The sequence below is a fragment of the Polyodon spathula genome, chromosome 23 (assembly GCF_017654505.1).
Source record: "Polyodon spathula isolate WHYD16114869_AA chromosome 23, ASM1765450v1, whole genome shotgun sequence".
NCBI lineage: Eukaryota > Metazoa > Chordata > Actinopteri > Acipenseriformes > Polyodontidae > Polyodon > Polyodon spathula.
The window spans coordinates 28,043,944-28,188,122 of NC_054556.1; the positions used below are offsets into that span (position 1 = coordinate 28,043,944).

The following is a 144,179-nucleotide window of genomic DNA, read 5'->3' on the forward strand; positions in this document are numbered from 1 at the left end:
GTCGGTGTTGTGATTGTCGGTGTTGTCAGGGTGTCGGTGTGCAGGATTGTCGGTGTTGTGCAGGATTGTCGGTGTTGTTGATTGTCGTTGTTGTGCTGGATTGTCGGTGTGGTGCAGGATTGTCGGTGTTGTGCAGGATTGTCGGTGTTGGTGCAGGATTGTCGGTGTTGTGCAAGATTGTCAGTGTTGGTGCAGGATTGTCGGTGTTGTGCAGGATTGTCAGTGTTGTGCAGGATTGTCGGTGTTGTGCAGGATTGTCAGTGTGGTGCAGGATTGTCGGTGTTGTGCAGGATTGTCGGTGTTGTGCAGGATTGTCGGTGTTGTGCAGGATTGTCGGTGTTGTGCAGGATTGTCGGTGTTGTGCAGGATTGTCAGGATTGTCAGTGTTGTGCAGGATTGTGTTGTGCAGGATTGTCGGTGTTGTGCAGGATTGTCGGTGTGGTGCAGGATTGTCGGTGTTGTGCAGGATTGTCGGTGTTGTGCAGGATTGTCGGTGTGGTGCAGGATTGTCGGTGTTGTGCAGGATTGTCGGTGTTGTGCAGGATTGTCAGTGTTGTGCAGGATTGTCGGTGTTGTGCAGGGATTGTGCAGGGTTGTCGGTGTTGTGCAGGATTGTCGGTGTTGTGCAGGATTGTCGGTGTTGTGCAGGATTGTCGGTGTTGTGCAGGATTGTCGGTGTTGTGCAGGATTGTCGGTGTTGTGCAGGATTGTCGGTGTTGTGCAGGATTGTCGGTGTTGTGCAGGATTGTTGTTGTGCAGGATTGTCGGTTGTCAGGATTGTCAGTGTGTGCAGGTGCAGTGATTGTTGTCGGTGTGTGATTGCGGTGTTGTGCAGGATTGTCGGTGTGGTGCAGGATTGTCAGCGCACGATTGTACACCCTGTCTGTCACATTACCAAAATAACGAGCCATCTTTACACTTTGAAGATTTCAAAGAGACGAGTGGCATTGCATGGTTCCAGTTCTGTGACTGCGCCTTGCTGATGTCGGAATGGAGTTCTCCATACAACCTGGGAGCAGAGAAGCAATCCAGGACTGCTAAGACGGAACAACGTGCTTTTAAAGGCTTTTTTTCAGGCTGTGAGTCGTACAGCGCAGTCTCTCTGGAGAGGAAGCCTGCCTCAGTCAGGCTGTGAGTCATACAGCACGATCTCTCTGGAGAGGAAGCCTGCCTCAGTCAGTCTGTGAGTCGTACAGCGTGGTCTCTCTGGAGAGGAAGCCTGCCTCAGTCAGGCTGTGAGTCGTACAGCGCGGTTTCTGTGGAGAGGAAGCCTGCCTCAGTCAGGCTGTGAGTTGTACAGCACGGTCTCTCTGGAGAGGAAGCCTGCCTCACTCAGTCTGTGAGTCGTACAGCGCGGTCTCTCTGGAGAGGAAGCCTGCCTCAGTCAGGCTGTGAGTCGTACAGCGCGGTCTCTCTGGAGAGGAAGCCTGCCTCAGTCAGGCTGTGAGTCGTACAGCACGATCTCTCTGGAGAGGAAGCCTGCCTCACTCAGGCTGTGAGTCGTACAGCACGATCTCTCTGGAGAGGAAGCCTGCCTCACTCAGTCTGTGAGTCGTACAGCGCGGTCTCTCTGGAGAGGAAGCCTGCCTCAGTCTGTGAGTCTACAGCACGGTCTCTCTGGAGAGGAAGCCTGCCTCAGTCAGGCTGTGAGTCGTACAGCGCGGTCTCTCTGGAGAGGAAGCCTGCCTCAGTCAGGCTGTGAGTCGTACAGCACGGTCTCTCTGGAGAGGAAGCCTGCCTCAGTCAGGCTGTGAGTCGTACAGCACGGTCTCTCTGGAGAGGAAGCCTGCCTCAGTCAGGCTGTGAGTCGTACAGCGCGGTCTCTCTGGAGAGGAAGCCTGCCTCAGTCAGGCTGTGAGTCGTACAGCGCGGTCTCTCTGGAGAGGAAGCCTGCCTCAGTCAGGCTGTGAGTCGTACAGCACGGTCTCTCTGGAGAGGAAGCCTGCCTCAGTCAGTCTGTGAGTCGTACAGCACGATCTCTCTGGAGAGGAAGCCTGCCTCAGTCAGTCTGTGAGTCGTACAGCACGGTCTCTCTGGAGAGGAAGCCTGCCTCACTCAGTCTGTGAGTCGTACAGCACGGTCTCTCTGGAGAGGAAGCCTGCCTCGTCACAGTCATACAGCACGGTCTCTCTGGAGAGGAAGCCTGCCTCAGTCAGGTGTGGAGAGAAAGCCTGCCTCAGTGTCTCTCTGGAGAGGAAGCCTGCCTCAGTCAGGCTGTGAGTCGTACAGCGCGGTCTCTCTGGAGAGGAAGCCTGCTGTGAGTCGTACAGCGCGGTCTCTCTGGAGAGGAAGCCTACAGTGCGGTCCTCAGCCTTCCTCAGTCAGCTGTGAGTCGTACAGCGGTCTCTCTGGAGAGGAAGCCTCTCTACAGCACGGTCTCTGTGGAGAGGAAGCCTGCCTCAGTCAGGCTGTGAGTCGTACAGCACGGTCTCTCTGGAGAGGAAGCCTGCCTCAGTCAGGCTGTGAGTCGTACAGCGCGGTCTCTCTGGAGAGGAAGCCTGCCTCAGTCAGTCTGTGAGTCGTACAGCGCGGTCTCTCTGGAGAGGAAGCCTGCCTCAGTCAGGCTGTGAGTCGTACAGCGCGGTCTCTCTGGAGAGGAAGCCTGCCTCAGTCAGGCTGTGAGTCGTACAGCGCGGTCTCTCTGGAGAGGAAGCCTGCCTCAGTCAGGCTGTGAGTCGTACAGCACGGTCTCTCTGGAGAGGAAGCATCCAGAACGCTGAGTGGAGAATCCATTTTAATATCATGCTGCTGTTTAGTTTCAATCCTCAAAGCATCTCTGTACAAATTGAATTGTGTCTGATCCTGTCTTTGTATCGGATCAAAGGGGAGTCGGGTGACAACGTGAGATCAGAGGCTGCTAAGGAAGAGATCATTGCAGTGTATCCTTTCCTTTCTTCTTCTTGAAACCTTTATACTGCAGCATATGATATGATTCTACAAATCCCTACCTGCGGGGCATTGTATTTCCACATGCTGTTCTCACACAGTCAGCATTGCAAGTCAGGTCGAGACGTCCTGCTCAGCACTGTTGGTGAGGATTTCTTGGGTCACTCGTGTCTCTGAAGCCTAGAGGCTGGTAGCTTTATAATATCGACTGTAACTCAGTTACCAGAATAAATAAAACTGGAGTGAAAAGGTTAGACTGTCTGCCCTAGGTATTTGCATTCAAGTTTTATTGCGAAGGGAATGTTAGGTAACTGAGTATTCTAGAATAAATTTTCTGGCCGTCATTTAGAGTGGGGAGTTTGAACAAGCTTCAAGATTGTCCAAAACGGAGACCACAAAAAACAAACCTCATCCAGACATCAATGAGTTGGAATTCATGTAAGATTTTTTCATTTTTTCTTTCTTCTTTCTGGAATACCCAAGCATGTTACACGCAGGTGAAGGTCCCAAAGGTTAAATACTGGATGGAATGGGCTATCCTTTTGAGAGAAGGTAGGTGGGAGTCACGGAAATCAATCAGTCTATTTTATATAGCGCCTTTCATAGTGGACTACCATCACAAAGCGCTTAAGCTTAAATGGAGAAATCAAGCAGCTGTCAGGAACTTCAGAAGCTCAGATGGATTCAAGGCTCTCAGCAGCAATGAAGCGGGGGGGGGGGAATAGCTGTGTGCGTGAGAATTAGCAGGTGGAGCTAATCTTAGAAGACAGGAGTGCCGGCAGCTCAAGGCAGTCGCGTACAATAAGCAACCTGAATGGAATCCATTCAAATGCTCCTTTCTGAAACAATCTGAGTCATGGAATAAATGAAGAGGCTTCACCTGGAAATAAGCGGCTTTGCTCGTATTTACTAATGTCACAAATACAAAAGGCAAGGGGTTCATGAGACGCATTTGCTGCCTTTAGCTGCCTTGATAACCTGCGGAACAGCATTCAGCTTGGAACAATGACAACTGAAATGCGAAGAAGAATCCTCACTTCCATTCTTTGTGCTTGCAGCACCCGTGTGTCTCTTCCTTCAAAGCAACGATGTGTTCAAAACAATACATGCTTTATGAGACAATATCACGATTTGCATATCAGTGCATATTAGCAATGGCCTTGCTAAGCCGCTCTGCAATGATATTGCCTGTATTCATATAGTACAGCCAGCTTGATCTCTCTTTCTTTTCCAGTAGAGTGTTTGTTTGTCACTTGCTGATGCACATGTGCTTTAAAAGAAAATTGCTTCTCTTCCCTTTCAAAGTTGACCCGTTCTTGGGTTCAACACACTAGATCAGCTGTGTCTGCAGTACTTTGATTGCCTGCTGCTAAACAGACTGGTTCATCACAGTGCTGCCCTTCTCCAGCCTCAGCTCTGCAGGGTATCAGCAGAGGAAAGGACATGCTTCCAAGACAGGTGACTCTGCAGGGTATCAGAGGAGGGGACATGCTTCCAAGACAAGTGACTCTGCAGGGTATCAGAGGAGAGAACATGATTCCAAGACAGGCGACTCTGCAGGGTATCAGAGGAGAGGACATGATTCCAAGACAGGCGACTCTGCAGGGTATCAGAGGAGAGGACATGATTCCAAGACAGGCGACTCTGCAGAGTATCAGAGGAGGGGACATGATTCCAAGACAGGTGACTCTGCAGGGTATCAGAGGAGGGGACATGATTCCAAGACAGGTGACTCTGCAGGGTATCAGAGGAGGGGACATGATTCCAAGACAGGTGACTCTGCAGGGTATCAGCAGAGGAAAGGACATGCTTCCAAGACAGGTGACTCTGCAGGGTATCAGAGGAGGGGACATGCTTCCAAGACAAGTGACTCTGCAGGGTATCAGAGGAGAGGACATGATTCCAAGACAGGCGACTCTGCAGGGTATCAGAGGAGAGGACATGATTCTAAGACAAGTGACTCTGCAGAGTATCAGAGGAAGGGACATGATTCCAAGACAGGTGACTCTGCAGGGTATCAGAGGAGGGGACATGATTCCAAGACAGGTGACTCTGCAGGGTATCAGAGGAGGGGACATGATTCCAAGACAGATGACTTTGCAGGGTATCACCGCAGAAAAGAGTCACAGGGGCTGGGTGTGGTCAACATGGTAAAAAAGGAAACCCTTTGAAACCAATATCCCTTTCATAACCTTTGAAAACACTGCAGGCCTACTGGACCAAGTGCACTGAACTTCAGGCTGGTAATATCCCCTTCGGTCACAATTTTTTTATTGAAGTTTTTAGAAATCTTAAAATACTTGTATGAGTTCTATGGGTTTTGAGAAGCTGCCCTGCCAAAACACAAATGAATATAAAACTGATAAATAAATAGGAAACATAATTGAAGGGCTTATAGAACACAATCCATGTTGTCACATCTGCTCTTCTTAAGTGTTATTTGAACACCTGTAACGGCTCTTCTCTTTTAACCACCTGTTTCTGCTGCACATAAGAAACGTGTTCCATCTCGTCTGTGATGCGGTCTTCAATCACTGCAGCTCCGGCTAGCTTTGTAAGGCAGCAACAGCTTTTAACTGCAAGTCTAAAAAGTCTAAAACAAGCAGCAAGCCCATGTGTGTATTGTCAAGATACAAATTCATTTTGGCATGAGACAAAGGTAAAAAAAGTCTTGTGGATGTTAACTAAAGTACACTTGTCAAGGGGTCCATCTGTCAAGTTAATCTGGTCTGCATTTGTGCTATTTGATTGATTGATTTATTAATTTCATGTTTTTTGGTGACAGTGAAAGAAAGTATTCCTCGGTAAGGGAAATGGATTTGTAATACTTTCATGTAGGGATCTGCTAGTGGCTCCACATACAATCTACACACATTATTAATAACACTGTGTAACAATTTTTTCTTTTTTTTGTTCCTGGGTAGTAAGTGTTATTTCCTAATTGCTTATGCCTCAAAAGTATAGAAAATGGCTATTATTCCCCACAAACTTTGCTTTTGTGACCAGGACAGTGATATTTCAAAATATCACTATTTCCAATGGGAAAACGAGCAAATGTGTGTCTTTTCGTTCACATAAAGTCAGAAAAAAACAACATATGAATCCAAATTAACATGTATTTATACTAAAGTAATACAAAAATGTATTTACAGTATAATCGTAAATCTCGAAAAACCACTCACTTCTAAATCTTTTGTAGTTGGAGATTTTGTAGTTTTGTAGTTGGAGAGACTGGAACAACTTTATATAAAATAATTCAGAACCACCTTTCATTCATTAGAAATCATTCATTAAAAATAAAATAATGAACCAATAGTACAGCACTTCATCAGTCAAGGACATGACAATAACAAGTAGTTTCATCATGATTCGAAATACATGCTCCCTTGGAACTCCTTTATATACATGTTACACAAACTGGTGGTTTATATATATATATATATAAAGAAGACAGCAAGCTGATTAACAGAGTAAATCAGGGGTAATTGTAAAATTTAAGTCTGTGTTCTTATAATTACCATATGTTATATGTCAGATATCATCTCTTCAGTTTAAGTGGGAAGTGGGTAATGTGATAAAGCACTGAGGAACACACTGATGGCAAAGCCAAAGGCGTGCGTGAAAATGTTATTTTTGTAGGAGAACATACTGTAGCGACCGTGCTGGTTTGAGTTCATTTAGCTTTTCGCTGCTTAAATTCATTGAAATTCCAAAGCATGTCTATGCAGTATAAAGCATGTTATTAAATGCCATAGAGGTGATATTAAAAAGAGCATGGCATGTTATTAATTCAACTTGATCACTTCTACAAATGATTTCATGTAATTCTCTCTCTCTCTCTCTCTCTCTCTCTCACATATTGCAAGGACATTGAAACTAGCAACCCGTTTTTGGGAGCCATATAAGTTTTTTTTTTTTTCCCATGGCAAGGATGCTGCAGCCCATCTCAGTCAGACACTATAATGAAGAGTCTTAACCTGTTTGGCACGCTGGTGCAATTATTGTTAACCGTTTGAATGATGCATGCAATTACATGCACTCGTACTTTTTGTGCACAATGATAGACAAATAAAGCTTTCTTCCCTGGCCAGAGTTCCATTTCCAAGACAGAGATGTAACTGTGCGGGATCAGTGATGCAATTCTGATTCCATTACTGGACCTGAGCTGCCTGTGCAGACAAAGGTTAAGAGTGCAGCGGGCAACAATTACACTTCATCAAAGGACAAGCTTAACATCTGAAGGATCTGGAGTCTGAAGAAATGAAATATTTCTCAAGAAAATGTTCAAAAATAACCTTTATGATTGCAAACCATTTTATTATTTTTGCTGGATCCTCTGCAATAGAATGTCTTTGAAAAGAATGCACTTGAAAATACATTAACTGCACTGTTGCTTTTGTGACAATATTTAAAACTAAATCACTTGATTAGGGGAATATCTGTTCAATACATTTTTAATGCATGGTGTTTCATCGTCACAAGCACAGAATTGTCTGCTAAGTGCATGTAGTACATTTTAGTGTAACTGCGCCTAAATCATGTTTTTTTAAACAAATATTTTATTAATGAACAGGTACATTTGTAACACATCACACGTAAAACATAGAAAAACAACATCTGTGGAATCATTTTAACATTACTGTCACAATCCCAGTCAGATCCTGCCTGGTTTTTGAATTTGTATATAAAGCAGCTATTCTGGACTCCAGGACGTGTTAATTGCTGTATAGCATGAGCACACAATCACACACACACACACACACACACACACACACACACACACACACACTCTCACACACACACACACACACACACACACACTCTCTCACACACACACACACACACACACACACACACACACACACACACACACACACACACACACACACACACACACACACACACACACACACACACACACACACACACACACACACACACACACACACACACACACACACACACACACACACACACACACACACACACACACACACACACACACACACACACACACACACACACACACACACACACACACACACACACACACACACACACACACACACACACACACACACACACACACACACACACACACACACACACACACACACACACACACACACTCACACACACACACACACACACACACACACACACACACACACACACACACACACACACACACACACACACACACTCACACACACTCTGATTCTTTGAATGAATAACCCTCTTGTTGGTTTAGATAAAATGCAGTTATGGTTTGGGAACAGGTTTCCTCAGAAGCATGCTTATACCACGAGCCTCAGAGCCTGTCCAGAAACCATTTCACCCCTGTCACTGGGCTCTGCACAGGGACTGAACCTTTGTGTTACTTTCTAAAGAGCTCCATTCTCTCTGCTGCAATTCCACAGGAACCCTTCCTCCATCACTAACACTGAGAGTGAAGGCAACCCAAGGGTAATCTTCCACTTCAACATACAGTGCCAAGGAGAGCTTTAATGATGTGTTCCTGGTAACTTTTAAAACCACTGGAGTCCTTCTAGTATTGCAAGCACCTCGAACAATTCTACAGCGACATTTTCCATCCTGGAATCCAGTTTGCTGTGACCTTCTCACTGGCTGCACTGAGTAGCTGCGAGCTTATTGTGACCTGAGCAGGCTCTGCATTAATGTGACCAGCGTACTGCTGGGCCAGTGCCTGTTGAAATGGGTCGTGGTTCGATGACGCACCCTGGACCAGTGCCTGTTGAAATGGGTCGTGGTTCGATGACACACCCTGAGCCAGTGCCGATTGAAATGGGTCGTGGTTCGATGACGCACCCTGGGCCAGTACCTGTTGAAATGGGTCGTGGTTCGATGACGCACCCTGGGCCAGTGCCTGTTGAAATGGGTCGTGGTTTGATGACGCACCCTGGGCCAGTACCTGCTGAAATGGGTCGTGGTTCGATGACGCACCCTGAGCCAGTGCCTGTTGAAATGGGTCATGGTTCGATCACTCACCCTGGGCCAGTACCTGTTGAAATGGGTTGTGGTTTGTTGACGCACACAGCTGCCCACTCAAACTCACTTTGTGCATCGGAGCTGAAGGCCTGGACTGTTAATAAACCGAAATCAGTAGCTGTAAAATTATTCATGTGGGTAACAAACGCATGGGGAGTTTAAGATAATAACTCTCCTCTTCCCAGCACCTATATTATTCACTGTTCAACAGTAATATGCCTTTATTAATTCATGAGCATAGGGATCCAATCATTTTAATTAAACATTAACAGAGAGGTAGTATCAGTCTTGGGTTCAATACAATGTTATTTGGATCTTATTACAAACTACCAGATTCACTGACTAGTAATAAATACTTAATAGGCTGGTAATTGAATACACTTCAAGAGGCTTGGTTGGTAGTGTAACTCATTTGGTGACTTCCCTCAAATTCCTGCCCTTTGGCACGCATTTAACTATAATGTCTAGTCTTCAGACCTAGGTGCAGTCAATCAATGTGTAACCATGGTAACCCTCACTTCATATGCTCAGCAGCTGTGTCCAGTATACTACAGTATTGCTACTTCAGTATGCAATTAGTATGATGTTTGTGGAAGGGAAAAAAATAATGAGCCCATTCACAAAACTAGGGAGAAGCAACTCAGATGTCCACCTAAGCATGTTTTCTGTGGCAGTATTTATAAAATCTACTCAATAAAGAAGATAGCAGAATATAATTACATACAGTGCCTGAAGACCATCTTCACTGAACCCAGAACTAACCATCTCAATAAACACCAAGCACCCAGATCAGACCAGCAGAAAGATCTTATCACTGATGTCTGAATAGTCCTTATATTCCAGCACGGTTCTATATTTCAGCTTAGCTTTGGAGTGACAGAAAACAAAAACAAAAATCATCCAAATATGTTGCCTTTTTTAATCTAGAGAATTGTGTTCTGTCTGGTCTGGTGTTATAAATGTGCGATACAGGAACTATTCTGCTAAGAATTACTTTACTTTTGCCAAAGTCTGCAGTGAGTCTCATGAGATCAGTTGCAAGCTGTACTTGGCTATTTGTCTTCTTTGACATTAGCACCGTCTTTCCAGGAGCGCTTTTGTGTAAACTGGTATCTAATGCATTAAACAACCTCAGAAGCTGTTCCATTCGTATTATCACCATGAAAGCAAGTTGTAAACAAAATACTTTACCAGTGCAAACTAGACACACTGTTTCTGCATGGACAATTATAGTGCTGGAAACAGTCCAAAGGCTTGCAAGGTCACGATGGCATCCAATTACATTTCGTTGAGCAGCTCATGAGTCTTGTGTTGTTGAGGAAGTATCTCTTCCATTCTCAGTGATTATGAGACCTGCCAACAGCCACATGCCTCAGGGTTCCGACCCCCATTGAAACACATGATCCTACTGACCTCTGTTTAACAGGTTCAGACCCTCATTCAAACACATGATCCTCCTGACCTCTGTTTAATGGGTTCAGACCCTCATTCAAACACGTGATCCTCCTGACCTCTGTTTAACGGGTTCAGACCCTCATTCAAACACATGATCCTCCTGACCTCTGTTTAACGGGTTCAGACCCTCATTCAAACACATGATCCTCCTGACCTCTGTTTAACAGGTTCAGACCCTCATTCAAACACATGATCCTCCTGACCTCTGTTTAATGGGTTCAGACCCTCATTCAAACACATGATCCTCCTGACCTCTGTTTAACAGGTTCAGACCCTCATTCAAACACATGATCCTCCTGACCTCTGTTTAACGGGTTCAGACCCTCATTCAAACACGTGATCCTCCTGACCTCTGTTTAATGGGTTCAGACCCTCATTCAAACACGTGATCCTCCTCTATTGAACAGCACTCAACCTGTGCTGCTCGAGGCACACTAGCTCTGAGCCTTCTGGCATGCTGATGTGTGGGCATGGCATGCAAATCTTCAGGGCTGGGATGTCCAGTACAGCAATCATCTCTGCAGTGTGTCCAGACAGAAGCAGCACTATCGCGAAACAACAGTGGATAGACTGCAATTACATTACAGAAATCAAGAACTTTACACACAGTCAACGCATGATACACAATGAGGAAGGATTATTCTCAGGGCAATAAATAAATAAGTAATAACTTTGCATTGCACACACACGTAGACACTACTGGAATAACTTGCATGGCTGTTATGAAGCGCTTTAAATAAGAACCGCTACCATTTTCCCTCATAGGGTGGGCAACATTAAATAATAATTAAAAAATAAAAAAAAAGCATAAAGGAAATCTATGTATCACTTGTCTGAGGATCAACTTATGTGATACACCTTTCTCTTATGCAAACGGTGTTATTGATGTGCTGAAGGGGTGTCAATCATCGCGAACAGTTGTTTTGGTATCCCCTATCCTGTGTGATGATGGTTCGCTCGAAGTTGAGGACTGGATTGTGCGAGAGGCGAGCTGCCTCAGCTGTCTGCAGTCGGGCTGCGTATACCTGCCTCTTCCTTCTTTCAGCATTTTTATTGCTTCTGAAATTTTGCTTGGTGAGTACTTTTTCTCCTTTTTTTTCCATTTCTTCTTTTTTATTTTATTTTTTTTACATGGAAATATATGTAAGTGTTTCTTTTTCCTTTATTTATTTATTTATTTATTTATTGCATTTGAAGCCTGTCTCTCTCAAAGGTTCGCTCTTGTCAATATCTTTGAATGTTGGAATGCATCTGTTCTTTACGCTGTACCGTCGCTACCCGTCAAGGACGCTTGATTTATCTAAAGAGCGTGGTGTCCTATGATACATACTTTGAAACATATTCTATGTATTTCAAGAAAAAAAAAAAGTTTTACTTTTTTCTACATGATATTTCACGCTTTTACAACATGGAAACAATAAATTAACATCCTGCACAAATGATTTTTGTTTTGTTTTTTTGCGTGCTAAGCCAGTGTATATTTTCCAAGTCATTTGTATGGCAAGGTCATTTTAATTCTTGATTTTTTATTTTATTTTTGTATTTGTTTGTTGGTTTGTTTGCTGTATGCGCCGGTGTTGACGCCTGCCACTCAATTCTCTCAAGGAATTCACCTGTGCTGCTCTCGTCTGGTGTAAACACTTGCTGAACGGATTCATTCTGGCAAATGACGTGGTATGTGATACTATCCAGCTGCCTGTAGTATAGTACAACAGTTTGTGAGACAATCAAGAAATCATTGTTAGCAAGTTTTATAATAATAGCACACACACAAATCAAGTGAAATGTATCCAAGAAAGACACAAAACCAAAGCGTCTTTGTGTCTTGCTGTGCCGAACGCTGTAATACTCGTGACGTGCGTCTCCTGCTACAGTCACTGGCTCTTGGGTCGGAACCCTCTGCATCAACATTGTGTGCAGATGAATTGTGGTGTTTTTAGTGCCGCTGTTACTACTTGCTATGCTTCCACAATGCGCTATGAAAATGACGGTTACTGTTTGTTGTCGTTGTTTGTATAATTTCACCTGGGTAATTAAGGGTTAAGGACTTTACCAGCGTGACGGGACCCTACTGTTTGGGACAGAGTCCACTGCTGTGAATGCCTGTTTCCATGTTTTGACTTAACAGTATCGGCGCTGTGTTTATAGTACTGTACCCAGTGAAATGTTTCTATATACCGGCGCTGTGTTTATAGTACTGTACCCAGTGAAATGTTTTTATATATCGGCGCTGTGTTTATAGTACTGTATCCAGTGAAATGTTTCTATATATCGGCGCTGTGTTTATAATTTATAATACCCAGAGATGACGGATTCAGAGATGGGCTTGCAATTCAAACCTACAACAGAATGAGTCTCCTCCAGCAACCAGCAGCCCAACGGTTCTGTAAATCCTGTACAGAACAAAGATAAACAGAGCGCGTAGCTGATAAGAAAGGAGAGAGAGAGAGAGAGAGAGAGAGAGAGAGAGAGAGAGAGAGAGAGAGAGAGAGAGAGAGAACAGAGCAGTTCCGTCAGTATTGTCACCATGAATCTCACGAGTCTCATTTGACATGTTAGAAGGTGTTTGATCACTGATCATTCAGCCATTGTGACAGCTATTGCTTTATAATGCCGTGGAAAGCAGGCTCAGCAGTATGATGTCGTTTGAGTGCCCTGGCAGAGAGATCTTTGTACAGTGTGCGTGTGTGTGTGCGTGCTCTGTACACTGTTGAATCCCTGCTCTTTGCACTGTGTGTGTGTGTGTGTGTGTGCGCTCTGTACACTGTTGAATCCTTGCTCTTTGCACTGTGTGTGTGCGCTCTGTACACTGTTGAACCCCTGCTCTTTGCACTGTGTGTGTGTGTGTGTGTGTGTGTGTGTGTGTGTGTGTGTGCGCTCTGTACACTGTTGAACCCCTGCTCTTTGCACTGTGTGTGTGTGTGTGTGTGTGCGCTCTGTACACTGTTGAATCCCTGCTCTTTGCACTGTGTGTGTGTGTGTGTGGGCTCTGTACACTGTTGAATCCCTGCTGTTTGCACTGTGTGTGTGTGTGTGTGCGCTCTGTACACTGTTGTGTGTGTGCTCTTTGCACTTGTGTGTGTGTGTGTGTGTGTGTGTGTGTGTGTGTGTGTGTGTGTTGAATCCCTGCTCTTTGCAATGTGTGTGTGTGTGTGTGTGCTCTGTGCTGTTGTCTGTGCACTGTGTGTGGGCTCTGTACACTGTTGAACCCCTGCTCTTTGAACTGTGTGTCTTTGTGTGTGTGTGTGTGTGTGTGTGTGTGTGCACTGTGTGTGTGTGTGTGTGTGTGTGTGCACTATGTACACTGTTGAATCCCTGCTCTTTGCACTGTGTGTGTGTGTGTGTGTGTGTGTGTGTGCGCTCTGTACACTGTTGAACCCCTGCTCTTTGCACTGTGTGTGTGTGTGTGTGTGTGCGCTCTGTACACTGTTGAACCCCTGCTCTTTGCACTGTGTGTGTGCTCTGTACACTGTTGAATCCCTGCTCTTTGCACTGTGTGTGTGTGTGTGTGTGCACTCTGTACACTGTTGAATCCCTGCTCTTTGCACTGTGTGTGTGTGTGTGTGTGTGCGCTCTGTACACTGTTGAATCCCTGCTCTTTGCACTGTGTGTGTGTGTGCGCTCTGTACACTGTTGAATCCCTGCTCTTTGCACTGTGTGTGTGTGTGTGTGTGTGTGTGTGTGTGCGCCTGCGCTCGAGACACTGTTGAACCCCTGGGCTCTTTGAAACGTGTGTGGGTCTGTACACTGTACTGTTGAACCCCTGCTCTTTGCTGTGTGTGTGTGTGTGTGTGTGTGCGCTCTGTACACTGTTGAACCCCTGCTCTTTGCACTGTGTGTGGGCTCTGTACACTGTTGAATCCCTGCTCTTTGTGTGTGTGTGTGTGTGTGTGTGTGTGTGCGCGCTCTGTACACTGTTGGACCCCTGCTCTTTGCACTGTGTGTGGGCTCTGTACACTGTTGAATCCCTGCTCTTTGCACTGTGTGTGTGTGCGCTCTGTACACTGTTGAACCCCTGCTCTTTGCACTGTGTGTGGGCTCTGTACACTGTTGAACCCCTGCTCTTTGCACTGTGTGTGTGTGCTCTGTACACTGTTGAACCCCTGCTCTTTGCACTGTGTGTGTGGGCTCTGTACACTGTTGAACCCCTGCTCTTTGCACTGTGTGTGTGTGCTCTGTACACTGTTGAACCCCTGCTCTTTGCACTGTGTGTATGTGTGTGCTCTGTACATTGTTGAACCCCTGCTCTTTGCACTGTGTGTGTTTGCTCTGTACACTGTTGAACCCCTGCTCTTTGCACTGTGTGTGGGCTCTGTACACTGTTGAACCCCTGCTCTTTGCATTGTGTGTGTGTGTGTGTGCTCTGTACACTGTTGAACCCCTGCTCCTCACACTCTGTGTGTGTGTGTACACTGTTGAACCCCTGCTCTTTGCACTGTGTGTGGGCTCTGTACACTGTTGAACCCCTGCTCTTTGCACTGTGTGTGGGCTCTGTACACTGTTGACCCCCTGCTCTTTGCACTGTGTGTGGGCTCTGTACACTGTTGACCCCCTGCTCTTTGCACTGTGTGTGTGCTCTGTACACTGTTGAACCCCTGCTCTTTGCACTGTGTGTGTGCTCTGTACACTGTTGAACCCCTGCTCTTTGCACTGTGTGTGGGCTCTGTACATTGTTGAACCCATGTTCACAGCCAGGTTGTGTTCTGAACTGGTTAAGGTCATCTGGTTTCCCTAATTCATTTCCCAGCTATTGGATGTTTGCTTCCTGTTCGTTTAAAGCATGCATTTGGCTTTGGTTGGATTGAAGATTTGTCAGGATGCATCTTTGGGCTGTAATGAAAAGAGAGTGCCTTATTCATTTAGTAAGGTCAACAAGTAATGCTGTAAGCGCACATTGTGTTTCATCTTTTTGTGTCCTTTGTACTATTCAATTACATTAAATAATTGTGTGTATAAACTCATGTATAGTTATATAGTGTGTATAAACTCATTTATAGTTATATAGTGTGTGTATATACTCGTCACATGCTACAGTAAACATGAAAATATTTGTTACAGTGTTTGTTATACCATGTCCTCAATATCAAGCTACTCAGAGGCCCATGACTTCTGTTTATCTGGACTGGAGCATCGCTGCAGAAATAGAGGCACAAAGGTACCATTTTCAGATCAGCATGTTTCACTTGCGGATTTCAAAGAAGAGAAAGGTAGGATGTAAACAAGCTTCACATCACATTTTCAAGGATAATCAAGACAGACACCAAGGGGTTCCTCTTTTGGTGTACAATTGGAGCGTGATTGTTGGGCTTGGACACTTCAAAGAGTTGAAGAAGATGGATGAGTAGCGTGCAGCTTGTGTACATGTTGCGATGCCCATGGATATTTGCTGCTTCTCTTCTCCACAGTATGTTCTGGTCTAAATGAGATAAGTGATTGTGCAGTGATCTGTGACTGGTGCTGTTCTGTCCAAGATGAGCCGTGAGTGGTCTTACTCTCCTATGTCTTTGATCTGCTGATGCAGTCTGTGAGTTTATAATCTAATCTGGGGCTTTCAGTGCCGCAAATAGCTGGGTCTTCTGCAGTCTTTAGAGGAAATAATTGGATTCAGGAAACAGGACTACTTAGACAGAATGTGTGAGAGGCTGTTTGGTATGTTATCATTATGTTTCGAGGCCAAGATGCACTGAAGCTGTATTTTCCATTTTACACTTATTTGCAAAGCTACAGGGTATGTCTTTTTTCTTTTCTTTTTAAAACGTCCAAATGGAAAATAAATAATAAGCAGCCGTATTCACAGCTTTTTCAAGGCATACTGCAAGTGCAGTTGAAGTACATAATATGTGCATCTGCTGTTTTAAGGATAAGCAGGAGGAATAATGAAATGAAAGCATGCAGCAAGAAGGACTTGCTTTAAAACCTTGAAAGGATTACATGAAAAAAGGATGCTGTGTTTCATACATTTACAGAATGTGTTTCAGTTTTCACACTTTACAGTATGTGATGGGAGACCACCCACAGCAAGCATGAGTGTGATTTCTAACTTCCGCAGAACAGCAGCCACTTCTGTCATCTTCTCAAAACATATAACACACAGCACTTCGAGACTTTATAAAATGCAAATAACTAGAAATCAGTGTGTGTGTGTGTGTGTGTGTGTGTGTGTGTGTGTGTGTGTGTGTCCTTTTTCTTTCAGTCTGGGGTGAATCCCAACTTGACCCCACATTAGAGATCATTTGAAAAGTACTGCAGTAGAGAGTGGATGTATTGTCGTATGGAATAGGACGTGTGTGTGGGACCCTCTCGCCACCCCCCCGTGTTTCCTCAAGGACAGGTTCTACAGGCTGGGAGCAGTAGAAGCGCTGAGATTGAACCTGGTGTACAGTGGTTAAGGTGCCTGAGTGGGGCTCGTGGGATAGATGTTTCAGGCACGCTCATCTTCTGTGCCTGTTGCATGGGTTAGGGGTTAAGGGTTAGTGTTTAACTTGGACTTGGAAGAGCAAAGGTCTCTGTGTCCAGTGTGAATTGTATCAAAAATATCTCCACCCTTGATTACCATAGGCACAAAGACTGTAAGAAACCGTTCTGCTCAATGTTGGCATGTAAAAGCCTAAAGCAGGACGTGCTCTTGGTAAATCGGTTTTCAGCTGTGCTGTTTACTGAGGCATGCAGCCTAGAATAATTTACTGTCGTCATAAAGGCAATTTAGTGGAAGCTTAGGCACTAGTCCCGTGGAAGAGTGACTCGCTACACTGTCATATGTACATTAGCCTCTGTATTCAGTCTGTATGTACAGCACCCGTGTGTAACTGAGCTCTGCTCCTGGGGTCTCCGTATTCCTCATGTCAAAGGCTTCAGTGCGTTCATGTTATTGCAGTGGAGGTGGAAGAGGGGAAGAGAGGGGCTCTGAAGATTTTCTGTAGGGCCATGTTTTCCCTAATTTGGAATACAGTGAATTATTTAGTGATCTGCGTTCTCTGTTAATTGTAATTACCCTAATTGTCATAATTGAAATGAAGAATTTCTTTTGTGTCTGTGATCCTGTATGGTAGTGCACGCGTTCATTTCAAATGTTAATTATGTTCTTCTTTTGGATCGTTGCCGCTCTTAGCCGATGGTTAAAAATAGAACAGGATGTTCTGGATTCTCTTCATTGAAGCATTTACTATGTTAATTAACTACTAATTAGCTAATGAGAAGAGCAGGTCTCTGTTCTTTTTGGAGACACATCCCAGTCTTGCAAAGCATCAGGACCTTCTTTACAGAAGCGCTGTTACCTTGCACTGCGCTCCTGATTGAGTTGCAGTTAATCACTTGCAATTGATTTTTTTAAATTGGAGCTTGCAGATTGCAGTCGTCATGGATTGAGACTGTTTGAATTGATCCCAAGCCTCAGCCTCAGATAGAATGCAGGTTTATCTCATCTGGTCTGCAATTTCATAGGGAAACTTGCTTTCTTTACATCAGTACGGCCAGCGTCCTGCGCTGACCTCAGAAATGTGTGATTTGTGGATTGTGGAAAGCATGTTACTGTTTGAGGAATGCATTGATCAAGTGAATGCCTGAGGTGCTGGTTAATTGGTTGTCCTTATTGACAATCTGCACTGTCTCTGAAGATTGATTTAGCTTTTTCTGACCGTTTCCACTGGTGTCAACAGCAAAAAACATGACACAGAACATTTTACACATACTGAACAAAGATGAACTTTTAAAACGCATTTTCTGACAATATCCACAGCTTCTTAATGTTTCTTTTTTCCTTTCACATGTAGTTATATGAGCAGGTTGGAGGTGCATCTGAATTGGAAAGTGCCAGCTTTTACTCTCCTGCAGCGAGACTCACTCCTGCAGCGAGACTCACTCCTGCAGCGAGACTCACTCCTGCAGCGAGACTCACTCCTGCAGAGAGACACACTCCTGCAGAGAGACACACTCCTGCAGCGAGACTCACTCCTGCAGAGACACACTCCTGCAGAGAGACACACTCCTGCATGTTTGTTCTTGGTGGCTTTGCTTCTCCTGGTACTTTGTTAGCCCGAGGAATCATGTGGATTATGCTTGCAGGTGTTTTGGTCTCTATTTAAAGAGTAACTTGGAGCAGGCTGCTGTACTGTAGGTAGACAGAGAAGAAGAAGGTGCCAGTTATTAACTGTGTGAGTGACCTGGAGCACACAGTTGCTCATAGGACCCTTTGCATCATAGCATTTGAACTGTCTTGACCATAATATCGCTGTCTTAAAACTCACAATGGGGGGGGGGGGAACTGCAGTTCACACAAGTAAAAACCACACAGAAGAACACTCTCATCTGTATTGTACAGTCACATGGTGTGATGCTAGTCTGTGTGTTACAGTCACATGGTGTGATGCTAGTCTGTGTGTTACATTAACATGGTGTGATGCTAGTCTGTGTGTTAGTCACATGGTGTGATGCTAGTCTGTGTGTTACAGTAACATGGTGTGATGCTAGTCTGTGTGTTACATTAACATGGTGTGATGCTAGTCTGTGTGTTAGTCACATGGTGTGATGCTAGTCTGTGTGTTACATTAACATGGTGTGATGCTAGTCTGTGTGTTAGTCACATGGTGTGAAGCTAGTCTGTGTGTTAGTCACATGGTGTGATGCTAGTCTGTGTGTTAGTCACATGGTGTGATGCTAGTCTGTGTGTTAGTCACATGGTGTGATGCTAGTCTGTGTGTTAGTCACATGGTGTGATGCTAGTCTGTGTGTTAGTCACATGGTGTGATGCTAGTCTGTGTCTTAGTCACATGGTGTGATGCTAGTCTGTGTGTTAGTCACATGGTGTGATGCTAGTGTGTGTGTTAGTCACATGGTGTGATGCTAGTCTGTGTGTTAGTCACATGGTGTGGTGCTAGTCTGTGTGTTACAGTCACATGGTGTGATGCTAGTCTGTGTCTTAGTCACATGGTGTGATGCTAGTCTGTGTCTTAGTCACATGGTGTGATGCTAGTCTGTGTGTTAGTCACATGGTGTGATGCTAGTCTGTGTGTTAGTCACATGGTGTGATGCTAGTCTGTGTGTTAGTCACATGGTGTGATGCTAGTCTGTGTGTTACAGTCACATGGTGTGATGCTAGTCTGTGTGTTAGTCACATGGTGTGATGCTAGTCTGTGTGTTACAGTCACATGGTGTGATGCTAGTCTGTGTGTTAGTCACATGGTGTGATGCTAGTCTGTGTGTTAGTCACATGGTGTGATGCTAGTCTGTGTGTTAGTCACATGGTGTGATGCTAGTCTGTGTGTTAGTCACATGGTGTGATGCTAGTCTGTGTGTTAGTCACATGGTGTGATGCTAGTCTGTGTGTTAGTCACATGGTGTGATGCTAGTCTGTGTGTTACAGTCACATGGTGTGATGCTAGTCTGTGTGTTACAGTCACATGGTGTGATGTGCTCTTTAGCTTGCTTGCTCTAGTGATGTGAGCTGCCAAGCCTGTCTCATGCTTTGTTAGTACAGAGGTGGTGGAAGTCTTTCTAGGCTGGGATTGCTCCCTAAGGTCCTCATCAGTAAGTGTTTTCTCTGAGCACTTGATGCTCTGTGCATTCAGCACTCCTCACAGAAGCTGAATCAGCACCTTCTTTCTTTCTTTCTTTCTTTCTTTCTTTCTTTCTTGTTTTCATTACATGACTATCTTTGATAAAATAAAAAACATGCAAAATGTAGAAAGCAATAACTTGATGCTGTATCATTTCAGTATTTCATCTCTATTTGATTTGAACCTTTTAAAGGACTAGGGGTGGAAAATAAATCTCCATCATTCATCTGGTAGAGATGTAAATGCAGCCTCTCTATGATGCAATCATCCTTTGTGTTCCACACAAGCCTTTCCATAGCAGCGCTATAGCAATCTGTAGCGATGTAATATTGTCGCTGGTCATTAAGGGCTGCTTTGTCACTCAAGAGGTCTGAGTGGATGTTTGTAGATGGAGTGCCTTGTCATACTTTGCACAGCTGTATCCTTTAAAACTCAACTTCTTTTCTTGCTGTTGCTTTTTTTGAAGTGCTTAAGGGAAAGGCAAATTGGTACGATTACCATAAAACTGCCAGGATGCGATTGGCATAAAACTGCCAGGATGCGATTGGCTGCATGTAAGTTATGGTGCATCTTGCAGTTTGTTGTCATTTATTGATTTAGTTTTTACTCGGGGGGGCCCTTGATGTATTTCCAGCTGAAAATGAAAAGAGAAATTGAATTGGAAGGTATCGTCTTTTTAATAACCCCCCAGAAATACTACGAGGGGTGTAAATTATAAATGGAGCCATAATGAAATTTGTATAAAAGCGTTAGTCATGCAGTAAAATGTGTCAAACATTGCAGTTACACTGGAGTCTGAATCTCTTGGGTTCTCATTTGGCTGCTGGAGTAATTTGCTTCTCGAGTCAATTAACAGTGCAATTTGATAAAGGAATGCAAAGGTTTCATGTGTGAGAAAAAAACTGCATAGTGGGAAAAAATGTGTAATAACCATATTGTTTAGAATGAGTGGTTTTGTATGTGTTACAAAGTGTTAAAAACAAAATCACAGGGGAGGGTCATACTTCGACACATAAAACAGTGCCATGCGAATGCATATAGCAAACAGCACACAGCACCCAGTGCTAACATTAGAGTGGGAGGTTATGGGCGTAAGGGAAGCACTGTTGAACAGGCCTCTGTCATTCTCTGTTCTAAACTCTCAATTCAATGATATATATTTTTATTTAATACTGACTTTTATCAATTCTTGGAATAAGAACATAGACCGCAAACCTGTCACCATCAGTCTGTTCAGTTTTAGATGCTCTGCCTTTTCAAACTGAGCACTTGCATAACCTCAGTCATTTTTCTATTGCAAGCACTGTCCTGCCACCGCGCCCGTCTGGTCACAGCAGAAAGCAGCAGCTGCAGGTAGAATTGATCAGGCTGCTATTGGGTCTGTTTCTTTTTCAATCAAACCAGAGATTTAATATTTGTGAGTGTGCTCCATTATAATTACTGTAATCTCAGGAGCAGAGTCTGATAATGCCTTGTTTGAATCATCACTTTCTCCAGCTGTGCTGATCATTGCAGCAATTCTAATTTTCACTGAGCTTTGATTTGCAATTGATTTGTTTGTGATGATTCAATTGAAATGCCTGCGTCCCCTCCACTACAAGAATGGGGGTGGGGGGGGGGGGGGGGTGTAGAAGATGAAATGAAAGCAGGTGTGCACATCGTAGCAGGTTATTGAAACAGGTGTGGGGGGTTATTGCCGTCGATCACAGCTTTAGTATAAAGATCACTAGGCAATGGTTTACTTGCTGGTACATGTGGTACTAAAAAGTGATTTATTGGAAAACTGAGTCATTAAATATACAGTCATACTGAATCTACTTTTTATAGAAATTATATAAATGAAGACGTTTGTAAAATGCTTGTTGAGGAATTTAAGCAGTTACTTTGTATTGCTACATTATTGTAACACTTTACATGGTGTCTCTAACTACACTGCGATTACTGTGTAACTGAATATGTGATTACATAGTAATTGCATTGTGATTACACAACCATGTGTAGAAATAGTGCCATTACAAAAGAGCCTAGCAGCTGATAAGTTCTTTCATTTTGTAATGAAACACGTTGCATTGTAACTGCAGAAGCATGTGTGCAGTGGCTGTGTTATTACATTATAGTTCAGGAGAGTTCATGTTCGCCTCCATATCTCATTTTTATTTCAATACTGCGTTTAGCACACTGAAATGCAATTCTCTCTACCAGTGCCTGTAACAGATTGTAAAATTACAGCAAATGTGCAAAAATTGTTTTTTAGGAGGGCTTTAGTTTGAGTCAATTAATATGCAGTTAGCTGTTTATTGAACTTCAGTTCCTTGTCAATACACCTTGAATAGATAGATGCAATAAGCCTGCTTGAGTATATCCCTCATCATATTTGCAATACTTTGATGTGATCATGTTGTTATTGAGCTGCTTGCCACTGTTAGCAGATGTTTAATACAGAGGCGCATCAACACCTCTTTTTCACATCCATTCAGTATGATGGGTTTGCGTTATTCTTTTTCCAGGTATGAAATGCTCAGAGAGCTTCCACACTTTTGTACTGATAATATTATTTTGATTTTGGTTTCAGGAAAGGGTGCAGCACACTTGTTTTCATCAGTCCTGGGAAGCTTGCTCGTTTGCTCCCTTTTGTAACAGTGAGAATGCATGTTGCTGGCAGAGCAGTTTTAGTTGCCTTGTGTAACAAAGAGCCTCCTAATGACAATGAGTTCCCCAGCCTTACGATAAGACGATATATCATTGCCACCGAGACGGGAACAAAGTCATTATCATTCTAATGTTGCGCCGTTGATGACGACTATGAAATATATATATATATATTATTGTGCATGTTTTCTACAATTGATCTTTCTTTCTTTCTTTCTTTCTTTCTTTCAATACTGGAAAATAAAAAGGTAACCTTGGCTCTGAATAGGAGTTCACAGCTGTTCTACACAGAAGAGTAAATACCGTGTATTTGTTGAGAATGTGCAGGAGACGCTTGTTCATTGTGTTTCTTTGTTAGACTGCATTGATTCTTTGTTAGACCGCAGATTAATCAAGGGCTGACATTATTATCCCTGCTCTCTGCATACACCTAATATACCCTCTGCTAAGTGGGGTGAGACAGGCACTGCCGTTAGCTTGGGACATAGCCCAGCTTTGAACTGTGCCTGTTGAAATACCAGCGCATTAGTTCAACTCCACACATTTCTTTACTGGAAGAGAACCTGCAGCAGCAAGTAAAGCTGTAATACATCCCAGGAGGGACCTGCCTGATGTTAAAAATCAGGTTACAGCAAACCAGCAAAGAGTGTCCTGACTGGTAGAGCTGTGCCTGTGTGCTTTCACTTCTTTAGAACGATCTCGTAATGTTCTCCGATGCATCTGCAGCTAGCTGGAAATCCCACACTGTTAAGTGATAGTTAAGCAGCATATGTCAGCACAAGCCTTCCTGATGAAATTGTTTCCAGTCTCTTCTGGATTAGGCATAGTGATCTTAAATCTAGGGCAGTGTCCTGTCTCATCCCGTTCATCTGAAGACTGATTTACAGAGAAGCCTTCACTTTGGAAAATGATTCCGACACATATTTCCGCGTGGGCTGGGTTTGAACAGGGCATCAATCTGTTGTGACTGAAATCCCTACAGACGAGTGAGAAAGAAAAACAATCTTTTTTAGCAAGACTACCATTACTTTGAGCAGTGGAGCAGAAAAAAAAGGTATCATTGTGCTGTTTCACTACATGTGAAATAAATCACGCTTATAAATACGGCTATGCGAAATACACATGTGTGATAACTATGTTATAAGTACAGTATGTGAATACACTCATGTTGAGGGTACTCCAATCTGCTCATTCATATTTCAGCCTTAGTTTTAAGTTCTTGATTTTTTTTCTTTGTCTTGTTTTTTTACTGTTATTATTAATATGATATACAGCTGCAGCACAATTTAGATCTTTTATTTAACATCATATAATCAAAGAGACTACAAAATGATATTGCAAGAGTCTACCAGAAGCCATAATAGTGGTACCGTATTGCATGTTAGTTTTGGAAATGTCAATTTTTTTTTTTTAATTTGTCAGTTTTCTGTTATGTGGAAAAGCACAAACCGGAGTGTAACTCAACATGTTAATTTAACATTACTCAGCAGCTTTCAATCGAGCCAAATGTATTCATTGTGTCGGGTGATGATGCAAAACTTTTGGCCAGAGCTGTAGGGCACCATCTGCAGTGAAAACAGCTGCATGTTTCTGAGTGGGTGTGTTGAACAGCTTTCCATTTGTCTTTTCGAATTGATCCTCACGGCTGGTGTTGAGCTGAAGCACCTGTGTGTCGCAGGGTTGCACATTCAGCCTGGTCTGCCGTTGACTCCTCTTTGATCCCATTGAAATGAGTCAAGAGAAAAGGTAAAGCCTCCCTGGAGGGAGAGCACTGCAGAGCCTGGCAGCGCAGTCAAAGAGTTCAGTGCAATGAAGGGCTCCAATCAATCTTTTTGTGCCCAAAATAAATCTCACGCACGTGCAGTGTTAATAAATCCCACGCACATGCAATGTTAATAAATCTCACGCACGTGCAGTGTTAATAAATCTCACGCACGTGCAGTGTTAATAAATCTCACGCACGTGCAGTGTTAATAAATCTCACGCACGTGCAGTGTTAATAAATCTCACGCACGTGCAGTGTTAATAAATCTCACGCACGTGCAGTGTTAATAAATCTCACGCACGTGCAGTGTTAATAAATCTCACGCACGTGCAGTGTTAATAAATCTCACGCACATGCAGTGTTAATAAATCTCACATACGTGCAGTGTTAATAAATCCCACTCACGTGCAGTGTTAATGGCACGTTGAAAAAAAGTGATGGTAGTAAAACAATCTTCATGATAGTAAACAGATCACAAGCTAATTATTAAACTAGCCAGTTATGCTGTGTATACATACAATGTATAGAAATCTAATGCAATCAGCAGGGTATACTGAGTTATATTTAGCTCTCTATGTGACACAAGGACCATTGTGAACATGTAGCTCTTTGATCCTGAGCTGCATAACATTCAGTCACACATGAAGTGGTGAATGCCATTGCGTTTTCATTATGGAAGAGGCTGATCTGTATCACAGTTGTGATTGCAGGGATTTCTGTCCCAAGACTAGTTAACCCTTCTGACCAAAGTGCTAGTCTGAAAAGAAATCTATATTTCTTCTCTCTGAATCAATCAATCTTTATTTATATAACGCCTTTTATAGTGGACCACCATCACAAAGTGCTTTACAAGATAATGAAGAACAATGCATAATAAAGTAAATACAATTTACTGTATGTATTAACATTGTGGCTGCATACAGAATCATACGAATAAGATGGACTGAAATAGCAATTTAGACAACAGCTAATAACAGATATCAGGCTTAAAGAGCATTGAAAGCAGGAGAGAACAAGTGGGTCTTGAGAGTTGATTTGAAGTGAGCGACTGTGGGAGCCACACGCGCTAAAGCTGGGAGAGAGTTCCAGAGAGTCGGAGCCATGAAGCTCTCTGGGTGTGGTGTACCTTTGCTTGAGTATAACAGCATTTCTCACTTGCTAGCAATCTACCGGGATCTTTTAGGGTTTCTAAAGTGGGCACTGGAGGGTTTAATGGTTCTGGATGATGAGGTATCGTCTCTGTATGTTGGTTATAGATGGTCCCTACCTGCTTCTCACATACATACAGCATGAGCGGACAGACTGGCCTAGTCTCACACACTCCTACACTCACATTGGATTCACTACGATGCTAGCTGGCAGAGCAGGGGGGTCGGCTGTATCTCTTAACAGCACACTGGCCTAGTCTCACACACTCCTACACTCACATTGGATTCACTACAATGCTAGCTGGCAGAGCAGGGGGGTCGGCTGTATCTCTAAACAGCACACTGGCATAGTCTCACACACTCCTACGCTCACATTGGATTCACTACGATGCTAGCTGGCAGAGAGGGGGGTCGACTGTATTTCTAAAGGTTTGACCCAGTACCCGAGAGCTGCACACTGCCAGCTTCACCATAGCAATGTGATTGGCTGATTGTACAGACTGGTCTCTACACAAGAGTATCAGCCCTTCTGAGTGCAGGCAGCCTGCAAGCCTTCCTGTCTTGATTTGCTGTTGAGTTATTATTAGTATACATGCCTACAGGGTTACAGTCTAAACTTATAAACAGGCAGTATGAAAATAAACCATTTATATTTCTTATTTATACCCTCCCCCCAGGCATGACAGATCATTCTGGTATATATTTAGTAACCTTTAGTCTCCTTGAAGCTATTATAAGGATTCCTTCATTTACTGACTCTCTAAAATGTTAAAACACCTGCCTTATAGACTTTGCAGACAGACTAATAAAAAATGTTTGTGCTGCAGCAAAAAAGAAACCTCCATTAGCAATATGAGCTGGTATGCAAAAACAAGGCTCTGTCAGACCAAAACCTTACAACAGATCCCATGAACAAGTGAGCAGACGACATAGCAGCAGAGAAACCCGACAGCGGGAAATGTTCTAATGCTAGGGCTCTGATGGTGACCTTTATCGGAGCAGGAACCGTATGCAACTGATCAGGAATATTCAGCAGCAATTAACATCACAGCAGTGCAGTGGATTGAAGCAAGTGTGGAGTCCTGATGTCAGTTACCCAAACAGAAATGTCAGAGCCCTCAGATCCACTGCACAGTTTGTGATGATGCATTTAGAACATCAAAGGGGAGTGAAGAGAGAGAGAGAGAGAGAGAGAGAGAGAGAGAGAGAGAGAGAGAGAGAGAGAGAGAGAGAGAGAGAGAGAGAGAGAGAGAGAGAGAGAGAGTCAGGGATAGAGAGACAAGAGACAAAAAGAAACAGAGAGGGAGAGAGAGAGAAATAAAATAAAGCCAAATTGAATTGAGAGAGAGAAAGAGAGGGAGAAGGAGAGACAGAGAGAGACAGGTAGAGGGAGAAGGAAAGACCGAGAGAGACAGACAGAGAGAGAGGGGGAGAGAGAAGTGGTTTCAGGGCATTGTTTTGAAATAAAAAATTAGGACAAACAAGAAAGGAAATCTCTAGGGGAGATGAAAATGTAAGCATTTGCATTTCAAAGACAGGGTGCAAGCAAATTATTAGTTAGTGTATTAACCTTGCATCCTAGTCTGGACTAGAGAAGCTTTCTTTCCCCCCCACAAGTAGGGCAGTTCCTCAAGTGGAGCAAGGATCCCAACCCTGTGGTCAGGTGAAGTGGACTGTTTGAGACCACACTTAACACAAGTATCACAACAAGCAAGCACTGTGCTCAGCACAGTGTCCAGAAATATATTGAATGGTAAAATGAATCATTGCTAAAATGAGTTTTAAAGTAATCAAGACTCGAGCCTGGATTATAGTTGTTTTAACAATGTTCCATCATAATTTGCCAGAAATGTCCATGGTGTTTCACTGGCTTTATACTGAGCAAGCCATGGGCATTGCCTGTTGAAATCCACAGTAGAGGATTTTTAATTTACAATAGAAACCAATGCTGCCTTGCTGATCTTTGCGATGTGAATTAAGCCAGAGCTGTGCCTAACCCCCTCATGCTGGTTTGTATTTGCTGCACACAGCCAGGACAGAGATATTGAAGGGATTGTATGTGTAATGATAGAAAACCACAGCTGCAGTTCCTCTGCTGGGTTTAAACCGTTCTGTGGATTTTCAGAACGTCTGTGTACCCAGCCCCTGATTTCTAATAGAAAGGTGACTCCACTGTAAACGGCATTGGTACCAGACTGCTCAAACACATATTCAGCTGCACACTGATGAACCTCTCTGGCAGAGGGGTGTCTATTTCATTGTCTACAACCGGAGATGCATATCAAGTTACTGAGTGTCACTGAGTTACTGACGCGCTGTCTTTCTGTCTAACGAGAGAACCCTGTGCCCAGTCCTGATGAAACTTCAGTGTCTCAGGACCTGGGTTAGGGTTAGGGTTATCGTTAGGTTAGGGTATCCATCTGTATGTCAACCATACATTTTACATGTGAATAGAATGGATATACTGTGCAGGCAGGTCATGGTGATGTCACCACTTATTTTCAGTGTACTCCCATCACATGAAGTAGTTTGAGCCATTTCACTTTGCAAAGTCAAGGGCACCAGCTTCTTGGAAGAGTTGCTCATGCTTCTCCAGTCCCATTCCTTCATTCCCTGAAACACTGCTGTGAAACCTGCTCAGAGTGCTGAAACTGAGGGATACTGGAGCAACAGTTGTTGGTGCCCACCATGACTCGCATGTCTTCACAGAGGCCTTGTGTCATCCCTGACTGGGGAGAGGAGGGTGTATCTGCATTGTAGTTCCTCGTATCAGGAACAGTGAAACTCATCACAGCAAGATGTATCGTACTGGCTCCAGTGATCCATGCAGAGTCATGTTGCAGACAGCGAAAAAGCGTGCCAGCCTTTACAAACTCCTTTTAAATGCGTCCCTCTCGGAATGTTCATAATGTTTTTTTAGATTATTCCTATTTTACAACCTCTTTATTTATTTATAGATTTTTTTTAAGTAGTGCTGTATAAAATGTTTAAAGCATTGCAGGAAAGACTGCACTGCAAGAACACAAGAACACAGCGTGCAGAAGAACAGTAAGAGCACTTTTCAATTGAAAATGAAATAACACTGAACACCTGTGTAATCTCAACATACTGGATAGGATCATGGAAGACTTTAATAAACCACTACCCCCCCCCCCCCCCCAGTTAAACCAGTTCAGCAATAGAGTGATCTGGAATGTTTTGAAATATTTCTTTAGAATGATTATAGACCCTGCTTGTGTGTGGACCAATACAACTGATTCGCTCTGCCTAGGGACAAACAGCAGCTAGTGCATTGTGTTCACCTTATATAGCTTTTAATTAGGTTGTTTCTGCTTAAGTATCAAGGCCCATTCATGTTGCATTACTACCCAGTGTATGTACTGCCCTGAAGGCATGCTTGCTTATTTATTTTAAGTGTTGGTAACCAGGCTAGCTCATAGAGACACATTGCTTTTTTAAACAAGCGATTGAGCTTATATGAATCCATACAGTCCTGCTTCTTTCATTTAATAAGGGTGTATCAAGGTTTCATTTAAATATTATTATTATTATTATTATTATTATTATTATTATTATTATTATTATTATACATAAATATATCTGATTAACCAGCATGAAGGTTTTACAGGGTGCTTCTTCTTCTTCTTGCTGGGTTTTGTCCATTGCTGTTATCTGCAAACACAAAATCCCAGTGCTTCAGCATCTTGGGGATCAGATGGAGCTACCAGGTTAGGGAAAGAGGAGGGGAGGAAGAGGAGGGGAGGAAGAGGAGGTAGAGAGGAAAAGGAGGAGGAGGGAGGAGGAGGGAGAAGGAAGAGGCGGTGGAAGAGGAGAAAGGAGGAAGAGGAGGTGGAAGAGGAGGGAGAAGGAGGAGGAGGAAGAGGAGGAAGAGAAGGAGGAGGAGGAAGAGGAGGAGGAGGAGGAGGAGGAGCTCGTCCCCCCTCCTCCTCCTCCTGTCTCCTCCCATCCTCCTAGGAGAGGGAGGAAGAGGGGAGGGGAGGGGAGGGGAGGTGGGGGTGGGAGAAGGAGGAGATTTTGTCTTGCAGCAGGTTAGCTTGCACGCATTATGGGAGCTGACTCCTTCAGCATCTCCTGCATGCTGCACCGTGCTAGGAGCCTCATCTGCACCCCTGTACCCCTGCAGGCAGGAATCCGAAAGGCACAGAATCTGGGACCTAGACAATGCATCTGCAATACGTGCAGCCAGGATTACTTCTATTTGTTTGTGCTGCTCTGGCATTACCTGCTGTACACACATAAGAAGGACATGACAAAGAGATTAACAAAAGTATAAAGGTTGCATGTTTGTAATAGAGCAGTGCTAGTCGGTGACCTTTTGAGATGGAGGACGGGGGGAGTGGGCAAGGCTGGGCGAGGAAGAGAGTAGAAAGTACTTTGTTTTACGAGAGAATGATACAAAACAGAACAACAGCAGCGTTGCAAGAGTGACTGGTATGCAGAAAGGTAATGCACACAAGGCCAGTCCTCCTTCACAGGAGCCCAGTGCAGTGAGCAGTCCTTAGGCTGAGCTCTCTTGCTACTGTCAAGAAGCATATTGCACCTGTCAATGTTATTAGGAGGGTCAGCAGCCATGCCGAGCTGTGCTCTGCAGTGGAGAGTTCTTAACGAATCCCTTCAGGACAGGAAAGGCACTGGCTGATGAATGAAGTGGGTTGTGATTTAAGTCTGGATTCATATGGGTTTAGGCTTGGTGACTGAGCTGCACTATGAGGCTGTCTGGATTTCTAACAGGATTGGGTTGTTTCCATTGCCTTTGGTCAGGGGAAGAGGGATGCAGGCAGCGGCAGCTAGCTGATGTATTCATGAAGGAGTTAACTGAAGAAATGCCTGACATCTAATAGGGTCACTGCTACCCAGATGCTAATGTGAAATCTAGGAGGACGGAAAAGATGAGCTCCATGCATTCCGGATGCCTTGATCAGCTGGACGGGCGAGCGGAGCTGACAGACTGGTTGAGGTGATTCAAGCAGATCAGCCCATGTCATTCACTTTGTAATTGCCTGCTTTGCAGTGTAGTGTTCTTTTTCTAATTTATGTCTAATGATATAAAAACTGTTGGTCCAGCGTCTATAGATTCCTTCAGTACACTGATGTGAAGCACAGCCTGCCCTGCAAGAAGACTGTTTCGGCTTGACCCAAGCTGCCAGCCTTGGCCTGGGTAACAAGGTTGCCCTTCCCTTCAAAACTCCAGAGCAACACTTAAATACTGTGACCACAATGCGATGAGGCCTTTCTAGTGGGCTCCGTGTGGCCTTGCTTGGTTACCCTTTTATCTATCTAAAAGTATGATAAAGGGACAATAGATCTGTTTCCTTTGTTTGAAGTCTTTACAGCCTGAGTAATAAGATTTATGGGATAGGGAGAAGTAAATGATGATCAATGTCTTCACGCTGGTTGCTTCAAAGGTGCTTAGATCTCCTTCATGAAGAGGCTCTGGATAAAATAAGCTAGTCCTGTGGGGCAGGTTATGAAGAAGTCTTGATTTCTTTGGCAGGAGGCTGTCTGGTTGAGATTGACAGGTTTCTTTGGCAGGAGGTTATCTGGTTGAGATTGTCAGGTTTCTTTGGCAGGAGGTTATCTGGTTGAGATTGTCAGGTTTCTTTGGCAGGAGGTTATCTGGTTGAGATTGTCAGGTTTCTTTGGCAGGAGGCTGCCTAGTTGCCTAGCTGTGTTTACCCAGTAGGTGGTAGTAAGGTCATGACATTTACTGATTTCAGTTCTCAAGGGGGCTGGAATAAAGACCCAGCCGATGAAGCAGCGGAGCCTGTTTGATCATCTCAGTCAAAATGTACCGTTTGATTACCATCAAATACATTGCGTTTGAGGCAGAGCATCTTCTTTCAATTAAAATAAAATGAGCACTCAATCAGTTTCTTCAGCGCGGCATCGTCACTATGTTATGACAGTAGAAATACGCACTCACAAACACACACACACATATATATACATACATATATATATATATATATATATATATATATATATATATATATATATATATATATATATACACACACACCTGTCTCAGACATAATGATGCCTGAATCTACTTACAGAATGATTTAATCAGCCTATCTATCCTGTCTATCTGTCTACAAATATACAGTATTGTATGTACTCCAAAATGCAGTGGAATTCATGGTTTACAAGCGTCAGTTTCCTACACTGACACATAAGCCCACTCATAACACTTGAAACTTGAGTCCTCTCCTTCACATCATTTGCAACAGCTCTACACTGGAGAGTAATCCTTGCTATATACATTTTTTAAAGTACATTTAATGATTTGATTTCGGGAAGCAGGGCAACCCCAGTGAGATTCCTAATCATGAATATAACAGAAACAGTGTGTAAACAGCAGGTGGTTTAATTCTGGTCAGGTAGAGCACGACTTAATACACAGCATCAATATTCCTTCACTACTACTACTCCTCCACCTCCTCCTCCTACTCTACTGAACTATGTCCTCTTGGGTTATGTACCGTATAGTGATTATATATATATATATATATATATATATATATATATATATATATATATATATATATATATATATATATATATATATATATAGTCTTCAAGGGAGCTGATATTGTCATCTCAGATTTACAAATTAGATTTGTCAAAAGAAAACATCTTAATTGGTTGTAGGTTTGCAGTTTCTGCACCCTCGGCTGAAAATAAATTTGACTGCCTGGGGAATTGTTATGGATTGTTTTCATTTGAGTCAGCAAAGATTGTTACTAAAAGAGCTGGATCTATATTGCGTGCTACCTGGACGCAGAACTGCTGGGTAATTAACAGGTTTAACTAATTATACACAAAGAAACACTGGATAGAACGGCAACACAGAGACACTGAAGATGAAATCTCTGAGAGCACAGAGACACTGAAGATGAACTCTCCTCCGAGAGCACAGACACTGAAGATGAAATCTCTGAGAGCACAGAGACACTGAAGATGAACTCTGTTTGCTGTGCTTCATCTACTTCGAATATTTAAAGTCAGCCAGATAAGCAGGCCCCTGTGTTAGTGGATGATGCCGATTCTATCCAATGAGAGGGAGGGGTAATGTGGCAGGGGTCTTCACACTGTGCCTCCCAGTTAGTTGAAAATGCAAAGGTGTAGATGCATGCTCATAGACCTCAATGTAAAGAGAGGGAGAGAGAGAGAGTTGTGTCTGAACTCATCCATTATGTATTGTGCATGTGAGATATATCCCCTAAGATACACTTGAGAACAAAGCGAACCGCAGAATTTTCAATGTGTTTCACTTTTTCCTCGGATGAAAAAGTTGCAACAGTAATTGACTTGCTGGCATGGTTTGTTGTGGGTGATATTCTTGTTGCTTTCTTTATGCTGTTTTCCAAGCACAGCACATTTCCTTTTTAAAGAGGCTCTATACCATAGTTACTGTTTTCCAATGAAGTCCTTCTTATTCTGCTGTATTATTCTACAATACCTAACCGTAATTTGATAGAATACAAAGCGGTTTTATTTAAGAGAATTCATCTTGCTGTGCTTTTGTTCTGTTTCAGTTGTGTAGCCACATTAAGAACTTAATGTTCTTAGAATGGTCCTGGTGTTCTGTTTAAATCCTCTAGGTGTTCCATCATAATGAGCTCAATGGACCTTCCACTTGTGTAATTGAAGAATTAGAAATTCAGCGTTTCTGTTAACAGACAGGTCCCCTGCTTAGAGCGAGTCCCTGTGCTGCAGAGAGACCCCAGCAAACAGCAGCTGTAACACTCATGTACAGATTCCATTGTGATCCAGTCCTTCTGAATGAGAGTGCTGAGATGAACAGAAGCACTGCACACATGTGAGGCAGACCTCAGCAGTGCCCCCTCAGGATACAGCAAGAGCAAACTCCAAACAAGAAGCTGACAGCTACTCCTGACAGCAATCCCAAAACACCACAGTATCTGCGAGTGGAGTGATAATACTGACTGGACCTGAATCCGCCCTCAAACTGAGCATCAAAATGGAATCGAATGTGCTAACCAATCCCCTTCCCCTTCTTAATTACACTTTTTGATAGACATGATGTGTGTGAATATATATATATATATATACACACACCAACACCACCTGCTGGACACATGCATATATCCATTCCCAGAAATGATAGCAAGGTAGCATTTAGTTTTCTCTTATTAATCAATAGTAACCAAGCATGCTTATTCATCTGCCACCCAGCTAACCCCATACTCCCCCAGTCATCTCCTATGAGGGATCAAATCCATTCCTTCCCAGTACAAAGGCTCTATAACCGCCTGCTTTTAACTTCCATAAAGCAGCCATGGCACAAGCGAGTGATGCATGGTAGCAGTGCAGACGAACTGCGAGGAGCTGCTTGTGTCGTTTTCTTTAGGTTTAGCAAGCGTGGGGGATAAGCCTTGATTAATGGAGCAGCACTGAACCGGAAACCTTGGCTGTCCTTTGAAAGCGCTGAAGATAAAGCTCGGGATAATGAACCACAGTAAGACAAATGCAGGGGTCAGATGATAGCAAAGCAGCGTGGTATTCCCAGGAACCGCAAATTAGAGGCTCATAGCTGCGTGTGCAGCAGATAGGCTCCATGGGAACTCTTACACTGAACTGGAATTGACAGCATGTGGCTCTTAAACACACGTTAAACATTCTGGCCACTATCATTAATATAAGAGTTCTAAATTCCACTAGTCATTCATATAAGAGTTCTGAATTTCACTATCATTAATATAAGAGTTCTAAATTCCACTAGTCATTCATATAAGGGTTGTAAATTCCACTATTGTTAAAAAAAGGGTTCTAATCCCACTATCATTAATCTAAGGGTTCTAAATTCCACTAGCCATTAATATAAGGGTTCTAAATTGATGTACATTCTCCATTGTTGTGTTAAAAGGTTTACTCACTAATTCTACAGTACATACTTCACATGTCACCTCCCCAAGAAAAATATACTGCTGGATTTCAAAGACTGACATACATTACATATCCCGGTGAAGCAGGGGTATACAGCCTCCCTGTCATCACTGCTTGAAATATGCTGCTCACTGTATATTGCAATGAATGCAGTCTCATAGGCACACACTGCAGCACTGCTCACAGGTATGTGGCGTAATGTTTAAAAACAGAGCTCATCATTTTTGAGTGCTATAAGCAGGATGCCTTGGTAACCATTCATTCAGTAATGAGGAAAACCCCAAAACCAAGCCAGGACTACTTCTCTCTGAAGTTAGCTGTCGGAATTACCTGTAATTCTGTGTTAGGTTTCATTACCTTCACTAATCTAAAAGCTGACTGGACAGTTTGATTTGAGAATTAGATTTTAAGCATGGGCATTACGCTGATTGGCAGCTGTCATTGCCAGTTTAGTTTCCAAAGTAAGCCCTGTGCAACTATCGAGTGTCCTTAGCATTTCCAATACAGTGCATGCAAATCTCCTGTGCTTATGTCTAATCCAGTGTAGCTGTGCAAACGCGATCAGACTATGCCTTGTATGTGCTTCGCTGGCTCTGTGTGTCGCAGCATGAGGCCGTATTGATCCGCCAGGGAGTCCCGGTGGAAAGCACAGCCTCTTTCTTGCAGGGCCATCTGTTTATCGGGGGATTGGAAAGTCAGAGTCTTAATGAAGAAAGTATTGATTTCCCATAAAGGGGTTTTAATTAAACTCCCTCAACACATCTGGAGGGACAGAGCTTAGCTCCAGCACCAAATTACTCTTCATATACCATCTATTTTTAAAGCCTGGTATAAATGAACCTGCCCCATGGATAGATGGGAGTCTGTGTGCCTCGTACATCATGGAAAATAAGGGAAGGAAAAAAAGTGATCATAACCTCGATACTCAAGTACACTGTAGACTGGCACTGTGAGCATGTTTGATGATCATAACCTCGATACTCAAATACACTGTAGACTGGCACTGTGAGCATGTTTGATGATCATGACCTCGATACTCAAATACACTGTAGACTGGCACTGTGAGCATGTTTGATGATCATAACCTTCGATACTCAAATACACTGTAGAGTGGCACTGTGAGCATGTTTGATGATCATAACCTCGATACTCAAATACACTGTAGACTGGCACTGTGAGCATGTTTGATGATCATGACCTGATACTCAAATATACTGTAGACTGGCACTGTGAGCATGTTTGATGATCATAAACTCGATACTCAAATACACTGTAGACTGGCACTGTGAGCATGTTTGATGATCATAACCTTCGATACTCAAATACACTGTAGAGTGGCACTGTGAGCATGTTTGATGATCATAACCTCGATACTCAAATACACTGTAGACTGGCACTGTGAGCATGTTTGATGATCATGATCTCGATACTCAAATACACTGTAGACTGGCACTGTGAGCATGTTTGATGATCATAACCTCGATACTCAAATACACTGTAGACTGGCACTGTGAGCATGTTTGATGATCATAACCTCGATACTCAAATACACTGTAGACTGGCACTGTGAGCATGTTTGATGATCATGACCTTCGATACTCAAATACACTGTAGACTGGCACTGTGAGCATGTTTGATGATCATGACCTCGATATTCAAATACACTGTAGACTGGCACTGTGAGCATGTTTGATGATCATAACCTTCGATACTCAAATACACTGTAGAGTGGCACTGTGAGCATGTTTGATGATCATAACCTCGATACTCAAATACACTGTAGACTGGCACTGTGAGCATGTTTGATGATCATGACCTCGATACTCAAATACACTGTAGACTGGCACTGTGAGCATGTTTGATGATCATAACCTTCGATACTCAAATACACTGTAGACTGGCACTGTGAGCATGTTTGATGATCATGACCTCGATACTCAAATACACTGTAGACTGGCACTGTGAGCATGTTTGATGATCATAACCTCGATACTCAAATACACTGTAGACTGGCACTGTGAGCATGTTTGATGATCATAACCTCGATACTCAAATACACTGTAGACTGGCACTGTGAGCATGTTTGATGATCATGACCTTCGATACTCAAATACACTGTAGACTGGCACTGTGAGCATGTTTGATGATCATGACCTCGATACTCAAATACACTGTAGACTGGCACTGTGAGCATGTTTGATGATCATAACCTTCGATACTCAAATACACTGTAGACTGGCACTGTGAGCATGTTTGATGATCATAACCTCGATACTCAAATACACTGTAGACTGGCACTGTGAGCATGTTTGATGATCATGACCTCGATACTCAAATACACTGTAGACTGGCACTGTGAGCATGTTTGATGATCATGACCTTGATACTCAAATACACTGTAGACTGGCACTGTGAGCATGTTTGATGATCATGACCTCGATATTCAAATACACTGTAGACTGGCACTGTGAGCATGTTTGATGATCATAACCTTCGATACTCAAATACACTGTAGAGTGGCACTGTGAGCATGTTTGATGATCATAACCTCGATACTCAAATACACTGTAGACTGGCACTGTGAGCATGTTTGATGATCATGACCTCGATACTCAAATACACTGTAGACTGGCACTGTGAGCATGTTTGATGATCATAACCTTCGATACTCAAATACACTGTAGAGTGGCACTGTGAGCATGTTTGATGATCATGACCTCGATACTCAAATACACTGTAGACTGGCACTGTGAGCATGTTTGATGATCATGACCTCGATACTCAAATACACTGTAGACTGGCACTGTGAGCATGTTTGATGATCATAACCTTCGATACTCAAGTACACTGTAGACTGGCACTGTGAGCATGTTTGATGATCATAACCTCGATACTCAAATACACTGTAGACTGGCACTGTGAGCATGTTTGATGATCATGACCTTCGATACTCAAATATACTGTAGACTGGCACTGTGAGCATGTTTGATGATCATGACCTCGATACTCAAAGAGCCCTATCATCTAAACGCAGGCATTATTTCCATCGTCGTCGTGTCAGTCAATTGAAAAGACCCCACTTTCGTTTCAACCTGAACTTTACTTTTTTATCTAATAAAGGTTGCCCCCCACCCCCCCTCCCCTTTTCACAATAACAAACAACAGAAACGTTTCTATAGAAACCTTACCGCAAAACTGAAATGTCAGGACATTCCCTGCTTGTCATTCAGGGGATAGTGCCAGATAGGCTTCCACTGGATTAACCTTCCACCCAGGCAGATGTCCAGTCATCCCGTGGAGGTTTGCTTTCGTCCAGGGTCACCCCTGTGTGGTTCGCTATGACCTCCATCTCCTGTTACCACAACGAGCTGAGCCAGTGATGTGACCCAGCAGTCTGGATATGAAGGGAGCGGGTTTGCTTTATGAGAGCTGAATAAATATAGATAAGCTAAGGGCTCCAGGTCCAAACGCAGAGCAATATCAGAGTCTGCACTCGAAATCAACTCTACCAGCAGCTCAGAGCCCAGGATCTTCATCTATTTGCTGTTTTAAACTTTAAGCAGGAAAGTGTGCAGCGCTTCGCATGGCCATAGGCTTCAAAGCCTGGGACTCAATTATTAGGCTCTTAAGTAAAGTGAGGCTCTTGCCGGGTAGCTGTGCACAGTTTATCGAATCCACCAGCTCAGGCCTAAGGCTACCCAAGATTGTAACGAAAAGGTTTCTGAACAAAGCTAAACATCAGAGGACATTTTATTAACCATGTGTTCACTACAAACAGAAAGACAAAGTGTTTATTTGTAGTTATATTTAAAAGAAAACAAGTTATGTTTTCTGCCAAAAGCTTGTTGAAAGCAGCACCACATTGTTTTTTTGCTGCCCCATTAAGTTATGTGTAGAGGAAAACACATCAACACAACACAACAACACAACACATCAACACAACACAACAACACAACACAACAACACAACACATCAACACAACACATCAACACAACAACACAACACATCAACACAACACATCAACACAACACAACAAAACAACACAACAACACAACACAACACAACACACACAACAACACAACACAACAACACAACACACAACACAACACATCAACACAACACATCAACACAACACAACAACACAACACAACAACACAACACATCAACACAACAACATCAACACAACACATCAACACAACAACACAACACATCAACACAACACAACAACACAACACAACAACACATCAACACAACACAACACACAACACAACACACAACACACACAACACACAACACAACACAACACAACACAACACATCAACACAACACAACACATCAACACAACACAACAACACAACACAACAACACAACACATCAACACAACACATCAACACAACAACACAACACATCAACACATCAACACAACACATCAACACAACACATCAACACAACACATCAACACACACACACACAACACAACACATCAACACAACACATCAACACAACACATCAACACAACACATCAACACAACACATCAACACATCACATCAACACAACAACACAACACAACACATCAACACAACACATCAACACAACACATCAACACAACACATCAACACAACACAACAACACAACACATCAAACACCACAACACAACACATCAACACAACACATCAACACAACACATCAACAACACACAACAACACAACACAACAACACAACACAACACAACACAACAACACAACAACACAACAACACAACAACACAACAACACAACACAACACAACAACACAACACAACACATCAACACAACACACAACACAACACATCAACACAACACATCAACACAACACATCAACACAACACATCAACACAACACATCAACACAACACATCAACAACACATCAACACAACACATCAACACAACACATCAACACAACACATCAACACAACACATCAACACAACACATCAACACATCAACACATCAACACAACACATCACACAACACATCACACAACACAACAACACAACACATCAACACAACACATCAACACAACACATCAACACAACACATCAACACAACACATCAACACAACACATCAACACAACACATCAACACAACACAACACATCAACACAACACATCAACACATCAACACAACACATCAACACAACACATCAACACAACACATAAAAGGATTTGACAGATAAAGCTGCGCATAACCTAAATAATATATTCTCAAGACGTTGTTAAAAGACAGTTGGCCAGCATCTCTCCTTATCTCAACATGAATAAACAGTGTCTACTGCTAATGCTCTCCCTGCAGGGCTGCATCTCTCACTATCTCTCACTATCTCTCACTCACTGTCCTGCACTATCTCTCAGTCTATATCTCACCCTCTCTCTATCTCTCAGTCTATATCTCACTCTCTCTATCTCACCCTCTCACTATCTCTCAGTCTATATCTCACTATCTCTCACTCTATATCTCACTCTCCCTCACTATCTCTCACTCATTGTCCCCACTATCTCTCAGTCTATATCTCACTCTCTCACTATCTCTGTCTATATCTCACTATCTCTCACTCTATATCTCACTCTCTCTCATTATCTCTCACTCACTGCCCCCACTATCTTTCAGTCTATATCTCACTCTCTCAATATCTCTCTCAATATCTCACTCTCAGTATATATCTCACTCTCTCTCACTCTCTCACTCACTGTCCCCCACTATCTCTCAGTCTATATCTCACTCTCTCTCACTGTCTCACTGTCCCCCGCTATCTCTGTCTATATCTCACTCTGTCTATATCTCACTCTCTCTCATTATCTCTCACTCACTGCTCCCACTATCTTTCAGTCTATATCTCACTCTCTCACTATCTCTGTCTATATCTCACTCTCTCAATATCTCTCTATCTCACTCTCAGTCTATCTCACTCTCTCTCACTCTCTCACTCACAGTCCCCCACTATCTCTCAGTCTATATCTCACTCTCTCACTGTCTCACTGTCCCCCGCTATCTCTCAGTCTATATCTCACTCTGTCTATATCTCACTCTCTCTCAATATCTCTTTCTAGATCTCACTCACCCTCACACTCATGCTCACTCTCATACTCTCTCACTCTATATCTCACTCTCACTCTCACACTGTCTCTCAGTCACACACCCTGAAACGCAGACCTATTCTTGGAAGACATGTCTTATTAATGATGCCTCATTAGAAGTCACAGCAGTTAGGGTAACATTTTCTGAGCTGTGTGTCTCAGTAGAAGCGTTCGTTTTGGCTAATGAGAGCCCCTTGTCTGCTAGAAAGTGCCGCCTCTGCAGTCAGGGTTTTATCAATTGGTGAACTCCTGGGGAATAACGATCGATAGAACTTCCTCCAGGTATTGATCAGTTGTTAAAGCAGGCGGGGTATGATGGACTGCGACCTTCACACTGTCTTCAGGGCTGTGAAGTATTGCTAATTATTGTGCGAAATGGACCCCTGGTGTGCCGTGCAATAAACAAGACATCCGAATCATCACATAGCTTGTGCAGGGCTGCAGTGGGGAACTGCATGCGCTCTTCCTGAAAGGGTTTGGGAATCGAAAGCTTCTCCATCATGCAGAACTCCAGGGTAATGCATAGCACTCCCCTTCATATTTTTTGCTTGCTTTTCAGAATGTATTGTAAACATTTTTGTAACAATCCACAAGCACTTCTCCTCTAAAGAAGCCCGGTTTTCTGTCCAAGGCTTTGCTGGTATTATGTGAAACACTGCTGGGGGATGTGACGTTCTCTCCTGATGCCTGCTCCATAGCACCATGTGTGGCACACTGCTCACTGTGTTCATGAAGTGCAGGCTCCATGCCAGCCTATGCATCCCACTTGTCAAAAGCAGCTCAGCCTCTTCTGTGTAGCCTATGTGTGCCCCAAGCATGTTTTATCTTTAACGGTCCTTTTTATGTCTAAATGGTAAACTAACTTTGGCTCGGACACAAGGAAGCTAGTTTGGGGGTTTCAGCTTGGTCTGCAGGTCACCTGACAAAGCTTTGGCCCAGCCTGGCACAGCTTTGCAGTTTGTGTAAGAGAGAGTCCCAGGACAGAGCTAGAAGCCAGGGAAGCTATCCTGGTTTCCTGCCAGCACTAAGGTAATAAATTATTATCTTACGACTCCAGATTGACCATGGGCTGTGCTTTCTGTCATTGGAAAAGAGTGCCACCTTATGGCAAATGTGCCCGTCTCTCGGCTAGCCTTGCCCACCACTGCTACAATTCCACCATTGTCAGCGAGCTGTTTTATTAGATCACGCAGCACATCCCTAGAAGTGTAATGTAACTGGATCACACAATGCATCTCCTTAGTGACAGCGTCTCAGGAGCTCGGAATGGGATTAGGATGCCATCGGATTCTTAATGTACAGTGTGTTGTATGAAATGGAAATGGAAAATGCTTATTGAAGGTTTTTTGCTGTTGTAATTAAATAACTTTATTCTGATGTTTTTGCAGTAAAGCTCTAAAGAGAGGTCTTGCTGAGGCAAGCAGAGACACCCAGTCAGCATGTTCTATATGATGTGGCCTCAATACAAAAAAGTTGCACAGCTGCCAGTCTACACTGGAGTAGCTGCTGTTGCACAGATAAACACAGCAGCAGTGTTAACAATGAGAAGAGGCCTCTCAATCCATTGAGACTTGCCAGCACATGGCAGTAACCAATCGTTTCTTTAACAGTCTGTTTTATCAGCTGCAACCTGAACGCATGAACAATTCTCCATACAGTATATGATTTTTTTTTTAAGCTTTTAGGAAAACTTCCTCCTGTTGAAATGTGTTCCAATGTGTGACACGCCCCTCTCTTCACCAGCCAGTAGCCTCTCTGTGTGGCATGCCCCTCTCTTCACCAACCAGTAACCTCTCTATATGGCATGCCCCTCTCTTCACCAGCCAGTAACCTCTCTGTGTGACACGCCCCTCTGCTCTCTTTAGTGGTTTCTTTCTTACATGGTTTGTTTATTACAAAACTGCTTTGAATTACTAAATCTTTTTCTTTTTGTTTTTGTTTTTTGGGGGGTGTGGTACAGGCCTCCACCACAACAGCAACCCCATCAAGATGTCCCTTAAGGTACAAACTAGCAACATCACGAACAAGAACGACCCCAAGTCCATCAACTCCCGCGTTTTCATCGGGAACCTCAACACGGCGGTAGTGAAGAAGTCCGATGTGGAAACCATCTTCTCCAAGTACGGGCGCGTGCTGGGCTGCTCCGTGCACAAGGGCTATGCCTTCATCCAGTACGCAGGCGAGAGGCACGCCAGGGGGGCCGTGCTGGGAGAGAGTGGCCGCGTGCTCGCTGGGCAGACACTGGGTACAAAACCACTCTCCTTCCTGTTTAAAATAGGTTTCAAATATAAAAGCTGTTGTTTTTTCTGGAGCATATGAAAGTGGCTTTTCATTCATTGTTCTCTTGGTGGTAGAGCAGAGAGAGAGCGACAGTATCAGCAGCAGCTTTTCAATCTCAAACCTGCTGTTGGATTGAGGCTAGTCAGAAAGAAGGACTTGCACTGTGTTGAAATACTCAGTGACCACTCACAATTGTTTTATTTCATTATTGCATAAGATTTTCCAGCTCTTGACACATCATGAAAGGTTCTTGGGCAGCACTGCATACATGTGCCCTAGTGAGACAGTGTCTCCAACCCTGTATACACTAGCCCTAGTGAGACAGTGTCTCCAACACTGTATACACAAGCCCTAGTGAGATAGTGTCTCAAGAGACAGTAACTGCGGTTTTAAGCGCTGGTGTGCACATTTATGAAACAAAATAAAACCAAAAACACTACTCTCAGAGCAAAATAAACAGGGTATACAAAAACAAATCTTGAATATAAAACAAAACAGCACTGTCCAGCAGGGCATTCACCTTCACAGCCCAAAAACAAAATTACCACACACCCAGCAAGACTCCACTTACCACCTTCACAGCCCAAAAACAAAACCACACCCAGCAAGACAAGACACACCACACCCAGCAAGACTCCTCTCACCACCTTCACAGCCCAAAAACAAAACCACACCCAGCAAGACAAGACACACCGCACCCACTGATGGAACTTCTAGCTACCTTTTTATAGCATGTGGCTGTTTCCAATTAGCACCAATGGTCTAATTTGGGAATAGCCATATTCTCACATGCATTTGGCAGGGATGGGAATTAACCCCTTCCTGCCAATCACCCCCACCAGCACACAAACCACACATATACTCGACTGATCTGAAGACCATCAGTGCTGAGATTATGAAATTTAACCACTATCACTAAAGAGAGAAAGAAAATGAATTAATAAACCATTTATAAGATAGGTTTGCTGCAGCCTTACCATAGAATAATGAAAATACTAGCAACCTGCAGACAATCCTTCTGTGCATTCAGAATGACAACAACATGCTACAGCAGTGCCACCTAGTGTATTATAAACAAGGCCACAGAAGTTGGAGAGCCTATGGCTTCTCTCTCTCTCTCTCTCTCTCTCTCTCTCTCTCTCTCTCTCTCTCTCTCTCTCTCTCTCTCTCTCTCTCTCGCCTCTGACCTGGTCTTGAAGCAGGATATTAACACTTCAAGGATGGGTAAGCTTTCATCCTGTCCCAGTTCTACAGGGGTCCAATAGGAGTTGTTGGAACCGGGTTTCTTTGCACTGGCCAGACAGATGAAATCAGGTCTGCTATTGTTTCCAGCACATGGGGATCCTTGCAGGCTGCCAGTGGGTTAAGAAAGAGCTTAGAGAGCAATCCCTTTCTTTTCTTTACCAGATATCAACATGGCTGGAGAGCCCAGACCCAACAGACCCAAAGGGCTGAAGCGCTCAGCATCAGCGCTGTACAGGTATGTGTGGAGTCTTCTCCTCGCTGTGCAGCAACATGAAACAGACATGATCAGCTTCTATATAACACACCATACACACCATACACACACGTCAGCTTCTATATAACACACACACACACACACACACACAAGCTTCTATATAACACACCACATACACACATCAGCTTCTATATAACACACCACACACACACAAACACACACACACACGAGCTTCTATATAACATACCACACGCCCACATCAGCTTCTATATAATACACCACACAAACGCTCGCTCACACACACACACACACTCTCTCTGTCTCACCACAGTAAACTGCAGATACTAGATCTTTCACGTTCCTTCTCTTGGTTAACACTCCCTTCCTTTAGCAGATGGTTTGCAGTTTTAGTAAAGCCCACAATCTCAAGCACTGGGCTGGGGGAGCTTCTCTGTGGAGGTAAGGGTGAGGAATGGGTCCTTTTAATTGAGTTTTCTCTCATGTTGTTTTGTTTTTTCCAGTGGTTATGACTTTGACTATGATTACTACAGAGATGACTTCTATGACAGGTATGTGCCATGACAGGTACAGTAACTGAGAAGAATACCACCTCTAACATTAAACACAGTCAGGAGATAGATCATAGAACTGAGAATACCACCTCTAACATTAAACACAGTCAGGAGATAGATCATAGAACTGAGAATACCACCTCTAACATTAAACACAGTCAGGAGATAGATCACAGAACTGAGAATACCACCTCTAACATTAAACACAGTCAGGAGATAGATCATAGAACTGAGAATGCCACCTCTAACATTAAACACAGTCACGAGATAGATCATAGAACTGAGAATACCACCTCTAACATTAAACACAGTCAGGAGATAGATCATAGAACTGAGAATACCACCTCTAACATTAAACACAGTCAGGAGATAGATCATAGAACTGAGAATACCACCTCTAACATTAAACACAGTCAGGAGATAGATCATAGAACTGAGAATACCACCTCTAACATTAAACACAGTCAGGAGATAGATCATAGAACTGAGAATGCCACCTCTAACATTAAACACAGTCAGGAGATAGATCATAGAACTGAGAATACCACCTCTAACATTAAACACAGTCAGGAGATAGATCATAGAACTGAGAATACCACCTCTAACATTAAACACAGTCAGGAGATAGATCATAGAACTGAGAAACATCTAACATTAAACACAGTCATGAGATAGATAGAACTGAGAATACCACCTCTAACATTAAACACAGTCAGGAGATAGATCATAGAACTGAGAATACCACCTCTAACATTAAACACAGTCAGGAGATAGATCATAGAACTCAGAGTACCTCCTCTAACATTAAACACAGACCTGAAAAGAAGCAATCGTTTAGGCAGATGAATGATAATTCAGAGTTTGGATTCGCTGAGAATGATATCAGTGAAAACATGTAGGTAATACTGAGCTCCCAGGTGTCTGGTAATAGATTGTGGGTGTTGTGATTTTCCCTCGATGGTCGGCAGCTGTTCTGTGAGTGGGTTTCATGCAGCACATTGTATTGTTAGTGCAAGGATCTATAATTCGACTCATTAGGAATTGGGATTCCACCCTCTGCACTGAGATCAATGGTTATAATCATTTGGATATGGAACATCGTTGACTCTGTTGTAAAATGATTACAGCTTAATTATGCCTGACTGAGTATTGAGAGGATGGATCTGCCCTGAAATGGGGAGAGGATTAAAAAAAAGTCATGAGCTGCATTATAAACCCCTCTCTTCAATACAAGGTGTGTTGTGAGAGTCATGTCTGAGCTACATTGGAGTCATGTCTGAGCTACATTGTAAACCCTGTCTCTTCTTGCTCTCAGCTGTCTCTCTGTTCTGCCCGTATGTGTTTCAGGCTGTTCGAATACCGCGGTCGCGTGTCACCTGCCCCCAGAGTGGTTCCAGTGAAGCGCTCCCGTGTGGCTGTGCCGTTAGTGCGCAGAGTGAAGTCACTTCCTGTCAAACTAATCACCCGATCGGCTGCCATCACAAACAACGCTGCAAAACAGAAATGTAAGTGGATTCCTGAGGTTTCTCCAAACACCTGTTCTACCCTCACCATGCTGTCAGCTTTACTCTGAACTAAGTCAGCATGGTGCCATGCTCTACCCTTACCCTGCTGTCAGCCTTACTCTGAACTGAGACAACACCATGCCATGCACTACCCTCACCCTACTGTCAGCCTTACTCTGAACTGAGTCAGCACGGTGCCATGCTCTACCCTTACCCTGCTGTCAGCCTTACTCTGAACTGAGACAGCACGGTGCCATGCTCTACCCTCACCATGCTGTCAGCCTTACTCTGAACTGAGTCAGCACGGTGCCATGCTCTACCCTTACCCTGCTGTCAGCCTTAATCTGAACTGAGTCAGCACGGTGCCATACTCTACCCTCACCATGCTGTCAGCCTTACTCTGAACTGAGTCAGCACGGTGCCATGCTCTACCCTTAACCTGCTGTCACCCTTACTCTGAACTGAGTCAGCACGGTGCCATGCTCTACCCTTACCCTGCTGTCAGTCTTACTCTGAACGGTGTTCTTTTTGGGCTTCCCAAAGAGTATCACTGAGATGAACCTCAATCCAGAAATAATGAGACAGATGAGGCACTGTGGCTGGGTTAATAAAGATCATTTTTGTTTCCTGCAGTGAAATCCAATGAACTTCAAACAATTAAATCAGAGCTCACCCAGATCAAATCCAACATCGACGCTCTGCTGGGCAGGCTGGAGCAGATCACAGAGGAGGAATACTCAGTGACAGGTGAGTGAGCAGCTCACAGTACAGTATACTGTGCATGGGGTGTAGATCAGATACTCAGTGAAATAGTGAGCAGCTCACAGTACAGTATACTGTGCAGTGAGATCAGAGAAATACTCAGTGACAGGTGAGTGAGCAGCTCACAGTACAGTATACTGTGCATGGGGTGTAGATCAGATAAATACTCAGTGACAGGTGAGTGAGCAGCTCACAGTACAGTATACTGTGCATGGGGTGTAGATCAGATAAATACTCAGTGACAGGTGAGTGAGCAGCTCACAGTACAGTATACTGTGCATGGGGTGTAGATCAGATAAATACTCAGTGACAGGTGAGTGAGCGGCTCACAGTACAGTATACTGTGCATGGGGTGGTGAGCTGGCTCACCTGCTTATAAACACACCAAATAAGTAGATATGTTTGTATGGATGTTTGTGTGTGTTTGTTTGTGTTTGTGAATGTATGTCTTTTCCATACTTGTCCCACAGTCAGTTGCATTTCATGCAAAATACCAGAAGATGGCAGAATTGCATAAAACGTAATGCAGCTAAAAGCATAAAGTCCCTACTGAAACATACCAGCCTCATCAATACACAATGAAGGCAGAGAAGGGGGGGGGGGCACTACACGTGAATATTGCATTGCCTGACACTTTCCAATCACTTTTAACACAATTGTGCCTTAACAAAGTTTAACGCACGCAAACACACACACACACACACACACACACACACACACACACACACACATATTATATAAATTCCAAAAATTTTTTGCTTCACGAAGTTTTGTATAATATTCGTTTCATGTATTAATAATAATATATAATTATAATATAATATTAATATAGTATTATTGTTGTTATTATTATTATTGTTATTGATACCTGTAGCTAGTTTTGACAGATAGTTCTAAACTCCATTTAGAAAAGCAAATGTGCAGTGATAGCTTTTCACCCAGTCTAGAGGTCTATTGGAAGCAGTTGAGAAGTGACAGCTCATAGCTTCACACGCAGTTCCACATGCAGCTCGTAAATAAGTTCCACCCGTTCCCAAGGGCTTCAGTGAACACTCTGGAATGAATTTTCAAACTGTGGGCTGGTTCAAACGTACTGCTGCTCTTGTGAACATTTGCATGTGTTTACTATTAAAAATAATGGGGTATCGCTGGAAACCAAACAATTTTGTAACATCCTGTTAGGCTGTGGGTGTTACCCTGTCTGAACTCCCAGTTCTTTTCATTCAGCCTGTGTTGCTTCCACAGAAATCAGGAAGACAGAGGAGAGTAAGAGCGAAGACTCGCAGGACGACTCGGCCTCTGAAACAGAAGAGCTGACAGAGGAGCCTCTGAACGGGGACGAGCGGGATGAGTGTGAGGAGGACATGGTGAGAGAGAGACACTGGAACCCATTCACACTCACTACCCTGTCCCATGGTGAGAGAGGGACACTGGAACCCATTCACACTCACTACCCTGTCCCATGGTGAGAGAGGGACACTGGAACCCATTCACACTCATCACCCTGTCCCATGGTGAGAGAGGGACATTGGAACCCATTCACACTCACTACCCTGTCCCATGGTGAGAGAGGGACACTGGAACCCATTCACACTCATTACCCTGTCCCATGGTGAGAGAGGGACACTGGAACCCATTCACACTCACTACCCTGTCCCATGGTGAGAGAGGGACACTGGAACCCATTCACACTCATCACCCTGTCCCATGGTGAGAGAGGGACACTGGAACCCATTCACACTCACCACCCTGTCCCATGGTGAGAGAGGGACACTGGAACCCATTCACACTCACTACCCTGTCCCATGGTGAGAGAGGGACACTGGAACCCATTCACACTCATTACCCTGTCCCATGGTGAGAGAGGGACACTGGAACTCATTCACACTCACTATCCTGTCCCATGGTGAGAGAGGGACACTGGAACCCATTCACACTCATCACCCTGTCCCATGGTGAGAGAGGGACACTGGAACCCATTCACACTCATCACCCTGTCCCATGGTGAGAGAGGGACACTGGAACCCATTCACACTCATTACCCTGTCCCATGGTGAGAGAGGGACACTGGAACTCATTCACACTCACTATCCTGTCCCATGGTGAGAGAGGGACACTGGAACCCATTCACACTCATCAACCTGTCCCATGGTGAGAGAGGGACACTGGAACCCATTCACACTCATCACCCTATCTGTCTCACCCAGCCACCAGCCAATGTAGCCTTTTCACTATTCCCAGCATTCCCAAAGTTCTGGGGTCAGACAGAATCCTCTTCCAGGCTGTATCGGAGAGTTGCTATCTGAGTGTCCTGGTTCAAATATGCATTCTTTTCATGTTTTGTCATATATGCTTTACCATACCTCTCTGGGCTTTACAATGCTTCCCAATGCTTTATCGTGTGTGTACTGTGCTTTATTACACTTCGCTCTGCTTTTACTGTGGGAAACTTTTAGCAGGCTGTCCTTACACCCAAAAAGCAGAAAAATGAAATGCCAAAAGTGATAATCTTCCACCCCTCTATAGGATTCTGTTGGCCCTGCCTTGGTACTGTGTGTATTTAAAGGTGCACTGTGCAGCAGGGCAGGGTGCAATGAGCACACTAAATGTGTGCCTGTGTCTTTCTCTCTATCAGAATAGTGCTGGTGCTTTGTTGGACTCCCCAGCCCGAGGCTCCAGGGACTCATCTTCGCTGACCATCTTTAAACTAAGAATGTGGAAAATGTTATATGGTAGATAACTTTGATTCTATAGTACAAAGTGTGTTAGACCACTAGAGGGCTGAGTCACTTAGCGAGGACTTACTGTTCCTGTCTTCCTGTACTTGTCTTACAGTACCTGTCTGTGTGATTTTCTGTGGCAGATCTTTTAACATGTTACTTGATTTTTCAGATGGAGTGCTGTTTTAAAAAGGGGGGGGGGGGGGTCTCTATAAGGTTTGAGAGGTATTTGAGCAAACAAAGCCTCATAACCAACCCCAACCAACTGCCCAAAACCAAGAAAAAAACCTTACCGCTCAGCAGCAGCTTAGTTTTCCATTTGGGGAGGCTCAACAGTCAGTAAGGACCATCGCCTGTTATAAGGCAAGTGTCCAGGAGGTGTCGTCAGGGTACATACAGTAAATGTTGATGTGGGATTACATCAAACAGATGGGCATATTGACAGGAAATGCATGCCTCTGTTGTATCGCAATGGCACTGCTCTTTATATTACAGTGTTTTTATTCGATGTGCACGCTCTGCTACTAAGACACAAAATGATTTCTGATGAACAGATCCAGCTGTGTATGAAATGTCCTAAAGCAGCACCTGAATCTGAATCTTTACAGCCCTGAGACTGAATCAATGGGAGTATCTCATTGCACATCACCACACAGCAGTCCTGAGACTCACTGAATCAATGGGAGTATCTCATTGCACATCACCACACAGCAGTCCTGAGACTCACTGAATCAATGGGAGTATCTCATTGCACATCACCACACAGCAGTCCTGAGACTCACTGAATCAATGGGAGTATCTCATTGCACATCACCACACTGCAGTCCTGAGACTCACTGAATCAATGGGAGTATCTCATTGCACATCACCACACTGCAGTCCTGAGACTCACTGAATCAATGGGAGTATCTCATTGCACATCAGCACACTGCAGTCCTGAGACTCACTGAATCAATGGGAGTATCTCATTGCACATCACCACACTGCAGTCCTGAGACTCACTGAATCAATGGGAGTATCTCATTCCACATCACCACAAGCTGACACATTAATAGATTGCCCTCTTTAGCACTTTCTGAAATCTATTTGCTGATGGTTTTTTCTTTTCTTTTTAAACAGTGGTTTTGTTATACAACTGAAACTCGCGGTGCACTATGTGAAGCCTCTCTCATTTTGTTCTGGTTTTGTCGTTCTCTTTTAGGAAAACAATCACCTCTCAGAAATGGAAGCGATTCTACAGTAAAAGGCGAGTTGCAATACGCCATTGTGTCTGAAGCCATGCTTGATTCTTACTGCTGCCCTTTGGCTCCTCCTTCAAAACATAACAATTCTACCAGTAGCACCAGCTTGCAGCCTGTTTTTCCATTCACTGTTAGACCACACATCAGTGGCCCAGAGCACGATCACTGTAAATAACAAAACAATATACATGAGAAATTATCTGAATCTTAACATCAGCCATGAGATGTTTAATTTTGTACTGCTGTATCACACTTATTTGTGTGCTCTAGTGCTCTTGCCTATACTTCACCATGCTTCTTTGTGGGTGCTTTAGTTCTCTTGCCTATACTTCACCACGTGTTTTGTGTGCTCTAGTGCTCTTGCCTATACTTCACCATGCTTTTTGTGTGTGCTCGTGTTCTTGCCTATACTTCAGCATGCTTCTTTGTGGGTGCTTTAGTGCTCTTGCCTATACTTCACAATGTGTTTTGTGTGCTCTAGTGCTCTTGCCTAGACTTCACCATGCATTCTGTTAATCCTATTTACTGTGTGTATAACATTGTGCACTATAATGTGGGTTACTAGGCAGTTATGTTTATATAATAATGGATAATGATTAACAAAGATTCCATGATTATTGATAAAGGGCCAACAGAAGAATCAATCTTGTTTAGTATTTATTTTCCCAATAGAACGGTTTTCCTCATCTGTGTGTAATCCTCACATAATTATAATTATTTTCTTTGGATGCTTTGTCTCTGCAGCTTAAACCCCAATTTTCCTGATTTCAGGCACCACTTGCCAAGAAGGCATTCCAGTTGTTAAGTTTATTTTCCTTTGTAATTTTGTATTTAGTATTACAAGCTTGGGCTGGAATTGTGAAATAAGAGCTCCCCACCCCCTCATAGACAGCTCACTAGTGATAGGTCTCAATGCAGAGGAGCCACTATGGTGTGCGTTGCACTTCAGTACCAACCAGCTATGTGCGATTTGGTGAAAGACGGAAGAGACCTGCTAGTGAACATTTTGACTTTCCGTGTGTAAAGTGTAGATTAACTACACAAGGGATATTTTTTAATTGCCATTATCAAGATTTAGAACAAAAGTAGTGATCCAGTCTGGCAAGAGAAATGGTTTGTAATGGTAGACTGCCAGTCGAGCCGCGCAGTACCTATTGCTCGCTGGCTTCAGTAGACCACAACTGTAAAGTTCACGGCCCATGGTCCAAATATGTCTCCTGGTTCAAGCTGTGTTTAATAAGACAAACGTTGTATTAAGCTCTACTAGTTTCAGAAGTCTAAATTAGTTGGATGATTTCATGCCAGCTGTCGGCTCTTAAAGGCAGCTGAGTAAAACATAAACACATGAGAATATTGCCAGCAGTCCAGCCCTTCTCTGATTCTTCCTGTGCACTGACGGACAAGCGGCTAATGCTGTTCTTCCTCTTTGTGTCCAGGCAGCGGGGAGTAGGAAGAGACTGTCAGCTGGAAACAAAATGTTTTAGTACCACGGGCATCTGAGCGAGAAAGGGGAACCGAGGGGTGCCATCAAGTTTAACAACTTCAACGCAGGGAGACACGACAGCTTGAAACGAATCCTCTTGACTTCCCTGCCGTCTAAAACAAACAAACAAACTTGAGTTCAGCTCTCCACAAGTTTGGGAATAGGACTAAGTGACAATTAACTTTTGGATTCAAATATTACTTTGAAAAGAAAAACAAATAAGTTTCTGGATTACTGCTAAGCACTCTCATAAAAGGACTGATATTTTATGACTGCTGCTAAATCTGTGTTCCCCTCCCTCTCACCCCGCCATTGTCTGCTGTTTTTATTTATATATACTGATCTTGTATAGATAAATGGTATGTTATTTTTAATTACTTGTGTATATTTTCTGCTTGCACTTTCAAGACTGCAAGAAATCTTTAAAGACAATGTAAATAAACAATACTGAACTTGTGGAGCTGTGTAATAGAAACCATGTGAGTTTTTAGGTGGTGTGTGCTTTCTACATTACAACAGGCTTTCTCCTCCCTTCTTTTTTTTATTCCTCTTGGAAATATATTTGAATTAGACCCAACTGCTGTTTTCCCATCATGAACTGGGAAAGCACCAAGGAGACCGAGTCACAAACAAGAACTCACTTCCACAACCCTACGCTAGCAGAGTTCACGTCAGCGGGTTAAGCACTCTCCACTGAAGTCACCGTCACTGCTCTATGAACCAGCCACTGCATCAAGCCCGACCTGCAGGAAATCACGTGACTCACGCTAATTCGCTGCATTTGTTGTAGAATCAATCCGTGTTCATGCAGTTGCTTGTGTTTCGAGTGGAAACAATACCTGGTGTTACTCCTTCCTTGACACAGCAGTACCCTCTGACCAACACCCTCCCCTCCCCACCCTGCTTCAGTGCTGGAGTGAACATGAATCTCCGTTTCTCTGTACACCCAATGACCTGCAGCGCACACAGAGAACGCACTATGTGGCAATATACTCTGTTTTACAATTGTTGACCTCAGGGCTCAGTGGAGGCTATTTGGGTATGTTTCTTGTTTCAAAAAAGAGCCGTGTCCCAGTTAAATAAATGATTATTTCCCAGAAACAGCTGGAAAGTACTGTACTTGTCTGCACCGCAACCCCCACCCCCCCGGCTCCTCTGTTTAGTATCTTCACTGCGATTCTGACATTGCTAAAAAAAACAAGACTGTGCATAAAGGCATCTGTTTATTAAAATGTCACAGGCACTTGGGACCTCTGCTAGCAACACAGTATGCGTTTGGGTTAGTGGTTAGTGGGGGGGTGTTCAGTTCTTGAATAAAACAGCTGCCTGTGTTCCTCAATCTCTGCACAGAATTGGGAATTGGTCTCTCCAGATATCTAGCCAACCTGTTTATTGTTCGGTTTTCTAAAGCAACACTGCGCCCCACTGCATGCCCAGTGACGGTAGAGTCCTCACTAGAATAGCTGCATTGAGTTTTTCCGATTCAGTTCTTTTTATTTTCAGACAATATTCCTGTACCAATGTCATTTCTTTCCCTTCACATGCGTGTCGGAGTTCCTATTGTTGGGTTGGTCTCTCCCCGATGATTATGTCGAACAGAAGCTGCTAATCATTCTGTGTCTCTTGCTGTATTGACCAGGTCTGCATGTCTCTTGCTGTATTGACCAGGTCTGCATTCTCCCCTTCAAAAACACAGCACACAGATAAACAAATAAATAATGACATGTCAGCTTTGTAAGCTATTGGAAAGCATTGGTAAATAACTAACATGGACAAACAGTACTTATTAGAAAATGTTTTGTGTGTGTGTTTGTACTTATTCCAGCTGTTGAAGTCGATTTATGCTCCCTTCTTGTTCTGAATCCCAAATATTCACTTGTCCAGATCAGACTGCTACATGCCCAAACTGTGTTAAACCCCAAATCACCTGCCTGCTTAAATGCTTGTACTCTTTTAAAAAAATTCAACATTTATTTATGGTAGCTGTCTGGATTTTGTTGCTGTGAAAAACGTGCCTGGACTAACTGTGCAAAGTGCCAAGTGTAAAACCTCACGTAAAATCTGACAAGTACAGTTTTAAAGTTCTACTGCACCCCTAAAAGGAGGTTCAGATATTAATGGAATTTAGAAAAACGGCAGATGTTATCAGTTAACTCACATGATCCTAAAATACCGGCTAACAAAAGCACACAGGGGTCTGGTTTTCAGTTGTTCCCCATGTTGGGGTTTCATGAGACAATGGATGCAAATAGCTAGATATGCAAGCATGCCATCCCTGCAAACCTCCGCAATACTGGGAACATGCATCCCCCCCACAGGAGGCATGAAGAGTACAGAAGAACGACATGAACCTTGCTTAGTTTATCAGGATTTGGGTCCAGTTACATAAGAGTGCATTAGACTAGTCTATACACCTAGACCGGTCTTAATCTAGTCACTTAAACTAGTCTACTACAAGTTAGCCAGTCAAACACAAAACGTCAGACTGATTAATTGTAGGCCTAAATGTTAAGCCTCCTCTCCCCCACACTAACTCCCAGTCTTAGTCTGTGTTACCATACCAAGGTGGAATGGCTATTAAGAAGGTTGGTAAGGTGAGGTTAAAGGCACAGCTCTAATTATACATTGCCACAAAGGTATGCAAGTCTGTCAATGCACAGAGTGGACCCATACTGGGTTTACTGCCACTGACACACAATCACTACCAAACCATTTCTGCAGTGAATGAGACAGACATGATCCCTTTCGATACGACGCAATGACAAGTCTCGTGCCGTTTTATATATTTCCAAAGCCCAAGCCCTGCACTTCAGCACCTGATTTCAGCTCTCAGATTTGTTGATTTTAGTTTTATAGGTTTTTAACAGCTCATCGCATAACGTAGCCACATTCTAGCAACTCCGCAGTGCAAAGCTGCTGGCACAGTCTACAAGCACACAACGGTACGCTGCTTTTAAAAGGTGAGCATTATATTTGCGATGTCTCTGGTTAAAAGCTGCTGGTTTGGTTGCTCTGAAGTGACAGAGCAGGACGTTCAGAGACCCGTAACATGTTAACTGTGTGATTCCCTTCACCGTCAGTCTTGCAACTCACAGTTCAAACAGCTATTGACAAATAAAAAATAAAATACAATTGTTATTTCTGACAGATTTTTGATTATTGTAAGCTGGTCAGCTTTGCTCACATCAACAGCCTTTGCTGTTGTCTCCAGGAAAGAGTAGTGCCCTAGCAATTATGAAGGTTCAATTCCATGAAAGAAAAACAAACTGTAGTACAATTTATCACCAACCCCCGCTGTCCTCACTCGAAGCCCCTAATAATTGTGGATCACAATCAATCCACTGCTTGTGTGGAAGTCACCAGGCTGTACCAGAATTAGAACAGTGCATTTATACACACATACCCCCCTCCCCACTCGGTTCCTTCTGACATCTGTAGAAACCTTTAACAAGCACTTTGCAAGCCCAGAATGTTTTTTTTTTTTTTTTTTTTTTTTTTTTTTTTTTATCATTGTTTTATTAGGGGTAATAGGCAAGTAGAAAAAATGAATGCTCGTGTTGATAATTCAAGTTCACGATGTTACCCCATTAAAAAAAATAATCCTTGCAAGCAGGATGGAAAGATGATGGCAACAACACAGACCTACAGAAACAACACAATGAACTATGGGGAGCGCAATCCTGGCAACTGCTTGCTTATCTCAGTTGCCATGCTCTTTAAGCTGCTTAAAACCCACCCACAGTTTGTAAAATAGTCCACCCAGGTCACTCCCGTGCCTTCGCCACCCCCTCACACAATGAAGGGATCCAGTTAGTTAGTGGGCTAGTTGGCTTTGGCGCGGAGCTGAGCTCTCTTGCCCGTGACGGCCTGGAAGCCAGTCTTAATGCTGGCCACAGAGCAGCGCGAGTGGCACGTCTCGCACTGCAGGAAATACAGACGGGTATCTTTCTGCAGGATGGTGTCTGGGGACCGGCAAGTGTGGCAGGTCACATACTCCTCTGCAAAACAAAACAACACACAGTGACTTTACACGCTGCCCACCTCACTTTACACATTAATGACTGACGGATGACCCAAGGTGACGATTCTGACACATGTACACAAAATAAAAATCTAGCTTTAGTAGATCAAACTAATGCAAATGTTATATGCTGATCAAACAGCTTTTGCTGAAGCTTATGGAAACGACAAGCATCATTTGTTCAACATGTGTTATATATTGCCGAGTTGTTATCCCAAAAGTGTATGAAAGTCCAACAAACAGACTCAAACCCTATTACAGATGCTGTCAGTATAAGTTATAGGCAGTTATTCTTTTTCTAAAGGCAGCACTGTTGAGTTAATCAGAAATAGCACGGAGCATAAAAAGCGTCCTTGGCTTCAAAGGCTTGAAGACCCGACAATCCAGGCTGAAATGTGGCTTGTTCTTTTGAAATCCATATAACATCTGAGGGCTGTTCTAACAGCAGCAGTCATAAAAATTCATCATTAGAATGCGGCCTTCCATGGCATTAAGAAAATCATATGCCATGCAATATCTTTTATTTTCATTACTTCTGATGCTGTAATTCAGTACTGGCTTTGACTAATTAGTAAGCCCCCGCTCCGCATCGAGGATATGGAACTAGTCCAGAATGCAATTAGACAATAGAGCAACATAGAGAAGCACACACAAATACTCACTGATGTATCTTCTCAAGACGTTCTCGATCTGTTTCTGTTGGAACCTTCCCTTGATGACAAGCTGGTTGTTGCCGTCTATAGAGCCACTGTTGGTGCAAATGAAAGGCACATTTAAACAAGTTGATACAAACTTCACACTGGCCCGATCAGCGTAATACAATCTTCATTCCTTACAGAGTCTCTAAATACCCATCATCATGATGTCGGTTTAATAATACCAGCATGGGAACTACATTTGTATTTTGAATTTGTGCCACATGATACAACAGGGGGCAGCAAGCACGACTTCCAACCAAGGGTCAGTTATTCCAATGTGTGATTCGCATCAGATCTGCTGACACTGAATAAATGCAAGATTAACAGCAGGTCTTACCTTGTACCCAACTCAGCCAATAAAAAAGCCAGGAGATGCTTCGGCTGACGATGTAACCTGAGAAGAGAACACAAGGTGCATTAGAGTGCATCAGAGAGAACACTGTCGCACTGCAGAACCCTAACAATACACTGACTGAATGGAACAAGTATGCTAGTAAGCCAACCCCTTCACTACAAAGGAAGAGCTCTCAGCATCACGACAAAGGAGACTGAACCCACATCCTTCATTCCAGATACAATATAGACTGCTTTTAAATTAAAGAAAATTAAATTCCAAAGGGGGGGGGGGGGACTTGCCTGCACCAGTATTCCTGGTCTCGGGACGCAGTTCTAAAGGAAGGGAGCAGAGCAACTGAAGGCCCTCGCCCCTCCGGACTTTAGAACTACCCAAAGTTCAGCATTTGCTCATCAAAAGATACTCAATACCTTGCGATAAAGAATGTCCCAACCCAGTGCCCCTGGGTGGCCACTGCACAAACAACCAATACAGAAAAACGAAACAATATGATAGACAGATCTACTCACAGCTTGCAGATATCTGTGAAGTTGACGAATGAAGTTTTCTTAGTCCCCACTCTGACCACCTGGGGTGGTTTCATGACAAACTTCCTCTTTTCTCCAGCGACCATGTCCGGGTTTTTTTCTCTCATGATGTTAAACACGCGATACAGTAGCTGAGGGGGGGTCAATACATAAATAACTGGTCAAACAGATGCATCACTTCACACACACACAGACTCGTTTTGTTTAAAATGCATTCTGAGGGAAAAGCCTTGAAAACTTATTGTTTTTTGACAGCAAGCAGTTTTAAGTCAGGACAACAGCAGAGCCTGGTTTTATTAATTTTACCTCATCATAGGTGTAGTCTCGCTCGGTGCCAGCCCAGGCAGGTCCAGACTGAGAAACGAACGTGATCCCATCGTTATTCTTCCCTTCTTCATCATCATCCAGTGCTGTCCAAAATAACCACATTTAAATGAAATCATCGCACTACTCTCAGCGAAGCCAGTGTGATGCAAAGGCTCAAGGTTAAAATGTCAAAAGCAACAATAAAAACAAAGTCAGATCATTCAAGCGATTGTTGTGGGAATGTATAAATAATCCTTGTACACCGAGAAACAAAATACCTTCCCTTCCTCACTGGTATAACTTTTTGTAGGTAACATTTGCTCAAATTAAAATGACACTTTCTTTAACAGTTGCCAAGTATTATACACAAAAAAACAAACAAAACCAAAACAGGAGACCAACGGGAGCCCTAAAGCCAAACGCATCCAACAGGCCCCTTCTGCCCAGCAGACAGCACTGACTGACCTTCTCTGTCCTGCGTTTCACCCTCGTCTTGAAACACAACTTTCCTGGGTTTCCTCTTCTTGTCGGGCAGCATCAAGTCGAGGTCGTTGTCATCATCTACAGCTTCCGTCTGCTCACCCTCAATTTTAATATCCTAAATTAAAGTGTGCAGCATTAGGAAACGCCAAGGGCAAACTGGAAACAGGTGTTGTGCAAACGGAGAGTGGGGTCAAAGAAGCCTACAGATAAAGTGTCTTATTTGAAATGTCTGCAGAGACAGGGGGGAAGCGAGCATGCCCCTCACACGTCAGAAGAAACAGGACTATAGTGGCTGAATCGTACTCCAAGCACAGAGCTGGTTATACTGACCATCACACCGACCACCAAGCTTTGCTCTCCTTCATCGTCGAATATCTTTTTACTTTTCTTCTTCTTTTTCTTCTGATTGAAAAAGATCAAGTCATCCAGATCATACGATGCTTCTGAAAACAGGAGATTAAAGAGAGTGAGCATCTTCATTCATGAAAGCACACACACAGAAATTCAACACACACACAGAAATTCAACACACAGTCTAAGAGTCCCCACCTTTCTTTCTGCTGTCATCATCGTCCGCATCGAAATCCTCCTCCACTGCCTCGGGCTCAGCCTCCTTGGCCTCAGCTGGCTGGGTGTCCTCGCTGGGCATCTCTCCCCCCTCCTCATCCAGCATGAAGGGCTTCTTCTTCTTCTTCTTCTTCTTGGTCATGTTGGGGTCAAAAATCATCTGTGGGGACAAACGGGAACCAAGCATGAGCCTCTGTGGGGAAAGAAATTCTTCTTCTCAACCCCTTACACAAGGAATTGAGTGGTTGTTCAAATGGTTTCTTCTGAAAATTGAGGGGGACTCAAGTACCATGAATGAATACATAAATAAAGCAAACTTCTCATTGATTTAAATCACTTACATGTAAATGCTAAACCCTGTTTTTCACACACCTCATTGCAAAAAGAAAGTTAGCAGTATTTTATTTGTGGGACACACATGACACAGACCAGGCAGCACAAGTTAATAAACGCAACACACGGTTTCTAGGCTGCAATGGTCCAGTCCTTGAGAAAAATGACCAATTAACAATGACACTAACCAACAGACTATTAGCAGTAACTCCAGAACAACGGAAAGTATTTTAGGAGATCTCCAGGACCTGCTGCAGGCTGACACACCCCTAAATTAATTCTCACGGGTGCTTGGGTGTCAGCACCTCACTGCTTCCAACATTTTCCAATGATCCAAAATACAAAAACGTCTTCTTAAAATCTCACCATCGTCCCCACAATTACAACTGAGCGGTGCTTTCGTTTTGCATGAAGATCAGCCTGTAGGAAACGGTTTCTGCAGCTAAGCCGCGGTGCTTGGATACACATGGCCTAAAAGTCATCATGACTACGTCATTCTATGCTCTGATTATATCCACCACATACACACGACAACACAGTCACCACGCAATTCTTTATTATACACTGTACACACATTTAAAGCAAAAAGCAGCGACACTACAGCTAGTATTCGTGGGCATGGTTTCAACCCGACACGTCTGTTTAGAGGCAAATTGTACAGATGTGGTCCAGTGCTATTACAGTACATTACTTAGGCCGTTTCACCTCAATCCAGCTGTTTTTCACACTAACATGTTGCAGGGCCCGGTTTCGGGTCCTGTCCTTTCAAACGCCTCGCTGGGAATCACAAGGGGCTACCGTCCGCCACGTTTCAACTGCAACGTGTCACTGATCATTTACAATAGAGAACGTTACATTAACAACACAGTCCCGACACAAGCCGGTGTGCAGACACGCTATCGCCTCCCTGTCATGGGCTGGACACAAATCTTACCGGGTATTACTAGGCCCGGGACCAAGCCACTCGTTTGAACAAACATAATTCAGCTTACTTTTACCACCGACGTTTACTTTACAAGAAATAAAAACGCATCTCTACTCACCTCGTCTCCAGACATGGCTGTTTTGCTTGTAAGTATTAACTGCAAATGTTGTATTATTTATTAGTCTGAACTCCCCACTCACTGCCTATCTTCCCTTGCTCCTTGCAGCTCCCGTTTCTTACATCAGCCTTCGAGCACTGGGCAGGCGCAAGCAGACCGGCGTGCGCCACACTTCTCAACACGCAGGACCGTGAAGTGCACGATGGGGATTGTAGTTTCTACTGGCAGAGCTGTAGTGTATGCTGGGCAATAGTGGCTGTCCAGGGACAATAACTAAATATTTTCGTTATGATGTAAATTACTTTTGTAATTGATTGTAAAGTTGTCGTGTGTGTGTTATTGTTATTATACGGGAAATGTATGAGCTGTATTATTGGTGTTTAGTAACGTTGCGTCTACATGAATGAATGCAAGTCATGTAATCAGATGCTGTTCAGAAATTGAAACACCGCTGCTTTCTAACTTCAGAAAGGCAAACTGTGCAGTTTTGCTGATGAATGCTCACAAACAATTCCCTTTCACATCTGATGAAAAGGCGACTTCAGTCTCAAAAGCTGTGTTGTATTTTAATTGTTTGTCAGTCCAACACAAACAGTATTTGGCGTGCATATTAATTAAATCAATCCATTTGAGTATGAGATAAAAGTATACAGTTAATCGTGTTGCTGTTCAATTCTTGGTTATTGTTTATGAAAGTAATATTACCAGTAATAATTATTTAAAATGCTGACGTGTTTTCAGATTGTGCAGGTAGTCTGGTCCGCTGTAGTCATGGCTGTAATGCCGTGCATTGCCTGCAGGGGGTCTGGTCCGCTGTAGTCATGGCTGTAAAGCCGTGCATTGCCTGCAGGGGGTCTGGTCCGCTGTAGTCATGGCTGTAATGCCGTGCATTGCCTGCAGGGGGTCTGGTCCGCTGTAGTCATGGCTGTAAAGCCGTGCATTGCCTGCAGGGGGTCTGGTCCGCTGTAGTCATGGCTGTAATGCTGTGCATTGCCTGCAGGTGGTCTGGTCCGCTGTAGTCATGGCTGTAAAGCCGTGCATTGCCTGCAGGGGGTCTGGTCCGCTGTAGTCATGGCTGTAATGCTGTGCATTGCCTGCAGGTGGTCTGGTCCGCTGTAGTCATGGCTGTAATGCTGTGCATTGCCTGCAGGTGGTCTGGTCCGCTGTAGTCATGGCTGTGTGCATTGCCTGCAGGTGGTCTGGTCCGCTGTAGTCATGGCTGTGCATTGCCTGCAGGGGGTCTGGTCCGCTGTAGTCATGGCTGTAATGCTGTGCATTGTGCAGGTGGTCTGGTCCGCTGTAATGGCTGTAAAGCCGTGCATTGCCTGCAGGTGGTCTGGTCCGCTGTAGTCATGGCTGTAAAGCCGTGCATTGCCTGCAGGTGGTCTGGTCCGCTGTAGTCATGGCTGTAATGCCGTGCATTGCCTGCAGGGGGTCTGGTCCGCTGTAGTCATGGCTGTAATGTCATGCATTGCCTTCAGCTGGGAAAGAGCATTCAGGGAACATACAAATCCATGCAATGGACAGGCTGTCATTGGCTTCTTTACTGGAAGTAAAGAAACATTTCATGAGCATTATTATTTTATCTATCAAAACAGGCTTATAACAGAACATGCAGGTTAAAGCTTTGTGAAAAAAATGTAATAATTCAGTCCCATTTCTGTGGTGACGCAAGATGACCAGTTTCCAAGATGAAAGAATGATCATTTGCCAGTTGTTCCTCACAGTTGATTTAGAACATGGAGCTTCCAGGTGTGTTCCATAGAACAGAACAGCCTGTGGGATTTTGCAATTGATAGTAAAGTCTCAGGGCACAAGGAGGTCTTTGTTCAAAACCATTGATCTATGAAGAGAGAAATGACACTGCACATCTGTATCTCACCATTGCAATGTGCTGTATCTGTGCTTGCCTGCACCAGCTCAGAGGACATGACTGGATTTAAGGACAGAGCTTGTATCAAGACATTCTCTCCCTGATTGCTGTCTGAATGTATGATATGATTCCTTTCAGTGTTTTGCACAGCTCTTAAACCTCAGCTCTTAAAAAGCATGCTTGGATGGATAAGGTCTGTCTTTTTTCAAGCTGAGAGAGCAGTGCTTTCTCACTAGAGACATGTCGAAACCCTAGGTTTGCTGAGTGATACAAACCAGCAGAGACGCAGGTCACTGTGCGTATGCTGCTGGCTGAGGAGATCTTTGTAGAAAGAGACACGAGCAAACAAATTTAAAAAGCATTAAAAAAAGGCATTTAAAAGCACTGTTTCAGATCCCAAGCACTGCATTAATCATCCATACAGCTTGAGGTTGAGGTTCCCAATATGTGAGTTATTAGGCAAACACTGCTACTAAATTAACTTGATTAGGGTTAATGATAGATCTCAAGTATTCCGAAATGTTGCTGCAACTCCCACAGTTTCATCATTTTTCAAGTCATTCCAGATTCCAGCCTGGCCTCTATATTGGTGCTAAAATGTGTACATGCATTCTACTTATTTAAAATGTGATCAGTATTCTGTATTCAAGATGAAACACATTACTTGGTCTATGACTGCACAGGCAATTCTGGAAAGCAGCTCTGAAGGAGATTTCCAAGCCCAGCTTTAGAGGCAGTGATGACCAAATACACAATTCTGGTTGGGTCTGAGTGACTGAGAATTGTTTCAGGCTGTGGGAGCACACCTTGTAATTATTACCAGATCAAAGGTATTATACTCCATTTAAACTAAGAGGTGGGCACATCTCAAACTTACAAGCATAGTGGGGCTTAATTGGCATGTGAAAAGCATACATCGTCAGTCTTGCTTGAGTGTGTAATGTCTTCCGCCTCGTAATGTTTGATAACGGCGTATGAAAAGTTCTATTCTCTCTAATTGCTTTGAAATGGACATGCCTTCTTACAGCCAATAACAAACTTCAGTCATAAAAACTTTACCGTTTTACATACCACAATATCCATCAAAGCCATGCTGGAAATGCAATGTATTCAATTAGCAGTTTAGGTCACCTACAGAAAAGAAAGACATAACCCCCATATCTCTATATATATAACTGAGATCACCCAAGAAGAAACAATACTGTTTTTCTGTATAATAATAATAATAATAATAATAATAATAATAATAATAATAATAATAAAGCAGCTATTTCTTTGCCAGATCTCTCTTAGGGAAGAAGCATTAGAAAACTCTACTTTTGATCTTAGTGTTGGTACTCTTGCAGTAATAGTTCAGCTCGAACACTAAGGCTGCCATGTGTCTGGGTCTTGTCAATCTGACGAGTGCACAGGTGTTCAGATTGACGTGTGCTCTTCTGTGCAGCTTTAATGATGTACATCTGCAGTCAAATCCTGAGAGATGTCAGGCTATTGTATGGAGCCAGATAGAAACTAGCTTCACTTGGTCAGCATACTGTATCCAAGACTGCTTGATTACAAATAACTGAATGTGTGTGTGTCTGCCTTGCTCTGATGGCTTGATGTCGCTGGAATTAAACCACTGTCTCCTATTACTTTTTTAAAAGCCCTCTTTTAAATGTTATGCATTTTGTAGTCAAATGTCATACAGTTTCCAGTTGTTTTCCAAATAGTTCAACTAAAATAAATGATTCTGACTTCCAAGTAAGAACATCCTGTCATGGTTTTCAAATAGTTGTACTTCAAGCTGTGGAACCAGCTGCAAAATAAAAAGATAAAAGTAAAAAGCATGCAGTTAACCTGAAATGGAAGTGCTACAAAGCACCCTGCAGTGTTTACAAGAAACACATGCTTTATTTGGACTGTAGCCCGTGTTGTCAATATAGCAACCATGTCTTTTTAAACACAATGGTTATTTGGATATTCATATTCCCACCTCCGTGGCTGTAAAGCAGCATGGGAGTGCATTTCTCAGCTGTTACATGAGTGTTTTTGCCAGGAGAAAGAAGTCCTCTTCCTTGCGAAATAAGCCCTCTTTGTTGTATCCAGATCACTCCCTCCAGAAACACTGCTTGGGGTTCTTTCCATTCCCACAACGGACCACCCATTCCAATCAGAGCACCAGCGCTGCTGCAGTTGAGTGCTGTCACAAACACATTATACACATGTCATCCTGTTAGAGAGTTCATATTCAATTATATAGGCTTCACAATACACTGTCACCTAATTCATTCAGTAACTGGCCTTTTCCTCATAAAGCACTAGAGCTTTTGAAAATGATGATTGGGTAAGGACTCTGAACAATGCCCAAGCATGTTTGTGATTCCTCATTCCTCATACTTGGTTGATGCTAATGTGGCACCATCTGGGAAACCACTCAAACAGCTCCTCCAGGACTTGTATGGGAAAACAGTGGAATGAAAATGTGTTCTGTGGAGTTCACACAATACAGTATCAATGCCAGTTGAGGCAGAAGTTGTTTTTGAACACCAGAATGCTAGCAAAAATAAAGGTGAAAATAAAAAGGAGAACAATGAAACGAGTAGCAAACTTCATTTACAAGAGCACTACAACTGTGTTCAAGAAGAATGAAATGAGTAGCAAACTTAATTTACAAGAGAACTACAACTGTGTTCAAGAAGAATGAAACAACTAGCAAACTTCATTTACAAGAGAACTACAATTGTGTTCAAGAAGAATGAAATGAGTAGCAAACTTCATCTACAAGAGCACTACAACTGTGTTCAAGAAGAATGAAACGAGTAGCAAACTTCATTTACAAGAGAACTACAACTGTGTTCAAGAAGAATGAAATGAGTAGCAAACTTCATTTACAAGAGCACTACAACTGTGTTCAAGAAGAATGAAACGAGTAGCAAACTTCATTTACAAGAGCACTACAACTGTGTTCAAGAAGAATGAAATGAGTAGCAAACTTCATTTACAAGAGCACTACAACTGTGTTCAAGAAGAATGAAACGAGTAGCAAACTTCATTTACAAGAGCACTACAACTGTGTTCAAGAAGAATGAAACGAGTAGCAAACTTCATTTACAAGAGAACTGCAACTGTGTTCAAGAAGAATGAAACGAGTAGCAAACTTCATCTACAAGAGCACTACAACTGTGTTCAAGAAGAATGAAACGAGTAGCAAACTTCATTTACAAGAGAACTGCAACTGTGTTCAAGAAGAATGAAACGAGTAGCAAACTTCATCTACAAGAGCACTACAACTGTGTTCAAGAAGAATGAAACGAGTAGCAAACTTCATTTACAAGAGAACTGCAACTGTGTTCAAGAAGAATGAAACGAGTAGCAAACTTCATTTACAAGAGAACTGCAACTGTGTTCAAGAAGAATGAAACAAGTAGCAAACTTCATTTACAGGGCACTACAACTGTGTTCAAGAAGAATGAAATGAGTAGCAAACTTCATTTACAAGAGCACTACAACTGTGTTCAAGAAGAATGAAACGAGTAGCAAACTTCATTTACAAGAGCACTACAACTGTGTTCAAGAAGAATGAAATGAGTAGCAAACTTCATTTACAAGAGAACTACAACTGTGTTCAAGAAGAATGAAACAAGTAGCAAACTTCATTTACAAGAGCACTACAACTACAACTGTGTTCAAGAAGAATGAAACAAGTAGCAAACTTCATTTACAAGAGCACTACAACTGTGTTCAAGAAGAATGAAACGAGTAGCAAACTTCATCTACAAGAGCACTACAACTGTGTTCAAGAAGAATGAAACAAGTAGCAAACTGTTCATTTACAAGAGCACTACAACTGTGTTCAAGAAGGATGAGAAACATGTTTTCTTAAAAGCATTGGTCTCTTTACAAACAAAACTCATTTTTTTTAACTAAATCACAAAATAAACCCTCTTAGATGTCATCACTGCATTGTTTGTTACCACCAAATCTGTTAAATTGTGAATACCAACACACTTTACACATTATGGGGTGATGTAAGGATACGTGGAAAGTGATTTGCCGCTGCTAAACACCCATATTGATGTTTAGCTGGAGTAAAGTGGGACTTTAGTGGTCACTAAAAATGCGGCATATGTAAAAAAGGGTTTTCACCTGGCGTTCTGCACCTTGCCATCATTAATCCATTCAAAGGATATTGTCATGTATTCAAATGAAGAAAAGAGCATGCAATTGGGTGGGCATCTGGAATCCTAAGCGGGCGCAAACATTCTAATGAGATGTAAGGATTTAACCTTGCACTCGGGCAATTGCTGGCCCTCAAAAGCATTGCACCTTCTCTGACAATGTGCAAACCACTGTAGAAGCAAGTAACTAAGAGCTGTGTAAAAGCACACACCTGCAGAGACCTGTCATTGGCTTCAGGGTGGCTGCTGTGGTGCACTTCCTGATGTGGTGACGCTGGACTTTTGTTGAGGACAGGCAGAAAAAGCTTCGGAGGAGAAGGGCAAGACTGAGAAGACCCTGCATATTCAAAACCAGGGTCACTTTGTTTGGGATGTGGGAGGATGCAGTGGTAAGGTGCTATCGTCTCACTCCTAGACCTAATAGCTGAATTTCACCTTTTCGTCAGCTGGGTGACTGCCCTCCTAGTAACGCAACAGCATTGACTTTCTCCACTTCAGAGGACCACATGCCTCTGTGGTAGCATAACTGATGTTGGCTGAGGCCTTTTCAAATAACTGGATTTCACGCTGAATGACCTCAGCCGTAAGGGCTCTCAGCACATCCTCAGTAAATATTTATTTTCTTTTACGTGTGCCAAGACGGCTAGATCTGAGATTTATGTGTAGAATAAAATAAACAGATGCTCAGAGGAATAAAGGGTTATTGTCAGCTCCAAGTTGTGATCATTGAGATATATGGATAACAGGAAAATAAAGTGATATATTACAAAAAAACCCCACATAGCTAGTATCAGAATAATCCTACCTTATGTCTTCCAACAATTTATACCAGTTATATTTAACTTGTTTTCACCATGTGCCTTTTGATCTGTCCTTTTGGAATTTTTATTACCTTTCTGCAATATTGCAAGATATTGTGCAGAAGCTTCAGACAGACATTAATATAGCAACCTTCTGTCTGGATCTGCCCTTGTGGGAGCGATCTGTCTGGGAGACTGCAGAGTCACTGGATCTGACCTTGTGGGAGCGATCTGTCTGGGAGACTGCAGAGTCACTGGATCTGATCTTGTTGGAGCGATCTGTCTGGGAGACTGCAGAGTCACTGGATCTGACCTTGTGGGAGCGATCTGTCTGGGAGACTGCAGAGTCACTGGATCTGATCTTGTGGGAGCGATCTGTCTGGGAGACTGCAGAGTCACTGGATCTGACCTTGTTGGAGCGATCTGTCTGGGAGACTGCAGAGTCACTGGATCTGACCTTGTAGGAGCGATCTGTCTGGAAGGCTGCAGATTCACTGGATCTGACCTTGTAGGAGCGATCTGTCTGGAAGACTGCAGATTCACTGGATCTGACCTTGTAGGAGCCATCTGTCTGGAAGACTGCAGAGTCACTGGATCTGACCTTGTTGGAGCGATCTGTCTGGGAGACTGCAGAGTCACTGGATCTGACCTTGTTGGAGCGATCTGTCTGGGAGACTGCAGAGTCACTGGATCTGACCTTGTGGGAGCGATCTGTCTGGGAGACTGCAGATTCACTGGATCTGACCTTGTAGGAGCCATCGGTCTGGAAGACTGCAGAGTCACTGGATCTGACCTTGTTGGAGCGATCTGTCTGGGAGACTGCGGATTCACTGGATCTGACCTTGTGGGAGCGATCTGTCTGGGAGACTGCGGAGTCACTGGATCTGACCTTGTAGAAGCCATCTGTCTGGAAGACTGCGGAGTCACTGGATCTGACCTTGTAGGAGCCATCTGTCTGGAAGACTGTAGAGTCAGCCTCTTGTTAGCGTCCCACACACTGATAAAGACTTGTGATGACACGTTTGTCTCATTTCAGAAGCTATAAGGAGAGGAAGGATTTTGTTTGAATGGAAACAGACCCTTTTCTTAGCGCTCTTGCACTCTGAATTGGTTCCCAATTGGGTTTTATTTTCCAGGGAGGCTTCATTGCGTTGCCTCAAAACTCAAAGGTCATAAATACTTTGAACAGTGAAAAAGCAAATCATTTTTACAGACCAGTAAGTATGCCTTGTTTCAAGTGTTCACATTGGTTTGCATGCTGTTTAAAAGGTATTTAAACAATTGCCAATGGTGCAGGGCCTTTGACCTGATTGCAGTGGTTAGAATGTGTGGTTTTTTTAAAGAAAGTTTATTCAGGTTAATTACATGTTAAGTTTATACCTAATGCTATCCACATGAGAGTCTCTCCAGGATGTCCTGCTCTTACTATGCATGTGTGTTTTCTTTCTCAAGTCATATATTTGTTAATAAAGCTGCAGTTTTTCAATTGTGCCCTAACATATCAATTCACTCACTATACCTTTATGGCATAAATGCATGCATTTCAAAAAGAGAAGCTGTGGATACCACCCTTCAGCATCTGCGAATCTGGAACTAGAACACACAGCTATGAAGCAAACATGAACATGTAGAGAAACAGCAGAGTTGCTATAAACAAGGCAGGCAAAGGGGACGCAAGCAAGCACACCGAAATCAGAGTCAGACGATAGAATCAGGGGAAAGGACTGCCTAGGGATGGAGCTTGTTGGGTTAGTTTACATTCTGGATCCCTGGCCAGGGGACATACAGATACACATTGCAGGTGCCAGTGTGATGAGTGCTGTAATTAGATTACCATCACCAAGTATAGCACAGCATGTCAAGCAGTCTGTAACATAACAGATGTCTATAGATGTCTATAGTTAGTTTTTTTTTTCTGACCCAGGCAACTGATTCTCTGGATATAGCCTTCCATATCTCTGCTAATCCACTGTCAGCACAGGAAATATCCTCTTGCATTATACACTCACAACATGTGGAATAGCTTCTAACAAATAAGAATGGAAAGTATTATCAAATTGATTAGATACATGATACATTTGGAAAAGAAAAGTCTTAGCTGGCATTGCTTGCAATCTATTACTCTCAATACATCGAGTTACTGTGCAGGCGTTACCTGTGCTAACAGTTCATCGTTTATTTCAGTAATGTAGAGCCTCCAGTGCTGTGAGACAGTTATGAGTGGACCTGTCAATTGGTGCATCTGCAAACCCCTTTGGTGTCTTCTTGGTGGATAAATGATTTCATTTGAGATGCAATGCCAACTGGTTCTTCTTCTAGAATATGGTTCCAGTGAAAAGGATACTATCACACAGGACAGTATTTGATATAATTTTAATAAGCAATTACCGTAATTCTCAGTAGAGAACTCAGAATCTTTGAAACAATTCTACACGCTCTAGAAGGGTTGCAAGTTATATAGGAGAATGTTGCACAGCTGGGTTCTAGTGTTCAGAGAGTGCACCATGTTTTATATGAAGAATGCCCAATGTGCATGTTATACATGAACTGCATGTTGTACAAAGCATGAGGCCCATTAAGAAAGGCACGGGATTCTAAAGGCATTTGATATGTTCTTTAATTCCAGTAACCCAGGACAACAAGCTGAATAACAGAATGGAAACTTTTGGCCCAGCCAACTTTCTTTGCTGCACCAGCCACCCTCACAGTCCATTGCTTCCTTGATTATATGTGTTCAATTAAATGTTCACTATAGGAGAACACATTGAGACACCATAAATAAAACAATGGCTTTACATGACCAAATAACTCACAGCTCCAACTCTCCCCCCATTTCAGTGCTATGACATTCCCCCTAGAACCTGTCCCCTCATTGAAACCATAATGAACTCAACAGTAATGTGTGCAGTACAGCAAATCTGTCGAACACTAATTCACAGCAGCTTTATTACAGGACTGTTTGTAAAGTCCACAGATAATTGCATTGGCACTTTCATCTGAGGTGTTAGCGTTTTATAGGCCTTGTTGTTTTTTTAAACTAAATGCTTTGTGTTTTGGATCATGAAAAACAATAAAGTTACAAGGCAAATTAATTCCAGGAGAAAAGGGTAATTGTGTCACAGCATTGCTGCAGGAGCCTGGATTGGGGTTAATCAAACACAGGCTTTGTTTTAAATACAGCACCTCACTCCTGGACTACTGGGATTAGTAATGCTGAAATATTTCCTAAAGGACAGTTAGGAATTTATCCCATTTGATGGTTCTCCGACTGGAATACAGAACACATTTATACTAATTTCTAGTGAAAGAAAACAGGAAAAAAAGACTTTTAAGACTGACGTTCTTTCAATCTACTGTTTTCCAAGTAGTATTACATTTCAGATTTGTTCTGCAATATTATTTTCTAACCACAATACAATACTGTACACAATACTGTTGGAGCTGTGCTAAAAGGAAATAATCTCTGTTGTGTTGCTTGAAAGTGAAGAGGTTGGAAGCCTCTCTGTTTTGAAATTTAAACCCACAAGGGTTTGCACCGATGGGTTTGCTTGCATTTCGAGTGGATTAACATGACACCACTCGGATGCAAGCTAGAAGTATTTTCAAACTAATTCCCCTTTGAATGTGCAATGAATATATATGTATGTTTTGTTATTGCAATGCTAAAGAATTCAAAGGGAGACTTTACTTCTATTTCATCTTCCTGTTGTGATTGGCTCATCCGTTTCTGACACTGTTGTACCACGACCACGTTTCTACTACAGGGCTGGATACTTGAGAAACTCACTTCTCTATTCACAAAACTCTACAGTTTGTTATGCCAAGGTGAATCCAGCACATACATTACTCCTTTCTTCCTTATGAATTGTCATATAAATCACAGAGTGAATTCAAATAAATCAAAAAAGAAGCAAATGCTTAAAAAAAACTTCAACTAATTTGTAAAGTGATATAAAAAGAATTACTGGTCCATCATCTTGAAATATTGCAGGACATTAGAGTTGTTCATTTGGAAAGTTTAACAGCTTCTACAAAAGCAGGCAAAAACAAAACAAAACCTGAGAACAAGACTGGCATTTGACTCACCAGAATGTCAAAATGAATATTTATATTGTATTCTACCTTGCATGCAGTCATGCTGATTGCTCTGTAAGAACAGTGCGGTCTTCATCCGAATGCCATTCAGTAAAATGAGATTGTCAGAACAAAGCAGATATTACAGCCCTACATCCAATCAGGACAGCAGAGCTTTCACTGGGAGTGTGTTCTGGAGGAGGCGCTCCCAACACTAGTCACTGGTGAGCCCTAGTGCTGCCACATCTCTTCAGCAGGGCTGGAGAGTCCAGGAGCAGTAGCAGAGCATTGTGACATGGTTAAACAATCAGGAGAGGCAGCAGTAGAGCATTGTGACATGGTTAAACAATCAGGAGAGGCAGCACTAGAGCATTGTGACATGGTTAAACAATCAGGAGCAGCAGTAGAGCATTGTGACATGGTTAAACAATCAGGAGAGGCAGCAGTAGAGCATTGTGACATGGTTAAACAATCAGGAGAGGCAGCAGTAGAGCATTGTGACATGGTTAAACAATCAGGAGAGGCAGCAGTAGAGCATTGTGACATGGTTAAACAATCAGGAGCAGCAGTAGAGCATTGTGACATGGTTAAACAATCAGGAGAGGCAGCAGTAGAGCATTGTGACATGGTTAAACAATCAGGAGAGGCAGCAGTAGAGCATTGTGACATGGTTAAACAATCAGGAGAGGCAGCAGTAGAGCATTGTGACATGGTTAAACAATCAGGAGAGGCAGCAGTAGAGCATTGTGACATGGTTAAACAATCAGGAGCAGCAGTAGAGCATTGTGACATGGTTAAACAATCAGGAGCAGCAGTAGAGCATTGTGACATGGTTAAACAATCAGGAGAGGCAGCAGTAGAGCATTGTGACATGGTTAAACAATCAGGGGGGCAGCAGTAGAGCATTGTGACATGGTTAAACAATCAGGAGGGGCAGCAGTGGAGCATTGTGACATGGTTAAACAATCAGGAGGGGCAGCAGTAGAGCATTGTGACATGGTTAAACAATCAGGAGAGGCAGCAGTAGAGCATTGTGACATGGTTAAACAATCAGGAGAGGCAGCAGTAGAGCATTGTGACATGGTTAAACAATCAGGAGAGGCAGCAGTAGAGCATTGTGACATGGTTAAACTGCAGATCTATGTAGCTGGTGCTGAATGACATGACCTCCAGTGAGTGGTATAGAAAGACTCGGTACAGAGAGCATGGTACACAGGAGCAATGCGTTCACACAATATATTTCAGATTTTTTTTGTTATCCAGTGAAGAAAACTATTACCTGATACAAATGTTTACACAAGATATATTTAGTGTGGTGCTGGAAGCCTGCTGTATAATTGGCTCTGGGATCATGGAACTAGACCTTGTATTTATTCCTTGCCCCAAGCATTGGGTGGTTTTTCTATTTGGGAAGCTTTAGTTGGGAATGGTTTTGAATAGAACACACAACATGCAGTTTGGGACAATACTGGCATACTTTGTTTAAACATTTATTTTAAACTGTTTTTGTAAAACCATCTCTTGACCCGGCTGTCTAATTACCATCCCATCTCCAATCTCCATTTAATTAATGAAGATGCTGTCTTTATTGTACTTTTATTGAACTCAGCACAGGCCAGTGATGAAACAGTTTAAAAGATACTCCAGTGCCTTTTCTCTGAAGAACTGCAGGACCCAACTGCAGTAACAGAAGCGGGACCAGTGAATAGCACATAGATGCTTTGGACCTTCATTAACAGTGTCAATGCCTTCTTATAAAGCAATCTGGGTGTGGTGTACAGCCCCTTCTAAAACAATGCCAGACTCCCCATCACAACTGTTTCATTAGAGCTGAAAGAACAGAGGAAATACAAACCACAAGTATTGCAATCTGGGAGTTTCCCGTTTCAGAGGTCCCATCAAAGTTCCTAATGTGATTCATGTAGATACCTAGAATCAAATGACCGAGTTATATTTGCTGCATAAATAAACATAAAAGCTAGATGCCATTTCTCAAGCAGTTAAGGGAATCTAAAGTGGCTGACAAAATGTACAATAATACAACACCAGTGGGCAAACAGGAGCAGATAGGTCTGTGCTAATCCATTACCTGGCTTTGTGTTGTTTTCTTCACTGAAACCTTGAGATTACTTTATTATTATTATTATTATTATTTATTATTATTATTATTAATATTATTATTATTATTATTATTATTATTAATACCAAATTAATACAATTTTTAACACTAGATATATATATTATGGCCCGAAACCAACAAAAGAGTATATACAGATTTTAATAATATATAATATATAATATATATATATATATATATAATATACAATTCTGAACAAAGATCACTTAACCAGTAGTATCTATGTGAATCTGCGTTATAATGGCATTTTTTTAAAGCACTTCCTTTAAAAAGAGGAACAAACTATTATTTTGCGTTTTTATGATTTTAAGATATTTAAATTTAACACAAGTGTTTTAAATGAATAGAAAAAAAAATAATAATGGCATATTTTTTAAAGCACTTCCTTTAAAAAGAGGAACAAACTATTATTGCGTTTTTGGATTTAAGATATTTAAATTAACAAATGTTTTTAAATGAATAGAAAAAAAAATAATTTCTGAAAATATTTTGTGTTAAAATAAGCAGGACTATGTTACCAATTAAGAAAATATACATTTTCAATAGATTATTATTATTATTATTATTATTATTAACATGTTTAATTGTATAACCTATTTTTCAGAAATATTTATATGAAATCACGGACCCATCAGTTTATAAAGTTGTGTCTGCTTTGAGTTTCTGTGTTCCACAGCTGCCTCATATAGATCTAAAAATGTAATTAAGAATGTTTCTCGAGGAGGGTGGCTTTTTCGACCTTTTGAGACAAGATGTAAAATGTATTCAACTGGCAGCAATTAGTTCAGAATTAGTGGCGGTGGTGTGGATTTTACGAGAGTATTAATGAAACACGACACTTTCCGCCAGCCAAAGGGTACACTGTAAACCCTGATAAGTCAGGTTTACTAAGAAAGAAACAGAGTAAACTCATTGCCCTATATAATTAAGTGTAGCTTTTTGTTATGAGAACTTTCTCTGGGGCTGACTAAACTCATCACATGTATATTCATGTACCTTAATCAATTTGAGGTAGATTTACTTTTTAACAGTCAAGTTAGTTTGAACATTTTTACTTGATTTAAACAATAAAAAGTCAGCAAACAGGATGTGCAATCAGCTGCTATTGTATTAGCTGTCAGTGCAGCAATTCTGCTTATGTGCTTACAGCACAGCATTTACCAGTGCTGGAACCAGGCAAAGGCAGAGTTGCAGGGAGAGCGAGAAGGGAGGGAGGTCACATCCGCAAACTGACCGCGGAACGGGGGCGGCCACACACAACACAAAGAGAACATGTGTAAGGGAGCAGCCGGGGGCACAAGAGACACGCAAACACAACACACGTGTGCAACTGCACACACACTATTGTAAAAATCCCGCAAGTGCTGATGGGACTCTAGTCCCCTGATTCTACTAAACCAATTACTTTTGAACAACTAAAGTACATTTGAATGTTCAACGAACTTAAAACGAGTGTTATGAATAAAATTAGATTTTTTTAAGTGAATGTAACTTGATTTAATTTATTTAGAATGACTTTGGGGTTTACAGTGTAACAAGCTTCTTGCAAAGTTTGTGCCATCTCTGCTAAGTGGAGTTATCAGTACTCATGATTTCCCACGTTATCTGTATTGATAAATGAACTCAGCTGGCATCACAGAAGAGATTAATGTAGTAATGGGGGGAGGGGGGGTCAGGTCTGCAAACTCTTCAAGAGCTCTTAAAGTCACAACCCAAGTGCTGTCTGCAAGAGGGGGCTTTGCACTAACTGACATGTGTGATGCTATGCCACTAGCGGAACACTGGTAAAGTGACAAAAACTCATCACTTCCCTGTTACCAGACTGACCGTCCCCAATGAGGTCAGCCCTATCCAGGGGCCAGTCCAATGAGCTCAGCCCTATCCAGGGGCCAATCCAATGAGCTCAGCCCTATCCAGGGGCCAGTCCAATGAGGTCAGCCCTATCCAGGGGCCAGTCCAATGAGGTCAGCCCTATCCAGGGGCCAGTCCAATGAGGTCAGCCCTATCCAGGGGCAATCCAATGAGCTCAGTGCTCTTTCTCTAGCAGGCCAGGGTATTCAGCTAACCTTCGCTTTTTTAATATTTTGGCAGTGGATCTGTGGAAATGCTTGTTAATAATGAATCATGCTGAGACTGGAAGTTTCCAAAAGTGAAAGGTTGCATTTCATTGGCTTCCAAGTTCATTTAGACTCCTAACAAAGTATATTGGCAATGTCATCACAACAGTGATGTGGGGTAGGAAAAGGCTCACACGCGGGTTCTGCAGATATGTAAGAGTTCTGTTTCTTATTCAGATTATGCACACAGCACATCACAGTGTATTTCTTATAGATGGGTTCTGCAGATATGTAAGAGTTCTGTTTCTTATTCAGATTATGCACACAGCACATCACAGTGTATTTCTTATAGATGGGTTCTGCAGGTATGTAAGAGTTCTGTTTCTTATTCAGATTATGCACACAGCACATCACAGTGTATTTCTTATAGATGGGTTCTGCAGGTATGTAAGATTTCTGTTTCTTATGCATACAGCACACCACAGAGTATTTCATTTTGGTGCTTTTATTTGCTGGCTGTTCTTTATCAAGGGCTATTCTAGTCAGAGTATTTTTTCAGACCAATCTCTAAACAACAAGTGAACTGCTGTAGAGGGCGTGTTTAGTGATAAGCAATAAGGAATGCATTGGAATCATACTGAAGGGCTACTTCAAAGTGGACTAAAGGAACATACGTATCTATTACAGTCTGATACAGTTTACCTTGATATCAGTGCTAACAGGGCTGCCTTCTTAATGGCTTTGTAACCCTTCGTTTCCCTGAACGAACTTCACAACTAAAGAAAATGAACACTTTTTCTGTTATATGTTCCACGTGGGCACTTAAAGTTAAAGCCTTCTTAAGCATATAGAGCTGGACACTACCCCTTTAATTGCATGGGCTTTTACAGCATGAAACAATTTGCTTTGGCTTTTTCACCCCTCCCATCTTATGGCACATCAGAGCTCAAATTTAGATATTTAGCAAAAGATGTAGGCTTTTAGCAGATCAATGCTTTCATGTGAGGTTTGAAACTTCTTAAGCTTTAAAGGTTTGTTGTTCTCTGTTCTTTCTCTTGCTGATGCGTCACATGTAATACTCATTAAAATAAACAGGCCCTCACTGTTCACTGAACAGCATGAGTGTGCCAGACTCCTTAAGAATCGCTCCACTAACATGTTGCACCAAAAAAATTAAATATGCTGCATATGTTTGCCGAATCAGTTATAGTGTTATTCATGAACAGCTATCCTAATACACAGGACAACCTGGAAGAAGACCCATGAAAACAAGGCTAGGCAAAGCAGATGCTGAACCTGCTTTAAACACTTCAAAAGGGTCTGAAAGGGTGGGATGCAACAAGAAAACTCTTTTACCTAAAAGCAAGCATGGAGCCAAAAATATGCGAAACACACGGCTGTGACCAACAGTGAGACTACACGGCTAGAACCAACAGTTAGAATACACGGCTAGAACCAACAGTGAGAATACACGGCTAGAACCAACAGCAAGAATACACGGCTAGAACCAACAGTGAGAATACACTGCTAGAACCAATAATCAGAATACACTGCTAGAACCAATAATCAGAACACACGGCTAGAACCAACAGTGAGAATACACTGCTTGAACCAATAGTGAGAATACACGGCTAGAACCAACAGTGAGAATACACGGCTAGAACCAAAAGTGAGAATATACGGCTAGAAATAACAATCAGAATACATGGCTATAACTAATAGTCAGAATCTTGCCCTGTCAGTCTTCGCAGTCCCCAATGTACAAACTCATTCTAAGGGGTAAAATGAAGAACACATTTTCCAACCAGTCATTTGTTTTTTTTCCCAGCAGTAACCAGGCATCCTCACAGTAAAATTGACTCAGTAAACACTTCTTACAATAGGCATTAAATGACAGCAGTCAAGCATTGCTAGTGATCACTCCATGACGGTTTTCTCCTCTATTTAATTGTTTCAAGTTATTAATGGCATGTGGTGTTTCTGAGCTGAGTTACAGTGTCAGGCTGCTTCAGTAGATTCAGGGCACACTGGTTTGTAGAAGAGAGGTGTGCAGGTGTCACTTCAGCACTTTAGCTTCACGGTAGAGAGATTAAGGACAGAAAATGTGCTTTGTTGATAGTTGAGTGCCGAGCAATCGCACTCTGACCCCCATGCCCCAACTTATAGTCCTCTTTTTTTTTTAAATGTGTGGATCCGCCCCTGCTTGCGTGTCTCGGTTTTCCCTTTTAAAAATGCATGGCTTCATGATTGCTTGATATTTTGTTCTCGTTTAACAGACCTAAAGGCACTTTGGAGACTTAGAAAAAGGAGACCGCTCATTTTCAAGGCCACATAGATAACGGGGGCCATCAAGAAAGGTATGTTTCCAATATTGTGCAGATGTTGGCTTTTCCTGTGCAATGAAGAGCAGATCAGGAATGCAGCAGGGTTAATACAGGCTTTTAAAAAATGCCAATAGGGCACAAATGCCATGCTTATGTTTCTTTTCAAAACAGGTAGCAGCTCCTCTTTAAAATTTCAAAGCTGTGTGCAGAGGTCAGCACTGGCCACTCACTCACAAGGGAAATGTAAAATCCCTTTCAACTAAACAAACTTTCTTCTTCAGGGATTACAGCAGGGTTAAAGAGAACGTCTCCAACTTCTAGAAATACATTCAATGGAAACACTGCTGGAGTTTTTCAGCATGATCTCCTTGTTGAGTTTGAAAGCAATTTTGCTCTAGAATATTTTCTTTTCTCTTTTTGACATGTTTGATATTCTGGAAGGTCTTTATTAAGAACTTTATTTCATGTTGTACTCAATCAAGACGTGGAACTGTGCCAGTTGAAACAATGTGAAACTGTAAGCTGCAGAAAAAAAGCTTTCTTTAGACTAATGCAAAGTTGCACATTTCTGAATGAACACACAATATATTATTATTTCTGTAAGTTTAAAAAGTGAAATAAAAAGTAGGAATTAGTATTGACATTTTGAAGGAAAGCTGTTTTTACCAAACTACTTCATTTTATTTTAGGAATATAGAAGACAACTGGCATTGAAATATTTTTTTGTTGCAATTATAACCATGCATGTCATGTTTTGTTATCTTTTTTAAATCTGTTTCATATTTTTTTTAATCTTAGTTTCAAAGGAGACCTAATTAGACAAGATTATATGTTTTCCAGTTCAGCTTCAAATCAATTTTCATAGTTGATTAGCAGTTTCTGGGTGCTTGATAACATATTTAATCAGTTCCTAAGGTACAGTGCAGCCTAATCTATTGTGACAATTACTAAATAAAATACTTGTGATGTTTAGAAAATCAATACTGAGCTGAAAATCCTTAACATGTTAATGGTGAATGTGGAGCGATGACAGACGAGTCTGGAAATCCATACAGAGTGGGTTTCATTTAATTTCAAAGGGTGTAAAAGGGCACTAGTAGATCTTATCAGAGGAGTTGTTGTTTTGTATGATATACAGTGGATATCTAGTTCTTAAAGGGTTTTGTTTTTTTCACAGTTTCCTTAACTTGTATTTCTAGATGGATCCTGTAAACCAGTTTATTTTAGAATTGATTAATCTAGAATTTGCTTTTTTTTTTTTTTTAAATGTTAGACTTCCATAATCTTAATTAATGAAATACAAATAGCATAACCAGTAAATTGGATGTAATAAATCTCAAATATATAAGACAAAAATCACGAGATTATTTTTTTAGAACTTTAAACAGCTTTTTTTATATCAAGTTTTTAATCTGAAATTATGATAATTTTTTTAGAATTCATTTTTTCTTATTGGAACTGGAAACAACATTTTACTGAATTAATTCTGAGTGCCTTGTGCTGTAAACTGTATTGTAAACCAACACTACCAGATTCAATTCAGAGTAGCATGGGTTTGTTTTATTAAGAATTCTAGTTGGTGTATTAAAAAATAATAATAATAATAATAAATTGTGAACTATTTAAAAGTATTTTTAAATAGCTGGCTTTAGCAGCAACTTTATTTTTTGCATTAAATTAAACATTAATTAAAAAATAAAAAAAATGATAAAAATAGACAATGCAATGCAACTTAAGTATACGTATCAACATTACATGAATACAAAAGTATACGGCTTTACTCGGAATGAGAGCCATTGAAGAAACCACCGCGTCCTTACGAAGAACAAGCTAGTGATTTGTATTAGCCCTCTTTAATTACTACTAGCATCAGATACCGGATATCTTGTCGTGTTTGTAAAATGTATATATGTTACAGGCATATTGTGAGTCAGGCATTACGTGAAATGCCTGATCCCTAGCACTTGGTATTATTAACTCAAACATTTCTGCTGCATTTAGTTGTATCCAATACGGTGTTAAAGTTGTTCTCATATGTTTCCCATCCCAAATTTTATTTAAAAATTGTGCTATGTATCCATGAATTCTATTTCCAAAAATAAAAAAAATTAAATTAAATCACAAAAATGCTTTGGGAAGAAACCCTTTCGAGAGTTCGAGGTTGTCTCACCAGTTCAAGTGAATTTAAGTCTGAGATGTAACTAGTATTACAACAATATATAACATAATTTATTCAAATATTCCGAGCTAAATATTTGGATTATTATGCCGTTCCTGTGTTGAAGTTTACTGCAGTGCCTCTCAGTACGTTCCTGTGCTGTTTATTGGTTAAAAGAACAATTAACGCTATATATAAATGTTCGTGTCAAAAAAACACATTCATCACTTCATAAAATGTGCATGTACTGTGAGAGATACCCCCTATGAATCTTATGGTATAAGAGGGATTCTTTTTATTGTTAAAATAAACAAAAAAAAAAAAAAAAATCGGATGTGTTTGATTTAAATCTGATTTATCTTATTTAAATCAATTTTGTTTCTTTTTTTTTTCTTTTTTTGGGGGGGTAGTACCATAGTCGTAGCTCTACAGAACCTCAAAAATATAAATTGAAGGATGTTGGAAATGATGGTTTGTGAATAGTTACATACCAATCTAAATTACTCAATCTTAAATTAATACAGAAATAAAACTGATTATTTATCATTGTGGCGTCCTCTAAATTTGAACTACAAGAATTTAGCGGTGGAGTGCGCCACAGGAAAATTACCTCACTCACCCCAGTCACTCTTTGCCTTTACTTTTGTCTCTTTGATTTCCTCTTTCCGTGTCAGTCCAAACACACGCAGTGTTACTCAGGACTACTTTGATTTATATAGTGTGTTCAATTGTTGAAGTTCCTGATTGCACCACTAAATAAACCTGGTTGATTGTACGTTTTCTTTCCAACAAAGATATTATGAAAAGCAGAGACCAAAAAAAGAGTGTTGTACGTTAAGACAACATCTTCAGAACTGTTGAAAAAATATTGAATAATGGGATTTTAGTATTGTAATAAAAATGTATTTTTAATATTCGATTTTTGTAATAGTGATAAGAATAAGTTTCAGTCATATTATGCAATTAATTATTTCTTCATTTAATATTTTCAGATGGCTTCATGCAACAGAATCCTTTGCACAGCCTATTAAAATAAATCCATTTCACTCTTATGATTGCAATATAAAATCTGTGTTTGTCTTTCCATGCCAAGCCTGCTTCTGTGCCCTCTTACACTGCTATTGTCTCTTCTAGGCTGAGAGAAAGGTTATTTCATCCACTCTCTGAGAACCCCCTGGGCATCTTCATCAGATTATCTTGACTCCGTATCAGTAGATCTGCAGACAGATTTGCTTCAGCTGATACACATGTGCTTGATTATACACACATCTCTTTTAAATCCATCAGATAAAAACAGTTTAAAAATCCTTTGATTTATTGCTACGTTGCATATATTTGCCTATTCAATGTATCAGATATCTTTATTATTTTTAAATTTAGTGTGTCCAATTATAATTCTTCCCCCAATTTGGAATGTCCAATCACTTTTCCCCTCTCCGCAGCAATGCCCCACATGGCTCAGGAGACCTGAAGGTTCAATGGGTGTCCTCCGATCCCATGACCTTCCTTTTTCACCCAGGAAGCCGAGTGCGGATGTCAGCGAGCTACCAACCTCTGGATGAGTAAAGCCAGCCCTGCAGGTCTCTGCTCTGAGCTTACTGGGTGCCTGGCCAGTAGGATTCGTTGTAGAGCGGTGAGAAGAAACAGACCTTGCCAGTTTTACCTCCCTAACCTACGGAGCCACTCGGGGACCCCATGTATCAGATATCACTTCTACCAGGGGAGCCACTCGGGGACCCCATGTATCAGATATCACTTCTACCAGGGGAGCCACTCGGGCACCCCATGTATCAGATATCATTTCTACCAGGGGAGCCATTCGGGGACCCCATGTATCAGATATCACTTCTACCAGGGGAGCCACTCGGGGACCCCATGTATCAGATATCACTTCTACCAGGGGAGCCACTCGGGGACCCCATGTATCAGATATCACTTCTACCAGGGGAGCCACTCGGGCACCCCATGTATCAAATATCACTTCTACCAGGGGAGCCACTCGGGGACCCCATGTATCAGATATCACTTCTACCAGGGGAGCCACTCGGGGACCCCATGTATCAGATATCACTTCTACCAGGGGAGCCATTCGGGGACCCCATGTATCAGATATCACTTCTACCAGGGGAGCCACTCGGGGACCCCATGTATCAGATATCACTTCTACCAGGGGAGCCACTCGGGGACCCCATGTATCAGATATCACTTCTACCAGGGGAGCCACTCGGGGACCCCATGTATCAGATATCACTTCTACCAGGGGAGCCACTCGGGGACCCCATGTATCAGATATCACTTCTACCAGGGGAGCCACTCGGGGACCCCATGTATCAGATATCACTTCTACCAGGGGAGCCATTCGGGGACCCCATGTATCAGATATCACTTCTACCAGGGGAGTCACTCCGGGACCCCATGTATCAGATATCACTTCTACCAGGGGAGCCACTCGGGCACCCCATGTATCAGATATCACTTCTACCAGGGGAGCCACACAGGGACCCCATGTATCAGATATCACTTCTACCAGGGGAGCCACTCGGGGACCCCATGTATCAGATATCACTTCTACCAGGGGAGCCACTCGGGCACCCCATGTATCAGATATCACTTCTACCAGGGGAGCCACTCGGGGACCCCATGTATCAGATATCACTTCTACCAGGGGAGCCACTCGGGGACCCCATGTATCAGATATCACTTCTACCAGGGGAGCCACTCGGGGACCCCATGTATCAGATATCACTTCTACCAGGGGAGCCACTCGGGGACCCCATGTATCAGATATCACTTCTACCAGGGGAGCCACTCGGGGACCCCCAGGCAACTCCCACAAGTGTTTATCAAAACACTGTTTCCTTTTCCCATACTGGTAATTAAGTAAGGGGTCTATTTGAATGATGTAAACAGGGACAGATCTTGACACAGCCACTCTTCTGCTCTTTTCCCTTCACTTATGTACTAAATGCAACAATAATAAAGTGCACTGGGACCTGTGAAGAATCAAATATAATTAGAATAGCATGGAAGTATTTAGGTGGAAATGTGAGGGCGACAAAGAGGAAAGCAAACAGCAAAAGAAAGTCGATTGTTGCCTAATAAAATGGCTCTAAAATAAAAAGGCTCTAAAAATAAAAAGGCTCTAAAAATAAAAAGTCTCTTTTCTTCACATCTCCTATTTTTCAGCCAAGTCACCTTTAACATGAGTGCCAGGTTGTTGCTCCATTGTTTGCTGATCTGCTCTGCCTGTTTCCTGGTGGTCATTCCACACATTGTGATGGAGGAGAAGACTCCTGGTAAAGACTTCTGTGAACCCAGCAAACAAGAAGAGAAGCAGTCAGAGACCCCAGCAGTGCTTATTGTAGGTTAGTCTCCAGACATCAGCAGGGGCATTTCAGTCACTTAAATACTTCAGAGCAACGCATATCCCAATGTAAATTGATGAGCACTGCAGCAGAGAATAACTAGACAACCCAAAGGCTGTGGGGCTGCGCTCCCTTTCTGTATTATCATTGCTCTGTGTGTTATTACTGTTGTGAGGGTGACAGAACTACAGTGCATCTGCAAACCACTAAATACTTACTTGGTTATTTGGACAAAAGAAGATTTGAGACATATGCTATAGATTGGTGTGAACACAGAACTCGTAGCCCTGAAACACACTCAGAACATTTGGTCATCATTATTTTGCAGATAGTATTTACGTTATTGGGTTTGTTTGGCACAGTTAAGAACACACTGTTGATGGCCTGGTCCGACTTTCAGCTGGATCAGAGATCTTACACTGCAGTGCCAGGCCTAAGCATATTCTTGTCAAAATGGAAGAAAATTGATTGAATTGTGTTTATGAAATGGAATGATTGTTGGGTATTATTAATGACTGATCATTGGGTGTTATTAATGACTGATCATTGGGTGTTATTAATGACTGATCATTGGGTGTTATTAATGACTGATCATTGGGTATTATTAATGACTGATCATTGGGTGTTATTAATGACTGATCATTGGGTGTTATTAATGACTGATCATTGGGTATTATTAATGACTGATCATTGGGTGTTATTAATGACTGATCATTGGGTATTATTAATGACTGATCATTGGGTATTATTAATGACTGATCATTGGGTATTATTAATTACTGATCATTGGGTGTTATTAATGACTGATCGTTAGGTATTATTAATGACTGATCATTGGGTATTATTAATGACTGATCATTGGGTATTATTAATGACTGATCATTGGGTATTGAATTGTTACAGATAACAAGGACCCATCCACCTCAAGCACAACATTCCAAATACACTGCATTAGAATATTAGAATATTGAGAATATTAGAGTATTAGAATATTGAGAATATTACAATATTAGAATATTGAGAATATTAGAATATTAGAATATTGAGAATATTAGAATATTAGAGTATTATAATATTGAGAATATTATAATATTATAATATTAGAATATTATAATATTAAAGAATTAGAATATTGAGAATATTAGAATAGACACATATGTGTTGGTCCTCTCAATTAACAATATTGTTTTATTTGCAGAACTTCCAAAAGCATCAAGAGCGAGCGCCAGAAAATCTACAGAAAAGAAACCAAAAGAAGTATGTGTACCTTCTTAACTAGTCTGTGTGGCTGTGTGGTCCAGTGGTTAAAGAAAAGGGCTTGCAACCAAGAGGGCCCCAGTTCAAATCATTGAGTGAACTTCAGCAAGCTACTTAACCTCCTTGTGCTCTGTCTGCAGCTGATGCATAATTCACACATCCTAGTCACTGTAAGTCACCTTACATAAAGGAGTCTGCTAAATAAACAAGTAATAGTAATAATAGTCATTATCAAAGTGGGCCGACAGCTGTCCCTGTGAAGGTACAGTGGAGGCTCCTTTACTACAGGACATGTATTTACAGTAGAAATCGTGAGGGTTCTGGTGGCCATCGGAACCCCTGATAGGAGGGTATTGCAATTTGTGTCAGATGAACACTATATGAAATACTGCTGTGTGAGTTGGAATGAAATTGCTTTCAGTGTAGTCCCTTCCTGGATTCTACACTAAGAAAGTGCATTGTAATGTATGTGTTGCAGTGTGCTTAGAAAATAGCATTTGCCTCTTTTTAAATTCAAATCAGCACCATTTCAGTGAAATGAGAAATGAAAACGAGATTGAATGTTTTTTTCATCTGCTAGAGGGTGCCCCTGGTGAAGCAGAAATATGGTACTGGATAAAATAAGTGCACCTGCAGCACAGAGGGTTTGTTCACCAAAACATTTGTAACTTATTTGTGCAACATCAAGATTAAAAAGTGAGCCAGTCAGATCCACATTTGGGTGCCTTCATCAGGATTTACAAGACATTCAGATGTGTTTTCCTCTTTCCCTCTGTACAGAACAAGCTCAATGCCCGAATCAATTACCAGAAGCCAAGGCCGCCTCCCCCAGCAAACTGCGTGCCACTCTGGGGAAGCTGCAAGCCCTCTAGCACAGTTTGCTGTGAACACTGTGCCTTCTGCCAATGCCGGCTGTTTAAAACAGTCTGCTACTGCAGAATGGGAAGCCCAGGATGCTAAGACCCTTGCTGGACCAGTAACAGCGTCGTGTGTCAGCGTGGCATCACTTTGTATTGCACACAACTGCTGCTGCATGCTGCTTGTGTTCTTTATTTGCTCAATTCATCTCCCTCGGAAAGCCTTGATGAAATGTCATGAGAATTCTGCACGCTCCTGTCATGGTGAGCCGATAAGTAGCCAGGTCTGGGAATTGGGGCACATAGACTTACATGTGTCATGTAGCTGTGTTTGTGTTTGTGTTGTAATGAATGGGGTGGGATGTAGCTGTGTTTGTGTTGTAATGAATGGGGTGCAATGTAGCTGTGTTTGTGTTTGCGTTGTAATGAATGGAGTTGGATGTAGCTGTGTTTGTGTTTGTGTTGTAATGAATGGAGTTGGATGTAGCTGTGTTTGTTTTGTGTTGTAATGAATGGGGTGTGATGTAGCTGTGTTTGTTTTTGTGTTGTAATGAATGGAGTGGGATGTAGCTGTGTTTGTTTTGTGTTGTAATGAATGGAGTGGGATGTAGCTGTGTTTGTTTTGTGTTGTAATGAATGGAGTGGGATGTAGCTGTGTTTGTTTTGTGTTGTAATGAATGGGGTGGGATGTAGCTGTGTTTGTTTTGTGTTGTAATGAACAGAGTGGGATGTAGCTGTGTTTGTTTTGTGTTGTAATGAATGGAGTGGGATGTAGCTGTGTTTGTTTTGTGTTGTAATGAATGGAGTTGGATGTAGCTGTGTTTGTTTTGTGTTGTAATGAATGGGGTGTGATGTAGCTGTGTTTGTTTTGTGTTGTAATGAATGGAGTGGGATGTAGCTGTGTTTGTTTTGTGTTGTAATGAACAGAGTGGGCTGTAGCTGTGTTTGTTTTGTGTTGTAATGAATGGGGTGTGATGTAGCTGTGTTTGTTTTTGTGTTGTAATGAACAGAGTGGGATGTAGCTGTGTTTGTTTTGTGTTGTAATGAACAGAGTGGGATGTAGCTGTGTTTGTTTTGTGTTGTAATGAATGGAGTGGGATGTAGCTGTGTTTTTAGACTATCTGAGTAACTAGTTGTGTAATGTCTCGTGCCGTATTCATAAATCATTAGTGTGTAAGCAGATGAACACTGCAGTGCAATGCATAAAGCTAATATAAGTATATTTCTAAAGGTTGTTGCTGTATAAACCTTTAGAAATGACAGCTATGCAGGCATTTCCTATAACAAAAGAAAGCTATCTGTATGTTATTAAGCAAATGAAGCAGTATTAATAAAACATATAAAGAGCATCGTTGCAACCCCCCTTTTCTTCCTAAATGATTGTGTTAGCTGTGCATGCTGTCCCACGCAGATATTAATAAGGGAGGAAAGTGTAGTTACAGTGTGAGTACATGCTGTACAATTACAGTGTGAGTAGACGCTGTACAGTGTAGATACAGTGTCAGTCCATGTGGTTCAGTATAGTTACAGTGTGAGTAGACGCTGTACAGTGTAGTTACAGTGTGGGTACATGCTGTACAGTTACAGTGTGAGTAGACGTTGTACAGTGTAGATACAGTGTCAGTCCATGTGGTTCAGTATAGTTACAGTGTGAGTACACGCTGTACAGTGTAGTTACAGTGTGAGTACACGCTGTACAGTTACAGTGCGAGTAGACACTGTACAGTGTAGATACAGTGTCAGTCCATGTGGTTCAGTATAGTTACAGTGTGAGTACACGCTGTACAGTGTAGTTACAGTGTGAGTACATGCTGTACAGTTACAGTGTGAGTAGACGCTGTACAGTGTAGATACAGTGTCAGTCCATGTGGTTCAGTATAGTTACAGTGTGAGTACACGCTGTACAGTGTAGTTACAGTGTGAGTACATGCTGTACAGTTACAGTGTGAGTAGACGCTGTACAGTGTAGATACAGTATCAGTCCATGTGGTTCAGTATAGTTACAGTGTGAGTACACGCTGTACAGTGTAGTTACAGTGTGAGTACATGCTGTACAGTTACAGTGTGAGTAGATGCTGTACAGTGTAGATACAGTATCAGTCCATGTGGTTCAGTATAGTTACAGTGTGAGTGCATGCTGTTCAGTGTAGTTACAGTGTGTCCATGCGGTTCAGTATATCTGTATAATTGAACCGGAAACTGCCTGTCAGACTGTGAGATCATTGCATCATAACAAACTAACTCCAGCCTGTAAAATGAACAATATAACAGCAATCAGAAGTTGTAAAGCCATAGTATTCTCTAATTTCTGTGGAAAATTTCCAATTAATGTGAAAAATCAGTGTGAGCAATTGAACAAGTCTGAGTTACTGTTGCATGCTCTGAGAGTCACGCAGTATAAACCAGAAATCTTGTTTCGTCAAGCTGCTGTGCAGTGCTTTTAATTCAAGCACAGAACTCCAATAAAAATCACTATAAACTTTTAAGGAGCATGTTAAACAGGGTGTTCAAATCCAGTAAACGTTGGAATGTATCTGTTCTGAAGCACTAGGCGACACACCCTGACAAATAATCAAAAATTCAGACCTGGAAGCAACACTTCCAAAATATTCTCTCCTGAGCAAACATATCCAGGCAAGCCGTGCCTCTGTGATAAATAGCTTCAGCAAGCATGTACACTGACCAAGAGACAACGCTTCAGCAAACATGCACACCGACCAAGGGACAAAAGGAGACAATGCTTCAGCAAACATGCACACCGACCAAGGGACAAAAGGAGACAATGCTTCAGCAAACATGTACACTGACCAAGGGACACTGAGGAGACAACGCTTCAGCAAACATGCACACTGACCACAGGACACGAGGAGACAACGCTTCAGCAAGCATGTACACTGACCAAGAGAAAATGAAGAGACAACGCTTCAGCAAACATGCACACTGACCAAGGGACACAAGGAGACAACGCTTCAGCAAACATGCACACTGACCAAGGGACACTGAGGAGACAACGCTTGAGCAAACATGCACACCGACCACGGGACACGAGGAGACAACTCTTCAGCTAGTGCCATACAAGTTACCCATGTGGTATTATAACAACCCCACTGAACGCTTTTCATCTCTGCTCCCATAATATGTAGACACGTTTGTGTTGCTATGGGCAAGACGGAGCTCATGTTAACCTCGTTCTTCCGTGGAACCTCACTAAGCTCCTTGTTTCACTGGCTGTTCATTCTGTTTGTGAACTCCATCACTACCATGCTTATCCTATGGCTACACTGCTTCACTATGACTTACCATGCTTTACGCTGTAAGATCATTCCACCTAAACATTATGAAGGGATAAGGAAACACATCGCAATGTTCTTTTTGTCTTGTATTTTGTATAGTTTTCGAGAATAAAAATGTCTGCTTAAAATCACTTGGTCCTGCCTGCCTTTGCCCTGGTATTCTGCTGTAAACTTCAATAACGACAGTTCATTATATCAGAACCCTCACAAACATGGGCTTTTGCGGCATTCCACACTAACATTGCTTGCTGTGTCAGATGCTGCTTTTGAAAGACTTTCCTGCTGTCATTATCTGATACCACTCGACAGTATCTTACATCTGCAAGGAATAACAAAGCAGCTGTCAGGTGATGAGCCTGCTAGCGCATTCATGCAAATGCATTCTATACGGCTTTTATCTGGTTTGAATTACACTTCAGAGCACTAAAAAAACAGTGAAACTACATTTCTGGAATTGCCAAAGTATTTCTTTGATGGCATGACTAAAATGGCAGCGATTCACACCTGTATTAAATAAAGTCCTGGGCTCATCATTTGGTGATTTGGTTTTGTTCATCAACTCAATTTAGAAGCACTTCACTGACAGTCGTGCAGTAATGAGACGCTGCATGGAAGACTGCAATCTATCTGGCACACACAGGACTCTGCACAGGGTCTGTGTGTGTTAGAGCCAGGTCTGGCACTCACAGGACTCTGCACTGGGTCTGTGTGTTAGAGAGCCAGGTCTGGCACACACAGGACGCTGCACTGGGTCTGTGTGTGTTAGAGCCAGGTCTGGAACACACAAGACTCTGCACTGGGTCTGTGTGTTAGAGAGCCAGGTCTGGCACACACAAGACTCTACACTGGGTCTGTGTGTGTTAGAGAGCCAGGTCTGGCACACACGGGACTCTGCACTGGGTCTGTGTGTTAGAGAGCCAGGTCTGGCACACACAAGACTCTACACTGGGTCTGTGTGTGTTAGAGAGCCAGGTCTGGCACACACAGGACTCTGCACTGGGTCTGTGTGTGTTAGAGAGCCAGGTCTGGCACACACAGGACTCTGCACTGGGTCTGTGTGTGTTAGAGAGCCAGGTCTGGCACACACAGGACTCTGCACTGGGTCTGTGTGTTAGAGAGCCAGGTCTGGCACACAGGACTCTGCACTGGGTCTGTGTGTTAGAGAGCCAGGTCTGGCACACACAGGACTCTGCACTGGGTCTGTGCGTTAGAGAGCCAGGTCTGGCACACAGGACTCTGCATTGGGTCTCTGTGTTAGTGTGCGGCTCAACTCTTTATGACAGACAGCTCGCTCAAACTCATCAAACATCAACACAGCTTCTTCATGTAAAGAATGTTTGTCTCCTGAGAACTGTATCAACAGAACTGAGGTGCTCGGAATTGAACGAATGTGTCTCTGTGAACTGCGCTTCATGGCTGCTTGTTTAAAGACAGATATGATATTGTTATTTTAAATGTTGTATTATTTGATGTTCTGAATGTCCCAGCCTGGGAGATGGCTTGCTGTTATGAGCACTTGTGGTGTTAACATCAGATAAAGGGCCCCTCTCCCTGTCTCCACTATCTATGAGTCTATGGATTTTCCAAGGAAAGTTTTGGAATTGTATGTGCGTGTGGACTGGCAGGCTAGTTCTGCTTTCTGCCAGTCCCACCTGTTTACAATAAATCTTTTCTGTGATCCTGCTTACAAAAAAAAAAAAAAACTTTGTAGTGAGCCAATTAAAATCTTATGAAATTACATTGTGACTGTTTTTGACAGTCTTCACTTACAGCAAGAGAACTTGGCAGTGCTGCATCCCTCCACGGGGGGCAATTGTCTCAAACCCCAGCTATCACAGTGACCACCACCAGCTGTGCTCCGCTACCTCCACAAATATCTATGTGACGCACTGCTGTAACAGATTCTTTCCTGGCCTGGCTCTTCTGAGGTGCGCAGGGTCGCCGGTTCAAGCCCAAATACAGTCCTGTTATATATTCATTCACAGCACCACGTTTTCAGAGGGAATTTTGTATGATGCTAAAAAGAGAGTGGCATTTCAGCCTCTAAAAGAGCATTTAGTTTTTTCTTGGTTCACGAAGAACACGTTTAATGCAGTAATGCATCGTATTCCTCATCTCAGAGCAGTGTTAAGCATGGCAAGTGTACAAGCCTGCTGTGTTCTCAGTAACGTGATCAGAGTCCAGGAGCAGCTTCACTTCCAACTGCCTGCCACACACACACGCAAAGAGTCTTTTTCCAAGCCACCTAGTGCTCTATGACTTACTACTACAGACTGGCTGATCTCACCTCCATATGTCTGTGACATAAAAGAGCAGCTCCACTCAGACAAACCGTTCAATCTGAAGCTGCTCGCTTCTCTAAGCGCAGACAGCAGCCTTGGACGTGGCTGTAAGAGGTCTGTGTGCAAATGTAAATCACTGATACTGTGCATCTTTGAGGCTGTTTAATTATTAATCTGTTTATTTTCCATTTGAATTGATACCAGTTGGATTAAAAGGTCTCAAGCTCAGAGGAGTCATTTCACACAACCTTAGTATTAAAATGCAAAGATCGTACCATCTCAGCACACAGGTAAAACGCATTGATAAAAACGCAGAGAAATGCAGAGCTGCATCCAGATCAGCGGAACATTGGAAATGCTCAGCATTCTGAAGAGAATTCTAACACGTGTTGCTAGACAAAGAGAAGGAGGCGATACATTTTATTGGACTAACTAAACAATAATTAATCACAAGCGCTGAAGACCTCAAAGGTCTCTTCTTCAGGTGAAAGTAGGGCAGAGAGATCAATGTTTACATTCAAATGTGGCATCAGAGCTTTAAAAAAAAGAACCCATTTCTTGTCTCTACACTCCGAATGCCTTTTATCTTTGGCTTTGTTTATCATGCAGCCACAGAGCCAGCTTTTTTCCTTACATTAGAATTGTAGGGATTCATTATTGTTCAGTTAGTCCAATACAAGGTATCACACCCCCTTGTCCATCCTCTCTGGACTGACACAGCTACCACACCTGCATCAGCACATGGATTGTGATAGTGCAATTGAAGGACTGGGATCTTGCTATATGCGGTCCTCGAGACTGCATTAGTGTCCTTGCCTTCAGATTCAGAATTCTCTTCTCTCTGGTTCAGTGATTTGAGGAAGGGAATCACAAGCTGTCAGCTTATTATCCCGTCGCAGATCGGTCCTGAGAGCTTCGCCATGGGAACTCGTTTAAGCTTCCAATACGGACCAGCTCTGCAAACAGACAGGAAACACACACTCACCCCACGGTCCATGCTATCAGCTAATAATGCCTGCGCTCCGTGTTACTGCCATATTAAAAAACTCTGAATGTCAAGATGAAGGCGCAGAGGGGGAGCAGCTTAAGATCCACACATGGTGAAAAAACAAAAAGAAAAAGAAAATCTAGCAATCCACAAATGGCATTTTCAGAGGCAGCTGCTTTCCATTGAAAATGTCATCGTAAAAGGTGGTTTGGTTTGAGTTGGAGGTCTCAGGGGACATGGTTTCATGTTCTGCAGTGGTTATAAGGTTCAGGGCTTGCTCAAAGTCAAGCATTAAAACCCATTTATATGGCCTGATTGGGGTTTGTAAACACAAGCTTGTTAACCAGCTCGCTGTGTCCTCATTAACTAAAGAAATCTTGATGTTTTTGGGAGCCAATTAAAAACTATGCCAATAAACTTCAAACACCCACCCTCTTCTCCAGCTCATGATTTGCATTGCATGGCTACCCATCTCGGTGCATGGAGCCTGTCGCCAGCACTTGAGAGACAGACAGACACCAAAGATTAGAAGTGAAAACTCTGTTACCGACTCAGGGTAATAAACATCAGCCAGACCCCGCGCTTTGGTAGAAGTGCTTTCCAGGAAGTGATGAATGTATTGCTAACGAAAGAGCAAGTGAGCTAATTGTGTGTGCAGATTTCTGAGGGGAAATCCAGTCACAGTCATTCAAACCAGGAGAGGGCACTGATAACCCAGTCATTCAAACCAGGGAGCAAGGGCACCGATAACGCAGTCATTCAAACCAGGAGGAGAGGGCAAATGATAACCCACAGTCATTCAAACCAGGAGGAAAGGGCAATGATAACACAGTCATTCAAACCAGGAGGAGAGGGAAATGATAACCCACAGTCATTCAAACCAGGAGGAGAGGGCAATGATAACCCACAGTCATTCAAACCAGGAGGAGAGGGATAACCTACAGATAACGCAGTCATTCAAACCAGGAGGAGAGGGAAATGATAACCCACAGTCATTCAAACCAGGGAGCAAGGGCACCGATAACGCAGTCATTCAAACCAGGAGGAGAGGGAAATGATAACCCACTCTAACTGGCAGAAAGGAGACAGAAAATAAGAATGTGGAACGAGAGCAGATCTCAGAGGATGACTTGGGTTTAACTCTGCTTTGTAACAAGTCACTGTGTCAACAGGGAATGCAATCTGGAGATCCAGAGGTGGTTTTGGAAGCAGCAGAGACTGCAGACAGAAAGGACCGATTCTCACGCTGCTCTCTCGTAGAATGTGAGGAGAGCCGTGTGCACTGAAGCAAGGGGAGGTTTTACAATACTGACTTGTACTGAAAGCACGAGTTACTGTGGTACCTTTGTCACCGAATCGTTCACATTGATGGCTGGGATTTTGAGCTCTCCGTTTTTCAACATCTTGTACAGGTTGTGAACTCCTGTGGTGGTCTCTTCGGAAATCCCCTTGATTCCTAAAACAAACAAGAGAACAATCAAATACATATGCAACTCTGGTAGGAGCAATAAAACAGCCCTAGCCTTATTGAGAAGGAGCAAAGGCTACCCAATCAGCTACACCTCTTCAAGCCCTAACCGTACAGATATCCTTCAGTGCCTTCATAAACTGACACTGCAAACCCCACTACACTGAAATACATCATGAAAGAAAGAGCAAAGGGAGGGATGGCTGAACCAGCAGCTGAGTGTAGAGCTGACCAACAGCATCAGAACTGGTGTTTATCAAGGACACGCAGGAATAACACAGGCAGCTTGAACATAGGAACAGATCAGCCTTCCACAGTTCAACCCACAACCCAGACAGTATTAAGAAAAGGTACAATGAACTTTAATTGGACAACCTGCCGTTACAATGGCAGCGTATGAAGTGTTTCTCGCTCAGTTTTACACTAAACTGAAGTGCGCCCCCTAGATCCTAACCTGGAACACTGCCCAGTCAATGCAGTAGTTTGGCACACCCCTGCATGCTACTCACTAACAGCCAAGGCCAACACTTTGTATTTGTACTGATCCACCTGTTTGTTCCGCTCAGCGGGACAGGCATTTTTCATCACTCTCGTTTCCATCAGGATTAGAGTTTGACTAGTTTCAAACAAACAGGATTAATGCAAAAGACAACGGAGGTGTGCAAGGAAGAGCAACAACCCCACCTAGTGTCCTACAACAGGAATGCAACACAAATCTACAGACTTATTACATCCAAGCTCATACAAAATGACCTTCAGTCGCCATTGTTAGTTGCTACTGTTTGACTAAACAAATGTAATCACTCGTGATCCTCTTCATTTCTGGAGCGGAGGGTTAGACGCTCACAGCAGCCCTGGTTTCAGAACTCCAATTGTTCAACACACTCCTGAAATGATCAGGGGCCAGGAATCTGAGCCACCAAACTCCTGCTTACTCTTCCCAACACCCCGCCCACAGTGCTTGAGGGAGTGATTGAGAACGAAGCCTTTTAAATGACTAACAGGAGCCTGCTTGTTCAAACAGCCTCTTGATCATTTCAAAAGCTGACCTCATTGAGGAGCGTTCTGAAGCCCAGGACTCTACCCCCGCGTTGTAGGGCAGATCCTGGCGTGGTGCCCTTACCTGAAAGAAGCTTGGGGTACTTCTTGTGCACCATGTTGGTGAGGTCCCCTCCATCATCCAGGATCATGTTGAGTGGGTTCCCATCCTGGAAATAGATGGTCTGTTCAATGCACCAGATGTACTCCTCGTCTGTCTCTCCCTTCCAGGCGTACACTGAACCACGAGGGAAGAACAAAGCACAATGATACAGGGAAGTGCATGCTGGAGAGAGTTAACAAGGCAGGTTAGGGAGGAGAGAGCTGCAGCTGAGCTCTTGTGCAGATGATGGGGTTCATGCCAGGACTCTTCCAAACCAGTGATCAAGCATGCCGCTGCACTTCCACAAATCATTCACAAGAGCCAAGCGTCACAATCACACTAAAACAGACCTCCAAACATAAATGCAGGACAGTTTTCCACTTATTACACTGCACGTGTTTAAAGTGAGAGGAAATTGATCACTCTTTAGGACACAAGTCTCCAGCAGAAGGGCCAGATAAAATGACTCGTTTAATTTTGGGGGAAACATTGAGGACTCGCACAGATTTGCCTTGTACATAAAGTAAACTGGGAGACAGATGCAGCAAACCTAACAGGACAGGATTGAAAACTAATAAATAACCCAAACCCATGTTTAAGGAGCGCAGAGTGTGCTGCTTCAAGCAGTTCAGATCACTTACCAGGAACGCCAGTCTTGGCAATGGCTGCGGCCGCATGATCCTGGGTAGAGAAAATGTTGCAGCTGGACCACTGAACCTGAAACAGCCAGAGAGCAACACAGGGTCATGGTCACAGATAAGACAACACCACACAAGAGAGAAGCTGTCCTTTCTATAAAACCTACAGGAGAATGCATTCCTTTACTTAACAGCAAGGGCATGAAGAGCCACAGGTGCACTAAAGCGTGCCAGGTTTTTTTTTTTTTGTGTGTGCATTGGAGAAATTCATACCTCTTGGTAACTTTCCACAAAATGTAGCTCAGCCCACACACAGTATTAACTCACTTGCACACAGACCTGTCACACAATTGACTTTGTTTAGTCATGGTGACTGCGAGTGCAACAAGGATTTCCAGCAGATGGCTTTGGGTGGAAGAAAAGCACAGCCACTCTGATCACTGGAAACGGAGCTGTGCTCTCCTGCACAAAGGTACTGGAGGCAGTCTCTGGGATTCCTCAGTAACTCTCACCTCAGCCCCCAGGGCTGTCAGGGTCTCGATCAGCACGGCGGTCTGGAGGGTCATGTGGAGGCAGCCGGCAATGCGTGCTCCCTTCAGGGGCTTCGACTCCCCGTACATCTCCCGCATCTTCATCAGACCTGGCATCTCGTTCTCCGCGATCTCCACGGCCTTGCGGCCCCACTCTGCCATGCTGATGTCAGCTGCAATCAAAAGGACAGGTTAACACAGGAAGAGCGTCTGGTCTGAGAATCTCTTCAGAGCTGAGCACCAGCCCAGTCACTTCTCATTAGCACCAGGCACAGAAGAGAGATTCCCACTGCAGAGCCATTCCCTGTTTCACTAGGAGCTTAACCAACCCCCCAGTCACTTCTCATTAGCACCAGGCATGGATTGCAGAGCCATTCCCTGTTTCACTAGGAGCTTAGCACCAAATGGTTTGGGGAAGGTAAAGACCAGGCCTGTGCAATACACAAGCCCAGAATTGGAGGGGTAACAGGGAGCTGTGCGCTATTACTCAACAGTCACTGTGCTGGAAGTGTAGTGCAATGTACCCTGAGTAAAACTGGTTACAATTGTGGAAGGTCGGTGTTAAGGCATTACAAAAACAAGTGATCGAGTTTCAAAACATTCACTTGCATAAGCCAATTTATGCAACAAAAAACCTAGGCACACACTTTAATAGCTTTGAACAAAGATCCACCTGCAAACGCCGCCACGTGCAAGCTTTCGCACAGCTCTAGGCCGCACATCTAAGAATAGCTCAAGTTTAACTCGTGGTTGTCAATCAGCGAGCACTTTGGCCGGCTCGTACAGGCAGTCTAGGAGTTGTAGTTTTTCCAAGCTCAATGTGTAATCAGACAAACTGGGCCGTACAATGGGAGGGACTACATATACCAGCATGCACGTGAAAACTTAGACCATATCTACAAATCGGGAACCATGCTGCAAAATATTTCCCCCTCCGGACAGAAATAAAAAATAAAACATTAAACGCGTCGCCTATTTGAAATGATTATCATTTAAAAACAACGGTCACTCATTTACTGTACATCAATTAACACATTAACTTTAAAAAAAATAAAATATCAACATAAACCATTGTATCTGTTACAATGCACAAAGCATGTTACTGACAAAATGCAGGTCAGAATCTACGACTATAAACCTGCAATGGTGATGCTATAAAAGACAAAATTATCAATTATCCAAATAGCCTCGCATGTTAAACAACAACAAATGGATTCTTTACCATCAGGAGCGGGCCAGCCTCGTTTTCGATCTTTACTATCTGTTTTACAGACCAGAAACACAATATTGTTTATTTATTTATTAAACACATGGCACTTACCGACTTTGAAAGGCAGTTTATCGGACATGCTGATGTTGAGTGAGCGGGATTTACAGAATGAAATGCAATTACTCGCCCAGACCGTCCGCAACAGCTCTGTACTAGCAAACGGGAAAGAAGGTGGAGCCTCCCGCGGCTTTAAGTAAACTGTCTTATTAGCATATTCATGAGTTGCTTTCCATATTTCATAACCGAACGAGCTGCAATTGTGGGCATAGTCTGACATGACAGCCGTGACTGGATACACCGAGCGCAGAGGGCCAATGGGTAATGGCATGCTGGCGTGGGGTGGGTGGGTTATTTTTTATAATGCGTCAGGCTCTTTGAAGTTATAGTTTAACTTGCTGAAAAAAACACAAACACACTCAATGCAGAATACCAGCAACACACCAAGATTATATATATATATATATATAGAGAGAGAGAGAGAGAGAGAGAGAGAGAGAGAGAGAGAGAGAGAGAATATATATAATAAACAATGCACTTCCCAGTTCATTTTCAGATTTATCAGGGATGGAATTAAGACTCCTATTGCATAACAGTTTTACCCATTCCAGGCTTTTTTTTTTAACTAGGAGGATGTTCTGCAGTGTGTGTGTGAACCAGGAGGATGTTCTGCAGTGTGTGTGTGTGAACCAGGAGGATGTTCTGCAGTGTGTGTGTGTGTGAACTAGGAGGATGTTCTGCAGTGTGTGTGTGTATGAGAACCAGGAGGATGTTCTGCAGTGTGTGTGTGTATGAGAACCAGAAGGATGTTCTGCAGTGTGTGTGTGAACTAGGAGGATGTTCTGCAGTGTGTGTGTGTGAACCAGGAGGATGTTCTGCAGTGTGTGTGTGAACCAGGAGGATGTTCTGCAGTGTGTGTGTGTGTGAACCAGAAGGATGTTCTGCAGTGTGTGTGTGAACCAGGAGGATGTTCTGCAGTGTGTGTGTGTGTGAACCAGAAGGATGTTCTGCAGTGTGTGTGTGTGTGAACCAGGAGGATGTTCTGCAGTGTGTGTGTGAACTAGGAGGGTGTTCTGTGTTCTAGCTCCTGCAGCAGGATATGTGAACTAGGAGGATGTTCCGTATTCTAGTTCCTGCACCTGTGTGTGTGTGAAGAGTACACTAGGAGGCTCTCTGCCTTACACACATTACAAACAGAAACTCCTCCACTACAAACAGCAGATTAGAAGATTAAACCTGGTCACTCTACACAGCCTCCACCTAAAATAAAACCAACAACAACAAATAATCAACAAGTTTAATGAACATTCAAATAATAGTCTGGATCATTAAAACATATACACGTATACATGCCAATGCGTGTGTCACCACTTGCAAATATCCATACACACCGCAGTTTATATGTAGAGAATGTACAATATGTTGAATTGAATAACATCCCCTTGGTTTAACATAGACACTTTTCAATTCAATGCCAGTTTGTAATGTGACAGTATAACTGTCAAAAAAAAAAAAAATCACACATTTCCTATCTTTCCTGGTATCCCAATTGAAACAATGTCCTGCTGCACATCTTTCCAGACTAGGTTTGTAGAGGGTTTAGTTTGGGTTTGCACTGGATTTTTCTCTCACGCACAGAATCAATCTTCTATACAGGAGAATATTTTATATTTTATAAACATTATGGAACCAACCAAAGAAGAAAGCAACTACCGTGTAGCACGTGTGCATGTGAAAACCAGAGTCACTGCTCAGAAGAATAACCAGCACACATTACATGCCAGTTTATCTAACTCGTCTGACGATTACAATAGAAACACATTTCATTTGCTTTGAAAATAAAAACCTAACCATCAGTTAATTCAGCTAATGTTACGATATTTAAATAATTCAGTGGCAGCCTTATGCAAATCTTAAATTAGCACAAAACCAGCGTGGCCATCAGTCTTCAAATGCACACGCTATAACTAACACTAGACTATCAGACTCTGAGCTGCAATTTTACTGGCTTCCATATATAAAGAGAAGTCCATCCCAAATTCAAGGACCCAGCAACTTCTGCTCAAAGCACCCAAACCACCAAGAAGCACTTCTTTCCTTTAAAAAATAAAGTTTAACCAGCAAAGACTGTGACATAAACGCAGCCATGCTGCCTTATGTTATCACTTGAGATATTTTAAAACTGGCACTGAAGTTGAAAGAGTCTGTAAGGGACACTGTGTTGAGCATTTTGTTGGATTGTTTCCAGTAAAATGAATGGTGTGTGTGTGTGTTGTGGTGCCAATGGCTCCTGTTAAAGCAGGAGTGTAAAGGAGTCTTGACAGCAGTATGCTGAATGAAGTGGATGGGCCAAGGGTCTGAGAAAACCCCCGTGTCTGAGAAGATGTCTTCCCTTTCTCCAAGGGGAAACGGGTTTAAAGATAACCCACTGCACCCCTTACTGCTGTGGGAGGAGATTAAGAGCTAGGGGTATCTGGAGTACATTTCTTTTCAACGTCACACACAGCCCACTGCAAGAGCCGACAGTCTTTCCTCTGTCCTGAAGCAGACAGGCAGGTGCTGGCTCTGCTGCAGTTACATGGTTTCAGCCCAGGCCTCCAGGTCTTTCATGTCTTCCTCGTCTTCCTCTTTCTTTGCTGAAATCAGAGTGCAATGCGCGAGTCAACACAATATCTGGAATTGCTTTTTAACGCTAGATGGTCTTTTAGTAAACAAAATTCAAAAGGCTTCTTAGTCTAAATACATTAATAAAGGTTGTTTTTTTTGTGATTTTATAACTACTGCATTTTTGATTTTCTTCAAAAGTCTGAAACACTGAAATAAATACTGTTATTTAGATCAGGGCAATGGGTTACAAAAGGGTTGCATAAAAGTACTGTTACTTTGAATGAGTCTGTTGCTTCTTTAGCTCCAGCACTATAGCTTGCTCAAGAGCAGGAACCCAATCATGTGTTCCAATGAAAGGAATCTGCTGGTATGAAATGGTTCTGTCCTCATGAAGCTGAGCTGGTGAATGAAGGACCTCCCCTCGCGTGCTCCCCTAAGAGCAGCTGCTTTACCTGGCCTCGCTGGCAGGGATGTGGAGGGTACACTGGGCAGCGCTACAGTTTCACTGCCTCCGATCTCTAGCAGGTTTTTGTCTAACTCCTCCTGTTCTAACTCGTCCAATTCTGCCAGCAGTTCATCCTAGATAACAAAGTTAATAAAACAATCAGTTCCATGTGCAGTTCAAAGACATTCGAGCCTCACAGCACACACAGACACCCTCCAATCCAATTCATTTGAACCATGAAAACCCTCATGTAAAAAACCCTGTCCCTTACCTCATCGAAATCTTCTGAAAATCCTACGGGTTTGGAAATAGCATCAGAGATCTCCTGTGCAAGCTCCTGCTGTTCTGTGATGTCCTGCATTAAGTCATCTACTTTATCAATATCCCTGAAAACAATGCAAAAGGTATTAATGTACTTGTGGGTTAATTGGCTAGCCCTGTGATTCAATAATAATTGAGGATGTAGACACTTATAAAAATGATACAGAACAGTACATCTGAGAGCTTTTCCTAACTGGTTCTGAATTAGTGCCACTCATGCAGAAAGGTTTTAAGGAGGTATATATTCATACAAAGCCAATTCAGGATTTTGCATCTGTATGAATTTAGTAAAGAAGTTACTCTGGTCCCAGAGCAACATTCCCAGTCAGTGGAATAATGGAAAGAATGAAGTCAATTAAAAATAAAGAGAGTCGAGAACTAAAACTGTTGAACAATGTTCTACCAACAGCCAAAACATTGCTGTATAAGTTCCCCACCCCCTTGTGAATGGGTAGAGTGTTGTTTCAGTCCCACAGCACAGCCTCTGTGTTAGAAGAAAGTTCCCTTACATGTTCTCGTGAGCAGCTTTCATGGCTTTAGCAGCAAAGCCCATGTTCTTGAGCACCTCTGTGTTTGTGTTGGCATTCTCCAGCGCCTCCCTCTGGAACTCAATGGTGGACAGTGTGCCGTCGATCTGCGCCAGCTGCTTCTCATACCTCTTCTTGCGCTTCAAGGCCTGAAGAGCAGCTGTTGGCAGGACAGTGAAAGCAAGTTTCAAGCATCAGATATATTCAAGCTCTTTCCAGATAACATAGTCTGACTCTCAAGCATCTCAGATATATTCAAGATCTTTCCCAGATAACAATGCCTAGCTTTCATGCATGTCATATATTTGAGATCTTTCCAGATAACAATGCCATCCAAGGACTAATTCTGCAGCATCTTTGGAAAATATCCTGGATGCATTTCATGTGCGATGCACATCTGTCAAGTTAAAAGTTGCAATTAAACAATGGAAGAAAAGTACAGAATGTACCAATCCTACTCCTCAACTCAAGCTTGCATTGGCAAGAACTCACTGGTCACTGTGCAGTCTGTGTGGATTCAGCAGCTGGGGCACAACATGCTCAACTGATAGGACACTTCTGATCCAAAAGCTGAAACAATCTTAAGTCTTGCTGTATCATTATGAGGAATGTAAACACACTGTACAGCCAACAAGGTCTGGGTGAACATATGGGTACACTTCGAAAGTCATCCAAGAACCATGATAGTATAGAACTGGAGGAGACTGCAGGAAACTGCAGTTTTAACAACATAGTTTCCATTGAATACCCTTTTCAACAGACTGCATGCTACATCGTACTGCAGTACAAATCCCCTAACTCCACAGGTCGTCGCTAATTGACTAGACTGAGTGTGTGTGTGCTGCCGTTACGCTTACAGCCCGCACAGCTGCGTCACTCGGGGAGTGGCGTGGAACCTCCTGAACTGTTTGTTGAATGGCAGTAGTGACGTCACTTACACTCGCTCTATTCTAACAGTTAAGTTTGGACTCTAAACAGCTGCCCGTGCCACGCGAAACGACAACATTACGAGACTAAAGTGGCTTCGATGACGGAGTGCGCTGTCCGGCTCCTGTCCTGATTACTGTGTAACGGAACGCTGTGCGCCTGTGTGCAGACAGTACCGGGTGGACCGGTACCGCTCCACGACATCACTTCCCAGTTTCCCACAGTTGCGTCACAAGTTCTTTAAAGACTGCTGATTAGACAGGTAACGGCGTCCTTGCTGTTTGCATCCGCTCTGTTGCTGGGAAATAACCGTTTCTTATACATGGAAATATACAGCCAAAAGAAGCGATCTTGTGTGTTTTCGTGTCCCTCTCCCTCTCCTTCTCCTTCTCCTTCTTCTCATTTTCCCTCTCCTTCTCCTTCTCCCTCTCACCTCGCTTGTTTTTTGTGCCGTGTTTCTTTGCAGTCAGCAACTCCTGGTCAATCTTTTTCTCCAAGAAGTCCTGTTTCTTCGTCAGCATCTCTTCGGTGTCTCTGAGCCGCTGGATCGCCTCCTGAGGAGTCGGGGCTTTGCCCGTTTTCCCCCCGCTCCCGAACAGCTTTCCGAACAAAGACATCCCGGAGAACCAACTACGCACTAAATACAAATTAAAAAAACACAATTCCAGTCGTGTACGGTGCTTTGCTTTCTTGTTTCAGCGAAAAGCCACCGTCGGCCCGCCGCCTTGTTGTTATTCCTCTTTCCTCACTTGTTGTCCGGGGCTCGATGACGTCACGCTGCGTGAGTTTCGGTACGCTGACGCGCCGAAGAGCGTCTTAAAGTCGCATGCGTGTGTTTTTTTTTTTATTTTAATGCATTCAGCGCACGACTCTAGTCAAATCAGAAATACATATTTAAAACGCAGTGCATGTCACCTTGTGTAACAGGTACATTGACCCCACCTGACCACCGTATATACAGGCGGGACACAAATGTCTCTGCTCTTAGCTGTGGATGTGTCTCTGCTTGTAGCTGTAGATATGTTTTCCCCTTTAAACTCATTTTTTAGATATTAAGCCACTAAATATCATATTATTCTGAGGTGTGGAAAATATCTGTGCGAACCCAAGGAACCGCGGTGTTTTAAACAGCCCGAGATCTAAGGTTCTAGGTGCTGCTAGAGGTAATTCATTAAGAGAGCTTTTAACTCATTGTCTCAGTCTGCCCGAGGCAGAATCAGGTCACGTGTTGATGACCTGAACTCCAGGGTAAATCGCAGCGGAGCAGCGTGCTCATATTTCCAGCAGAGGGCGCACTTTGATAACCGAATCTCTAGATACACAGTAAAAGTACGTAGGATCAGTGCTTATCCATGAATCCATCACATGTACGAATAAATAACTTAGGGTTACATTTAATCCCCATTATAAAAAGTGGGATATTAAAAACAGGGTTTATATGAATATAGTGGTCTGTCTAGTATAGTATGTAGATAGTTGTACATGGATTAGGGAGTGGTTAACATGTAGAAAACAGAAAGTACTGATTAGAGGAAAAACCTCAGAATGGAGTGTGGTAACCAGCGGTGTACCACAGGGATCAGTATTAGGTCCTCTGCTATTCCTAATCTACATTAATGATTTAGATTCTGGTATAGTAAGCAAACTTGTTAAATTTGCAAACGACACAAAAGTAGGAGGAGTGGCAAACACTGTTGCAGCAGCAAAGGTCATTCAAAATGATCTAGACAAGATTCAGAACTGGGCAGACACATGGCAAATGACATTTAATAGAGAAATGTGTAAGGTACTGCACGCAGGAAATAAAAATGTACATTATAAATATCATATGGGAGATACTGAAATTGGAGAAGGAATCTATGAAAAAGACCTAGGAGTTTTTGTTGTCTTCATCTAGACAATGAGGGGAAGCTATAAAAAAGGCTAACAAGATGCTCGGATACATTGTGAAAAGTGTTGAATTTAAATCAAGGGAAGTAATGTTAAAACTGTACAATGCACTAGTAAGACCTCATCTTGAATATTGTGTGCAGTTCTGGTGACCTCGCTATAAAAAATATATTGCTGCTCTAGAAAGAGTGCAAAGAAGAGTGACCAGAATTATTCCGGGCTTAAAAGGCATGTCATATGCAGACAGGCTAAAAGAATTGAATCTGTTCAGTCTTGAACAAAGAAGACTACGTGGCGACCTAATTCAAGCATTCAAAATTCTAAAAGGTATTGACAGTGTCGACCCAAGGGACTTTTTCAGCCTGAAAAAAGAAACAAGGACCAGGGGTCACAAATGGAGTTTAGACTAAGGGGCATATAGAACAGAAAATAGGAGGCACTTTTTTACACAGAGAATTGTGAGGGTCTGGAATCAACTCCCCAGTAATGTTGTTGAAGCTGACACCCTGGGATCCTTCAAGAAGCTGCTTGATGAGATTTTGGGATCAATAAGCTACTAACAACCAAACGAGCAAGATGGGCCAAACGGCCTCCTCTCATTTGTAAACTTTCTTATGTAGCTACACTTCAGCCTGCAGCTGTGATAGAAGTCAGATTCTAGCCCTTTCTTCTCTGCTGCCTTCGTTAAGTTACATAAGGCAACCAAAGCTCCTGAACATGACTCACATTTTTTAACTTGATAAGTAATAGCTGGCTGACACAACATATTTGAAGATGAGTTTTTGCACAAAAAAACACACCTTGTTGAACCAAACTGCACCTCTGAAACCTGGTTAAATGTGCATTCAAACTGCACCCCTGAACCCTGGTTAAATGTGTATTCAAATTGCACCCCTGAACCCTGGTTAAACGTGTATTCAAACTGCACCCCTGAACCCTGGTTAAATGTGTATTCAAACTGCACCCCTGAACCCTGTATCTTGTAACATGTATCTTGTATCTCTGCAATGCCCCACTGAAGTAAGATATGATTTTGATGCATTTTCATAATCAAGGGTTTGTTTAGCTGTGTGTTCATTGCTATTGATTGTGTGATTCTCCTTATGTGTTTGTGTTTGCTGGTGTGTTTGAGCTGCTCTTCCCCCCTGCCTTGTTCTCTTCACAGCCTCTTCTGTATCTCCTTCCTCCTGCTCCTCCTCTCTCCCCGCTGCCCCCAGCAGATATTCCAGATGATACACTTGTCTTCTGTGATTCACACAGCCTTGCAGGCACCTTCCATGCTGCACACATTTAATCAGCTGTGAAGGTTACTAAGTAGTTCACTACGGAAAAGAAAGCTTGTAGAAAGCCCACTTTGTATCCCTGTGTGTTTGAAGTGAGCGGTGACTGCAGAGTCTCTCTGAAATCCTGGAATTGACTTCAGCCCCTGACTGGAGTGTGGAGAGACGTGTCAGCAAAAAAGGGAAGCAACAGCCCCTCCTTTCACTCTGCCCTCTCCAGCATAAAGTCTTTGAAACACACTTCACTCACCATTCAAACTGACCCACTTACAAGTAACTCTGCTGTGCTGTCACATACATGCATGCAGTTTAACACTTGATAGATGATGTCAGATATGACTACAAACTGTGGCAGCAGCATTTACAAATCTACAATGATAGATCAGCACTACAATTTAAAGATGCAATTACGAACTAGCAAGAATGCATCGAATTATCAAAACTTACTACTGTCTGACACATAAGAGGAAGTACAGGCAACATATCTTTTCTGTGTTAATAATTGTCAAAACCTTTTATAACCAAATTCTATTAGCTATGTACTCTTAAACTAGTGTGAGCATTGTTAGTGGGTTCAATGTGACTGAATGTGCTCTTAAACACTTTTCACATGTCTGGAAGCTGCAACGTGTTGGGTAATAAAATGTATTCTGGCTGTGAATTGTAGAAACGTGTTGACCTGTTTAAAATGCATACAGCACTGACAGGCTCTCTCACTACATGCTGCAATGCTCTTGTGTTGACCTGTTTAAAATGCACACAGCACTGACAGGCTCTCTCATTACATGCTGCAATGCTCTCGTGTTGACCTGTTTAAAATGCACAGAGTACTGATGAATATTTGAATTATATGATGTATTTTTCATAAGTGAATGAACTTTTGCTTCTCACCAATCTTCTAGAATTTGTCCAGCGATTTGTCTGTCTGCCTCTTCAAGCAGAGCGTTTAGTCGTCCTCATGTGGTCGCCTCCGAGGGGAAAACGCAAATAACTGAAGCGACTACAGAGAGCATGTTGCCGCTGTTTAAAAACACAGGTATTAAAGAAAAACGAACAGCTCCAAAATACTTTTTTTCTTTAAATAAATAGTTTGAATGTGTCTTCTTTTTTAAAAATACATACATTTCATATTTATTTAAAGATTTATTTCTGTTAATCAATGTTGAATAAATGTTTTATTCTCTGATAATAATCATAACAATAAGGTCATTGAACTGTAACGTATCATTAAATAAATCTGTATCCAATATTATCTTTCCTATATGTCAGTTGGCTGTGCATGTGCTTTTCTTATAATTGTTTTTTTATGCCTTTAAGGACTGCCCTTGCTAATCTGTAACAGTAGATTAAACAATTTAGAAACCAAATGACACTCTACCCCTGAGAGATCTTAGGGCGCAGCACACGACTGGCATGTCAGTGTAAATGCCACTGGAGCTGTACATGTGCATTAGAATCAGGGGCGAGGTTAGTGAGACTCAGCCCTGTGCACATGCTGGGAGTTGCAGTGTGAAGTGGGGGGTGACAGCAGCAGGACTAGGGTGGCACACACTGCTGGGTCTCAGAGAAACCAGGGCAAATATTGGAGGCTGCTGCTTCTGTGCTGGGACAGAGGGCTGAGCTGCAATTGAATAAATCCACAATGTACAGGAAAGATTCACTGTAACAAACCTGTTCAATTTAAAGCTTGTTAAACTCAGTTAGCATTTGGGTTAGGGTTAGGGTTAGGGTTAGGGTTAGGGTTAGGGTTAGGGTTAGGGTTAGGGTTAGGGTTAGGGTTAGGGTTAGGGTTAGGGTTGGGGTTAGGGTTGGGGTTAGGGTTAGGGTTGGGGTTAGGGATGGGGTTAGGGTTAGTGTTAGGGTTAGGTCTAGATTGTAGTTAAGGATGGAGTTAGGGTTAGGGTTAGGGTTGTGGTTAAGGGTGGGGTTAGGGTTAGGGTTAGGGTTAGGGTTAGGGTTAGGGTTAGGGTTAGGGGTTTGGGTTAGGGTTAGGGTTAGGGTTAGGGTTAGGGTTAGGGTTAGTGTAATAAGTAACAATCTATACCTCAGTTTGTTGATATTCTGTATAAATGGTGTGATAGCCAAGGCAAGAAAAAACATTTCTTACAGCTAAGTAGCTTCACAACATTCTCCTCAGTTCATAACAGAAATGTAAATAAAAAAATAAAGAACTGCAAAGACGCAAACAGAAGAGTGATCTGTTTTCAGATATTTCAGCCTGTTCTACTTTACAACATTCCTGCTTTGTGTTACTGCCAGGTTTCAGCTCGAATCCTTTCATGTGGGATCTTTAGGTGAGTTATTAATCGCTGGCCTCTGCTGGTCATTTCATTTCTTTAAGGAAGCTGGTCCTGCCTTTGTGAACCTTCCCAAAGCACTCCAGACCCAAGCTGGGCACAGCGGACCTCCAGCCTGTGAACCCCTGTGCTGTCTGGGGGACTTTAGGGGAAGGGCTCACCTGTGGGACAAAAATGAACCTGTCAGTGAGGAGAAGGAGGGACCAGTTCACTGGACTGCCTGGAAAAAACCTGCTGCTAGATATATATATATATATATATATATATATATATATATATATATATATATATATATATATATATAGGGCAGCTGGCTCTTTGAGCTATTATATATATATATATATATATATATATATATATATATATATATATATATATATATATATATATATATATATAGATAGATAGATAGATAGATAGATAGATAGATAGATAGATAGATAGATAGATAGATAGATATATAGATAGATAGCTAGATAGATAGATAGATAGACAGATATAGATATATATATAGATATAGATATAGATTGATATTATACACCAAGTGCTGAGAGCTGGAGCGGCCTACCCTGTCTTGCTGGACATAGCCAGTCATTCTCCACACTGTGCTCTTTATTTTGTTGTATTTCCACACATTGTTTTCCACATGGAATACTCCACGAGCGCTGCTGGATTACTGAGGCTGCTGCTGAGGCTTCAGGCAGCTCCACACATAGCTGGCAGTTAACAGACACTCTGCTCTCTGATAAACTGACCAGGAATTCCCATTTACTCCCAGAGTGAAGCTGCTCTGTTTAGTACTATGTGAGGCCCATTCTAACTGGATTACATTCACTGATTCATTCATCCCTTTACTAAGCAGCTCTGGGGATTAATATTGCCTTAACATGATTCTTCTCAGCACGATACTCATCAAAGCAAGAGGACATTCAATTAGAAGATACTATTACAATTGCAGCATGGTAAGCTATTGGGATCTGTTATTGTATTTTCCAGCAATAACATAATTCTAACATAGCAAAGAAACAGCATGCTGTGAAGCACATGTCATAAATTAAAGTCCAGGATTATTAACTGTAGTTGTTGCAGTATCTCAGTGTCTAACCTTGATGTGCTTCTCTGCAGGGGAGGGGACTCGTGTCTGGAAGTGCGAAGGAAGATCCACTTTAACCCTGCTCTTCCTCGTCTGTATGTCATCCTCCACCATCTGGAAGAAACAAGCCCAGAGAGCTTCTGTGACATTCCTTCGGACTATTGCATCCCACATTGCACTAATGAAGGCACCAGCTGAAACGCTAGTATACTAGACATGGGGGCATTCTTCAGAGCATTTTACAGCAACGGGCACTGCATTGCATTAACCATTAATTCTTTATATGTCCACACCCAGGATAACCATGTGTAGGTACCTAACACAATCCAGGGTGAATCCCCGGTGAGGTACAGTGCTCTAAAAATCCAAGCGGGGTATAGATCCATCACATCCACCACCTTTCTTTGTTTTGACTTTTCTCTAAACACAAACTTTAATTTTTGAAATCCATGGAAGAATATTTTCAGAGAGTAAATGACCCTTACCTACAGCCCTACAGAGAGATGGTCCTCACCTCTTTGTAAGACTGTGTTATAAATCCCCAGGTTCTGGACCAAGCATTAGCAGCATGCATCTCCATTTGCACGTGGTCTTTCGTGAAACAGAGGATGAGGAAAAAAAGAAAGGCTCAGCTGATATAATGTATTCTCTTGGTTCAAGAGCAGGGAGGAGTTTCTGACCCATATGAATGCTGTATATTTGACTGTGTGTGTGCTACTCAGACACCTACATAACTAACCCTAACCCTACATCCCTAACCCAAATCCCTAACTCTACATCCCTAATCCTACTCCCCTAACCCTACACCCCTAACCCTGCATCGCTAACCCTACACCCCTAACCCTACACCCCTAACCCTACATCACTAACACTACATCCCTACTCCTACACCCCTATCCCTACATCGCTAACCCTACACCCCTAATCCTACACCCCTAACCCTACATCACTAACACTATATCCCTAATCCTACACCCCTATCCTTACATCGCTAACCCTACACCCCTAATCCTACATCCCTAATCCTACACCCCTAACCCTACATCACTAACACTACATCCCTAACCCTACATCCCTAAGCCTAGCGCGACATCCCTAACCCTAACCTTTTACCCTAAGTATACATACCTAACCCTACATCCAACAGCACAACTGGCTGTCAGTGTCTCAGTCCCTCAGCCATTATGTGCAAGTGTCTGGATCTCTTACATTGTTTACTGTTACCTTGGCAATGGAACTCTGTGTGACCGCATCCGTTGTTACTGTTGCTGCCATAACAATCACAAAGCCTGATTCCATAAAAGGCATCTGTACACTGAAGCAAGTCAAAGCATACCTTGACATATATACAGTGTCTATATACGTGTGTGTGTGTGTGTGTGTCCTTTCCTGTATAGCAATAGTAAGCATTGACTGTTTATACATGTTAAAAGTGAGAAGGTGTCTCTCGTCAGGTATTGTCAGTTGAGACTAGACGTTCTTCTTGCTGTTCTTGCAATGACACCAGGCTGTCTAGATTTGCTAGCAGCTGGCTACATTCTCCCAGAAGCCTCTTGTATATGCTTGGGTTGAGATCTGTGCTGCGTTGCTCAGTTTTGTTATCAGCACAATTCACCCAGACTGTCAAGCTGCCCTCAGGAGCTGAGAGCTCTGCAGTCCTGGGCGGCTGTTTAATTGCCTTTTTATTTCTTGCAGTTCCTGTAAAGTGAGTGGAACTCACAGTGGTGCTTTTTATCTGAGAACGGAGAGGTATGGTAAATAAAACCATGGCACAGCACAGTGACCTGCGAAGCTATTGCACTATGAAAGGGTTATCCAAAAGTCCCTCTAGAATATTTTATAAAACTTCTGAAGCCAGAGAGAGGCATAGAGCTGAAGATGCGTGTAACATGCTGTCAAACACACTGAATGCAGTGTTTCTTATTGTATATACTCAGTGTGACACGTTGTCAAAAACCATGAATGCAGTGTTTCTTATTGTATATACTCAGTGTGACACGCTGCTGAAGCCCCTGAGTGCAGTGTTTCTTATTGTATATACTCAGTGTGACACGCTGCTGAAGCCCCTGAGTGCAGTGTTTCTTATTGTATATACTCAGTGTGACACGCTGTCAAAGCCCCTGAGTGCAGTGTTTCTTATTGTATATACTCAGTGTGACACGCTGTCAAAGCCCCTGAGTGCAGTGTTTCTTATTGTATATACTCAGTGTGACACGCTGTCAAAGCCCCTGAGTGCAGTGTTTCTTATTGTATATACCCAGTGTGACACGCTGTCAAAGCCCCTGAGTGCAGTGTTTCTTATTGTATATACTCAGTGTGACACGCTGTCAAAGCCCCTGAGTGCAGTGTTTCTTATTGTATATACTCAGTGTGACACGCTGTCAAAGCCCCTGAGTGCAGTGTTTCTTATTGTATATACTCAGTGTGACACGCTGTCAAAGCCCCTGAGTGCAGTGTTTCTTATTGTATATACCCAGTGTGACACGCTGTCAAAGCCCCTGAGTGCAGTGTTTCTTATTGTATATACCCAGTGTGACACGCTGTCAAAGCCCCTGAGTGCAGTGTTTCTTATTGTATATACTCAGTGTGACACGCTGTCAAAGCCCCTGAGTGCAGTGTTTCTTATTGTATATACTCAGTGTGACACGCTGTCAAAGCCCCTGAGTGCAGTGTTTCTTATTGTATATACTCAGTGTGACACGCTGTCAAAGCCCCTGAGTGCAGTGTTTCTTATTGTATATACCCAGTGTGACACGCTGTTGAAGCCCCTGAGTGCAGTGTTTCTTATTGTATATACTCAGTGTGACACGCTGTCAAAGCCCCTGAGTGCAGTGTTTCTTATTGTATATACCCAGTGTGACACGCTGTTGAAGCCCCTGAGTGCAGTGTTTCTTATGATATATGCTCAGAGAAGGAAGCTTGGGAACTCCTGCTGCAATAGCAAGTTTAGGGACTTGCAATGCACATGTCTCTAGTTTAAAACAGTGTGCTTGCTCTGATGGCTTCAATTAAAATGGTGCAATCTGTAATAATAAACACTGTTTTGTATGGTATTTTTCTGTTGATATGATATGTATTGCTTACCCTGTATGCTTGTGCTTATTTTCCTAGGTGCTCCCAGTAGTTCATGGTACCCTCGTGCCCAGAGTAGCTCCAGTGCATCAGTGAATGTACCAGACATGTTGGCTGATTTTGCAGGCAGATGCAGACCTGGGAGTCGAATTCTGAATGATTTAACAGATGGAGATCAGCAGCAGTGGGGATGTTAGTGTCTCATTTTTCTAATCTGTAGATTTTGCAAACACCACATTATCACCTCCCCTGGCTGCTCCAGCACTCCCAGCACAGACACTGATGCCATTCACAACTCCAGTATGACATCAGGTCAGGCCAAGATGACAGAAATCTGTGAAAGTTTCCTTCTGGTTCAATGCTTCACACTGCCTCTCCTATGTATAGAGTGCATGCCAGCTCTTCACAAGAGGCTTGCATCTAGAGCCTTGCAGTGCTTTACACTGCAGCCATTCCACTGGCCTGTCTTGTGACATTGTGTGAATCATACCCTGCTGTTCAATCAGACACAGGAGGACATGCCCTGCACACTCCACTACATGAGAATGTGTGCCATCAGAGAGTGTGTCTGAGTAGAGCAGCTATAGACTGTACTGTGCTGATTGGATCACTCCGTTCAGTATTACACTAGCTTTCCTGATTCCAAAACAGCATGAGATACGACAAAGGCTTCTGTACGATTCCACCAGGCAGATGTTCCAGTGGAAAAGTCAATATATTACATGATTTCTGAGTAAGCAGGTAGGAAAGAAAGATGGCAAAAACAACACAGACCAACAAGCAAGCAAGCATGGCAGCCACTGAGAGGAAGAAAAAACACTACAAAAATATAACAAGCGTGCAACAGAGCCGCTCAGAATCTGAAGGAAAAAAACTACAGAAATAACAAGAGAACCGTTCAGAATCTAAATGGAAATAAAACTACAAAAATAACAAGAGAACCGTTCAGAATCTAAATGGAAATAAAACTACAAAAATAACAAGAGAACCGTTCAGAATCTAAATGGAAAAAAAACTACAAAAATAACAAGAGAACCGTTCAGAATCTAAATGGAATTAAAACTACAAAAATAACAAGAGAACCGTTCAGAATCTAAATGGAAATAAAACTACAAAAATAACAAGAGAACCGTTCAGAATCTAAATGGAAATAAAACTACAAAAATAACAAGAGAACCGTTCAGAATCTAAATGGAAATAAAACTACAAAAATAACAAGAGAACCGTTCAGAATCTAAATGGAAATAAAACTACAAAAATAACAAGAGAACCGTTCAGAATCTAAATGGAAATAAAACTACAGAAATAACAAGAGAACCGTTCAGAATCTAAATGGAAATAAAACTACAAAAATAACAAGAGAACCGTTCAGAATCTAAATGGAAATAAAACTACAAAAATAACAAGAGAACCGTTCAGAATCTAAATGGAAATAAAACTACAAAAATAACAAGAGAACCGTTCAGAATCTAAATGGAAATAAAACTACAAAAATAACAAGAGAACCGTTCAGAATCTAAATGGAAATAAAACTACAAAAATAACAAGAGAACCGTTCAGAATCTAAATGGAAATAAAACTACAAAAATAACAAGAGAACCGTTCAGAATCTAAATGGAAATAAAACTACAGAAATAACAAGAGAACCGTTCAGAATCTAAATGGAAATAAAACTACAAAAATAACAAGAGAACCGTTCAGAATCTAAATGGAAATAAAACTACAAAAATAACAAGAGAACCGTTCAGAATCTAAATGGAAATAAAACTACAAAAATAACAAGAGAACCGTTCACAGTCATAAAAAGCATCTTTGAAAGGAAAGGCCAGGGTGGAAGACACTGTTGAAATGTCATTGGTAGGAACATAGCCTTTAAATTGAGCAACCAGAGCATCTGGATGGATGGATATCTGGATATATGAGATAGATATCCTGAGTAGTGGCTGGTGAGTCGGAGCTCAGATTGAAGCACCAGCATCTCCCAGCTGACACTTTATTTGTATGCTTATTGATGTTTAAAACTGATGTGAGTTATTATTGGTCTGATAGGGCAAAACAAAGCACACGTCTGCAAAGCTAATGGGTGGAGATTGGCAAGGCTGCATCTTGTTTCCAAGGCACCATTATAAAAACAGCTCAAAAGCAATGTAGTTTGATAACACAACAGCAGGGAAAGAATGTGCAACATCTCTCTGGAGGGTCAAACATTACCTTATACATGGAACCATTTCACTATGATACCCAGGTAACATTGTTCCCAAAAAGACCTCTGTATGACAGATGCATCTGGTCAGTGGCCAGCCTTTGAAAGATCAAGGTGAGCGAACACCTCGCCCAACAGGCAGTCTGCATTATGCTACTTTCATGTATTCTGCTCTTTCCACTGTATTTAATGTATTATGCAGGTTTTTTTTTTTTTTTTTACTGTATATCATGTATTATGCATTTCTTTGTATTTTAATTATTATGGAATTTCTTCTTGTTCCTGCATCTTGTAAAGTGCTTTGTGATGGTGGTCCACTATGAAAAGCTCTATATAAAATAAAGACTGATTGAATTGAATTGAATGATCTTAATGAAGAGCATTTCAGTGAGTGATCAGCAATGACAATCACACCAAGCTTTCATCCTGAGAGGCAGCTGTGATACATAGTTCACCCGCACATCTTTGCAAGTCGCTTTGGTTAAAAACGTCTACTAAATGACTAATCAATGAATTCATTCATTAATTAATTCATTAATTAACAGTGATGGTGATGAACCTGCCAACAGATTTCCACATATTCTGATAAATAGACATTTATCTTTGGGGTCTCTTTCTCCCACCTAATCAAGGTCAATGAACTGGTGGTCTATGTGCGTCTGTATTGGTTGTAAAGGACAGGTAGCAGTCTCACACAGGGGGAGTAAAATGTCCCGCAGAGCAGGTTGAGCCAGGGCTACGTCACAGTGTTTGTATACAGTAGCGTGCGCTCCCCCGCGGGGTCGGCTCCTCTTTCACTTGCTGTGCTGCGTGGACCTGGATCAAAGCCATGACGTTGGGTTCTGGGGCCTGTGATCTGTCAGTTCAATAAGCTTTGAAACTGAAAGGGATTAAAAGGTGCTTCAATGCAACACAGACCTTGCAAGAAAAGGTACAATCGTGGTGCAGCGATCTTTTTGAAGAAAAGCTGCTATGGTGAAAGTATCTAGGGAGAAAGTATCTAGAGATACTGTTCTTCAAACCAAGTCTGGGTCTTATACTTTCTCTTTGCTGGTTTCTCTCGTGTAATAGAGTCAACACTGTCTATCATGGAATCAGTACAATCTTGGTGTGGTTTGAGCTTCACACACACACCCAAAAAACCCACCATTATTAATGCCCTCCCCCCCCGTGCTTGTTCTAACCTCGAACCCTTCCTGTATTCAGGTCTGTTGCCATTAGAAAACCAATGACAATAGCAAGGAATAGGAAATGCTATTGAAAAAAATTCATTCAAGCAGAGCCTACTGTGCCAAACAAAATGCTCATCATGTGCTTCCTTTCATTGACTCTGTGAAGGTTAACTTGTGTGTTTGTGTTGTGAAGTGTCCAGGAACAAAAGAGTCATGGAGGCAGGTGCGGGAGCAACAGAAGAGGTGAAACAGCTACAGGCAAGGACACTGAGGAGAGAGGAGAGGAGAGAGGAGAGGAATGAGAGGAGAAAGGAGAGAGAGGAGAGAAGAGAGAGGAGAGAGAGGAAAGAGGAGTGGAGCAAGAGAGAGAGAGGCGAGAGAGAGGAGAGAGAGGAGAAAGAGGAGAGAGAGGAGAGAGGAGAGAGAGGAGAGAGGAGAGAGGAGAGAGAGGAAAGAGGAGACAGGAGAGGAGCAAGAGAGAGAGGAGAGGCGAGAGAGAGGAGAGAGGAGCAAGAGGAGAGAGAGAGGAGAGAGGAGAGAGAGGAAAGGCATCCTTCTGCCATTCATTTCCCATCTCTTATAAGAGCTGATCTGTAACTCTGGTAGCACTCTAATGTGGTTAGAACCATTACAGGTTTGAATGCAGGACAGATTAGAGGTCAGAACAAGCACATTAATAATGGGGGGGCATCACAATGAGAGTGGGACTCTGCAGACAGCAGCCCAGGCATGCTCCCCTACCATCCAAAACAGACTTGATTGCACCCACGTTACAAATGCAGACCTAATCATAGGCTACCTTCCCACTTGACTGGCCATTATATCTCAGGCGCACAAAGGCCAGATGGGACAAGAGCCATGACTCACATCGCCAGCGGCTGGAAGAAAACAAGACAAAACTAGATGTGCTGGAGTTTGTGTTTGGATATATATATAGGTGTTTATTTGAAGGATTCGTGTTTATTTTGTTACATGCCAGCATGTCTGTGAAGAATTAAGCAGAGCCAGGACATTTTTATATATATATATATATATATTATATATATATATATATATATATATATATATATATTACATATTACACACACACACACACACACACACACACACACACACACACACACACACACACAACAACTCCTGATCTCCTGATCTCCCGACTCTAAGCCACTGTTTGTATTATTGGAAGTAAAGATAACCCCAGTATGGATCTTCTAGCGCTCTGTGAAGAATGTAATCAGGTGTTGAATCCCTCCTGATTAATAAAGTTGGTTTCACTCATGCTTTGCATTATACTGTAGATTCCCTCTGTCAGCAGACACCCAGCCCTCAGATAGGGGCTGGGCCTCTAGGAGGACCTCATCACAGCTGGGAGCTGTTGCTTAGCAACCAAGCTCCTCTATCTCAAATCAACGCTCTCCTTTCCTCATCGGCACGCGAAAGACAAATTACTAGAGCAGCTTCGTTTAATATCATTTCAGTGGTGTGTCTCAAGTGTGCCGGATGCAGGTTGGTGATACCTGTCTGGTATTAAATGCTGCAGAGGCATCTGAATGGCACAGCCGTTGCACAGAGAATATTATTTCAATCCACTCTCTGAATGGCACAGCCGTTTGCACAGAGAATATTAATTCAAAGCCTAGTAAGTCTGCTTTTCTTTGTCTCTCTTAGCAGTGCAAGGCAAGCTGATCTTTTGGCTTGATCTTTTCTTTTTGGTTACAGGTGTAATGCTCAGTGGAGGGCTGTATTGTATCAGCGCAGAACACATTGCTGCACTGCCCTATTCGTCTGGCTCTGAACAAGAGCTCTCCCAAAGCGTCCCCCTCACCTCGTTGGCTTCCAGACAGCATGCAATATTCTTTCTTGTTTCATTTCTGATTATTATATAACCCTTTCAACCCCACAGAGAAACGATGACGCGTCAGTACATGCAACAAGTTATAAGTATGACTCATTCTTATAGGAAATAATTTTACACATCTCTCTAAGAAACATAACAGCAAAGCGCTCTACTAGTATTAGGATTGTATAAATTGGCTTACGCAAATTGAGAGCTCTGATTGATCAAGACCCTTGTAAAAATCTGACATGCTGTTGAGTGTTGCTGCTTGGTAGACGTGTATTGTTAGCAGTAGATGACCAGGCCAGGAGTTCAGCGCTAGCTCAGCCTCGCTTAGCAGTGCATAGAGCTGCATGATTAGCCTCATTCAGCAGTGCACAGAGCTGCACGCTGAGTTCAGCGCTAGCTCAGCCTCTCTCAGCAGTGCACAGAGCTGCACGATCAGCCTCGCTCAGCCGTGCACAGAGCTGCAGCTGCACGATCAGCCTCGCTCAGCAGTGCACAGAGCTGCACGATCAGCCTCGCTCAGCAGTGCACAGAGCTGCATGATCAGCCTCGCTCAGCAGTGCACAGAGCTGCACGATCAGCCTCGCTCAGCAGTGCACAGAGCTGCATGATCAGCCTCGCTCAACCGTGCACAGAGCTGCACGCTGAGTTCAGCACTAGCTCAGCCTTGACCAGCAGTACACAGAGATGCACGATCAGCCTCTCTCAGCAGTGCACAGAGCTGCATGATCAGCCTCGTTCAGCAGCACACAGAGCTGCACGATCAGCCTTGCTCAGCAGTGCACTGAAATAGGGCCGGTGTGTCCGAGCCTCCAGCTGGCCTGGCTCCCTGCCAGCCTGGATTAGTTTACTCCACAGCCCCTCCCGCTGGAGCCCGTCCAGGCCCACACTCTTTACTGCTGCTCTTGTTTCGGACAGGGTTCAGTAAAAGCTGAAGAATACTTTAACCCAACTTGAAATGCCTAAGCGCTGGATGTTACCATGCTGCCTGAGCCAGAGCTCAGCCCAGGGAGTCTCAGCCTAGACACCCTAAGGGGGATTCAAACCATACTTGCATGACGCCCCTGCACTCCGAGAGGCAGTGTTTGAATTGGTGAGCCTCTGGTATAACAAACCATGCCGTCTTGGTGTCCCTTCACACTATTGACACTGTCAAGGCAGGTCTTTCTATTGTACAAATCATGTCAACTGTTCATTTAGAAACAAAAAAATCATAAAAAACTAAACCCTTCAATTTCAAATCTTTCCAGTTGATGTGAGGAGTCTGCATTAGTTACAGAGAGACACTGCAGCTTCAAATGGCTGGACTCCTCATACACCACACTGCAGCTTCAAATAGCTGGACTCCTCATACACACACTGCAGCTTCAAACAGCTAGGCTCCTCATACACACACATTGCAGCTTCAAATAGCTGGACTCCTCATACACACACTGCAGCTTCAAACAGCTGGACTCCTCATACACACACACTACAACTTCAAACAGCTGGATTCCTCATACACCACACTGCAGCTTCAAATAGCTGGACTCCTTGTACACACACACTGCAACTTCAAACAGCTGGACTCCTCATACACACACACACTGCAGCTTCAAACAGCTGGACTCCTCATACACACACACTGCAGCTTCAAACAGCTGGACTCCTCATACACACACACACTGCAGCTTCAAACAGCTGGACTCCTCATACACACACACTGCAGCTTCAAACAGCTGGACTCCTCGTACACACACACTGCAGCTTCAAACAGCTGGACTCCTCATACACACACACACACTGCAGCTTCAAACAGCTGGACTCCTCATACACACACACACTGCAGCTTTAAACAGCTGGACTCCTCACACACACACACACTGCAGCTTCAAACAGCTGGACTCCTCATACACACACACTGCAGCTTCAAACAGCTGGACTCCTCATACACCACACTGCAGCTTCAAACAGCTGGACTCCTCATACACACACACACACACTGCAGCTTCAAACAGCTAGACTCCTCATACACACACACACACTGCAGCTTCAAACAGCTGGACTCCTCATACACACACACACACTGCAGCTTCAAACAGCTGGACTCCTCATACATACACACTGCAGCTTCAAACAGCTGGACTCCTCATACACACCACACTGCAGCTTCAAACAGCTGGACTCCTCATACACACACACACTGCAACTTCAAACAGCTGGACTCCTCATACACACACACACTGCAGCTTCAAACAGCTGGACTCCTCATACACACACACACACTGCAGCTTCAAACAGCTGGACTCCTCATACACCACACTGCAGCTTCAAATGGCTGCTGTCTAAATACAGGCTTTTCAAACAGAAGCTGTGGCCTTTCCTATGGAAGGCACAGAGAGAGCGGGGTTTATTAAATATTAAACATTGCCGTGCCTGAACACCGAGAGTGCCTGGAGCAGCGCTCTACTGAACCCTATGCATGGCGTTCTCAAGAGAATGCATTCAATAGCATTATTATTATTATTATTATTATTTATTATTATTATTATTATTATTATTGTTCTTACAGATCTCTTAAAGTACAATGTTAACAACATGCATTTCAACTGATCTAATAATAAGATCATGTGAACTATGAATAGTAATGAATCGATTGAACACATATATTCTGATCCCTACATGATGTGGAATTGTACCTATAGACTACACCCCAAAACGCTCAGTGAAATAAGATCTACACTGCACACATGAGGGCCTTGCGAGGTGCTGAAATTCATCTGCTCCCATGTGTCAACATATGAACCAGCAAGTGGAAAATCAGCACAAGATATGACGATGTGTGCTGGGTCTCAACCAGGTCTGCATTTCACCTCTCTCAATCTGTCATTCTAACTGTTGATAGTGAGAGGCCCCGGACACACAGGCACACACACTCACACACATTGCTGTCAGCACACAGGCTTAGTGCTAGACAGTCCTGGGCTTGCTACAATTTCAGGAGTCACAGATTGGTAGGCGTCTTTCTTCACACTATAACTGGAGAATGCTGCTTGCTGATAATGCATGTATTGGGATTATGATTTTATTACATTGAAATCATTAAATTGCCATGACCAGTGTGCATGGTGCTCAAAGTGTTCTGAAGGGACAAAACACTTTACTGCAACACATCGTATAACATCAAGCAAACAAACTGCAGCATGCAATCTGATAAAATACAAAGACGTTCCTGTCAGCAGATCTCTTACTGCCAGTTTTTTTTTTATTGTTTAGATAATGTTCACCTTGTACAGTAACTATCTGTAATGAATGTGTTCACATGTTTAATAACTTGCAGCAGGCTTTTGGGTGCTCTCTCAAACCCGGCCTCTCTAATTATACATTGTGAGATCAGCTAAACATTATTTACCAGAGGAATGTCTCTGTTTCCATGTTGCAGACTGGGGCAGAGCTCTAGAAGGGATGGTCCCACAGAGAGGTGGAATACATCTGGACAGATAACAGGAGACATGGGAGCAGTCTGTGCTTACTCCCAGTGCAAGCACAGACTGCAGTACGCAATACAATTATCAGTCAGATGTTCCACAGCTACTCTGTAAAGTGGCTTGACACCTGTCTGTTGTTTTGTTTTTCATGATTACTAGATCAAAGGGCAATGCAAGCAGCTTTCATGCCTCCTTCATTAAAACCCACTTCTGTTTTATGCATTAAGGCAACAATCATCTCTAGTGATTCAACATGGATCTTCAAAGCATGCACAAATGGAATAATCAGTTAGGTTCATAATGCAGGCTCCATGTTGCTAGCCTAGTGCTTGTTTGAACTGGCACCATGACAAGACACTAGATGAGAACGCTCCCCCTGCAGCATTTTTGAGGCCCCAGGTTCAAGCAGACTAGTTCAGTCCCGAGAGCCCCATGGGAAATGAATAAATATGACAGCATTGTGACGGGGTCTTTAGCAAAGTTCATTGGCTTTCTGCAAACACCAGCTAACACAACATTCACGTCAAATATAATGCAGTTGCATATTTGTGTGATTTCAAAATGCATTGGTGCTGTCTACCTGAACTGTGTGAATGAATAATCACTGCACACATCAGCTCTCAATCCTTCCCCTTGACTCTATAACAGGGCAGAGGCTGGGCAGGACCCTATGCACCACAAGCGAGCGTCTTAACCACGCCAACCAGGCTCTTCTGGATTCGTGCTTTTAGAGCTTCTAGATCATCTCAACAGCAGGGGATACAATCCGTACAGCAGAGCATCACACAACACAGCCCGTTACACCCACTTCAACACAGAAAGTACATATGAAACAAAGCATTAGTGACGAGGTAGAGGGGGTGTGATGCAGCACGCGAGGAAGTGTCTGAAACACAGCTCTGGGCCCTGGAAGCCTGCTGACGGCTGAGCTGTAATTACCCTGAGTGAACTGTGACAGGACAGAACTAAATTCTTTTAACTTCTGTCACTGCAAGTCGCTGCGGAACTTGATGTTTTAATGCTTGATAGAAAAAAATAAAAAACTAGAATTCAGATAAGGCTTTGAGCAGTCAAATGTGATTTCTTGTGCAAATGTTGCTGTCATGAGGGGTCAGGTATTTTAACAAGTTCTGTCAAAGTACCTTGTGATTTCGTTTGAAGTAATAACAGTGTTTCAAAACTAGGATGACAGGCTTTATTGTTACAGAAAATGAGGTCTTGTGCATGTCGAGAATGCTGAAGAGCAATGAGGCTGGCTCACACTGACTAGCTCAACGCACCAGTGTGCTGTGCATCATGACTCTTCATGCCTGTGCTAGTAAACTAGAGTTCCTGTCCTCTGTGCCAACATCCCAAAGTACCCTGGGAAACTCTGCTGGAAATGCAACCACATTAAACAGCTTGAGCACGTTTTATTTAATCAGATCCCCACAGCACCAGCAGGCTGGGCTGCAGTTTGCAACCCTTGCAGCTCTCTTTGAGATGCCCGCAGTCCTTGCAGCTCTCTGTGAGATGCCCGCAGCCCTTGCAGCTCTCTTTGAGATGACCTCAGTCCTTGCAACTCTCTTTGAGATGCCCGCAGTCCTTGAAGCTCTCTGTGAGATGCCCGCAGTCCTTGCAGCTCTCTGTGAGATGCCCGCAGTCCTTGCAGCTTTCTTTGAGATGCCCGCAGTCCTTGCAGCTCTCTTTGAGATGTCCACAGCCCACTACTTTTGCTTTTCTTCGAACAATGAGATCAGTTGGATCATTAGCATTCACAAAGCAGACAGTCTGAAATCTCACAACAAAATAAGAAGCATCCCGAAGGAGAAGCGGCCACTCAGTCCTTCAAGGCTTGTCGTTTGCAAGCACACGATTAGCTCTGGGCTGGTATCGGATTGTTCCCTGAATGACCCCAGTGTTTTAGCAGAGCAGAGAGATGAGCAGAACAGCAATGAAACACATGAGTATGCAAACTAGCTGAGGATAAGACTCTGATTGTTGCTGTTTGGCGAGGCAGTAGGGCTGGGGTTGTTCAGGACGGATTGACAATGTCTGTAATGCAAGGTGCCTTTCCACAATGAACACAGTCAATCTGGGACAATCTTACAGTCCTTAATAAAGCTTGTACACATGTATGAGGGCCACCCAATGTGTTCTGGGATTGAATATTTTAGGAAAGAAAAACTAAAAAGTGCAGTAAGTATTCCTGTTTTTATTAAATAAAAATATATATTCCATTTCCACATGGTGTGGTTCTGAGACAGACAGACAGACAGACAGACAGACAGACAGACAGACAGACAGACAGACAGACAGACAGACAGACAGACAGACAGACAGACACTCAGACAGACAGACAGACAGTCAGACAGACACAGACAGACAAACAGTCAGGCAGACAGACAGACAGTCAGGCAGACAGACAGACAGACAGGGCTCCCATTTGTTTTTAAACCTGACAACAACATCAAGACTGGAAAGGTCAGCATGGTGATTCAATTTCAGCTTGTCAGCAGATGTCTGCTTGTTGCTAATTGCCTAATTACTCTGATATAATTGAATAGAAGACATGCTTCTTTTCCCAGTCTTGTGAACATTAGGTCCTGCTGCACGTTTATCTCTCTCGGACGTGACCTTGTTCTTGTTGCAGTGAGTGGACTGAATTCCCAGTCTGCCATTGTGCTATGCTACAGGTCTCTGAATAGGCTCCACTGTTCACTGTGCCTTTGAGCTGGAGCTCAATTACAGGACCTCATGCGTAGGAACAGAGCTACCGTTTGTTTGCAGCGCACAGGCAGGCAGTGTGTTAAGCAAAGGAAGTCGTGTCAATTGAGATGCAAAGTGTGCTGTTTGTATCACGTATATTTCACGTGATTATTTAGCTAGAGCTGAAAAAATAAGAATAAGAATTACATTCAAAATAAAAATAAAAATAATAAAAAAAAGATGTTTCTGTTTGAAGTATATGTGATGGCCTTGGCAGAAGCCATAACCCATTAAAAGCACCTCTAGACTGGTCCCAATCCCCAGAGGCTTTGTCGCATCTCCAGCAAGCCACTGGGGAGGCAGTGATGAGACAGTAAACAGGGTCTGATTCACTCTCCAGGCTGGATTTACTGCAGCAGCAGGCTTGTCTGCTCTGACACTTTAGACTGGATAATCTGTCTCTGTAAACACTGTTCAATGTGCAGAACCAGCACAAGATTTCTTTCTCACTGGATTCTGGGATGTGACTAATCAGGCCTGAGATACAGCAATTGGCCACAGCTACCGAGGCTGAGTGTTCAATAGCAATGGACCAGAGCAACCAGATACAGCTACCGAGGCTGAGGGTTCAATAGCAATGGACCAGAGCAACCAGTTACAGCTACCGAGGCTGAGGGTTCAATAGCAATGGACCAGAGCAACCAGATACAGCTACCGAGGCTGAGGGTTCAATAGCAATGGACCAGAGCAACCAGATACAGCTACCGAGGCTGAGGGTTCAATAGCAATGGACCAGAGCAACCAGATACAGCTACCGAGGCTGAGGGTTCAATAGCAATGGACCAGAGCAACCAGATACAGCTACCGAGGCTGAGGGTTCAATAGCAATGGACCAGAGCAACCAGATACAGCTACCGAGGCTGAGGGTTCAATAGCAATGGACCAGAGCAACCAGATACAGCTACCGAGGCTGAGGGTTCAATAGCAATGGACCAGAGCAACCAGATACAGCTACCGAGGCTGAGGGTTCAACAGCAATGGACCAGAGCAACCAGTAGACCTGACACAGCTACACCCTACTCACAGTGTTAGTCAGGTGTCTGCATTGCTTTGCCCAACCCTTGCAGATATTAAAGAAAGTAGGACTACACCCTACTCACAGTGTTAGTCAGGTGTCTGCATTGCTTTGCCCAACCCTTGCAGATATTAAAGAAAGTAGGACATTGTGAATCACTGGACAGATAATCAGGTGAAGTGTCATTGAGGGTACAGGCTGATCATGTTTTTTTAATGTGCATTTATGACCTCATGGTTCCGGAAATAAAATCTCAGAGTGCCATTTCACAGGAGTGCCAATGAAACAAACCCACATGCCTGTCTGCAGCAGTGAGCCGAGTGTCCCTTTGAATATGAGCACTGAGAGGTATCAGGCTGCAGAGCGTCCCTTTCAATATGAGCACTGAGAGGGATCAGGCTGCAGGGCGTCCCTTTCAATATGAGCACTGAGAGAGATCAGGCTGCACATCCCTTTGAATATGAGCACTGAGAGGGATCAGGCTGCAGGGCGTCCCTTTCAATATGAGCACTGAGAGAGATCAGGCTGCAGGGCATCCCTTTGAATATGAGCACTGAGAGGGATCAGGCTGCAGGGCGTCCCTTTCAATATGAGCACAGAGAGGGATCAGGCTGCAGGGCGTCCCTTTCAATATGAGCACTGAGAGGGATCAGGCTGCAGGGCGTCCCTTTCAATATGAGCACTGAGAGGGATCAGGCTGCAGCCTGTATGACGTGTGTCATGGTGTGTGCGTAGCTCTACATTCTACACATTGTTAACTTTGGCATCCCGATGGAGTTGCCACAGCAACAAACACTAAGAGCAGCAGCAACCTGGATAGCAGTGTTGCCCTCCAAAGTGACTGCATGTGATTGGGTAAAACGTTACTGTATATGTCTATCAGCCAGGCAGCCATTACTAGTAATTCCAATTGTTCTGATCTCTTACCAAGCCATTTTGTATTATTGTGTTTCATTCTTCTGACCCTTGCTTCAGTCCTAGCCTAACCTCAGCCCTTAGATCATTACAGTAATGTGTACAACAATACAAGTCCAGAAGACACTGGTAGATTTTTTTACATTCCTTTATTATTAACAAAGGCAATCAACTTAACCTTGACATAAGCTGACCTGGTTTACCCTGAAAAGCGTGCACCCCTTGTTTACAGCAGCTTCAGTAGCCAAACCCTATTAAGATGCTGTATCAGCCTAGATTTTTATTGGACAATTCAAAACACAAATGATAGAGTCATCAGTACTTCAAAAGAGACATCAAACTACAGTCATTTTTTTATTATTTAGTGATGTTTAGTACACCAGTTATTAGGACTGTGTAACTGAGAGAAAGGCAGCTCCTTCTCTCATTATTAGCCTGGAAATACTGGTTAATATAAAGCTATAAAGCATGTATGTGTATTTCAGCATTTAGCTGGTAACAGTGCATTGAGTTGGGTGAATGATTTGCTGAGTATATGACACCCCAAGGTGTCTCTGCACTGCACCCCTTTCATGGATGGGGGGGGGTGGGGGTCAAGGCGCTCAGTGGGGTTCACAGGTCTGTGTTCTTGGCTGCGCCCCGTTTCCGGAGTTGGATTCAGAGTGCAAGAGGAAAGGTCTGGAATCAATTAAGCGAATGGAAGGAGAGCTGCAGTTTTAAATAAAAGCCCTTATATGAAGCTTTACTGGAACATAAATAAAGACTGTGCCAAACTAACCAAACAAAATATTCAGTAACAAAACACAGCTGTAGGAAACTGCCAGCACTCAGGAAAAAAAGTCGTTTCCTTTTTCTTTTTCTTTCTTTCTAACTTACAGACAAAGGGAAGCTGCCAAAGGAAACCATTTGTTCAGTAAACATTTGTATTAAAATGTTGCCTGATGAAAACAATGAATGTTGGTAATGAACTCTTAAGGAAAAAGTTGAACCCAAAAGTGTGAGAACATTTAGAAATATGTAGGATCCCAGAATACTGCTGGGGTGAAGATTCCAGAACTGCATCGTCTTTATTGGATGCTTTAGACTCATGTTTGAGGAGTGCTGCTTCTGTGAATCATACGAGTACTTGTATCTTTAAGTGAACTGTCCAAAGCTGTTTGAGTTTTCAAACAACTCTAATGAGTAAATGTACTCAAAGCTTTGTCTCAGTGTGTTTCAGTGATGAAGTCAGAGAAGAGGACTCTGAGATTTCCTTTCCCATATTGATTTACTGCAAGCTTCCCCAGATATTAAGAAGTGCCTTGTGTTTAATAAACTAGGCGAACACTATTGATCTGCAGTGTTGCGTATGTAACCTTCCCCTCTCCAGCCTGCTTTCTCCACAGCTGAGGCACAACAATGGGATTCTGCAGGGAGGGGGTCCTGCCAACCAGCCAACAGTTCATTGTCCCTCTTTCTCTTGTAGTTTGCATCAAGCTATTTCTGACCCATTCAGCATGAAAATAAAAGATCTGCTTTCAGAAATAAATACACAGCTCTCTTTTGTATAAAGGTATTCTGCGAATAGTAAACATATACCACACAATCTGCAAATATATATTTGTGTGATGAACATTTGTGCTTTACAAGCAGGAATCCTCCTTGCAGTTTGTCTAGAGCAAGGCTCCAGAACGATGCTGTGGGCAGGCTGGTCTGTTCTCCCTGAAGAACACCTCATCAACAGCGTCAGAGACTGGGACAAGCCAGGAATCAGCCTCAGCCTTCTTAATGGATGTTTTGTTCAGTGTGTGACGCTGGAGCAGGGAGTGGGATTGAGACTTCAAAGAGGATCCTTGTGCAATGGATGGGAGGTGATCCTCGTCTGCTGTCAGGGTGTTAGAGAGGCAGTGACAGGGAGGCGAGGGGACAGTGGGGGGCAATGGGAGGTGATGCCTGGTTGTGGTCAGTGTTTGAGAGGCAGTGACAGGGAGGCGAGGGGACAGTGTGGCAAACTGAGGCTTGCAGAGCTGGCACTGCACTGATCTGCAGTAACACAGCATGACATACAGACCTGGCACTGCACTGATCTGCAGGAACACAGCATGGCTTGCAGTCCTGGCACTGCACTGACCTGCAGGAACACAGCATGGCTTGCAGAGCTAGCACTGCACTGACCTGCAGTAACACAGCATGACATACAGACCTGGCACTGCACCGATCTGCAGTAACACAGCATGGCTTGCAGTCCTGGCACTGCACTGACCTGCAGGAACACAGCATGGCTTGCAGTCCTGGCACTGCATCGATCTGCAGGAACACAGCATGGCTTGCAGTCCTGGCACTGCACTGATCTGCAGGAACACAACATGGCTTACAGAGCTGGCACTGCACTGATCTGCAGGAACACAGCATGGCTTGCAGACCTGGCACTGCACCGATCTGCAGGAACACAGCATGGCTTGCAGTCCTGGCACTGCACTGACCTACAGGAACACAGCATGGCTTGCAGAGCTGGCACTGCACTGACCTGCAGGAACACAGCATGGCTTGCAAAGCTGGCACTGCACCGATCTGCAGGAACACAGCATGGCTTGCAGAGCTGGCACTGCACTGACCTGCAGGAGCACAGCATGACATGCAGACCTGGCACTGCACTGATCTGCAGTAACACAGCATGGCTTGTAGTGCTGGCACTGCGCTGACCTGCAGGAACACAGCATGGCTTGCAGTCCTGGCACTGCACTAATCTGCAGTAACACAGCATGGCTTGCAGAGCTGGCACTGCATTGATCTGCAGTAACACAGCATGGCTTGCAGAGCTGGCACTGCACTGACCTGCAGGAACACAGCATGGCTTGCAGAGCTGAAACTGCACTGATCTGCAGTAACACAGCATGGCTTGTAGTCCTGGCCAGCCTGTGGAGGGATGTGCTGCAGCTCACCCACTGATGCACCCAGAGAGCTGAACCTGGTTCTTTCAGTGACTCATCAAGAGATCTGCTTGGCTCGGCTACAGATTCTTTTTGTCCTCTGTGGATCCAGGGATCTCCCAGAAATATACAGCTATTGATTCTCTTTACATTCATTTAAACATACTAAACAAACATATAACCTTGATTACTAAAGGTAAATGTGCTTTCACATTGTAGTTATTGTGCTACAATATCTAATATGCTTTTAACCTCCTGTAACTAGCGGGTTTGTAAATATTTCAAGATGCATTAGAGAAACAGAACCCGGGGTTCACTTCCAAACTCCAATCCTTCCAGCTCTTTATTTCAAAGGGTTTTTCTTCCTGCCTGCCTCTGCCAGCGATACAACAAGCTGCATCCTTTATTATTTATCACCATAACAACTTCTGCGCATATTTTTGAAACACAAGCAAACTTTCATCAGGCAAATGCTTGCTTTTGATCTTCGGAGAATAAGCCCGGGAGACATGGCTGGGGATGAAGGGGACCGACTGACTGTCCTCAAGGATTCAAAAGACTTCGCCTGCATTCAAATACAATTCAGATTTACTGTGAATATTGTTACAAGATCATGGCTATCTTTTTTTTGTTGAAACAGACTCCCAGCACAGTTATCAGATCTCAGGGCACATGTGTTCTTCTGGCAGTTATAATGGTGTCTCTGCTAACTGATTCTGTGCAGGATAATCTGACAATGTATATAGTGTATATACTGTGTATATATATATATATATATATATATATATATATATATATATATATATATATATATATATATAGACACTTAAAGTGTCAGTCAGTAGCACTGACACATAAGCTGTAACACTCTGCAACAGATTTCCCTTGTAATTATAGGCAAGTAGGATATTATTTATGCAGCTACTTGAAAAATGTGACGCATTTACAATTGTACTTATTCAGCGCCTGGAGGAAAATAAAAGGTTTTTGTGTTTTGATATTATAGTGGCACTAGATAAAGGAACCATGAACGGTTGTCAGCTACAAAAAGATGACTATGAACCAGGGGCACTTCCAGTCCGGGGTCTAGTTCTCTGATTGAAATGCTGTCAGATCTAAATCATCACACTGGGGGTGCTGGGACTCTCACGTTCCTCCTGAGTGCTGCGTGGGCTGGGGGTCCCACTCCAGACAGGACCCTCGCTAGCACGGCTCCCTTTTATAAAAGCATGATGAGAAAGGAGTTGATGTGCCCTTTGCTCATCTCAGCCAGGAGATGCCTGGATAATCAATAACTCTCAGGGGGGGGGGGGGGGCAGCTGGAACATACACTGCCTCTCCAGACCCTCTCCTGGCTCTTGATCTGCAATCATGGGGAGCACAAAGAGCTGCCTCTCGCTGCTTCTGCTGTGCGATGATGCTCACTGATTCATCATGTTTTCTGGCTGTCTAGACATTGTTTGGGTCACAGACCCCCCTGCTGCCCCAGTCAGCACTGAAGCCCTCATGGGGATCTGCCTCCTCAGCTCTCTCTGCAGAGATCTCGTGGCTCAGATAATGTTTACTAGCAAGGAAAAGAATAAAAAACAGATGCTCTCTCTGCCTCAGTGGCTTTTGTATGCAGAGCTGAATTGATGGTGAGATGCTTCCAGTTTAATAAACAAACTGTGTGTTAGTGGAGGTGGGGGCACGGAGCACAGAGAAGCACATTGTCTGACAGGGATGCAAAACAAGAGAATCCCATGAATCCTGATAGCTACTGAAAGCACATCCACGTGGGTCTGGACCCACAGGCTGGTTCTGGTCTGGTGTAATCAGGGAGCTCACACAGGACTGAAAGAATCTCAGGCTGGGCTCACAACACTGGAATCACAGGTTTGTTCTGGTCCAGTGTAATCAGAGAGCTCACACAGGATTGAAAGAATCTCAGGCTGGGCTCACAACACTAGAATCACAGGCTGGTTCTGGTCCAGTGTAATCAGGGAGCTCACACAGGATTGAAAGAGTCTCAGGCTGGGCTCACAACACTGGAATCACAGGTTTGTTCTGGTCCAGTGTAATCAGAGAGCTCACACAGGATTGAAAGAGTCTCAGGCTGGGCTCACAACACTGGAATCACAGGTTTGTTCTGGTCCAGTGTAATTAGGGAGCTCACACAGGATTGAAAGAGTCTCAGGCTGGGCTCACAACACTGGAATCACAGGTTTGTTCTGGTCCAGTGTAATCAGGGAGCTCACACAGGATTGAAAGAGTCTCAGGCTGGGCTCACAACACTGGACTCACAGGCTTGTTCTGAAAGCGTGTCGGCTCCGACAGGTTGGAGAGGCTGTTTGTTGAGAAGCTAGTTATAAAATGCCAGGTACAAAGTTTCCAGGTTGTCCAGGTTCTGAACAAAGCAACGAGTGGGAAATAAGCGGCTTCTCTTCATTGTGTTTTAATAGTTATAGTTCATGCATTTGCAGAACATGGGGAGCAGGTGTTGAAACTGACACAGTCAGCAACAGTTTTGGAAATTTATAAACAGGGCAGATCACAAGATACACGCTTTATAAAATAAAGTTGTGCACCATCTTGACCAGAGAGAGGATACTCCGGTCATATTGAACAGAGAGAGGCTCCTCCAGTCATATTGAGCAGAGACCGGCTCCTCCAGTCATATTGAATCTTCATGGGTATTTTATTCAGCCTCACCTTCAGTCTCTGGCTCTATTATTCTTGAACTAGGTGGAAGGTGTTGCTGTGCCCTTGTTTAGAGCTTTCATCACTCCACTGAGGGCTTACTGCAGTGTGCCTGTTGTATTAATGTAAATAACTAGTTGCTGCGGATATTTTTTCATTGCATTTCATTCTCAACTTCTTTTGTTCATTTCAAATGGCTGGTGTCTAAACTGCTGATTATACTAAAAATATCAGACTGTGTCATCATAAAGCAATACCAGCAAGCTCCCTGCACTACATCCACTGCATGACTCATGCAGTGTTATCCCTAAAGCAAAGTTCAAAGCTTCAACTCTTCTGAGTCTGACTACAAAGATAAGGGTCAGAATCCTTTTCAGTCATTAAATTGGACAGCATTTCTGTACCAGATAAGCTAAAGTAGGAGCAATGGCATCTTTTCAAGGGGACTGGGAGCTGCCTCTAACTCTTTGCAAATAGCCTCAGAACTTTCTTTGCCAGTAAAAGAAATTGAGTCAGATTTCATGCAGGGAGAGATCAGAATACCTGAGTGTATGCAGCCTGCTCTGTGCACTAGGGGTCAGTCTGCATTCTTTTGACTTCTCCAGAATCCAGCGTGTTTGCAGAAACCCTCGCACACTGTCGTTATGCACCAGCAGTGTTGATTACTAGGTAAATAGCTCTGGGGGATTCACATATTGATGAAGTAAAGAAGGGCAGCCTTACACTAAGAAGGCAGAGAGAATTACAAGCATGACAAACTGGAGCGCAAACACAAACTTGCTGCTCAGCTGATCACTCAGCACAAATTCAAACACGTTTGATCAGCTTTATTCACTTCTCACTTGTGAATAGCACAGCATGGGATGTAAATAGAGGTGAGACTTAGATAGCATGTCCGTCCATAACCAAAAATTAAACATGATGAACAGAGGCTCTTATTATGAGCATCCTCTGTACATTACTGATGCACTGTGCAAAATACATACAGGGCTGTGAGAGGATACATCCCAAATCTAGACTACCTTGTAATCAACTTGTTTTTTGTGGTAGAGCTTTACATTACAAGGCATCAATAGCTTGCAGGTCCAGTGTAACAGCTGAGTATCACCGGTTCCGACTCTTACATGGTAACTTCTGTGTAATTATATGGAAGGGTCTTGTTAACAAAATCTTATCTTGTGTAATTACATGGTAATAGCCTGGCACAAGCCATCTCCATGGAGTCACTTACTCCAGTATTCATGATCATTCTGGAGCAAGAATAGCTAGCAGTTAGCCTCTTATTATCATGTTACTATGTGGTTATGCATGCCCCATTTGCGCTACCTTTTTTGTCCCATAGCCTTATACTTAAAGTTACATTACAGCATGAGGAAATATTGAAATACTGAAATACTCCAAGGTTCTGGGGTACAAATATTGAACATCACCTGACAGTAACCAGGGTGTGCTCGAGCCAAAGACTGGAACCCTGAATTCATTGAGGTGCATTTCAGCTGGATCCTTAGGAATTGAGAATATGGAGATTTAAAAATAAGACACGCACACAAGTAGATCCGAAACTAACTAAATGCAAAAATAACTTTTCACATGAAACTATTAGCAGTCGGGCTAAACTAACTCCAGCAATCTTCCACAGTTGTTCAGAAATCATGCACACTGGCATTGCTAGAGCATAGCACTCCTTTTAGTGTTTGTATGCCTCTAAAAGATTCTGTGATTTCAAGGCAAGGCATGAAGTCCAGCAATTTGCATGTTAAACTGGTGTTTGAACTGCTCAGGCCTCTCATGTAGTGTGTAGAAGTGACAGCTGTCTCTAATCATGCCAACACTGTGATGTAGTGCCTGCTTCGTGGGCCATCCTGCAGCCTGGCTGAGCCCTGGGATAGTAAAGGAGGCCCAGCAGAGAGGCTCTGTTTGCAGAACAGGACAATGTGGATGCTGTCACATCAAAAACACATTGTTAGGATTATTAACATTTGCATATATGATAAATGTGGAGAAGACTGGCAGACTGGATTTCTCTGCATCGCTAAGGATTCAAATGGTGAGGGAGCAGGGAAGCGGTACTGTACGCTTCCTGCACAGCTTTTAATGGGAATGCTTATTCCTCTGGGATGCACAATACTGCTTGCATTCCAGTACATCTCATATCTTATTCCATGTAACACATGTTCTTCACAGGCAGATTTACAGGCATGACTATGGAAATGGTCTGCAAGCTATATCTTTTTATATATATATATCTTTTTATCACTGTTTTATATACAATGTGGCATCTGTTTTATTATAAAAAGCTCTGTTTAAGATGTAATGATTGAATTAAGCTTCTAAACCATCTCAAATATCTTAAACACTTTCTTTTAAGAAGCCACCATTAGACATGTCTTCCACATTCATTACTAATTAATGAGAGTTCATCAGCTGGCTAATGTCTATGGGGCAATCCACCAGCAGACACAAATCAAGAATGATTAACTAATTAGAGTTGGTGAGCACTCCAACTATGTATGGGGCCAATCCATCACCCTCAACTAATTACCAATAGTTTAGCTGGCATAAACAGAAACATTTTGCTCATTAGTTAGCAAATACGGTCCAGATACATCAAACATGTTTATTGAATGTTTATCTTTAGCCACGACCAAGAGTTGCACATGTGAAAATGTCAAAGAGGGCTTTTTACCATAATTTAATAAATCTTAAACAACCGTTTAGTTTGCATGCAGCCCAGATCTCTTAAACACCCTTTTAGTTTGCATGCAGCCCAGATCTCTTAAACACCCTTTTAGTTTGCATGCAGCCCAGATCTCTTAAACACCCTTTTAGTTTGCATGCAGCCCAGATCTCTTAAACACCCTTTTAGTTTGCATGCAGCCCAGATCTCTTAAACACCCTTTTAGCTTTCATGCAGCCCAGGTCAAAGGAGGCTTGTAAAAATGCATGAATATGGGACAAAAAAATAACAACAGTTTTGAAGCCACACACACAAGCCTAAGAGACAGAGCCTAGAGCCTAACTTCCCCAGTGTCATTGAGGTTATTGATTCATGTCTAATTTATGTTTAATACATTCTCTATAGAAAAGGAAAATGAGAGTAGTGAATATGCAGCCATAAAATCAAACTACCTTTGTGTCTAATTTATGTTTAATACATGAGAGTGTGTGTGTGTTGTGTGTGTGTGTGTGTGTGTGTGTGTGTGTGTGTGTGTGTGTGTGTGTGTGTGTGTGTGTGTGTGTGCATGTGTGTGTCAGTGTGTGTGCGCGTGTGTGTGTGTGTTCTTCCTCTGTCCTGGGTGCTGGTGAGACGTGCTGTTTGTCTTGCAGGGTGTGCTAGACTGGCTCTGCAGCTTGCTGTAAACCCAGACGTTACCTCATGATTGCATCCAGACAGGCCATCGCTATGCCAGACAGGCTCTGCAGGAGCGCTCTGCTCTTGGGGGGCTTGGCTTGCAAACGCACCAGAGATCCAGGGATTGTTCTTTTCATTTGTCAAGGTGGTTTGAGGAGAGAGAGAGAGAGAGAGAGAGAGAGAGAGAGAGAGAGAGAGAGAGAGAGAGAGAGAGAGAAGGAGAGAGACCTAACTTAAAAAGCAAAACTGGTATGTAGGGGATTCTATCAAGCATTCGATTAAAATTCTGTGTTCATATTACCAAGCACTCGATTAAAATTCTGTGTTCATATTATCAAGGACAGGCACAGACTCTATTGACTAATATGTGTAGACAAAGAAATGAAATCTAATTAAAGGAAGTGTAAAAAGGCTGGTATGAGGAGAAAAATAGGTCAGAAATATTTATTTATTTATTTTTTCCCGCTGGAAGAGAGCAGAGTGCTGCAGCTGGTAATTTCTGTTTGTTTTAAAAACATGAGGTGCCCTGACATCTGAAAGAGCAATGTCACCTTCAGAAATGCATAAGAAGGTCTTGAGAGAAAACTACCTCCACATCTACACTGTATTCAGAGAGAACTACCCCCACACCTACAGTATATTCAGAGAGAGAACTACCCCCGCACCTACACTATATTCAGAGAGAACTACCCCCGCACCTACACTATATTCAGAGAGAACTACCCCCGCACCTACACTATATTCAGAGAGAGAACTACCCCCGCACCTACACTATATTCAGAGAGAGAACTACCCCCACACCTACACTATATTCAGAGAGAACTACCCCCACACCTACATTATATTCAGAGAGAGAACTACCCCCACACCTACACTATAGAGAGAACTACCCCCACACCTACATTATATTCAGAGAGAGAACTACCCCCACACCTACACTATATTCAGAGAGAACTACCCCCACACCTACACTATATTCAGAGAGAACTACCCCCACACCTACACTATATTCAGAGAGAGAACTACCCCCACACCTACACTATATTCAGAGAGAGAACTACCCCCACACCTACACTATATTCAGAGAGAACTACCCCCACACCTACACTATATTCAGAGAGAGAACTACCCCCACACCTACACTATATTCTGAGAGAACTACCCCCACACCTACATTATATTCAGAGAGAGAACTACCCCCACACCTACACTATATTCAGAGAGAGAACTACCCCCACACCTACATTATATTCAGAGAGAGAACTACCCCCACACCTACACTATATTCAGAGAGAGAACTACCCCCACACCTACATTATATTCAGAGAGAGAACTACCCCCACACCTACACTATATTCAGAGAGAACTACCCCCACACCTACACTATATTCAGAGAGAGAACTACCCCCACACCTACACTATATTCAGAGAGAACTACCCCCACACCTACACTATATTCAGAGAGAGAACTACCCCCACACCTACACTATATTCAGAGAGAGAACTACCCCCACACCTACACTATATTCAGAGAGAGAACTACCCCCACACCTACACTATATTCAGAGAGAACTACCCCCACACCTACACTATATTCAGAGAGAGAACTACCCCCACACCTACACTATATTCAGAGAGAACTACCCCCACACCTACACTATATTCAGAGAGAGAACTACCCCCACACCTACATTATATTCAGAGAGAGAACTACCCCCACACCTACACTATATTCAGAGAGAACTACCCCCACACCTACATTATATTCAGAGAGAGAACTACCCCCACACCTACACTATATTCAGAGAGAACTACCCCCACACCTACACTATATTCAGAGAGAGAACTACCCCCACACCTACACTATATTCAGAGAGAACTACCCCCACACCTACATTATATTCAGAGAGAGAACTACCCCCACACCTACACTATATTCAGAGAGAACTACCCCCACACCTACATTATATTCAGAGAGAGAACTACCCCCACACCTACACTATATTCAGAGAGAACTACCCCCACACCTACACTATATTCAGAGAGAGAACTACCCCCACACCTACACTATATTCAGAGAGAACTACCCCCACACCTACACTATATTCAGAGAGAGAACTACCCCCACACCTACACTATATTCAGAGAGAACTACCCCCACACCTACACTATATTCAGAGAGAGAACTACCCCCACACCTACACTATATTCAGAGAGAGAACTACCCCCACACCTACACTATATTCAGAGAGAGAACTACCCCCACACCTACACTATATTCAGAGAGAACTACCCCCACACCTACATTATATTCAGAGAGAGAACTACCCCCACACCTACACTATATTCAGAGAGAGAACTACCCCCACACCTACACTATATTCAGAGAGAGAACTACCCCCACACCTACACTATATTCAGAGAGAGAACTACCCCCACACCTACACTATATTCAGAGAGAACTACCCCCACACCTACACTATATTCAGAGAGAGAACTACCCCCACACCTACACTATATTCAGAGAGAGAACTACCCCCACACCTACACTATATTCAGAGAGAGAACTACCCCCACACCAACACTATATTCAGAGAGAACTACCCCCACACCTACACTATATTCAGAGAGAGAACTACCCCCACACCTACAGTATATTCAGAGAGAGAACTACCCCCGCACCTACACTATATTCAGAGAGAGAACTACCCCCACACCTACACTATATTCAGAGAGAGAACTACCCCCACACCTACACTATATTCAGAGAGAGAACTACCCCCACACCTACACTATATTCAGAGAGAGAAAACTGCCCCCCACACCTACACTATTGTAACGTGCACGGGGGAAGGAAGCAGCAGGGCTGGTAGGTGATCTAATCACATACAAAGACGTAAGCCTGATATACACTCCTTGCGAGGGAGCCAGCTCTTTTGTACAGCGGTATCGGCGCTATGCTTTAGTACGAGAGGTCCCAGGTTCGCATCTGCCCTCCGCCTATGTGTGGTTTGCCTGCCCTCCGCCTATGTGTGGTTTGCTTGCCCTCCGCCTATGTGTGTATTAACCAAGATCGCTACACTGTATTCAGAGAGAGAATTGTCCCCCACACTGGGTCTAGTTATTGCCTTCTCTTTTTCAGGCAGCTTACCGATGTTCACAGTTTTCTGCAGAATTGTGTCACGGTTTTGTTTGGAGACTGTCAAACTGATTTTACCGGTGACTTAGCCTGAATTTCTCAGCTGTAATAAATATGCTTGTATGAAATTGGTACGGTGCCACATGCATATGTGCAATTGCAGTCAAGTTAACAACCTCAGCAACTGCCCACCAGAACAGCGATTAACGCCAACAACTCAGCCAACCAAACTGGTAATTCAAGCCTTTCCTGCAGCAGACGATGGCAAGTGGCCAGTTGCCAAGCCAAGCCATTTTACCAGTTGCAGTAAAGATCTGAGACTAGCCACAAGAAGCTGCTTCAGAGTACTGCTCAAGATGAGAGCGGAGTCACTCGGCAGGCACATGCACGCTGGGCTGCTGGGTAAACATTTAACAACGAAGGTGCAACGTGGCAATAAAACCCCCTTTTGATGATTGCTTCATTTCAGTTTCTGTCTGATTGTTTCATTTCAGTTTTAAATAACCAGCTGCTCAGTAATTGCTTTTATTGTTTCGCACACCACTCCAGCACTATAGAATACAGCATGTATGGATTTAATGTACAAGACTTATGTGACCTATTTTGTATTACTTAAAAGGGCTAACTGTGAAGCTTTAAAAGGATACTGTTTTCTATGATTTATTTTTAATTTGGTGAAGTAACCTTTGTGTGAAAGCTGGTGTAACTGGAACAAGCACAAGGAATAATGAGCTTGCAATGGCTTTTCTTTCCAAATGTAACTTATTAAATTATTTGTATAACTTGCAGCTCCAGACTGCCGACTCCCCCTCATAAAACAAAAATAGTCTTAGTGGCGTCTCAATGGCAGGTCTATTAGAATATGTGCCTGTAGCCTTTATAATCTTTATCCACTCCCTCCCTCTCTGATTGCTACATTATATACTGCAGTGCATTGCACTGTGCTGTGTGCTTCTATCATGATATAGAGTGCAGGGAGGGAGTGGGTATGGTATAAATATAATAATAAGGATTCATTTTATTTTACAGATGTAGACAAATCCTAGACAGATAATCAATCTCAGTAATAAAAAATACAGTAATATAAATGTAGCAGCACATCTGAGCTGCTCCCACCTGTGTAGAATTCGTAACGGTTCAATATCAGGAATCCAAGAACGTGTGGCTCGCTGCTCCTAGGCAGTCTCTGCATGCTGGTAAAGAAAAACCCAGGCGTCCTTGAGCCCGGCACTGAAATCCACAGCAGATTAATTTCTTAAATATAACTTCATTGTATCTGCTTTGAAAAGTTAAGACCGGTGAGTCCTTGTCAAATGTGATATGAATTCCTCAACAGGAGTCCAGGCTGGTTTAAGATGGGTCAGTTCAGTAAGAGGCACACTCTTATTAGGACCAGTGCTGATCTATGGAAGATAAAAGGCTGTGCTTATTACAGCTGCTGTTGTCTATGATTTAGCTATAGCTGTTCAATGGAAAATGGAAAATTATCTCCTTTGCAGATGCATGGCTCACAATTGTCTCAGGATGGACACTTTGTGGAATGAGTATAATTGAACACAATAAAGAACAGTTTATTGTAATCTGTGTAAACCCTGCATCTGTCTGCCTGCGATAGTGTTGCACAACGTGTTTGCCTTTGAAGTTATAGTGTTATACATTAGGTACAGAAAGCTCATTCAGTAGAGAAAGAGAAAACATATGTGTGTCAACTGTACTGCGTTCCACGGTCTGCCTGTGTGAACGCACATTATTCATGCAGAAGTGTTTGCATTAGTATTGCAATTCTACAATTCATTTATTTCAAATGTTTGCTATACATTTCTCAGGCATGAGAGCCAGAGACAAGAAACTGCTCTGAAGTCACAGATGCTAAAACAACTCACACACAACAGATTGTGAATGAACCTCTTAGCTATTGAAATGGATTCCAGTCCAGAGCAAACCAATAGCAATGTAACACTCATCTGCAAAGCTTGTCTTTGTGCAGCTCATTGACTGGCAGCATATTACTATTATTAGTATTAGTTACTGCTGCACTGGTTTAAAAGGGACCAGTGTGCCGGATCAGTACTGGAGGATTCCTGGGAAGACCATCAGGCTCCAGTTCACAGGGCTGTGTGATCCAGTTCAGGTTTTTTAACTCACATCTCAATGCTGTCAGGACAGGCTCTTTTTGCCTGTATGTTTTAATTAAGAGAAGCAGGACTGCAAGTTCCAGAATTCATTGTGATTCTGGTAACCCTAATGATTTTTGATTGGATGGGGGAGGGGGGAGGTTAATAAATAAGTATTTATGTTTAAAATCTCTCAGCATGCCAGACACATTGTCATGATGCTGTTGATACAGGCTGCAATGCTTTGACTGGCGTGCTAATGCTTCATGAATGCATCCCACCTTGTCGACCATGTTAAACATCCACAACTTCAAATCACTCAATCACAATGGTAACTCGTAAGAAACTAAGTCAAGCAGACAAACATTGTGTGTCGTGCCTTCTCCTCCGGTGTGCTTGAGCAGGCGGGTGTTTTCAGTCTTGATCCAGGAGTGAGATGTGTGTGAGCGGGGAGGTCCTGGGGTGGGATGTCTGTGAGTGAAGAGGTCCAGGAGTGAGATGTGTGTGAGCGGGGAGGTCTTGGGGTGGGATGTCTGTGAGTGAGGAGGTCCAGGAGTGAGATGTCTGTGAGTGAGGAGGTCCAGGAGTGAGATGTCTGTGAGCGAGGAGGTCCAGGGGTGGGATGTCTGTGAGTGAAGAGGTCCAGGAGTGAGATGTCTGTGAGTGAGGAGGTCCAGGAGTGAGACGTCTGTGAGCGAGGAGGTCCAGGAGAGAGATGACTGTGAGTGAGGATGTCCTGGGGTGGGATGTCTGTGAGTCCAGGGATGGTTTGTGAACTTTATGGGTTTCAAGATGGTTCCTAGCAAGTTGTGTGAACATGCTGTCACTGTTGTTCACTGTTATATTATGCATTGCTTGCCCAGGGCCTGTAGATAATCTCATTGCTTTCTTGTAGCCTGTGGCACCATGTTGCTCTTTATCACTGTCACAGATTAGTGGAAAAACCTTTTGCAACAGGGAAGGAATATGGGGCATATCACTGCTAAGACAGGGCGACTGGTGGCATTTCGGAGTACTCAGTGGTATGTGAACCAATGTAAAGTTCATTTATGTAGAAAATGGCTTCACAACTTGAAGCATCTACTGTAACTCAGTAAATGAAGAGCAGTGAGGGAAGCACACACAGTCTCTGAATATCAGAGCACGGTAAATAAATAAATAGAGCACACAAATTATATACTGAGCATGGTAAAATATCTGTATATAACAGAAGCCATCCTCCCTCTGTATATAACAGAACCCATCCTCCCTCTGTGTATAACAGAACCCATCCTCCCTTCTGTGCCTAACAGAACCCATCCTCCCTTTGTTTTCTCCTTACTTTACTGATGGCTGTTCTTCTCCCTCTTGCAGTTCCCTGGAATCTCCACTAGGGGGATGCCTACCGTATTTCCTGCTGGTAGATGCCCGTGTCTGAATGCTTCTTAACAAGTCGTGTACATAGAGCTCCAACAGCCAATCACGTGATATCTGCAAGCACCAGGCTGCAGAGTAGAAAGCCAGCTGGCTGCAAGGTCCATTCCGGTGTGTACTTGCTTGTCCTGAATCATTGGCATTTCCATCTGCATTACCATACTCCAAAGCACTTTAGTACTGTATGCAATATATCTGCCACAACACAAGTGCTACAGTTACTGAGTTTGCCAAAAATACATTTTAATTTTCCAAAACTTACAGGAACAACACCAATCAAAACAAAATCACAAACTGATTATTTGTGAAATATTAATGTTATCCACATAAAAGTGGAACAAGCGTATTTTTTACTTTGTACATTTTTTTTACAATGGTAAAGTGTTATAGGGACGTGCTGGGAGGAGACCTCATTTTTCATGAAGTTTTGACATGCTGTTTCAAAGCAGCCCCTGTTTCCTGTTTGAGCTGTGCTGCTGGGGTGTGTACCTGTTCTATCGGCGGTCTCGTCTCTCGCACTGGGTCTGTGTGGTTTTCATTAATGCTGGATGAGGATAGAGGTAACTGGGCATATAACACAGAGCCCAATTTAAACCCAGACTAATTCCCTTGGTTTTAATTGCATTGAACGGAGCTGCTCTACAAGAACAGCAGCAGATCACCTGCAGAGTCAAAAAGCTTCACAGTCCAAGCTGCTTCAGAAGCACGGATCAAAGCCATCTATATGAAGTGTGTGGATGTACACTATGTGTCTGTCTACAGGATATTAAGTGAAATCTGTGTACACAGTCCTGGGACCGGGCAGAAGCTCTGCTCATGTCAATGGAGCTTGGATGTTCTTGTGAAAGGAGATGGAAAGCCAGTCCGGGGTTCTTCTTTGTTCTTAGTCTCAGCAAGCAGAGAGGACTGTGTGGAGAACTCTGACGCTGTGTGTGTGAAGCATGGAGCAGCAGTTCAGCACTGTGTGGAGACCAGGATACCCCCTCTGTAAAGACATTGGTTCATTTAAGGGATTCTGGCATTACTGCCAAACTTAAAAATCTAAATATAGAACTTTATTTACACAACCCAACACCATTCACAGGTGGAGGGCTTCTGCCCTGTCCTGAACACATGAACACCTCAATCCCACTTGAAAGCCCTCATAGATATAAAAGCTACAGAAATGAAATAAGTGAAGTGTAGGCGTCACCTCACTGAGTGAGAAGAGGACTGATAAACAGTGACGGGCAGACACAGGTTCAAACTGGGCTTCCCTCTTGGCTACAGATACAGCTTTCATTTCCTGGGGGCGCACTATGAGTTTGATTTACACACCAGGCAGCCTGTTATAGTTTGAAACAGAACAGAAGTGCTTTTCTAAAGTGATCCCAGGTATGGATGTTGAAACGATATATTTGTGTGTTCTTTAAATCCTTGCTTCTATCATTGCTTCACTAGTACTCTCCAAACACAAGCAGATCCTGCAGCTTGGGTGATTGCCACCTGCTGTCCTGAGCAGCCAGCCGCACCCTGCAGAGTCTGGTAACACCCTGCAGTACACTGCTGGTCCTGTTAGTAATAATAATAGTAGTATATACTGTATATTACTAATATAACAACAGATTACACTATGTAACACAATTTTTGTTCCTGGGTAGTAAGTGTTATTTCTTAATTGCTTATGCCTCAAAAGTATAGAAAATGGCTATTATTCCCCACAAACTTTGCTTTTGTGACCAGGACAGTGATATTTCAAAATATCACTATTTCCAATGGGAAAACGGGCAAATGTATGTCTTTTCGTTCACATAAAGTCAGAAAAAAACAACATATGAATCCAAATTAACATGTATTTATACTAAAGTAATACAAAAATGAGTACAAAAGATTTAGAAGTGAGTAGTTTTTCGAGATTTACGAAATACAGTATAATCGTAAATCTCGAAAAACTACTCACTTCTAAATCTTGGAGGCTGTTCTGCAGGTTGTAATGAGGAGGCTGTTCTGCAGGTTGTAATGGGGGGGCTGTTCTGCAGGTTGTAATGGGGGGGCTGTTCTGCAGGTTGTAATGCGGAGGCTGTTCTGCAGGTTGTAATGGGGGGGCTGTTCTGCAGGTTGTAATGGGGAGGGCTGTTCTGCAGGTTGTAATGGGGAGGCTGTTCTGCAGGTTGTAATGAGGAGGGCTGTTCTGCAGGTTGTAATGGGGGGGCTGTTCTGCAGGTTGTAATGGGGAGGCTGTTCTGCAGGTTGTAATGGGGAGGCTGTTCTGCAGGTTGTAATGAGGAGGCTGTTCTGCAGGTTGTAATGAGGAGGCTGTTCTGCAGGTTGTAATGAGGAGGGCTGTTCTGCAGGTTGTAATGGGGAGGGCTGTTCTGCAGGTTGTAATGGGGAGGGCTGTTCTGCAGGTTGTAATGGGGAGGCTGTTCTGCAGGTTGTAATGGGGAGGCTGTTCTGCAGGTTGTAATGGGGAGGCTGTTCTGCAGGTTGTAATGGGGAGGCTGTTCTGCAGGTTGTAATGGGGAGGCTGTTCTGCAGGTTGTAATGGGGAGGCTGTTCTGCAGGTTGTAATGGGGAGGCTGTTCTGCAGGTTGTAATGGGGAGGCTGTTCTGCAGGTTGTAATGGGGAGGCTGTTCTGCAGGTTGTAATGGGGAGGCTGTTCTGCAGGTTGTAATGGGGAGGCTGTTCTGCAGGTTGTAATGGGGAGGGCTGTTCTGCAGGTTGTAATGGGGAGGCTGTTCTGCAGGTTGTAATGGGGAGGCTGTTCTGCAGGTTGTAATGGGGAGGCTGTTCTGCAGGTTGTAATGAGGAGGCTGTTCTGCAGGTTGTAATGAGGAGGCTGTTCTGCAGGTTGTACTGAGTGTGTGTGTTGTGAGTGTGTTTGAGTGTGTGTGTGTGAGTGTGTGTGAGTGTGTGTGTGTGTGTGTGAGTGTGTGTGTGTTTGTGTGTGTGTGTGTGTGTGTGTGTGTGGTGTGTGAGTGTTTGTGTGTGTGTGTGTGTGTGTGTGTGAGTGTGTGGTGTGTGTGTGTGTGTGTGTTTGTGTGTGTGAGTGTTTGTGTGTGTGTGTGGTGTGTGTGTGTGTGTGTGTGTGTGTGTGTGTGTGTGTGTGTGTGTGTGTGTGTGTGTGTGTGTGTGTGTGTGTGTGTGTGTGTGTGTTTGTGTGTGTGTGTGTGTGTGAGTGAGTGTGTGTTTGTGTGTGTGTGTGTGAGTGTGTGTGAGTGAGTGAAACTGACAGTTCAG

The 144,179-nt window shown here is 43.0% G+C and overlaps 6 protein-coding genes across 12 annotated transcripts; 2 read left to right on the forward strand and 4 right to left on the reverse strand.

The window, feature by feature from the left end:
• Window positions 1-11,326: 11,326 nt before the first annotated feature.
• Window positions 11,327-56,126, forward strand: LOC121297962 (RNA-binding protein Raly-like). Of its 5 annotated transcripts, XM_041224611.1 has the most exons (11): window positions 11,331-11,424; window positions 11,956-12,024; window positions 42,465-42,749; window positions 44,192-44,264; window positions 44,765-44,812; window positions 46,163-46,320; window positions 46,954-47,067; window positions 48,328-48,449; window positions 49,718-49,814; window positions 51,004-51,048; window positions 52,484-56,126. In XM_041224611.1, exons 3-11 carry the CDS (start codon window positions 42,494-42,496, stop codon window positions 52,525-52,527), a joined length of 957 nt encoding a protein of 318 aa, XP_041080545.1. In that variant the 5' UTR covers window positions 11,331-11,424; window positions 11,956-12,024; window positions 42,465-42,493; the 3' UTR covers window positions 52,528-56,126. The 5 variants fall into 5 exon arrangements, with proteins under 5 accessions (XP_041080546.1, XP_041080544.1, XP_041080547.1 ...); XM_041224612.1 differs by lacking the exon at window positions 11,956-12,024 and having other exon boundaries at window positions 11,327-11,424; window positions 52,480-56,126; XM_041224610.1 differs by lacking the exon at window positions 11,956-12,024 and having other exon boundaries at window positions 11,327-11,424.
• On the reverse strand, window positions 56,040-60,998 carry LOC121297961 (eukaryotic translation initiation factor 2 subunit 2-like). The gene is made up of 9 exons (XM_041224609.1): window positions 60,860-60,998; window positions 59,466-59,643; window positions 59,247-59,359; window positions 58,899-59,031; window positions 58,434-58,537; window positions 58,110-58,258; window positions 57,583-57,639; window positions 57,210-57,295; window positions 56,040-56,524 (listed from the first exon to the last, which is right to left on the reverse strand). Exons 1-9 carry the CDS (start codon window positions 60,872-60,874, stop codon window positions 56,349-56,351), a joined length of 1,011 nt encoding a protein of 336 aa, XP_041080543.1. The 5' UTR covers window positions 60,875-60,998; the 3' UTR covers window positions 56,040-56,348.
• Window positions 60,999-78,216: 17,218 nt separating this feature from the next.
• Window positions 78,217-86,116, forward strand: LOC121298307 (agouti-signaling protein-like). Its single transcript, XM_041225360.1, has 4 exons — window positions 78,217-78,317; window positions 83,629-83,807; window positions 85,006-85,064; window positions 85,845-86,116. The coding sequence occupies exons 2-4, from the start codon at window positions 83,645-83,647 to the stop codon at window positions 86,022-86,024; spliced, it is 402 nt and encodes a 133-aa protein (XP_041081294.1). The 5' UTR covers window positions 78,217-78,317; window positions 83,629-83,644; the 3' UTR covers window positions 86,025-86,116.
• A 7,681-nt stretch (window positions 86,117-93,797) lies between these two features.
• On the reverse strand, window positions 93,798-97,874 carry LOC121297785 (adenosylhomocysteinase B-like). The gene is made up of 5 exons (XM_041224283.1): window positions 97,583-97,874; window positions 96,244-96,434; window positions 95,735-95,810; window positions 95,076-95,228; window positions 93,798-93,940 (listed from the first exon to the last, which is right to left on the reverse strand). The coding sequence occupies exons 1-5, from the start codon at window positions 97,857-97,859 to the stop codon at window positions 93,816-93,818; spliced, it is 822 nt and encodes a 273-aa protein (XP_041080217.1). The 5' UTR covers window positions 97,860-97,874; the 3' UTR covers window positions 93,798-93,815.
• A 937-nt stretch (window positions 97,875-98,811) lies between these two features.
• LOC121298211 (charged multivesicular body protein 4b-like) lies at window positions 98,812-103,130 on the reverse strand. Its single transcript, XM_041225180.1, has 5 exons — window positions 102,789-103,130; window positions 101,411-101,588; window positions 100,852-100,966; window positions 100,588-100,714; window positions 98,812-100,164 (listed from the first exon to the last, which is right to left on the reverse strand). The coding sequence occupies exons 1-5, from the start codon at window positions 102,970-102,972 to the stop codon at window positions 100,103-100,105; spliced, it is 666 nt and encodes a 221-aa protein (XP_041081114.1). The 5' UTR covers window positions 102,973-103,130; the 3' UTR covers window positions 98,812-100,102.
• Window positions 103,131-107,529: 4,399 nt separating this feature from the next.
• On the reverse strand, window positions 107,530-110,212 carry LOC121298309 (uncharacterized protein C20orf85 homolog). 3 transcript variants are annotated; one of them, XM_041225363.1, is made up of 4 exons: window positions 110,044-110,212; window positions 109,430-109,506; window positions 108,928-109,029; window positions 107,530-107,983 (listed from the first exon to the last, which is right to left on the reverse strand). In XM_041225363.1, exons 2-4 carry the CDS (start codon window positions 109,493-109,495, stop codon window positions 107,849-107,851), a joined length of 303 nt encoding a protein of 100 aa, XP_041081297.1. In that variant the 5' UTR covers window positions 109,496-109,506; window positions 110,044-110,212; the 3' UTR covers window positions 107,530-107,848. The 3 variants fall into 3 exon arrangements, 2 of the variants coding, with proteins under 2 accessions (XP_041081297.1, XP_041081296.1); XR_005947270.1 differs by lacking the exon at window positions 110,044-110,212 and having other exon boundaries at window positions 109,401-109,706; XM_041225362.1 differs by lacking the exon at window positions 110,044-110,212 and having other exon boundaries at window positions 109,430-109,706.
• Between the last annotated feature and the right edge of the window lie 33,967 nt (window positions 110,213-144,179).

What these genes read in the sequence shown, in the direction of transcription:
- LOC121297962 (XM_041224610.1), top strand. Translation starts at nt 42,494, where the DNA reads ATGTCCCTTAAGGTACAAACTAGCAACATCACGAACAAGAACGACCCC. An exon ending in CAACGCTGCAAAACAGAAAT is followed by an intron (nt 46,321 to 46,953) that starts GTAAGTGGATTC and finishes TGTTTCCTGCAG; the next exon opens with TGAAATCCAATGAACTTCAA. An exon ending in ATGAGTGTGAGGAGGACATG is followed by an intron (nt 48,450 to 49,717) that starts GTGAGAGAGAGA and finishes TCTCTCTATCAG; the next exon opens with AATAGTGCTGGTGCTTTGTT.
- LOC121298309 (XM_041225363.1), bottom strand. Translation starts at nt 109,495, where the DNA reads ATGGAGATGCATGCTGCTAATGCTTGGTCCAGAACCTGGGGATTTATA. An exon ending in TAACACAGTCTTACAAAGAG is followed by an intron (nt 109,030 to 109,429) that starts GTGAGGACCATC and finishes TGTTTCTTCCAG; the next exon opens with ATGGTGGAGGATGACATACA. An exon ending in CTGCAGAGAAGCACATCAAG is followed by an intron (nt 107,984 to 108,927) that starts GTTAGACACTGA and finishes TTTGTCCCACAG; the next exon opens with GTGAGCCCTTCCCCTAAAGT.
- LOC121298307 (XM_041225360.1), top strand. Translation starts at nt 83,645, where the DNA reads ATGAGTGCCAGGTTGTTGCTCCATTGTTTGCTGATCTGCTCTGCCTGT. An exon ending in CCCAGCAGTGCTTATTGTAG is followed by an intron (nt 83,808 to 85,005) that starts GTTAGTCTCCAG and finishes TTTTATTTGCAG; the next exon opens with AACTTCCAAAAGCATCAAGA. An exon ending in CAGAAAAGAAACCAAAAGAA is followed by an intron (nt 85,065 to 85,844) that starts GTATGTGTACCT and finishes CCCTCTGTACAG; the next exon opens with AACAAGCTCAATGCCCGAAT.
- LOC121297961 (XM_041224609.1), bottom strand. An exon ending in GCTTGGTGGTCGGTGTGATG is followed by an intron (nt 59,032 to 59,246) that starts GTCAGTATAACC and finishes ACTTTAATTTAG; the next exon opens with GATATTAAAATTGAGGGTGA. An exon ending in TGAAACGCAGGACAGAGAAG is followed by an intron (nt 58,538 to 58,898) that starts GTCAGTCAGTGC and finishes TATTTTGGACAG; the next exon opens with CACTGGATGATGATGAAGAA.
- LOC121297785 (XM_041224283.1), bottom strand. Translation starts at nt 97,859, where the DNA reads ATGCCATTACCCATTGGCCCTCTGCGCTCGGTGTATCCAGTCACGGCT. An exon ending in TGACAGCCCTGGGGGCTGAG is followed by an intron (nt 95,811 to 96,243) that starts GTGAGAGTTACT and finishes TGGCTGTTTCAG; the next exon opens with GTTCAGTGGTCCAGCTGCAA. An exon ending in TGCCAAGACTGGCGTTCCTG is followed by an intron (nt 95,229 to 95,734) that starts GTAAGTGATCTG and finishes CTCGTGGTTCAG; the next exon opens with TGTACGCCTGGAAGGGAGAG.
- LOC121298211 (XM_041225180.1), bottom strand. Translation starts at nt 102,972, where the DNA reads ATGTCTTTGTTCGGAAAGCTGTTCGGGAGCGGGGGGAAAACGGGCAAA. An exon ending in CGGCACAAAAAACAAGCGAG is followed by an intron (nt 101,589 to 102,788) that starts GTGAGAGGGAGA and finishes TCCTGCCAACAG; the next exon opens with CTGCTCTTCAGGCCTTGAAG. An exon ending in TTTCAGAAGATTTCGATGAG is followed by an intron (nt 100,715 to 100,851) that starts GTAAGGGACAGG and finishes TTTGTTATCTAG; the next exon opens with GATGAACTGCTGGCAGAATT.